A 124,210-nucleotide genomic window follows, 5' to 3' on the forward strand; every position below is an offset into this window, starting at 1 on the left:
TCACGTCAGCAGGCCGCTGGAGAGGGAGAGCCCAGGCCTTAGGGTACAGACGGAGAAACTGAGACCTAGAGAGAGGCAGCAACCTCTCCGAGTCCCCTGTGGGTCCCTGAGTCTCCCCATCATAGCACTCCTCACACCACAGCGTCTGTCTACCAGGGACCCCCAAACAATAACTGCACAACTAAACATATAAGATACTATCAGTGAATGTGCTTTGAAGAAAAATATGAAAGAGTAAAGAGACAGGGAATGACAGATGGTGGGGACCTGGGGGTTAGGGAAGGTCTCTATGAGGAGGTGGCAACTGACAAGAATGCTGAATGAAGAGAAGGAAGCAATATGCTCCACGCAGAGGAAAGAGCAAGTGCAAAGGCCCTGAGGTGGGAAGGTACTAGGCAAGCTCAGCCCTTGTGGATGTGGAAAGAGAGTGAAGGAGATGAGGTCAGAGGTGGGCAGGGGCCAGAACTTGGGGGTCTTACAGACCACGGTAAGGAATTTACATTCATCGTGGGTGTGATGGGAAACTTGGAGGACGGTGGGAATTGAGAATATCCCAGGAGGCACTCAAGATTTGCTGGCCTCTAATGCACAGACAGGCACCGGGGAAGCTGGGAAGGAAAAGGAAGGTTTGGGGCTGCAGTCTGAAAACTTATTGACAGGCAAGTTATTGACAATAATTGTTCAGGCAGCTGTGGAATAAGGGCGTGAGGACAGGGGTGGGTGGATAAGGGAGGAGGCAGAGAGACCACCGGGCAAGCACTCACAGTGGTCCAGGCCACGGATGGTAGCAGCTGGGGGCAGCAGGCGGCAGCAGAGGCGGGGGAGGTGGTTGGGTTCTCAGGTATTCTAAGGGTTGATTGTGAAGAAGCTGCCTATAGTGGGATGTGGGGCATTAGGGAGGAGTGGAGGCCAAAGAAGAGCTGGGTTCTGGAATGTTCTGGCACCCAGCAGGCAGAACTCACTGACGGTTTGGGTGTGCGGGTCAAAGACAGATATCTGGCTGCTCCAGGCTTCTAAGTGAGGAACTGGCTGACCTACCGTGCCACCTCCCGGGCACCCAGGGCCAACTCAGGCTCACCCCACTCTTTCTATTGTGACTCTGGGACTCAGTCTGAGCCCAGGAAAACACCCCAAACCAGCTTGTCTCTTCCTTCTTGTCCATCTGAGCTGCCACTCGCTCCTGAGGCCCCCAGTTGATGAGGCTTGCTTGTCAACCCCAGTGCCTGAGGGACAGCTGGAAAGGGTAGGGGCATGTGGATGGAGGGGAGCCCCCCAAAATAAAATGGGAGGTGGCTGTTACAATTAGGGAAGGGCCCCCAGGCAGGCATGAACAATTGGTACCCCTGCAGGCACATGCATTAACCGGTGTCCAGTGGACACACACTGTCCACAGGGCCCGAGGACTAGCTACTAAGATTATGCCCATTCACAGCTGAGGAAACTGAGGCCCAAGGCAGGAGGATGTCCTAGCCAGTGTCTCAGTTGGACCAAGGCTGGGCTCTCCTCAGTCACGTATCTGCCCTTCCAGGGGGCGGGGTGGGCTTCCCTGAGGAGCTCCTGCCTCAGAGCAGTGACAGGGCCCTGTGTTCACTTTGGGCCCCATCTGCAGGGGGCTGGTGTCTCCAAAGGCCTCTGCTCCTCCTGCCCACCTCTTGGCCAGCTCTGGGTCCTCGGGCCCTCTAGGCCCCCTGCAAGGACAGCTCAGCACAGGCCCACGGGGGTTGGCCTGGTGACCAGACCTGCAGTGGGAGCATTGAGGCATAAATCCTGACACAGCTGACAGTGCCCCAGGGCAGGCGCACAGACCCACTGTCCCCTTCCTGTCCCCACCCTTCCTGGCATGTTTCACAGGCCAGACTGCCCGGGAGGACAACCATATAAACCTTGGCCCCAGGCAAGCTGGACTGGCCTTGAGCTTCCGACCCGATACATGGACTAAGAAGAGGAGGAGGCCTGGCCCATGACCAACCTTTTAGGGCAGAGAGAGAGTGAGACTGAGGGTTGAGCCCCCTTAGGGACACTTAGGAGCCTGTGTGGAAGCAACAGCAAAGCCCTCCCCCGACCCCCAGTGAAACCTGTGGAGAGGAACCTGAGCAGATGCTTCAGGTATTGGGGAGCAGAACAGCTCACCCACAGGCCCCAGCATGGGACACCTCCACCCTGACTGCTGCCGCCATCACCACCCTCAGCTCTGGCCCAGCCTAGACAGTTGGGCAAACCCTGATTACCCCTGAATAGCTAGACAGGACCCCACCTTGCTCTTAAGCAGCTTATGGGTAGGCCGAGGGAGTGCACAAACGTTTGTTTATTCGTTCAACAAACATTTATTAGTGTCTACTTTTTGGTGTTCATGGGGCTAAGTGCTGGGGACCCAGAGATGATGTTTATCTGTGTAAATCCTGAGAAGCACTATCCCACAGGGATGTGTGAAGGCAGTGGAGGCTAGAGCGTGGGGCGGTCAGCATGGAGCACTGTTGGATGAGTAGGAGTTTGCCAGGCACAAAGGAGAGAATAGGCAGAGGTGTGAACACGCTGGGAGAGAGTTGGGAAGGGCCAGCAACTGGGGTGGCCAGGGCATAGGGACTGGGGAGGGAGTAATGGGCAATGCGGCTTGAGGGGGCAGGGTCCAGAACACAGGCCTGTGGAATTTGGTCTTGAAGCTGTGGGAAACAGGGAGTCATGGTGGGCGTTAGACAGGGGAGGGGCCAAAGCTGAGTGCCTCCTCCGCTGGGCCAGCCTCAGACATCTTCCTCTCACCTCCTGACATGGCAGGCAAGAATGCTGAGGCTCAGAAAGACCATGTTTGCCCCTCTAGATTCATGACTGGACACCCTGCACGGCCCTAGGCAAAAACGCCAACTCTCCGAGCCTGTTTCTATATGTGCAAAATGAGGACGATCACAGATGAGAGGATCAGTGTGGTGAGGTAGGCAGGCTACACATGAGGCCCACCTGCCTTTGTCAGAAGAGGCAAGGCAGACCCACCCCCAGACCACTTCCACTGTAGGAACTTCTGGGCAAGGTCTCTTCTGAGGGCCATAAGGGCCAGGCTGAAGGTCAAGCAGCTGCCAGAACCCAAGCACCAGACATAAGAACCCCCCTCCACACATACACATGCCTGCAACCAGAACATCGGTGGACCCCCCACCTCAGGTGCACTCTGCCAGGTTCCCCCGTATGCGAGTTCACTCACCCCAGAAACACAAACACACAGCCACCAATGTCCTGCAAGCCCCGGATGTATGGTGTCCCTTGTGCTGGTGGCTTAGGAGAGCCCCTTCACACCCACTGTCCCAGCCTATTAGTAGTGTCTCCTATCTCACTCAAGTGCACACACCTAGATGATGAATTACATGGTGTGGATAAAATGAGAGTTCCTGTGGCCAGGATTTTTACCTGGCCCTGGTTGACTAGCTCACTGCACACCTGTGGGCAATACATGGCTGTTGACTCTATATAAAGAGCTCTGCCCAGTGCTCTGGGCATGACACGGTGGCAGGGCTGCAAGTCTGCAGGAAAGCAGAGCAGAGGATGGAGTGGGGGCAGTGCCAAGGACAGAGGCCCAAAGGACGGCTGTGCGGGACGGCTGTGCAGAGAGGCCTGGAGGACGGCTGTGTGGGACGGCTGTGCAGGCAGAGAGGCCCAGAGGACAGCTATGCAGACAGAGGGACCTAGAAGCAGAGGCTGGCTTGCTGCATCGCTCTGAGTGAATGGGATTCTAGTGACTGACCTGCCACCTGGAAATAAAGTTGGGTATAACCCTTTCACACCAAGAACGTTTTGCTGTCAATTTCTTTGGTCACATTGAATCCATAGCGAACTTGCCTGGGGCTGAAACCCATTGGCAAGACACAAGGACAGCCACTTCATACTGGGCACATATTGGTGTTGCTTTTCCTCTTATGAGGGGTTCTCACCAGGGAACGTACATGCGTGTGCATGTTTGTAAGCATTCATGTGTTTGCGTGTGCATGTGTGTGTGTGTTGTGCCCATGTTTGTGTGTGCCTGCATTTGGCAGAGGCCTTTGGCAGTCTGGGGGAATCTGTAGGTTTTAAAATGCTAATTAGATTATATATCTGTAGGTTTTTAAATGCTAATAGTTTCAAAACTACTAAAACAAAGTCTGCAGTTTGGCACTATGTGGCTTTTTCTTAACACAACGAATAGCGCGGTCTAGTAGCAGGTCTAACACCCACAGTAATTCCAAAGCACAATACTGACGACCACAAACGGTATTTAGAGATAGCTGAAATGTGTAATGTGAACCCAGCTAATGCTATCTTTTCTTGCCCGTGTAAATAATGAAAACACTACATTTCTATTAGAGGTCAGTGACAAACAGGAGTGTCACTTTTGCGCACCTATATTCACGTATTTCTGCTCTGGGACAGCCCCGCGCGCCCTGCCTCAGCCCAGCCCGGCCCGGCCTGCAGCTACTCTCTCCGTCTGCGCCTGCGCGTCTGCCTGCAGTCTCCCAAGCCACCACCAGGTGTCGCCGCATACACCCAGTGGCCGAGAGTCTCCTCCGCAAAGCGGACCTCACTTAGACCCATTCCGGGTGGTATCCGGAGCACTCTGGCCCGCCTCCTGCGACGTATCTCTGCACAAGCACCCCCACTCTGCGCCTGGGAACTTCCGCTTGCCCCTCCAACACTGCACACTTTGGTGCCCTTGTATGTGCCGGTACCTCTGGATGGAATGCACACCCTGCCTCCCTCTGCCTGGTAACTCTTCCTGGACCGTCCAAGCGCACTGGAGGCAGCACCATCTCCAGGAAGCCTTCCCTGAAGCCAGAGTAGTAGCCCAACCAAGTGTCCACAGCCCCCGCGGATTCCTCATTATTGCAGTGACTGTCTGAAATGGTCGTACCCATTTCTATGTCCAACTCCCCAGGCAATGAGGTTTTGTTTGTTTTTAACGGACTATTTTTTGGAGCAGTTTTAGGTCCACAGCGATACTCGGTAGAGAGTGTAGTCTCCACCTACAGCCTACTCCTACATGCACAGACCCCCCACCATCAGCGTCCCCACCTCAGCAGTGCACTTGATACCATTTCTAAACCCACACGGACACACCAGCATCTCCCAAAGTCCCCAGCTCACCTGTGGGTTCACTCTTAATGTTGTACAGTCTATGGGTTTTGAAAATCAGCTTGCCTCCAGAATGGCATGTGTACACTGTGTATCATACACAATAGTTTCACTGCCCTAAAAATCCTCTGGACTCCCCCTTTTCATCTCTCCCTCAGCCCTAACTCCCAGCAACCACTGATCTTTTGTCTCCACGGTTTTACTTTCTCCAGAATGTGCTATAGTTGGAATCATACAGTGTGTAGCCTTTTCAGACAGGCTTCTTTCACTTAATAATACGCATTTAAGGTTCCTCCACAACTTTTCATGGCTTGATAGCTCATTTCTTTCTAGCACTAAATAATATTGCACTGTTTGAATGTACCACAGTTTATGTATCCATTCACCTGCTGAAGGACATCTTGCTTGCTTCCAAATGTGGGCCTCGGGGTGAGAGACACACTTTCTATTCAAAAGAGGGTTTGGCCACTCCTTCAAAGTCAGGGTACCATCCAGGCCACATACCCTTGGGACCACTCCTCTCCAGCTGGCCTCCCCAGACCTCCAGTTTTAGCTCCCAGCACGCCCTTCCCTTCAGGCACACCCGGCCATGGGCAGGACCTCTGGTGTGCCCCAGGGGGTACCATGGCCCAACTGGTCACCAGAAACACCTTTCCTCCATGCCCACCTATCCAATCCATCCTCATCCATTGGCTGTGGGCAGAGCTGCTGGGCTGAGGCTGCACCACAAGGGGGCACCATCGCCCCACAGATGTACGGGAACTTATCCAGACTGCTGGACGGAGATGCCTTCATCCCTCTGCACAACAGCGAGGGCAGAGAAGGCCTGCCTCATAGAATCAGAGCACCTGGACAAGACAACGGCTCAAGGCCCCATCCCATGTCCAGACCTTCCAGGCCCACCTTGCACACCTCTTGTGATGGGATGCTCACCACTGTAAGCCAGCCTGTGTGAAAACAGTTTGCAGTGGTCTATTTTACCGCTGAGGTTTTAAGAGGCCTCAGGAGCTATCAAATCAAAGTATTTCAGGAGAATATCTTTATCTTGGAAAACCATGAGAAAGAGGAAGCCTGGGCTTTCCAGAAAAACTCAAAACCTAAAAGTTTATGTGAAATTTCTCAACGTTTACACGTTGGCTTCAAACTTTTCTGAATACTGCACCAGCCAAGCAATGGAGCATGTGGGCACTCCGCTCGCAGATGGGGCCCTGAAGTGTGGCACAGCCCTAATTTGTGGTGGAGTTATATCCTAGATGAAGCAAGCCTCAGGCACCCGGGTGGTGCTCAGACACCCCCAGCTGCATTTGGGCCAACAGCACTGCACAGCCCTCGGTGTGGAATGTGTGGGGAAGTGGGAGAGTTGGTGCGGACATAGGTTCTGGGAGGCTGACTGGCACGTCCTCTCTGGAGGGCAGCCTGATGAAACCCGGCCAACATAGGGGTGTGGACACCCGGTGACCAGCAGCTCACTCCTGGCTTCATGACCAGAGAAGTCCTGAAACAGATGTGCTACAAGAGCACAGGACGTTCACTGCAGCCAAGTCTGCAGGGAGGACCCAGGGGCAGCCCGGACGTCGATCCTGGGGTAAATCATGAGGGCGCCCCTGGAGGGCTCTGCGGCAACAGACCAGACGTACGGGCACAAGCAATTAAGAGACCGAATGACTTCTATAACACAAGACAGATAAAGAATTATAAACACACACACGGAAGAGTACAGTATGGAAAGAGGGGAAAAGAGAATCACTTTATATTGGAGAAGCCAGACAGACATGACCTCCTCCAGGTGATCAAGGTCAACATTAACAGGGACAGGTCATGCTGACAGCAGGCATCCGTGATATAGTGTGGCACCTCTGTGGTCTTCTTCCCCCCAAATCCATGATCCCAGTCTAATCCTGAGAAAAATATGAGGCGAATCCCAACAGAGGGCATCGTACAGTACACCTGACCAGCCTTCCTCAGACCTGTCAAGGTCATCCGACCCAAGGAAGGTTTGAGAAACTAGCAGCCCCGAGAGAAGCTATGATGTGAGGGTAAAGTGTTCTCCTGGAAGGCACCCTGGGACATCAAAGAGACATCAGGCAAAAACTAAGGAAATCTGAATGTGGATTTTAGTTAATAATAATGTATCAATAGTGCTTCATCCATTGCGAAAATGTATGCAATAATGGAAGATGCTCACAATAAAGTGAATTGGGTGGGTGGTGCGTGTGGAGGAATTCTCTGCACTATCTTTGTGCCTTTTCTATAAATCTGAAACTATTCTAAAATATTAAGTTTATTTAAAAAACCTCTCTCCTGGCTGCTCAAACGTTTTCACTTAGTTTGCAACAGAGATGAATATCATCTCTTGAGCATTATTCATTTGTGTGTGTTAACTTAGCTTTCAAAAAAAAACACATACCAAAATAGGATTAAACGTGCCAGGACTGTGTTAAGGGGAATGCCTGTGAGAGAAGGTGGGGAGGTTTGGGCAGAGCTGGTAGCAGTCTGACCCAGAGCCGGGGAGAGCGGGAAGGAACACTGATGGACACGGGCCTGCCTGCCACCTGTAAGGAAGGTTCTGCTGGGAGTCCTCAATCCACCGTCGGCCACCAGAGGAGTCCCTCTGCCAGGAAAGGGGTCTCCTTCAGCCCCTGCCATGCTCAGTCCCTAGCTGGGAGCCCATCATGGCAAGCAAGGGTTTGCATAACATGCAAAGAGGCTTTCAAAGCTTGGCAGCTGGGATCCCTGGTCGGTACACTCCCATAGTTGGAGGTCTGCAAGGTGCATTCTCCCGACACCCTACTTCTCATCTATCTGAGAGCAAAACTCAGAAAAGGGAAGTGAGTGGAATGAACCACAGGCCTTGTTGCTGCAGTTGTCGTAGAGGCAACTATGGGGCACTCATCCTCTCCCTCCTCTGCCACCAGGAAGTTCCCTTTGCAGGTGACACCCCCGTGGTGGTTTAGCCCAAGCCTTCATTCTGAGGGATCTTTGATGGTTTGGCATTTAACATCTTGACAAGTCTGCCCATCTCAGCCTGGGTTTGTGCATATGTCTGTTTGCAGGCAAAGCGGGGCAACAGCCCCTGAGATCACCTGGGTTCCCCTCATGTTCCCCCTAACGCATAGGTCAGGGGATGTTTGCTGCTTCTCCCGGGAAGAGTGTGCCCCCTAGGGCACCCCTTTGGGGACCAGGACCTCCAATGCCGAGGAGTCCAGAGCCGCAGTGATGGGAGGAAATACACTCAGTGGCCACCGGACATGGCAAGTGGGGCCATTCCTTGGATCCCAGGTAGCTTATCCTTCCTTTGGGACCCGGCTCCATATGGGGTCTCGGATTTAATACACTACATCCTAAAGAGTGGCACCCCATTGGTTCAGAATGTTTCCTTCTAGCTGGTGCTCCAGCTGCACCTTAGGAGGCCGTGCCCACCTCTGTGAGGCTGGCTGCCTCCAGCTCATGTGTGTGCACCACCAGTGGGTCAGTCTGCCAGCTCCTTTGATGTGGAGCGGGATGCCAGTCAGATTCTATGTTGTGCCAGAGTCGAACACTCTAAGTCCCCGGATGGTACTTCTTGTTGAGTAGACATCCATCCCAGGATGGAAGGGGGCCAACAGAGTCACCTTGCTACCAAGTGGCCGGTTGACCTTCTCTAGGATGAGTGACGTGTGGGCTCAGCATCCATCTCTGTTGCATTCAGAGCACAGTGACCTCCACTCACATGCCCATCTGGGGTGGCCAGTGATGAAGACTGGCAATGTCATGCAGCGGAGCCATTCTGCCCACTGGGGTGGTGTCCTTTCCTCGTAGATGCTCATTTAATGGTATTAATGTGTGAAACAGAAATGTCTTGAGGTGGCATTGGGGTGGCACATCAATGGTCACTACCCAGAAACCTGCGTATCTTACCACCTCAGGCCACTGCTGATGTACAGGCAGATCCCCGGGCAAATGCCCTGCCCGTAGCTGGCCAGTGGACTAATGATAGAAGCCCTGGGAGGCTGCAAATGGATCCTGACAGGAAGACATTTTCTGGACAGGGCTTTGCACCCTCAACCCCGTGGCTGATGCAAAACCTCGAGAAACTATGGTAGCACGGGCAGAGGAGGCAATGTACCCATTTGCACTAAGTGACATCTCTTCAGATCAAGGAAGACACATTACAGCCCAGAGTACCCAGCCACGGGCAAAGAGCTATCCTCCTTAGAGTAAAGTTTGGACAGAGAATTAGAATGGGCAACTGAAATACTGGTTGTCTAAAATGGGGTGGGGAGATAAAGGGCACGAAGGGCTAGCCTCCACACCTTCCTGAATATGTGTTCACTCTCAACAGAGGGGGCCCAAGGAAGCATCCCCAGTGGATAGGTCCCTCTGTTGTTCCAGGGCATCTGGGGAACTGGGATGCTGGTATGACTATAGTGTTTTCTTTTTTTCCTGTCTGATGCTGTGGTCCAGGAGCCAGCCTGCAATTGAGGGTGCAAGAAGATGGGGTGCTTCTAAGAGATTGTAACTATATTTTAACTTTGATGTCAGATGGCAAGGTCCTGATGGTGGACGGGCCTTCTCCCCATCTGGCAGAATCAGGGTTGACAGAGAATGCAGCTGTGAGCCTGCTGGTTCAGACGGCCCACTAGTTCCACTCCTTTAGCCACACCCTCTTGGCACCGGAGCAGACTGAGGAGGAGGCACCCTTCAGGCTATTCTTGCTGCCTGCGATCCAGGCCAGCACAGAGGCCAGAACTAACCTCCCTTCCAAGGATGAAAGGACTGTAGTACAGAGGAAGAGAAAAGGGAACTGTGGCTGAGGGTAAAGGAATGAATGGGTCATGCAAGGACAGAAATACGATATTCCATCTATCCAGTGTTACACTAGTATCTCAAGAGAGGCCTGGAGAAAGAGATGGTATTGCCTCTTAGCTTGATTATACCAGATGCCTGAAAGGGTGAAGCCAAGCCCACTCTTGCCTTTGGAAGGTGACAAAGTCAAATGGAAGCAGCAAACCGGGTGGCCTCGCCCCAGAGACGCTTAGTCGTACAATCACAGGACCGGATGAACCGCTAACGACCTGCCATGATATGGTACTCGCTGGCGTTGTGTGTTAATACTGAAGCTGTCAGCCAGATACTTTGGGACAGCCTCTTCAGCATGGAATGCCGAAGAAAGCGGTGGCCTGAGAGAGCTGGATTTGGCCAACCCTTAGCTCATTTCTATGCTAGACGGTTCCGCACAAGTTTATCACAAGGTCCACATAACATATCAGGAGGTGAGACAAGCCACACTGAATGTAGAGGCCCAAGTATGATCGCTCTGTTGTAAAAAACCCTGGGCCAGAGGCCAAGAGTTGGGATCCACCTTACCTACAGACACAGCTGGCCTTCACCCTCAGCTCCTGGGAGGTGAGCTCTACGCCCCTGGAATGTCCTGACTGACAGGAGTGTCTTTGCCTGGGAGCACTGGGCGTTGCACAGCCTAACCATGGGACTTACAAAGGGGGCCTTGGGACCTCCCATCAGTTCTGACCTCAGCATGACTGGACACTTAGGGTCAGCCATGCCAGCAGCATCATCAAACTCCAGTAAAGATGCCAGACACCCAAGGCTCCCTGTTGGCCATACTCTGTGTGCCCTGCACCCATCATACTGTGAGAGGGATGCATCCTGCAGACATGAAAGCCTGATGTTTGGAGTCCTCCTGGATTCTGTCCTATGCATCATTTCCCTTGGGTGATTTTATTTTATATCCTCTCATTATAATAGAGCTGCAATCCCAAGTATAGCACTGTCCTGAGTTGTTCTGGTGAATTAACAAACCTGAGGATGGTTGTGGGGACTCCCAAATTTGCAGCCAGATGATGAGACATGAGGGTAGTCCTGGGGACAGGGATCCCCATGCTTGTGTCTGGAGTCTGAAGTGAAGACAGTCTTGTAGGGGACTGTTCCCTCAAGCTGTAGCTTGCCAAACTCCTTACAAGTATGGAATTCTAGAATCACTGCACTTTGGAAACTCTAAGATCAGGAGGAAAACATGTTTTCTGAGAGCCTCCAGTCAGCCAGGCACCAAGCCGGATGATTTATGCATGCATTCGATCGGCACGGCAGCCCTGGGAGAAGAATTGTGGGTGTCCCATCCACTGATAAGGCACATGAAGCCTGGGAGGTGATGTCACTCACCTGAGGTCCCCCAGGGAGTAACCCCTGAGCTGGAAAAGAACCTGTAACTGTGTAGGACTTAGCCAACCACCACCAGCCAGGTGCTACCCCTTCCCGTGCTGGTGTCCCTAACTTGCCACTTAAATAGAGGTCCATTCCCTACTGGTCCCTGCCTGGGAGGTGGCTGTGCCCCACAAAGTTGCTAGCTCAGGTTTTCCTGCAACCAGAGAAATAGAAGGAATAGAGACAGCTGAGCCAGTGAGAAGGAAGTGAGCTCCCGGTGTAAGCCCTTGGGGACAGAGCCAGTGGGGAGCAGGAATGGGCAGGAAAGGCCAGGAGATGGTGGGCCCTCCATGGTTGGCTTATAGCAATAGGTTTTGAGGTTGGCTTATACCTAGTGTTAAAAAGTTTTAGATAATCATATCTTAAAATTGGGAGATTTTTACATCAAAATGTAGTTTGGGGACTTGTCTTGAAGAATGAGGACATCTGGCCACCCAGGCCCAGGTTCCCAGAAAGCAGCAGGTGCTGGAGCTGGCATTGCTCTGTCCTCCACATGGGGCACGCACTCCCGGTTTTCCATAGTCCCCAAGAGGCTACTTTTCTCCACTTCTGACCACCACTCACAGTACGAAGTATATTGTACATTATGATCAGAGCTGGTGGTGTATGTGTGTGCACATAGACACACGCACCACCATTTAAAACAAATCTTCCTTCACCGGTATGGAGCACTGACATGGTCTATTCTATTTCATTTTTTAAATGCTGGCTGCCGTCCACTACATGAATTCAAGACCCACAGTGGAACACAACGCTCAGAGATGGAAATCCACTGGCTTAGAGAAAGAGCCAAAGGCTGCAGCCAGATGCGTGATGGGGCTCCCAGACTTGGGTGCAGACACCCATGTGCATCTTCCTCTCTCAGGCCTCAGTTTCCCCAGTCCTCCTCCTTTGCCCTAGAGACCTACAGGGGAGAAGGAAAGATGAATTCTCTCATCCTCCAGGTTCCTGCCCGAGTCCACCGCCTGACCTGGCTGTTCTCAGGCCTCAGCATCAGGGGCCTGAACTGGAGGTCCTGGACACTAGCCAAAGTGACCCACCAGCCGAGGTCAACATCTGGGGAAGGAGCAGGAGGGAAGGGGCGGGAAGGGGAGAGGAAAAGGAACAGTCGTGAGAGGATTACAAAGCTAGCATCTGTTACCACTCCTTCACCCCCACGGGGAACCCCTGGTTTGGGGCTATTTCCCTGAGTAAGACTTCAAGGAAGGTCTTGATCAACACACTTAAGCTTTGGTCAGGCCAGAGAACCCTGTGATATTCAGACAGTGCCATCAAACCCAGACACTTCATAAAAGTAAGGGAATTTTTCTTTTCTCACTTTTTTACTTTATAGCCCCTTTTGTACTATTTGAGTATCTTTTTGCAATGTATGTTTATACTTTTATAATCAAACAAAACACACTGAAAAATGAATTTTTAAAAAAGTAAAGAATCACAGTGGAACATGAAATGGAATGTCATGGGGCAGGTCATCCGCGTGAGTCCAAAAGCGCCCACGTGGTCACCGTGCTTCCAGTTTTCAGTCATGGTCTCCAGCCTCCGGTCCCCCAACTCCACCCGCTGGGCTCCCTCAGCGACCTTGAACGAAGCTTCCACACATGCCCTCTGCCGAGCACCCTCCCCAGGGCACGGCAAAGAGGTGGCCCTGGAGCCCAAAAGGATTCGAGTCCCAAAATTAATTTAATTTACAGAGCTATAGTAAAAACCGCCACGAAATATATAGTAACACCCGCGCCACCCACGCAGTTAAGCGACCGCAGGAAGGCGCGGCCATGGCCGGGGTGCGGATCAGGGCGCAGATGCAGCGGCTCCATCCAGGGGTGGGCAGCCCTCAGGGCGCTCGGGCAGGAGGCCTCACAGGGCCATGGTGGTAAAGAATATGTGCATCTTGGCCAGGAAGGTGGTGACGGAGCCCTGCCGCCAGAGCTTCATCTCCACGTCCAGGGCGAAGTCCCGTGGCCCGCGCACGGAGCGCTGCAGGTAGACGACGCCTGTGTAAGTGTTGAGCCTCTGCGTGCCAAAGTAGCCCTCCTCATTGCCCTTGGTAATGGTCAGGGAGATGGTGTCCCCCGCGAAGACGGGCACCGGGCTGATGCGGAAGATGTGTGCTGGCACCAGCAGGCCCGTCTGGAAGTTGAGCTGGTAGTAGGTGATGTGCGCTGGGGAGTTCTGGCACTCCACGAAGTCATGGCAGGTGGTGCGCTCACACTTCCTGCGGGATGCACGGGGCCTGGTCAGCTGGCCCGGGGCTCTGGCCCTAGCTCACCTGCCAGCTCTACCCTCAGCTGCCTGCAGCCTCTGCTAAGTCACCTTATCTAACTGGGCCTGTTTCCTCATCTGTAAGATGGGTTACTAGCCTGTGCTGTCATTGGGAGGATGGGGTGAGTTTGCAAACATGCACAGTTTGTTAGCAGCTCTTATTCATTCATCCACATATGCTCCTCCTCCCTGTCTTCCTTCTGTCTTTCTTTCCCTTCATGCACACTGTCCATTTGCACAGATTCTCTGGCCATAGTGTTTTTATTGTTTTAATCGTTTTTCAAATTCCTGTTCTTCTGTAACTGACTTTCCTGAGCCATTTCCTCCTCTGACGTGGGAGGGCCTGCCTGTTACCAAGTGGAAGCCTCTCTGGGTATCAGGGCCCTTGGCCCACCTGGAGCTCCAGGTCACGCCTGCTCCCAAGGAAGACTCGTGACTCAGCCAGGCTAAGTGACAATGACAATGATGAAAGAGAACATCCGCCAAACCCCACAGGGTCCCCAAGGCCTCAATTTCTAAGCAAAGTGACGATCTGGTCTCTTCCTGGCCCTCTGAGCCACCATCACCCCTGGCATTAAACAACTGTCTGAAAGCTCACTCTTCCCAGATGGGGCATGGCTTAGCCACCCGGGCTCAGCAGCTCTGGAGGCCCATCTGAGCAATCTCCTGACTGGAGCACCAAAGCGCACGGCCATAAGGTGGCCAGGGTGACAATGTCACCACCAACCAGTAGCACTGATGTACCATTTATGCCACACTGGGCACTATGCTAGACTCATCTTTACTCACCCCCACCCCCACAGGTAGCACCCTCTTATCCCCATGTTGCAGGTGAGCCAACTGAGACACCAAGGTCACCTGCCCTGGGTCACCTGGACATGCTCCCCTAAATTGCCAACACACGTGGACATGGACAATCCCAGGCAGTGTGTCTAACAGTGAAAAACGGCAAACTGCCACTTGGGTGTCAGGTAAATAAATCTGAGTGCATCCATGCAAGGAAAGAGCATTCAAGGCAGGCTGCATGCCCAGGCATGAAAGGTGCAGGGTGGAGAAAGCAAGCTGAGACAGCCGAGCACATCTGTGTGACAGCTCCACCATGCGCACTCTATGCTCAGCTAAGAGAAGGACACACTCCGATCTGTCAGCAGACGTGTGCTCTGCTGCGGGGAGGGGAGAGAACATTTGTTTTGCACGCTTTCACTGAATATTTTCATAAGCATGTGTAACTTTTGCAACTGCACAAATTGAGATCTGGAAGATACCTTATGAAGTAAAACAAAGTATCACTTATAATAATTTATATAATAAATAAAACAAGTATTAGAAGAATAAAAGTACTTTATGAGAATCTATGTTTGATAAAGAAAGGACAGGAAATACAGCAAAATGCTAAAAGGCATCAGCAGAGAGAGGGGTCACCAGCCTGCAAGCGAGCCCCCCTCTGTGTCCCTCCTGCAGGCAGTCGCACCTTGTGTGGGTCCTCCCCCAGCCCCAGCAGCACTACACCGTGTGGTCAGCGGCGGAAGTGATGGTAGATCACCTCTGAGATCAGGTTAGGTTACAAAGGACTGTCACTTGTTCTCCTGATGACTCATGCTGGGGAGATCATGTCGCAAGCAGCCCCAGAAGGAGGCCCACGTGGCGAGGAGCTGAGGCCTGCTGCCCAGATCCTATGAGTGGGCGGCGAGATTCCCGCAGCCCAAGTTAAGCCTTCAGATGGTGGAGGCCAGTAAATGCTGAGCAGGACCACCCAGCTAAGCTGCTCCCAGGGTCCTGACCCCCCAACACTGTATGAAATAGGAACTGTTTGTATTGCTATGTGCCAAGTGTTGGGATAATGTGTTATTACACAGCAACAGGAACGTGTGGGTGTGCGCGCATGCGCGCGAGAGAGAAAGGGGTTGAGATTTTCTGCACATCTTCATTCTCTCTACTCTGCACTTTCTGCAAAGGTGTTTGAACATGTGTGGTCAGTCAGACCATAGATCTGACAGCTGGGCAGATCGTTTGGCCTCCCCGCAGGGCAGCACAAGAACAGCATGGGGTCCCCGGCTGAAGGCTGGGTGGGGGCACTCACGTTTCGGAGACTCGGACGTAGTTGGGCGGGCATTCGAAGCGCAGGCAGCGGAAGCTACCCCGGATGTTATGGCAGGTCTCGGCCTCAGAGCAGTTGTGGGTGCCCAGTGCACACTCGTCTAGGTCTGGGGGGAGGAGAGAAGGCTGGTGGGGGGACCTCCCGTGGCTGGGGAACCTAGGCCAAACCATCCCAGCCTGGTCTCACAGCAGTTCATCCTGGCTGCAAGAGCACAGTTCACATGCCACCCTACACCACACCCTCATCCATTCCCCACCCAGCAGCTGAGGACCATGTTTAAAATGTGAATCATCTCAGGTCATGTCCTCTGACGGTTTCCCATGCCCCCAAAATAAAAACCCAAGTCCCTCCCAGACACGCCAAGCCCCACAGTCCAGAGCCTCTCTGGCCCTCCTCTGAGCCCCTCTCCTTCCAGTCTGGCTACAGTCCTGCTGGACACCTGTGGGCTGCCCAATGCCCTGACCCTGACCCCACCTCAGGGCCTTTGCATGTGTTGTTCCCACTGACAGAACACTTTCCCCGTGTCTACCCATGGCTGGCTCCTTCTCATCTTTCAAGTCTCTGCTCAGGGGTCACCCCTGCAGGACACTGTCCCTGACCACCCTACAGTGGTCGTCCTCCTCTATCACCCCCCATCCCATCCCATTTTATTTTTCCTCTATTGCCTGTCCTGCTCTGAAACACACCTAAGCTACTGAGTATGTCTGTCCTGTTTCTACCCTCCCCTCCTCAGTGTGAGCTCCAGATGAACAGGGGTGCATCTTTCTCGGTCCCATGGTATCCCCAGCACCCAGCAGAGTGGGATAGAGGTACCAGACACATCACTTGTAAATACAAACTCTGAGATGCACAGCTACAAATGCTCCCCATAGACTGCACAGACACACTTTCTGCTCACACTCACAGGAACTGGGCACATGCATATGCTCCAGCAACCCACAGATACAGCCACAAACACACAGGAGGGCCCACTCAGGATGCGCGCACGTGCGCACGCACACACACACACGCACACACACACACACACACACACACACACGCACACACACACACACGGATAAGTTATCTCTGACAAAAGCTCCAAGAACAAGCATGTGGGTGCAAGTGTGTGTGGGACCCACAGGCAACCCAAAAGATGAAAAAGATGAAATAAATGGGTTCTGGAGATCCTTTCTATGAAGACCAGTGGCTCAGCTTGGGAGACTGCAGGGCTGTACCCCAGGGAGCAGGGGGCCTATGAGGAGCTTCTGCGGAAGGCTCTAGGTTTTGTCCCCCAGTTCTCCACATTGGTCCAGTTTCTGGATTTTCCTCACTCAATCCTCAGGCCAGCCCCTGTTGGGGGAGTGTCCCCAGCTACTCAGAGGGAACTGAGGCTCAAAGCAGGGCAGACCTTTGCTCAAGGTCATGCAGCAGTTAAGCAGAGCAGCGGGGGCTGGAAGCCAGGACCACCTGATGCCAAAATCTGGGATCCCACTACGATGCCAGGCTGACTCCTTTCAGTGCCAGCCTCAACATAATTCTAAGAATAACCATGGCCAACTTGTATTCTGCATTTACCACCAGAGGTCTCTTTGATGCTCAAGGTGCTCCACGCTCCTTACCTCATTCATCCTCACAACCCTACACGGCAGGGACAGGTGCCGCCTCCAAGGCACAGAGGGCCTAGGGTCGCCCAGCCACAGAGCCAGGGCTCAAATCCCTGGCCTACTCCAGACTCCAGGCAGTTGGCCACTGTACTCCACAGCAACAGACCACATTCATTCATGTCCCCAAGCTTTACTTTCCTCCTCTGGGTCATGATCGTAATTTCCCAGGGTAGTGTGAAGGCGAGTGGGAAAAACAGGCAGGAGGCCAAAGCCAGGGGGACCAGAATGGATGTGGTAGTTGTCCTGTTGATTCATTAACTGAATTCACATTAAGGGAAGGCATCGCTCTGCTCCTCACCCTAAGCCCTGGGCCACCCACCATAGCTAGGAGGAAGTCCTGACCCTGGAGCCTGGCAGGGGTGGGACGGGAATCTGGTGGGAGCTGCTTCTTGCAGTCAGCACTGAGGGGCACACCCGGGCATGGGTGGGAAGGTGCACCACAGGCCAGTGGCTGCAGCCTGGCCCCACCACACTCACAGGAAGCTGTCAAGGACTATGACGCTGGGGTCCTTGCCCCTTGGTGCTGCCAGGCCCCTGGTGTCTGTGAGGCCCTAGACTCTACAGCCTTTCCTGAAGAGCTCAGGCCGGGAGAGTTGGACAAGGCCATGTGCCCAGCAGGGGTCATCACAGCCTCACTGAGATGGCACCAGCCACAGCTCACGTAGCAGCAGTGGGGACAAAGCCAGTAGTAGACTACTAGCATTGCTGGAAGCAAGCCCTTGTTGAGTGGAATGCTGACAGGGGCTTGCACACACAAAAAGGAAGGAAAGCAGAACTCAGGTCATTTTCTGCATGATCTTAGCCACTGTATTCTACACATATATATGGATATTCATATTGGCATAAAGAAAGACTGGAAAGAAGCACATCTAACTGTCAGCAGTAGCTGTCAGTTCACATATATGGTCAAATGTTCAATGAGCATCTATTACATGCTGGGCAAGAGTCACGGCCCTTCCTTCATGGGGTGTGGATTCTAGGAGACGTGGCCAGTCTCTATCCCTTCATCTGTCTCTGTCCCATCTGTCCACTACTGAATAGGGCAGGATGCTAATGCAGGTGTTAACCAGCATGCTGTTCTCCCAAGGCCAGCCTTGCATCCTCCATTGGAGCCATGAGACCTCAGTGTTTGGCCTGTGTCAGGACAGGACCAGGGAGCACAAAGGGGGAACTGCTTAGCTCAGAAGGTCAGTGGCCGTGGATGTGGGTACTAGGGCTGACTCAGGAAGTGACGTGACCAGGTGGAACCACCACCTCACACTCTGCCCTTGTCCACCCTGCAGCAGAGTGTGGACAGGAAACAATAGCATCACATGTGCAGTAGGGCCTCTGCCTCACCTGACCTCCAGGTGGGGGCTGGTGACACAGCAGGGCCTGGAGACAGGGGTCTGTACCTCACCAGTTCTTCTGCATCTCAGGAAGGAGGGTGACAGGGTAGGCTGTGAGGGGCAGAAAGGAAACCCCCCTGGGAAGAAGATGTAGAGACTGTGGGTGAGGACGCAATCACAGGCAGCTGGGGGTCCCTTGGCCAGAGCTCAGGGCTCTGGGCTCAGATGTACCAATGGCCAGCACAGGGCAGGCATGCGTGCCAGCCCAGCTTGGGCACACTCAGATGTCAGGGCATTCCACCCCAGCTAGGGTGGGCCAGGGAAATGGCTCAGGGAGAGACCATCCTCAATGTGAGCAGGTTTGCAACCTGATGTGCCTCCAAGAACAGAAGTCACTGCAAAGTCTGCCTGAGCTTCCCGGGCAGGACCACACTTGTGTTCTGCTATCAGATGGAATGGAATCACATTCCAGGAACACAAAGTCGTATTTCCTGCGCAGCTTGGTTTACAGCAGGTAAAATTCTAATCTTTTATGAAGCCCATACCAATTATTTTTTAAATTAAAAAGCAGAGGGCTTGACCTCAAGCTCTACTACAAAGACAATTTGGTACTGGCATAAGAACAGACCCATAGACCAGTGGAACAGAATAAAGAGTTCAGATATAAACTGAAGCATATATGGTCAATTAATATATGATAAAGGAGCCATGAATACACAATGGGGAAATGACAGCCTCTTCAACAGCTGGTGTTGGCAAAACTGGACAACTACATCTAAGAGAATGAAACTGGATTATTGTCTAACCCCATACATAAAAGTAAACTCAAAATGGATCAAAGACCTGAATGTAAGTCATGAGACAATAAAACTCTTAGAAAAAAATATAGGCAAAAATCTCTTGGACATAAACATGAGCAACTTGTTCATGAACATATCTCCCCGGACAAGGGAAACAAAAGGAAAAATGAACAAGTGGGACTATATCAAACTAAAAAGTTTCTGTACAGCAAAGGACACCTTCAGTAGAACAAAAAGATACCCTACAGTATGGGAAAATATATTCATAAATGACATTATCTGATAAGGGGTTGACATCCAAATTGTATAAAGAGCTCACACACCTCAACAAACAAAAAGCAAATAAGCCAATTAAAAAATGGGCAGAGTAGCTGAACAGACACTTCTCCAAAGAAGAAATTCAGATGGCCAACAGGCACATGAAGAGATGCTCCACATCACTAATCATCAGAGAAATGCAAATTAAAACCACAATGAGATATCACCTCACACCAGTTAGGATGGCCAACATCCAAAAGACAAACAACACATGTTGGCGAGGTTGTGGAGAAAGAGGAACCTTCTACACTGCTGGTGGCAATGTAAACTAGTTCAACCATTGTGGAAAGCAGTATGGAGGTTCCTCAAAAAATTCAAAATAGAAATACCATTTGACCCAGGAATTCCACTCCTAGGAATTTACCCTAAGAATACAGCAGCCCAGTTTGAAAAAGATATATGCACCCCTGTGTTTATTGCAGCACTATTTACAATAGCCAAGAAATGGAAGCAACCTACGTGTCCATCAGTAGATGAATGGATAAAGAAGATGTGGTACATATACACAATGGAATATTATTCAGCCAACAGAAGAGAACAAATCCTACCATTTGCAACAACATGGATGGAGCTAGAGGGTATTATGCTCAGTGAAATAAGCCAGGCGGAGACAGGCAAGTATCAGATGATTTCACTCATATGTGGAGTATAAGAACAAAGGAAAAACTGAAGGAACAAAAACAGCAGCAGACTCACAGAACCCAACAATGGACTAACAGTTACCAAAGGGAAAGGGATTGGGGAGGATGGGTGGGAAGGGAGGGATAAAGATAGGTGGAAAAGAAAGGGGGCATTACGATTAGCACGTATAATGTGGGGGGGGCATGGGGAGGGCTGTGCAACACAGAGAAGACAAGTAATGATTCTATAGCATCTTACTATGCTGATGGACAGTGACTGTAATGGGGTATGTGGGGGGCACCTGATAATGGGGGGTCTAGTAACCATATGTTGTTCAAGTAATTGTAAATTAATAATATAAAAATTAAAAAATTAAAATTAAAAAAAAAAGCAGAGGGCTGTGCAGCCAGGGACACCCAAGTCAGTTTCTGTGAGCCCAGCAGACCTCCAAGTCCGTGATTTACCTCGTCTCACTCAGGGCCTTTTAACTTAATTTACTATTATTAGTTTTCACATCAACTGGTAACAGGGATCCTTTTGCATTGGGACTGAATATGCACATGTGGACTGGACCAGTCCATATGGGCACAACATACTCTGATCTATTCTGTGCCCAAGCCACCCCACCCAACCCTATATTCTGCTCTACGTTAATCAGAAACAAACAAAATAACAGCTAGCTTGGATCTATTAAACTGATCTCAGGATCTACTTACAGGTAGCAGCCACCAACCTGGATAACACTGGTCCAATTCTGGACCCTTCCAGGTACCAACTCTGACCCCAAATCCCCCAGGAACAGCAGGGCCTGCCTGGGTGGACCAAAGCTGCCATCCAGAATTCTGGGCTCTCAGCCCCACTGTCAGGGGAGGACTGGACCATGCAGGCTAGAAGCAGGGCAGAAGGGCTAGACTCTGAAGCTGAGTGGTCCGTTCTCCTGGTGGGGGGCTGGGGGGTGCTCCATCCTGTCCAGGTAGATCCCAGGCCCAGAATTTGGAGGCCTCAGTAAATCCCAATGGAATTAGACTTAGAATCATGACTCTCCAGTTTACAAGGAAGATGAGATGTCACAGAACCAGGCCATATCCAGGGAAGCAATACCCACAATTTCAAGTGTAACAGGAGACCCCAGCCCATTTGCACGTCCCTAGGGATGGGGAGCTCCTCCCTCCTATGCAGCTCTTCCCAGCTCTGCACAGCTCTGGCTGGGAGAATGTCTTTCTGCATGCATGCTGAGAGAAACCTCCCTGTGATCCCTTTCCCGATCCTAGACAGCTTATATTGCCCTCTGAGTCCACAGAGCTGCCTGCCCCCACCACTAGACAGCATTGCACTCGGAGACAGTCTAGGACCCCTGAGGCTGCTCTTCTCCAGGCTCCTCACTAGACACATCTCCTGCCTTTTAGAACCAGCCTGGAGGATCCCTGTCATACTCCTGGGTCAGGGCCCAGAGCTAAGTCCAGGCCTGGAAAATTCTAAGCTGGGTGGAGCAGCAGAAAGATTGTCACTTTCCTCATCCCGGGCATAGACCTTGGTTAATGTGGCCACCAGTGGTATTGGCCATTCAAGCTGTGTGGTTTCCTGTGCCTGACTGGAGCCTATCCAAGGCCCTGGTGGGGCTGGAAGCCCCTGCTCACCCTTGCAGGACCTCCCGTTGGCCGTCATGGTGTAGCCCCGCTCCGGGCATGCACACTGGTAGCTCCCTGGCACATTGATGCAGCGGAAGGCGCAGAGGATGCCAGCACCCTGAGTGCACTCGTCGATGTCTGTCAGAAAATGGTCAGCCCCAGGTGAGCCCCCTGCACTGTACCCACAGGGCCCAGCCACTGACAATCATCTGGTCCCGCCACAGCCAAGGAGCCTCTGGGCCCAGTTTGCAGATGAGGACAATGGGGCTCAGAGAGAGGAAGAGAGTGGCCTGAGGCCACACAGCACCACAGGACTCCCATTCCAGGGCTCAGTCCCCAGGGATGCTCCGTAATTGCTCATACCAGTGGAGGGCCACTCAGGTACAAGCCTGGAAGAGGTATTTAATGGAATCCTTTATCCCACCGAGGTCAGGACCATCATCTCCACTTTACAGAGGAGGAGCCTAAGGTCAGACTCAGGAGGCCATTGCCCAGGGTCACACTGCCAGGAAGGGCTCAAACTCTGATTTGATAATAAAGACTCTGCATGTTCTGGGTGTCCCAGCCAGGAAGGGGCGCCCTGGGACCTGGCATGTGGGGAAGAGGTCCTCTCGGGAAGGGGCCCTGGCAGAGGAGAGGTACCTGTGCAGGTGTGCCCGTCCTCAGCCAGCTGGTAGCCCTGGCGGCAGTAGCACTGGTAGGAGCCGTAGATGTTTGTGCACTCCTGGCTGCAGCGCTGGGCCTCACACTCGTTCACATCTGCAGGAGGCGGGCCCGTGTCATGGCGGAGTCCTCACAGCCCAGACATGAGGGCCAAGGACCCTGCTCCCCCGGAGCCTCATCTGAAGAGACCCTTCATTCTAGCTTCCCGCCTCGGGCCCATGGGAATTGGAGGATCAGGAAAGGGCAAGGTGCCAACCTGGGGCATGCAGCTCAGGCTGGGGCTTGTGGTGGAGTCCCAGCCTGCTGCCTGGAGGAGGCAGCCACAGACTGGGCTCAGGTCCCCCAGGGGGAGTGAGAGGTTGCCCTACTCCAGGGCCCACAGCACCTGGTACCGATAGCTTGGGGAGGCATCACTGAGGTGCTAATAAGGACACCCTTGAGAGCTGGGGCCTCACCCACCTGATCTGATCCCCAGGGCTGACACTGCATGGGGATGTGGGGTGGAGGCAAGAGCTGTTGTGCCTGGGAGTGTGGGCTGAACAGCGTGTGAGTGAATGAATGAAGGGTCAACTCAATGCTTAGACGGCCACCTACTGGACTCCAAGCTCCTCGTAGATAGTGACTTGTCTCTGATTCATCCAACCAGGAGCTGCTCAGCTCCTACAACATGCCAGGCCTTTGCTGAGCTTGTTCATAGCCATGCACAAGACAGGTGAAAATATCCACCTCACAGAGCTGACATCCACGTGTGTGTTGGGGATGAAGAGATGGCAGAGGGAGGGAACTAGTCAATGAGTAAAATAACCATAGTTGGGAGGCAGCAGGTGCTACATAGAGCAGAGAAAGGTGTGTCTGGGAGGGTTACAGTTTATGTGCGCATCTGGGGGAAGTTCCAGGCAGAAGGCACAGCAAAGGCAAAGGCCCTGAGGTGGGGTGTGCCCAGGGCACCCAAGGAACAGTGTGGAGACTGCTGTGCGGTGTGGTCAGAGCAGAGTGAGCATAGGGAGGGGAGGAGGGGAAGGCAGATCACGAGGGACCACACAGCAGGTTGCTGTCTGATCCACATTTAGATCCTCAGAACTTCATATTCATGGCATGATGGAATGTGTGAATGAACAAATGAATGAATGGTTATTCCCTCTACTAGACTCCGAGCTTCTGGGGCCAGTACCCACACTGGTTTCATCTGAGTCTCTTTCTTCTGGAGGAGTAGCTCACAGGTGATTATAACACAAATGAATGAATGAATGAGAGGGACAAGGTCTGCTGTGGGAGCCCACCCAAATGCTGTCTGAAGCAGCTGGCCTGGTGCGTGCCCCTGCCCCGGACTGGCCCCGTCCCACGGGCGGGCCAGCTCTTTGGCCAGATCAAGCGATCTGGGAGATGGGCGTGGCCTCCATGGGGGTCTCAGCAGACTCCTCTCCCCAGAAGGGAAGCAGGAAAGTGCCTCCATGCTGGGAAGGGGCTGGGAAAGACAGTGCCAGCTAAATGGGGCTGAAGACCCCACATCCCTTCACTCACTCACCTCCTCCCCCCATCACTGAGCAGCCTTTCCTCCTTCCATACCGATCCCCCAGACGTGAGCCAACCACACCATAAACACGCGTGGGAACAGTGTGACTGCCCCCTCACATGTTGCCCCCACCATCAGCCACGGGAGCATTCCACACGGGTGAGACCCCAGCCTCAGATACCAGCCTGTGGGCTGGGTTCAGCCCACGTTGAGTTTAATTCACAGTGTTGTGGGGATTTTTTAAGTTTAAATACACCAGCTATGTGTAAAAACCAGCAGATTTTATATAAATATCTTTATTTCTGACATCTGGGGTCACCCTGGACTGTCCATGCTGGGTGGCACTATCTGCAGGTGCTATGTGGCTGCTGTCCTTTTCAATGGCCACTAGTATCTCCACGTGCCCTCAGGCCCTGTGTCATCTTTCACTCACTTCCGAGGGTACTGCGATCATGACCAGGATCAGAATCTGCTAATGGACTGAGGATGAACTGCCATCCCTGCCTGCAAGGAGTTCCCGTCCGGGGTGTAGACAACAGAAACCCAGCCCATCTGGTCTAAGATGGCCAGGACAGGTCCTCAGGAAGGGCTCAGGGCAGCTAAAGCCAGGGAGGATTTGCACAGCTAGAGAAGCAGGAAAGTGGCATGAGGTAAGCATGACATGGGTGAAGGTGTGAGGGTGGGGGCCACGCAAGGCTTTGGGTTTTACTTGGTGGGTGCACCTGTGTGGGGTCAGAGGCTGAGGTCAGAGGCCAGGAGCAGTGGTACCTTCACAACGCTTGCCATCAGCAGCCAGCCGGAAGCCAGAGGCACAGGAACAGCGGTAGGAGCCGAGCGTGTTCTCACACGTGTGCTGACACAGGCGGCCCGGGGAGGTCCAGCACTCATTCACATCTGCAGGTGGGTGGCAGGCACAGGGTGGGTGGCGCCAGCCCCCTCCAGCCCAGGGGAGAGGGGCTACATGGGGAGAGAGATTCAGAAACCCAGAAGAGACAGGGAGAAACCTGGACAGAGAAAGGGGAGGCAGAAAGACCAGCGGCAGCAAGAGTACAGAAGGGAGGCATGAGGCCAAGAGAGAGAGAGATGGACAGACACAGAAAGGGGCAAGAAAGGAGGGTGTCAGGGACGGAGTCGAGAGAAACGAGACAAAAGCAAAGAATCACAGCTGGACGGGTATCAGGAAGGCAGTCAAGGCCAGAGAGGGCCCTGGCCTGAGTCAGAGCAAGGCAGAGGAAAGGGCAGGCAGAAGAAGGAGAGGGCTTGACGGCTAGCCTGGAGGGGGCCTGGGGCAGGTCAGGGGTTCCAGCCACCAGCCCCCACCTACCTACGCAGGCCCTGCCAAAGGCATCCCGCTGGAAGCCAGCCTTGCAGTCACAGCGGTAGGAGCCGGGGAGGTTGTGGCACAACTGGCCCTCGCTGCAGTGGTGCATGCCCACCTCACACTCATTCACATCTGCCAGGGGAAAGCAAGCAGGGCTCCCTGAAGCCCAGGCTCTCCCTTGGCACAGGCCCCCCACAGGCCGGGAGCCCAGAAAGGCTGAGGCTCCTGACAGGCGGGCAGGGAGGTAGTTGGCCTTACCCACACACTTGGTCCCATCCTGGCTGGCATGGTAGCCACGCCCGCAGAGCAGGGGGTTCCTCTGGCACGTGTAGGAGCCCACCGTGTTGATGCAGCTGAAGCCTGGCCGACACGGCTCGGACAGTGATGTGCACTCATTGATGTCTGTGGAGGTGGGTGTGGGTGACAGGGAGCCTGGCACAGTCCTGCCCCAGGCCCTGGCTTTCTGGTCCAGGGCTATCCTGGGAAGCAGCCAGTCCTGGGCTCCAAGCCAGCCCTGGATAGGGCTGTGGAGTCAGATGTCCCCATGTCCCTCTGTGTTCCATGACCCAAAGGCTTTCACCTCCTGGAACTCACAGCTGGCCCGATGGGAGAAGCTGGAGGCAGAGGGTCCCCTAGAACCTAAGGCTGAGCTCTTGGATAACTGCAGTAAGTCCAACCCTTGCTCTGGCTTCTCCCAACCTGCCAAGCTGTCAACCTCATTCTCCATCAATCCCTCACACACTTCACTGAGCCCCACAGGCCTCCTCCTCATCCCATGGTGCCTGGGCACAGCCCACCACAGGGCCTTTGTACATGCTGCCCCCCTTCCCTAGCATACTCTGCCCTTTAATATTTTCATAGCTGGCCCCCTCACCTTCTCAGGCCCCTACCCCAATGCTACCACCCTAGGGAGGCCCTGACTACTGTGCATACAGGTGCCTCCTCACTTTAACTTTTATCCCTACATCCCTACTCATTTTACTATTTCTCCAAGAACTGTTGAATAACTGCCACTTTTATAAATGCGTTTGCTTAGTTAGGCTTTCCTCCTCCAAAATGTCTCATGGAAGTGCTGTAGCCCCCAGACACCTAGAACTGTGGCGCACAGTAGGTGTGCAGAAAATATTGTTGGTGAGTGAATCACCAAGAAACTGTCTGCAGTCGGGTAGACCCCTCCCACCATGCCCTGACCCTGGCCTTCTGGTACCCATGGCCTTATGGTGACTTTGTAACATGACTGGGGTTACATAGTGAGGAGCTGTTAAAGGGGTGCCTCCGGGAGCACTCCAGCAACCAGACTGGCTAGAGGGCCCCCAGAGTCTCTGTCCCTCAGTGTCCTTCCTGTAGGATGGGGATATCCACCCCAAAGCTGTCCTTGTGAAGAAAGGGGTGGGAGAGGAGCTGCATTCTAACACACCCCTTGTTTCTGTCCCCACCCAGTGGCTGGCCTTGCCCAGGGCCACCTTTCCCCCTCCCTCTGCACCCCTCCCTGAGGCTAAGTGTGCCCCGATCATGCCTGCTCCCGATGCTGCCAGTCCCTGCCACAGGGGCATGGGTACCCTGCCTCAGGGCCGGGAGGCGTTAGCAGGCTTGGGGAAGGCGAGGCCACCTGGCTGCAGGCTAGCAGCTGTTCCGAAGGGGCTGAAGGGGGGTGGAGAGTGTGAGATCTCAGACCCATGTGAGGACAGTAGGCAAGAGGTCAAACTGCAGGTCTCAACGCATGAGTGCAGCATGAAATCCCCCTCAGAGGTCTTGCTAGCATTCTTCACAACAGAAATTTCAGTATCACATATAGCAGGGTAAGGTTTTGCGAAATTTGTGTTCCCATAGTGTGTGTGTATGTGTGTAGCAAGTCAAAATATAAAATATATTACTATTGGCTAGATTTTAAACTGTGATATATATTCATCCAGTCCAATCCCACAGATGCATAAACTGAGGACACAAGGTAAGTAACAGCCACCATCTGACAGATCAGAATAAGAGCTTCCATCTTGCAAGTGCACCCTGGCACCAGGTGCCAACACACCCCTTTACAAGGAGGGACACAGAGGGAAGAGCAGCCTCCCTCATCTCTAAAGCCCTGCAAGGACCCTCCAAAGACCCATAGGACCAGGTGGCCACAGACCCCCAGGGCCCGCTCACCCACGCAGTTGCCTTCAGGGTCCTGCAGGAAGCCCTCCATGCAGCGCTGCCGCGCCTGGCAGTAGAAGGAACCCTTGGTGTTCTGGCACGTGAAGCCCGCCTGGCAGTTGTGCGTGCCCAGCTCACACTCATCCTCATCTGTCACACAGAGGCCGGGGATGAGGGCCCGGGGCTGGCAGGCCCCGCCCACACACCTCTCCGCCAAGACCTTGCTACAAAGGTCTCTGCCACGGGAAGCTGGTGGAGCACGTGGCTGCTATGGCCCATGCCAGCAGCAGCAATGACATCGCCACCTGCAAGGAGCTCCTGCGTGGTACCAGGTGCTGTTCCAAGCACTCCGGGATGGATTTAGTTAAAGTCGCCCGAAGGTGCTATGACATGCCCCGTCTTACACAGGGCGAACCAAGGCCCAGACACGGTTCCACAGCTAGGGGGCACCCAGTAACACCCAGCCCACAGCCACTCCTGCCCTCGCCATTTGCCTGTACAGCCCCATCTCCCTTCTGGGGAGGACAGACACAAGGACACCACAGCCCACCCGCATCCCTGCTGCCCAGAACCCTGCCTGGCACATAAAAGCAGCTCAGGAGGTTGAAATGGTTCATCGAAACTTCTCCCTCTTCTTAGAAGGCTAGCATTTTCCAGTGAAAGGGCCTTAAGGGCTCCTCCTTTGGAGCTCCGCCTCAGTGTACCAACAGGAAAGTAGCATGGGGAGCAGAGTAACCAGACACCAGCAATGGCAGCAAAGCCAGGGGCATACCCTGGCCTCCCCCCACTAGCCTCAGACACCACCTCTTCCCCAAACACCCTCACCTGTGGGTCTTCCCACCCGCAAGAAACCCAAGTACTAATGAGTCCTTGCCAGCAGGAGAGCTTTCTCCGTAAGCCAGGGGTGAGTCAGGAGGTGGGGCATGAGATAGGGTCGGAGGGACACGAGAAGGGGGTGGGCGGGGCATCCAGTCGGCCTTCCGCACCTGTGCATTCACCATCCTGGAGGGCGTAGCCCTGCTCGCAGGTAAGAGCCTTGTAGCAGCGGAAGGAGCCCACTGTGTTCACGCAGTGCTCGCCCCGGCTGCACGTGTGCAGGTCTGTCACACACTCGTTGATGTCTGCGGGGAAAGTGAGGCCATCAGAGGCTGGGGGCGGTCCCGGGTTGGTGGCCTGGCGCAGTCAGCCCTGCACTCAAGGTGCTCACCACTGAGAGAGTAGCACGCAGTTGATGTCTACATGTCTGGACATACACTCATCAAATACAGACTTACCAGCACCTGCTGTGCCAACAAGCACTGTCTTGCCACCGGAGCACATTGGTGGACAAGACAGAAATTCTTGAGGGAGGCCTAACAGGTAAATAAACAAGCATATGAAAGGTACGGTAGTCTTGAGGGCTGTGGCAAAATAGGCAGGTGGAGGAACCGGGAAGGGCGGAGGGGCGAGTGCACAGGCACAGTGTTGTCAGAGGTCAGGGAAGCAGCCTCAGAGGACACTGGAACAAGCAACTGAAGAGGTGACAGAATGAGCCAAGCAGATATTCCGGGAAGACGGGTCAGAGATGCCAGGGACCAGGCAGATTCAAGGGCCAGCCAGGAGGAGGTGTGGCTGCAGGGGGGTGGGGTTAGAAGATGGGGAGAGAGCTGGGAGCCATGGAGGGTTCCAGCAGAGGTGGGAAGAGGTCTGACCTGTTTGTACAGGGTCCCTTGCTTGTGTGAACACTGCAGGAAGGAGCGTGGGGGCTGTTAGAACAGGAGATGATGGGGCTTGGACCACCACCCACAGAGGCAAGGAGCAGTGGTCAGGTTCTGGAAATGTCGTGAATGTGGACCGACAGGACCCACTGACCAATGAGAGGAAGGTGAGAAAGGTGAGGCAAGAGGTCTGCAAAGCTTTCTGGCTGAGCGGTTGGACAGGCAGGGGTGCCAGCACTTGGGATGGGGACAGCTGCAGGAGAGGCTTGCAGGGGAAGGGTGGGAGTGCTTGTGGTGCCTGTGCTGAGTGTGAGGGCCGAGGCAGCCAGAGACATGCCTCTGAGGTCACGGAAGGGGCTGGGGTGGAGATACTGATTTGGGAGTGGTCAGCTGCTGAGGTCACCCGGGGCAGAGAGAAGAGGCCAAGGGCTGGGTCGGGATGAGCAGTTGGGAAGGGGAGAAGCCAGCGAAGAGGAAAGAGAAGGGGCACCGGGGAGGGCCGGAAAGCCAGAGTTCTCCAGAAATCCCCTGGCCGGGTGCTAAGGATGAACAGATGGAAGACCCAGCCCCTGCTGCCCCTCTGTGCTCCACCTGGCAGGGAGCTGCAGCAGCCCCTCACTGATGCTTACCCCCTCCCCGCCTCCACATTAACTAGCACCTGTTCTGTGCTAGGCCCAGGTGGCTCGTGAGGGTGTCGGCCACAGCCACTGCTCTTAAGGGATTGCCAGCCTACAGGGACATGGGACAGTGGGGATGCTGGGGGAAAATTGCCCACCACTCTGGGCCCAGGACTGTCAGCACTGCTTCTCAGGGGCGGTGACATCTGAGCTATGACTACAAGGATGATGGGAACCAGGTGGAGAGGTGGCCGGGTGGCAGGACCAGGTGGACGACTGTGGAGAGAGACCCTCCCAAACTCACAGGTGAGCCAAATGGTATACAGGCCAGGACAATCCTGGTCAGGCAGGGTTAGGGAGATGGGAAGGGAGAGTTTAACGCTGGTGGTTTCCAAGGAAGGTTTGGGGGTTGAGATAAAGGCTTCTGACTGACAGACTGGATTGACAGAGGGAGACCCGATCCCAGGACCCCAGAAACATCATAGTCCCAGAGCCCCGAGCCTGGGAGGAAACACAGTAATAAATAACAGCAGCCAACACTAACTGAGGCTCCGAAGGGATTGAGAGGTTAACCGAAACTGTCATCCTACTGTCCTGCAATGTTGTTTCACAGATGAGGAAACAGGTGTCCCGAGGGGACATGACTGGACCAAAGTCGTGCAGCCTGCACGTGGCAGCAGCAAGAAGGGAATCCAGAGCAGCCAGCAGGGCTCTCCCCTTTCCCCACTGCTGCTGATGTAGTGCAGCACCAGGAGCTGCTCCCCTCCCATCTTCTCATAGCCCAGCTCACCTGGAACACTTTTCCCAGGGGCCAAGATGGTCCTCAAAAGCCAGGGTACAAGAGGCAAACAGCAAAGCACAGGAGAGTCCCCAGGGAGGTCACGTGTCCATCAGAGGTCCTCTGGACTCAGCCCCACCCTGTCCCACATCATCTTGCATACCTCCAATGGTGGGGAGCTCACTACCTCTGCAGGGTGCCTCAGTATATACTAATACATTTGTTGAATCATAATAATGACAGCAAAATGTATCAAGTTCTATATATGAATTGACTCATTTAATCTCCACAGTGACCCTTTGAGCTGGCCACTATAACTCTTACTATCTCATTTCACAGATGAGGAAATTGAGGCTCAGAGAGGTTAACTGACTTGTCTAAGGTCCACCACTAAAAAGTGGCAGAGCCCAGATTTGAACCCAGGCAGTCTGGCTGCAGAGATCATATTCTTCTTCTGGGCACCAGACAGGCTTAATAAGCATGTATGGAGCTGCCAAATGAATCACAGAAGATACCAGCATACGTTTATGGATGAGTAGGTGATGGAAACAATGAGGCTAACAGACAACAGAATGACCATGTAGGTGGAATGGAAGGATGAAGGGGAGACCTGGTAAATCTGTGCAGGATGGACAAGAAGGGAGAGACATGGAAGAAAGAATTTGAGCTCATAAATGAGACTCGATGGAATATACCTTTGCTCTTCAATCCCAGAACCTATTTTCCAGCTGCCCAGCAACCCCTCAGGTTTTCTCTCCAGGCCACCAGGGGAGTATGCACACCCAGGCACAGCAAGTGGGCAGGGCATCGTGGGAGGGGATTCACTTTCCCCCCTACCCCCGACACATAGACATGACCGACAGGAAGAGCTCCCAGCCGCTGGCAAGCAGGCTCAGAGGGGCATGTTGTGCCGATGGCTGGAGGCCAGGGACAAACATGTCTGCGGGGCCCATCTGCCCCATGGTGGAAGATGAGGAACAGGACATGTCCAGGCTGGACATGTCCCCAAGCACAAAGGAGACAGACTGGGCTCTGTTCACCTGCCCTGAACACACTCTGTACTGCTCTTCCCTCCCTTGAATCTTTGTTCAAGCTGTTCCTTCCACCTGCATGCCCTTCCTATCTCCAAGTACTAGCCATCCTTGGAGCCCAGTGCAATTGCCACCTTCTCTGGGAAGTATGTCCACATGCCACCAGTTGGAAAGACCTCTCCTTTTGCTTGGGTCTCTGCTGTGGCATTTCCCATGGTTTGCTCCGAGTCCCTGTTACTGTGGCTCTGTCTCTGTTCAGGACCATGATGTTTCCTCCACGAAAACATCAGTCCCTCCAGTCAGGCGAGAGCATCAAGCCCATCCTCCTCACTGGCCACGGAGCATACCCGGAGCCCCAGCCCCCAGCCTGCACGGGCACGGGCACCTAGAGGCAGGAGAACTGCTGCCAAGCATTGGCTTATCCATGTGCAGGCCCGGGGCTGGTACCAGCCCTTGCCCAGTCCCCTGGGCCCCAAGGCTAGAAGTGAGGAAATAGGTCTATAGAGGAGTGCTCTATAGCTCAGGGTCACACAGCAAATACACTGAGCTGGAGTGCAGAGCTGGGTCTGCTGGATCCTAATTCCATCCATTTGCTCCTGGAGGAGGCTCTGGAAGTGTCTAAGGACAATCTTGGCAACTGACGTCCCATGTTTATCGCAGCCCAGGCTCTGCACTATGCAGTGCACACATCATATAACATCATGGAGGATCAATGCCCCCTTTTTACAGATGACAAGACTGAGGCTTGGAGAAGGGAAGTCATTTGTACAAGGCCACAGAGCTACTAGGGGGTCCTGCTTCAAACCCAGGCCTCCCTGCCTCCAGACCCTGTGAACCCTATCCTGCTCTCCACACATCTGACCTCGTTGTCTCAATGACCCAGCTAGGTCATATGTCAGCTAGAGTTTTTCTGACTTTCAGGCATGTCCCTGGGGAAATCAGCTTCTCAGTGGCATCAGTGAAGAAGCGGGACAGGACACCAGGACATGTAGGGCATGACATGGAGCGTGGGGGTGCCAGATGTGCTGAGGGCTCATATGCAAAGGGCAGGCCCTTTAGCATGTCGCTGCAGTGTGGTGGTCTTGGCGTGGAGCAGAGCAGAGAGCCGTGACAGCAGTGGCAGGCAGGGGCTCTCGCTTACCCACGCACTTCCTGTGCATGTTGAGGATAAAGCCCTCGGCACAGAGCACTGTGTGGCTGACACAGTAGAAGGATCCCAGGGTGTTGACACAGAACTGTCGCCGGCTACAATCGTGAGCACCCAGCAGGCACTCGTCTTGGTCTAGTGACAGCCGCGGAAGGAAAAACAGAAGGGCCGTTAGAGGGGCATGGCCTGTCACAGAGCGGCTAGTGACAGATGGGGAAACTGAGACCCAGAAAGGGGCAGGGACCTTCCCAGGGCCTCCCAGCCCATCACAGCACCTCTGGGCTTTGGGCCCAAGTCTGAGTTTGTACAGTCAAAAGATGTCAGGGCTGAAACCTCAGTAAGGACAGGTGGTAAGGTGAGGCTCAGAGAAGACAGGCTGCCTGCCCACAGTCACACACACAGCAGGGTGGAACCACAGGCCACCTCCTGCCCATGCTCTGAGACCTCCACCTCTATGCAAGGCCAAGGGAGCCACATAACAGCAAAGGTTGCAAACTCCAGGACTCAAGAGGCCAGGCTGGCCACGTCAATGCAGGAAGGGGCTAAGGGGGGCTCTCTGGGGCATTGTGGGGCCTGTGCTCTGTCCAGAGGGGATGAGAACTGTGGGCCCCTTGTGGGCAGATTTTACAAAGTTTCAAGAGAAACCAGAAATTTGGACATTTAAAAAAATCTTAAGTTTTCATGGTTGGTATCTTGTTTGATTGTTTTAAACAGGGTAGAGCCCAGCAGGACTCCTCTGCAGGGCAGGCTACATCCTCAGAATGCTGCCTGCCACCTCTTGCCTAGACCCCACAGTCTTTACCAGTGGGGGCCCTGCAGAGGAGGAAGGGAGGCCTAGAGATACAGGGACACTGGCCTGTGGCCTGACTGGGCCATAAGGAGTCCCATCGGAGGAGAGATGCATTTCTCACATTTTCAGGGCCCTGAAAGATGGGGAGCAAAGTCCAGAGGACTCCTGAGATCTGCTTCTGCCATTTGAGAGCACAGCCTGCCAGTCACCACCATGCTGTGTGCCCTGGGCCAGTCTCCTGCCCTCTCTGGGCATGTGGATGGTTTTCATGTACGGCAGAACATACTCTTAGCCAGGGGGCTGGAGGTGGGGTTTCAGCTTCTGGCAAGGATGTGGGTATTTTCCCAGACAGACAACTCTGTTTCCCTGGACACCTACTGGGTCACATTTCCTGAACATGAACCTGAACTAAAGCATTTCTGAAACCATCTGCACACTCCTCATCTGTTGTGCCTCCAGATACAAGGAGCTGCAGACTTAGGGCCTCTCAGGTAAGGAGGCATCATTTACTGTGGGAACCACCCCAGCAGGTATCAGATCCAGTACCCCCATTCACAGGCAAAGGTCCTGGCCTGGGGAGGTCCTGACCCGCAGAGGCCCCACCAAGACAAGACCCATATCTGGCGGAAGTCACAGGTATGAAAGGGATGTGCTTTGGGACCCTCTTCGGCCCTTTTGTGAATGGCAGAGTCACCCCTGTCCCCTCCTTGGATTCAGTACCAGAACTGAGAACATGCTGTCTGGCTGGGGCTCCCGCTCCCCAGCCTCACTCCCCGTCGGAGGTCAGTGGGAGGGATGCACAGCACCTCACTTACAGCTGGGTGTGCACTTCCCTCTTTCCCTTTCTCCATGCATGTCCAGACAGGGACAAAGTGGTCACGAACCATCTTTGGCCATGCAGACAAGGTGACCCTCAAGGACAGGGCTAGTCAAAGTGTGGCCCAGGGACCTTGCAGAAATACAAATTCTCAGGCCCCACCCTAGACCTGCTGCGTCAGGATCTCTGGGAATTCTGTGGGATTCTCAGGATCTGTGCTGTCACCAGGCCTCCAGGTGACTCTGGCACAATGAAGTTTGTGGGAACTGTTCCAGGGAACAAGAGCAGCAGGATGGCAGTGGCCTGGGGCCCTGGCCAACCTGTGTGCCCACCCGGGACTGGACCACATGCACACCTATGCATGGTGACATGAGCTGGAGGAGTTGTTTAAGTTGCTCTCTTTGGGGCTCTTTGTCACAGCAACCAAACCTATTCCTTCACTCGTCAGTGAGTCTGAGATCCAAACCACCTTGAGCTCATTCCGTTTGCTCCATCTCCCCTCTGGGGCCCCTACAACAGGCCAACTCAGGTTTGCACAGGTATGTGGGCCACCCCCACGGTACTCACCTTCACAGGATATGCCGTCCGCCATGATAGCATAGCCAGGAAAGCAGGAGCACATGACTGTGCCCTCAATGATGTTGCACACCTGTTTGCAGGGCCCGTTGTCTGAGAGGAAACCACACAGAAATCAGAGGCCACCAGGCTTGTCACCCTCAGCTCCAACCTACAGGCAGAGCCACTGGGAGCTAAGGACCCCACTTCTGGTCCTTTTTACAAGTTCACCTATGAAATGGGCTCATTCACTGACTGGTTATGTGGACCTTGTATTATTCAGATACCAAACCCCTCCCTCGGCTAATGGTGATGACAGTGAGGAGGAGACAGAGAGAGAAAGAGAAGGCGGGAGAAAGGATGTGCAAAAGAAGGAACAAGAGAGAGGGGAGGAAAGAACAGAACTTCCTGCATGTCACTGAAAGCAGTCTCCATGACTGTTCCTTAATCAAGGATTTTTTATTGTCAGTTTTACAGGAACTGAAACAAATAGTTGCTAATTGGCTTGCCTGGGGCCACACTCACTTGTCTCTGGCTCCCCCCACCCCAGTCTCACCTCCTAAGCTACACTCTCAGCTCCTTGTCGAACCTCAGAGTGGCAAGACCGACCAAGCCCCTTTGGCAGGGGGCCATCCCACATGCCCACCCTGGGGAGCTCACCACCTGCAGGCAGCCCAGACCTGCCCCAGGCCCAGGTTACCTTTGCAGGTGTTGGGCTGTGGCAGTGGCAGCAGGATGGTGTTGGAGGCCGCCTGGGAGGATTCTGGCCTTGGTGCGGATTCCCCTGCAGCCTCTGGCTGTGGGGGGTCACCATCTGTCACGGGCAGAGCACACATATCTTCAGCAGGCCTCGGGCCCTCCCACACATGGAGCTCTTCTCACACCCTGGGCCCCACACCTCATTTAATCTTCCCCCACCCATTTCACAGGACAAGAAACTAAGCCTCAGAGAGCAACATACCAAAGGTAAGACTGATGTCAGCTACTTGGGACAGAGGCAGAAAGGAAGGGAGTGAGTTTCCAGAACTGAAAAGCTTCTCTCTCCAGACAGCAGACAGGAGGAAAGCCCTCCTGGGCCAGGGGCTGAGGCAGCCTCCTGAGCTCCCTGTCAGGGCCTGACCACCGCAGGCCCAGTGCTAGGGACACAGCTTGGATGATGGGGCTGCCCATGCAGATGAGCCCAGGAGGGAGCCCATCTGCCTGGACTCACAAACTCCATCACTAGGGGGCCTCCAGTTCCTGCAGGTTCCAACATGTGGGGTGGCAAAGGGGGAAATAGCTTGTAGTCCCCATCGCAGAAACACCACACTGTGCTGCCAAGATCAGCTGCCCAGCCATCTGGGCCCCTACCTGGGCGGCAGGTGCGGCCATCATCCTGCAGGGAGAAGCCGGGGAAGCAAGCACAGCGGTAGGAGCCCACAGTGTTGATGCAGAGGTGCTGACACAGCTCCCCAGGGAGCAGCAGGCACTCATCCTTGTCATCTCCCGGCAGGCTGTTGGGCAGCTCCGCGTCCATACCCAGTGACAGGGCCTCCCGGCTTGCTGACTCTGCCTCTGAAACTGGGGTGGGGGTCAGTGCTCATGATGGGAGATGAGGGGGCCCCAGCAGGTGGCTGGGACCACAGGCCCCCAGGCAGTCAGCACAGGTCCTCAGCAGAAGCTTCTGTGTGCCCAGGGAAACAGTACAGATGGATGGAAGATAGGTGCATAGATGGGTGGGTGGGTGGGTGGGTAAATGGATGGACAGATGATATGGATGGGTGGGTAGATAGATGGATAGATGGATGGATGGGTGGGTAAGTGGGTGGATTATGGACAGATGATATGGAAGGGCGGGTGGATGGATGGATGGATGGATGGGTGGGTGGGTAGATGATGGACAGATGATTTGGGTGGGTGGGTGGATGGATGGATGGATGGATGGATGGATGATGGGTGGATAATGGATGGACGGGTGGGTGGGTGGATGATGGATGGATGAATAGGTGTGTGGATTGACAGAACAGATCTCCAGCAGTAAAAGTGAACCAACCCATCAGAGCTGGGTCCAGGTCTTTGTGCCCTATCCTAGGACAGAGCCAGACCCATGACAGTGCTCAGGGAACTTTGGCTCTAGTGAGCTGAATTCAGACCCTTGACCTCAGTGTCCTCAAGGCAGACCATGCCTAGCAACAGAAAGAGCCACACGTGTGTTCTGTCAGATGAGACTCTGAACTCTCTCACTTGGGTCTTCCTTAGCCATACCATCGTGGGCAGCACTAGGCCTCACCATGCCTCCCAGTGGGGAGCAGATGAGAATGGGAGGGAAGGCTTTCATATGACGGTCATGGGACAGGAGAGGCCCGCAGGCCCTCCACGCTCCTCGGTGGCCCAGAGCCTCAGCCCTGCCCACTAGTCCCAGGCAGCCAAGCCCCCAGGTTTCACTGCATGAGGTCACATATGAGGAGCGTGTTTCAGACAGAGCGCACTTACACTGAGCTCCAACCCAGTCAGCCCTGGACTGGTGCCTGAGGCTCATGGTTGGCCCTATGGAGACCTGGCACTGCAGGTAGGCTGCAGATGGGTGTGGGCCCAGGCTCTACTGAGCATGCCTCAGGCTGGGCATTTCTAGGGTTCATGCTCCACCTACCTTCCCAACCATGTTCCCCCCAATGATCTTCCTGGTAGAGGGGAAACTGAGGCTCAGAGGAGCAAAGCGATTTGCCCAAGGTCACCTGAGCTGGACTGAAACCCAGGCTGATCCAACCCTGCCACCATGTTCCCTGAGGCCCAGGTTCTTCTCATTGGAGGAGAAAAACATGTACCTCTGGCTCTGGATTCTGCCCAGCCCTGTGTCTACCCTTTAACCCCTAAAGCCAAACTTCTTCCTAGACTTCACTGAATTCTTCTGGGTACTAATGTGGCTTTCACACCAGTGCTCCACCAGCCCCCTACAGCCAGCCCCAGCAAGTGGAATTTCCTTGGACAGGTCACAGTCTCTGAGCCCAGGCTGGCCAGTCCCTCTGTCTTGTCAGCTTCCCCCAGGCTGGCCTGGTCCATCCTCCATATGTTTCCACTGCTTCATCCTGGTGGGGGATCCAGGAATCCATTGGGCCTCCCATGATGTCCAGGAAACTCTGTCCCCATGGGGTGAGAGCTCTTCTCCTAGAAGCCCCAACCCTGTGGCCTGTGCACAGGAGGCACCCTAATTCCCATGTACAGATTTCCACTTTGCATTCTTGTAATAGAGATCTGGGTTGATTCCGGCCAGGGCTGGCTGGGTCTGGGTCAAATACAGGGTACCAGGGAGCCCAGGGCAATAATGGGACTTGTCAGAGCCAGGAGCGCTGCCCCTCTTGGGGCCTCAGCTTCCTCCCATGGCCTGCTGAAACACGGCAACAGTAAGGGGGTGGCAATTCCAAGCACTTTGTCATGCACTGTCATGGGTTCTTGACCAGCATCCTGTCATCCATCCTCGCACTGCGTGAGGTAAAGAGCAGGGTCCCATCTGACAGGCAAATGACAAAGGCTCTGAGAAGGGTCATGAGCTGCTAAGGGCAACAGCAGAGCTGGGATTCCAACCAGGTCTGCCAGGCGCCAGAGGCCAGGAGTTAACCTGGATACTAGGACCACCTCTGGGACTTTAATTCCCAAGCCATGAAATGCCCTAGACAGCTGATAGGAGCTTCAGATGGTCCACATGCTGTGAACTGGTAGTTCCAGAACCCTCCTGGGCATCTGTTTCAGCTGGTCAAGACTGAACATGTGGACAACCCCAGAGGTGGCCCACTAGGGCTTTCATCACACCAGCCCTGGGGCTGCCAGGCCAAGACATACAAAGGACACCTGCTGACTCACCAGGATGCCCTCAAGGGCCCCTGCTGACTCATAGACACATAGAAGGCTAATGGCCCATGTTCAGGAGACAGCCCTGGCTAGGGTGACAGAGGTTAGACATGGCAGCTGGACCAGGAGCCACAATGCACGGGGGGCAGAGGAGAAGGAGACCCCAGGGACACCAAGGGCTGGAAGCTCTAGGAGGTGGCTCCTAACCCTCAGGCACAGCAAATTCAGGGTACCCACAACAACCACACATATAGCCAACACCTCCCTAGGAACAAGCTCTGGGCAGGGGCACAGAGGTGAAGAGCACAGGCCTGGTCAGCCCTCAAAGCTCATGGTCTGATGGTGAAGGGGAGGCCACAAGTGAACCCATCACTCATTCAGTTTATTTGCTAGTGACTTCTGAGACAAGCACAGCACAGGGGAAAGACAGTGCTGGCCTGAAGGGCTGATTAGACAGGCAGGGCAACATTTATGAATGCATCCTCTGTACTCCTGAGGACATAAGAATGGCACAGGTGAGGGGGATGGAGGAAGGGTAGTGAATGAATGGATGAGTGACAAGTTTGCTGGCTGGGCTTGGGGGTGAATATGTGAGCAGACTGAAAGATAAAGGACAGACGGACGAATGGATAAGTGAATGGACAGATGTGTAAGTAGATGGACTGGTAGGTGAATGGATGGGAGGATGGATGTCCAAATGAACAGAGGGGATGAATGGTACAGTAGATGGATGGATGGATGGAGAAATGTACTAGAGGACAAGAAGATGGGTGGGGGTAGTGAAACGGATGGATGGGTAAAAGAGTGGATGGGTGTGCAGATGAACAAAGAGACAGGAGGGTGGATGAATGGAGAGTGGGAGGGTGATAGGCAGTTCGTAGTTGGGGGTTCAGTGGGTGGAGTGGATGGTATAGAGATAACTGAATGACATCACCACCTTGGAAATAACAGGGCAGAGTCCACCATCAGAGGCCACAGAAGAACCCTGTCTAGAGCAGAACTTGTGTCTCAAGCCACAGGCGACAGTGGACCCAGGGACCCATGGAAGGTCAGAGGGCACCCAGCCTTGGCTACAAGCCCCAACAGCTGTATCCCCTCATGCAACGGGTCCACATGCCCCAGGCCTGGGGAGCAGCACCCACCTCTCCGGGGTACGGCCTCTGGCTCTGGAGGCCGGCGGACCTCGGGCACAATGAGGGGGTCTTCGCCCTCACAGCAGGAGAGCATGACATGGTTGCAGGGGTAGCCCAGGTTGGGGTTAGACTCGCACAACTGGCCCTCGGCCCGCACGCGGAGTCCCAGGCCACAGCAGTCACAGCATTGCTGGGGAGAGAGACACTGTCACTGCCCACGCCTGGCCCCTCAGAGCCCACCAGCCTTCCCCATGGGCCAGTGAGTGGGGTCATCATTCAGGGGACCCAGGAAGCAGCCCAGCGCCAGGCTCAGGGGATAGGCTGACAGATGGGAATGAATTCATCCTTGTCTTGTTCCTTCTGCCTGGTATGTGCTCTCTGAGGACAGAGGTGTCATCTGTCTCCATTTCCCATGTCTGACTCAGAGGAGGGCCAATGTAAGGTTTTTGCGATAATTAATAAATGGCCTCTTGGGAAAGGAACCACAGATTTACCCCCAGACATATCCATTAATCCCCCCATATTTCCTAGAAGATGCCAATTCTATTCAGGCTGCCTAAAAGTCATTATTTCCCAGAGTTCTATGATGTTAGAGGTAGGAGCCACTGAGTGAAGCTTTCAGGAGAGCTTTTTACTGGGGCTGACTCCACTTGGAAGTACACCATTTTTGCTCTCTCCCTTCCTCCTCTTTGGAACAGATGTGATACCTGGAGCTCTAGAAGCTATCTTGGCTCATGAGGTGACTTTGATGATGGAAGCTAGAAGCTGAAGATGACCTAGCATAAAAATAGAAGCCTGAAGATATCATGTAGATGTAGATCCACCTCTCTCCCAGTGTGCCTACCTCTGAATATAAAATATTTAATTTGTTTTAACTATTGTGTGGCCATCCTAGATCACCTAGTGCTGCTAGAGCCATCAGCTGGTGGCAGATGTGTAAGTGAGCCCAGCCAGGATCAGCTGAGCATAAGCCAGGTCAGCAAAACTATTCTGACCCATGAACTGAGCCAGCCGTGAGCCACTATGTTTCGGGATGGTTTGTCACACAGCAATAGCTCACTGATACTCCAAACCTACATCTCCCAATGGTGAACACATCCACTCAATGAAGACCCACCATGTGCTTAATAAATACTTAGTTTGCATTACTTCTGATCTCACAGTCATGTTGTGAGACATGGACTTCATCCCCATTTTATAGATGGAGAAGGTGAAGCTGAGAAAAGAAGACTGGTCTGGGGTCACATATATAGACACAAATGGAATTCTGAGCTTACCTGTCACCAAAGGCCTTTCCCTAGTATTGGTTGTTTTTAGGACAAATTAATCCCAACATGACAAAAACCAAAGTCAAAATTCCTCTCCCCATGGCACCCTCCTCCAGAAGTCCCTGGCACAGCCATCTGGGCTTGTGACACTCTGGCTTCAATTCCTTTTCTTCTCTCCCCCAAACATCTCCTTCAGTGATGTGTTCTGAAAAGGTTCTGCTGCCCTCATCTGCTGCACAGAGAGCCACAGACACCCATGTCTGTTTTCCCATTCTTCCCAATTTTCAGTGGCACACACAACCTTTCCAGAATAAAGACTAATTTCCTAGCCTCCCATGTAGCTAGGTGTGGCCACTGGCCTAAGTTCTAGCTGGTGTACGGTGAGTGGAAATACTGTGTGTCCTCAGAAGACAGGCTCTTCTACACTCAGGCTCACACCCAGGCTACACCCAGATTCACAAGAGCCAAGAGGCAGAAGCAACCCACATGTCCTTTCGTGGATGACAGAGTCAACAAAATGTGGTCTATCCACACAGCAGAGTATTATTCAGTCTTGAAAAGAAATTCTGACACAGGCTATGTGGATGAGCCTTGAAAACATTATGCTCCGTGAAATAAGCCAGACACAAAGGGACAAAAACAAAAATGAAAGCCACATGAAGGCAGGGATTTTCATGTGTTATTCATTTCTGCATCCTTAATTCCTAAAACAGGGCCCAGCACACAGTGGTGTTCAATAAATATTCCTGAATTAACTGGCTGATACAACAGTCGCTGCTGCTGTTTTCTATCCAGATGAAGAGCCCTCTGCCCTGACCCCGGGCATGAGTGTCACTCCCCACAAAGAAGCCCCTCGGGGAGCCCAACCCCTCAAGGACCTTTAGGCCCAGGCTAAGAATGCTGCGGTGGGGCTTGCCTTGTACAGGGAGACGCCACAGGTATCGCTGTCCTCGGGCCCACAGGCCTCACCCTCCTTGGCCCCCACGACACCAGCCATGCAGCTCTTCTCCTTCAAGTAGGACACGCAGCAGTGCTTCTGGGCTGTCCTGCAACAGAGGCGCGCCTCAGCCCCACTGGAGCACCCACGCCCATCCTCCCAGTGACCCTCCCCAGGAGGGAAGATGGACTTCATTTCACAGAGAAGGAAACTGAGAAGAGAAGCCCCTGCCTAAAGTCCACTGTGAGTGGAGCCAGTGCTGGTGACAGGGGCATCAACAAGGCCAGCACATCCCCCACAGAGCGGCATGAGTTTCATTTCTAGGTGTGACCAAGAAGAAACAGGCCTGGGCCCCACTGGACTCTGTGCCGTGTTCTTGACCAATGGGGGCAGGGGGTTGCTCTCCAAGCCCCAACCCCAGGGCCAAGAAGGATAGGGAGACCCAAACCCAAGAAGCACCAGGCAGGAAGGTTGCCCTGAATCCAGCATCCAGAATCTGAGTCATGCCTTACAATACCTTTAGGACTGCCCTGGGTCAGAGGCAGCTGATGAACCAGTACACGAAGTGGAGGGGGTCACGGGGAGGTGGGGATCAGCCGCACTTGAGGAAGGGTATATCCCAGCACAGGCTGTCCAGTGATGGAACTAGCCGTCTATGAAGCGGTGCTTCCCATCACAAGAGAGATACAAGAACCCACAAAGGCCACTTTGCTCAAAATTCCTGAATGCTGTATGCTCTAATTCCTAAGTAACCCCGAATTGGTGGAGTAACAGAAGGAAAAGGAAATGGACAAGATTAGACTTAAATGTTTCTAAAGGCAGTATGGTGGGCTGGCCGTCAGGAAAGGTGAGGTCTAATCCTGGCCATGCTCCCAATGAGCTGTCTGGCTTTGGGCGAATCACCTCACCTCTCTAAACCTTGTCTTCCTTTTCTGGAAAAATCAGCAGGTTGAAAAAGATGGCATCCCTGGGAAAAAGAAGGGGTGAATGGCTGACCAAGACATCTTCGGGGCCTGGCTGAGGGAGGACACGGTAATAAATGATTCCTTTGCTGAGAACACTCGAGTCGGAAGAAACCATTGGCACAGGCAGCAGAAGCCAGTGAGAGGCCAGCCTTTTTGAAAGCCCAGAGTAGCAAAGTAGGGAAAGAAAGAGTTGAAGATCCCCGGTTCAAAGCTGAGGAGGGAAAACTCATGTGGACAGAGCACTGCCCAAAGCACACAGCAAATACAGTACATGGGGAGAGAAGCACCTAACTGTTTCTAGGTGATAATGGGCTCCACACTGTGCTCTCTTCTGACTATGCTCATCAGGCCAGCTACAAATTTATGTGGATTGTTCATTCTTGGGACCAGTCTCTCCCCACCTGGGGAAAGCTCGGCCGGCTGGCCCACAGCAGCTGCACACAATCACCCTCATGCACCTGAAGGCAGATGTTCACCTTGCACTGCTGGGGCCCAGGGGCCAAAGCAAGCAGGGCCCTGGAGAAGGCGAGTGGGCAGCTCTGCCTACCCCAGGGGCCCATCCTACCTGCAGACATCACCCTCAGCGCCACTCTCAGGGATTTCCAGGCACTCGTCGTTGTCAATGGCCCACTGCTGTCCAGCCGCACAGCATGTCTCGATCAGGTCCTTTGTGGAGACTGTAGGTGGCAACACAGGCAGAGTCACCACCCTGGAGGAGGGGTACAGTTCCTAGGTGTCTAGGGTCAGCGAATATAGTACATGCTGCTGGTGCTCGTCCAGATCCCCGTTACTGGGCATGTAACTCACGCATGCACCCCCACTGCTGTGCAGGTGTGGCTGTTAGCAGCAGCTCACAAGTGCAACCTTCTATGGAGAACTGCCTGGGAGGTTAAGTCCACCCCACAGGGATGGGGCTGGTAGGAGAATGGCCAATCGCCAACTTGTGAGGGTACAAAAGCCCAGCCCCATCTCAAAGGTGATAGCCCTATGGAGCCACTCACACTCCAGAGCTCCCCAGGGGATTGTCCAGCTCCTTCTCTGTCCCCCTCCCCAGGAAGTTTCTCCAGACAAACCACCATGTGCACAAGAATCCCCAACTTGGGCTCTGCTTCGGTGGAACCTGACCGAAGACACCCAGACAGGACAAGACATAAAAGAACAATGACAGTAGCAGCAATGGAGGTTTCAACTCATCTGGGAATGTTAATGGAGAAAATACCTGCACCTGGGGAAGGTGGGCGGCACAGTGGGGGAGTAAGGGAGAATATCTTAAAACTCAAAGGCACAGACCACAGGATTAAAAATTGATGAATTTGCCTTCCTCAAAATTAAAATTCTCTATACAACAAAGAACTCCATAGACAAATATAATAAACCACTGACAGGTTAAGAGACATTGCTGGAATGTCTAAAATTGACAAATAATTGCTACCAAGAAAATATAACAACCTGAAAATTAACAAGAGAAGAACAACCCCAAAGTAAAATATCTATTAAATGAAAAATCAGAAAGAGTGATAAATGCCAGGCACAGGTAGGAACCTTGGACCCTGGGGGTGGAATGGTGACTAGCACAACCAGTCTGGAAGGAGACCTGGCACAACTTACCTAATTACGTATATGTACAATCTAGGACCCAACAGTCCTGCTCCTGCATGTACATTTCAGGTAAATCCTCACCCAGGCCCATAATGCAATCAGTACAAGGATGCACACTAGCATTATTTGTGGAAGTGGGTTGGAAGCAGCCTGGTTGTTCATCACTGAAGGAGTAGATGAATAGAATTTGGGAAGATTCTCCATGGAGGACTCCACAGCTGTCTGAAACAACACACCAGATGTACATGCAACAACACGAAGCTGGACGTGTACGTGCAGCAATGTGAAGTGGCACAGCACTGAAGGGGAAATGGCGGAAACCAAGTGAGATCCATTACACACATTGAAAACACCGGACACAAAATTACAGCACACATTTTCCAAGAATATATAAAAGAAAAAGAAAAAGGAGGACACACACACACACAGATTAAACTGAAGAGAACTGTTGCCTATAGTGCAACAGAGGGATAGCAATGGGGTAAGGGGATAAAAGGGAATAAATACACAAATAAAACAAAAATCTTGCAAAGATATTAAGGGGTAAGGTGCCAGGAAATAAGTATACTTAACTCAACCATTTGCCTCTGAGGTCTGAAAATAAGTGATATGAAAGATAAAGCTCTTCTGGAACTTCTACATGCATGCTAAGGGCAGCAGGGTGTAATGGAATTATTTTGAGCCTATGCTACATCTTAGTGCAACATGTATAGCCATTTCTCCCCCAGAAAGATTCAGCATCTATCTCTGCTGAAGGACCTATAGCTGCACAACTGCTGAAGCCTACAAGGACATCTAAATGTCCTTGAGCACTTCACATAATCCAGCAGGGTTAAGAAACAATGTAGGGACATTTCCTGCAATTGTTTCCTACAATTCCTAAACAATGTAGCCTACAAGTTTCAGGAACAGAGTAAGAACTCATTAAGAACTATCAGTTTCATCGGCTTAGTGGGCACTTCAAGTCATTAAGTTTGTCTAAGTTTCAATTCCTCTTCTGTAAAACAAGTAAAATAAGCTTTACTAACACCCTAAAGAATATTCTGGGCACCAACGGAAATGAAAAAAAAAATACTTGTTAACTAGTATCTACCAGAAATAAGTAACAAACATCACACTCAATGGTCAAACATCAAACACATGCCCCACTGAAGTCAGAAATATGAAAAAAATGCCTACTGATATTCTGCTGTTTAGCATTGGCCTACAGATACTAGCAGATGCAATAAAGCAAGAAAAAAAGACAGTAGAATTTTAGAAAGGAAGAGATGATGGTCATTATTTGCAGATGTTATAGTTTCACTTTTATAGAAAATCCAAAGGAATCAAAATTAACACTGTATTAAAATGAAAACTAATTAATAATTATTACTATATAACCAAAACCAAAACCTACATACTCAAATTAGTGGCTACCCTATACACCAACAATTAAATAGGAAAGGTAATAGAAAAACAGAAATAAACCTAGAAATATATCTATGGTAAAATGCTAAATCTACATGAGAAAAAAAATTGTCTAACAGATATACTTTATTAGAAATATATACCTTGTGTCCAGATGAGAAGATTCAATATGTTAAAGATGCCAATTCTCTATTTAACCTACAATGTCAATGCAATCCACAGTTCCAACATAATTTGTCATGAAATTTGTCAAGTGTATTCTAAAATTCATCCCAAATGGGAAATGTCTAAAACTACCCAAGAAAATTTCTGAAAAAAAAAAAAAACACCTTTTGAAGTTCTGTTGACTAAATAGACAGTCAATGCAACAGAAAACAATTCAGAAACAGAAATATGTACATATGGGAATTTAGGGTATGATAAAAATGTCATTCAAACTCAGTGGGGAAAGAATTGAATATATTATGTTAGGACCTACCTCACACCACACTCAAAAATAAATTCCAGTATCAAGGTAGTATGAGAAGAAAACCTAACAAAATGATTTTAAGATAAAGAGAGCCTTCTCTAGAAATAAAATCCACAGAAGAATTAAATTAGACCCTTATCTCACATCATATACAAAAATCAACTCAAAATGAATTAAAGACTTAAATTAAGACGTGAAACAATACAACTCCTAGAGAAAAAGATGGAGGAAACTATCTTTGACATTGGTCTTGACAACTATTTTTTGGTAACACCACCAAAAGCCAGCAACAAAGGCAAAAATCAAGTGGGACTACGTCACACTAAAAAGCTTCTGTACAGAATAAGAAACAAACAACATAATGAAAAGGCAGCTTACAGGATGGGAGAAAATACTTTGAAACCATGTATCTGATAAGGGGTTAATATCCAAAATACATAAGGAAATACAACTCAACAGCAAAAAGATATTTTTATTTAAAAATGGGCAAAGGACCAAAACAGACATTTTTCCAAAGACATGCAAAATGGCCAACAGGTCTATGAAAAGGTGCTCATCAAAGCCACCAGAGAAATGCAAATCAAAACCACAATGAGTATCACTCCACACCTTGTAGGATGGCTTTTATTAAAAAGAGATAGGAAGTGTTGGTAATAGCCTGGAGAAAAAGGAACAGAGCACTGTTGGTGGTAATGTAAATTGCTGCAACCACTATGGAAAACAATATAGAGGTTCCTCAAAACATTGAAAAGAGAACTACTATATGATCCAGTAATTTCACTTTCTGGCTATTTATCCAAAGGAAATGAAAGCACTAACTCAAAGAGATACCTGTTGTGACGGAGTGCAGAGAGCATCAAGTCAGGAAAAAGAACTAATGACACTTAACCTGACTGCCTAGAGCGAGAGCCACCCAGTCTTTTCTTGTGTAAATTACCCGAGGCTTCTGAGAAATGCTCCTACCCTAAGTTAGATAACTAGAAGTGGGCAACAGCCTGAGAACGCCTGGAGATGTAACCCGTGATAAGTTACATAGACATGCTTGAGTAAGCAAGAGATAACAATTGAAGCTGGCAGAGAACTAGCGCGTTCCCTAAAAAGGTTACAATGTTTCCCATTGGTTACAATATAGAGTGTGTTTTAAACCTATTAGTTGTAGAACTGCGGGGGCTTTGGTGTAACCGCTGTGAAGATCCTATATAATCAGTACCCAAAGTTGCTTTCCGCCGGCAGCTCGGACTGGGCCTGCGTGTCAGGGGAGGTGCTGTCGACCCCAGCTTGCTAGCTAGATAAAGACTTTGCTTAGATTTTCATCTCCGTGTCTGTGTGTCTTGTTCTCTGAGAAACCCCAGAGTCCTAAACCCTAACATTTGGGGGCTCGTCCGGGATCCGTGCAGCTTCCCTGAGAACAAAGGACAGCTGGAGGCAAGGTCTAATTGTCCGGACGGGCAGTGTAATTCAAGGGTCGCCCCCTCGTGTCTGCATAAATCCATTATAAAGCGGGAGTCGCCATCCCGTGTATGGTCTCGGGTTAGTGACCCCAAGTGAGAGAGTCCGGGTTGGTAGTCCCAGCCCCCAGGTTAGTGACCCTGGGTGAAGTCCAGGTGACTAATCCTGGCCCTAGGGTCTGAGTGACTCAGCCTTAGGAAAGCAAGTCCGATCGGCAGGAACCTGGCACCGAGGAAAGGATGGAGCTCGTCACCCTGCGGCAGTCCGAGTGGACGCCTTTCGAGAGAATCACGAGAGTTTTTGAGGATCCTGAAAGTGGTGAGGGTGGTGCGCACCAGAGTGAAAGAAGGACCGGTCCGAACGAGTGCGATCAGATGTGGTGTGTGTGCTTGGTGTTATCTTTGATTGTTTTATTGTGTTTTGGTTTCAGTTTTTTTTTTTTTTTTTTTGCGCTTCTCATTTTAAGTTTCCTTGTTCTTAAAGCGGGAGGACCTGGGGGAGATCTCTATTAGAGAACTGCTGCAGCAGGCGGAGAAGGTCTTCAATGCTAGGGAAACTCTGGAGGGTAGAGAGGAAAGGCTGAGGAAAGAGAAATGGGTAATGCAGGAGAAAAATAGGAAGGAAGACAGAGGATTTCAGAAGAGGGAGAACAAGAAGCAGAGGGAGGAGATGGCCAGGATATTCCTGGCCGGGGTGAAGGAGGGCCCTAGGCCACCTCGAGGAACAGGACCCCGCCAATCCCGACTAGGACAAGATCAATGCGCCCTGTGCAAGAGATATGGACATTGGAAGAGGGAGTGTCCCCAAAGGGGGGAACAAGGAGGAGGGAACCCTGTTAAGACCCTGCACCTAGGAGAGGAGGATTGACGGGGACGGGGCTCGGCACCCCTCCCCGAGTCCTGGGTAACCCTGTGCGTGGAGGGGACTCCCATTAGATTCATGGTAGATACTGGGGCACAATATTCAGTTCTTAACCAGGCCCACAGTCCCCTGAACCCAGGACGCACAAGTATAGTCCAGGGAGCGACAGGGTCCAAGAAATGTGCCTGGACCACTAGCAGAAAAGTGGACCTAGGAAGGCATCAGGTCTCTCACTCATTTCTGGTCGTACCTGAGAGCCCCGCACCGTTGTTAGGTAGAGACTTACTAACCAAGGTTGGGGCGTGCATTCATTTTGAACCCGAAGGGATAAAAATCATGGACAAAGAAGGGCAGCCCCTACAACAGGCGCATGTGTTAACTCTGTCCCTGGCTGACGAACATCGTCTGTTTCAGGCGGATCAAGAAAAGGGGGGCCGGGAAGAAATAGACTCTTGGTTACAGAGGTTCCCTTCCACATGGGCCAAGACCAGAGGAATTAGTCTCGCTAAACACCTATCCCCGGTCGTTGTTCAACTCAAAGCCGCGGCTCTACCCATCCGGGTCCAGCAATATCCAATGCCGGAAGATGCTAGGAAAGGGATAGTGCCCCATATCCATAGACTGTTAGAGACAGGAATCCTTAAAAACCTGCCAATCTGCATGGAATATGCCCCTGCTTCCAGTGAGGAAGCCTGGCAGTAGAGATTACAGACCAGTGCAAGACTTGCGGAAAGTCAATGAGAGGGTAGAAGACATCCATCCTACAGTGCCCAACCCTTACACCCTACTCAGCCACCTGCCACCCACGCATGTGTGGTATACTACTCTGGACCTGAAAGACGCCTTCTTTAGTATCCCACTCTCTGAAGTTAGTCAGCCTTTGTTTGCCTTTGAGTGGCAAGAGCCGGGGGGGGTGTGGAGAAAAGGGCAGCTTACCTGGACTAGACTACCACAGGGCTTCAAGAACTCTCCCACCTTATTCAATGAAGCCTTAAGCCAGGACCTGGAGCCCTTTCGCAGGAGCCACCCCCGTGTGACACTGCTGCAGTACGTAGATGACTTGTTGCTGGCCACAGAAACCCGTGAAGAGTGCGAAGAAGCCACGGGGAACTTGCTGGCTGAACTGGGCGAACTGGGATATCGAGCCAGCGCCAAGAAAGCCCACATCTGTCAGAGGTCAGTAGTCTACTTGGGGGTACAAAATATCTAATGGGGCCAGGTGTCTAACGCAGGCTATGAAACAAACTATCCTGACTATCCCCGTCCCTTCCTCACCATGGGGAGTGAGAGAATTTCTTGGCTCAGCCGAGTTTTGCAGGCTCTGGATTCCAGGGTACCCAGAAATAGCCCGACCGCTATATGAAGCGACCAAAGAAAGGCCGGGCTGGCAATGGACTCAAGAACAACAAGAGGCTTTTGACAGACTAAAAGAAGCTTTCCTCCAAGCCCCCGCCCTATCTCTGCCAGACCCAGAAAAACCCTTTATCCTGTTTATAGATGAAAAGAAGGGAGTGGCTAAAAGAGTCCTGGCTCATCAGCTGGGCCCGTAGAAAAGACCTGTGGCCTATTTGTCCAAGCGGCTAGACCCAGTGGCCTCCGGGTGGCCACCTTGTCTGCATATCCTAGCAGCTATCGCTCTACTGGTAAAGGAGGCAGACAAGCTGACTTTTAGCCAGAACCTGAGAGTAACAGCCCCACATACCGTAGAGGGGATCCTCAAGCATCCTCCAGGAAAATGGATGACGAACGCAGGACTCACCCACTACCAAGGGCTCCTACTAGATTCTCCACGAATCGCCTTCTCTGACCCGGTAACCCTAAATCCTGCCACCCTTCTGCCGGACCCAGATCTGACAACCCCCATCCATGACTGTAGAGACATCCTTTCCGAAATTATCCAGGTGCGAGCAAACCTGAAAGACACACCGTTACCAAACTGTGAGCTAAATTGGTATACGGATGGGAGCAGCTTTGTGCAGGAGGGGGTCAAGAGAGCAGGGGCAGCAGTAGTAACCCACGAAGCGGAAGTTGTCTGGAGCGCAGCTCTGCCCCCTGGCACCTCAGTACAGAAGGCGGAACTTATTGCTCTCGCTGAGGCCCTGGAAAGAGCAGAAGGCAAGCGGGCCAACATTTACACAAATAGCAGATATGCCTTTGGCACTGTCCATGTCCACGGTGCCATCTACCGAGAAAGAAGATTCTGTTCCACGGAAGGGAAGGGACTGAGGAATCTGCAAGAAGTCCAAAGACTACTAGCTGCTGTTGAAAAACCCAAAGCGGTAGCAGTTATACATGTACCGGGCCACCAATCAAAGAAGACACCTGAGGCCGTCGGCAACAGCCATGCTGATGCGGAAGCTAAGAGGGCAGCCCTCTCGGACTCCCTTGTACTTGCAGCCCTCAAAATACCCATACCTGAACTGCCCGCCTTGCCACCCAAACCTGAGTATTCCCCCCAGGATCTTGAGTAGATTAAGAAACAAGTCTCATTGTCTAGCCTGGATTAATACTTAGTCCATAGGCACACACCTGATCATCTGATCATCTACATTTGCCCTCTTACGGCACTAAACTATGTTTTCTACCTTTATCTTGCATCTACCTACCACTTCAGCATTTTATTAAAAATAAAAATAATAATAATAATAGGAGAAATGTGGGATCAACATATAAATCAAGTACAAAAATCAAACGAATATTCATATTTGACCTGATTGTTTATAGGTCATAATGCATGATCAAAACCGAAAGTTTCTGTGATGAATGCCCTTGTACTGTTCACCATGTAAGAATTTATTCACTATGTAAGAATCTTCTTACATAGTGAGAACTGTCTTACATGGACAGTTCACCATGTAAGAACTTGTTCGTTATGCTTCAGAAGATTGGAGACTGACGAGAATTAGGCTTGAGATGGATTAATGATTGTACATTGAGCGTTGACCCCCCTATACTGAATTTTATTGTTGTTAACAACCATTTGATCAATAAATATGAGAGATGCCCTCTCAAAAAAAAAAAAAAAAAAAAAGAAACAAGTCTCAGAGAAAGTGTTTGGGGAGGGAAATTGGAGTAGGGACCAAGAAGGTAAGTTGATCCTGCCAGAAGCATTAGAGCAGTACATGCTTGCTAATCTGCATAAGTCCACCCATCTAGGCTGGAAAAAGCTGCTCAGGCTTTTCCAGTCCGCGCAGTTGGTGTTTCCTCACCAGAATGAAGCAGCTCGTCAGATCACGAAAGAATGCAGTAGCTGTGCAATTCTAAGACCAGCCCCAAGAGGGCTGCACCCGGCAGGTACCTGGGAAAGGGGGAGGGCTCCAGGGAGGAATTAGGAAATAGACTTCACCGAAATAAAACCAGGGAAGTATGGATACAAGTATTTGCTGGTTATAGTAGATACTTTCTCTGGGTAAGTAGAGGCCTTTCCAACCAAGCATGAGACTAGCCAGGTAGTAGCAAAAAGATTAATTGAAGAAATCATCCCCAGATATGGGGTCCCTGAAGCAATAGGTTCTGATAACGGCCTGGCTTTCGTTAGCAAAATCCTGCAAGGACTAGCCCTAGCTTTGGGAGTAGATTGGAAGTTACATTGTGCTTATAACCCACAAAGCTCTGGGCAGGTAGAAAGAATGAATCGGACCCTGAAAGAGACCCTTTCTAAATTGGTATTAGAGACTAGCAGAGACTGGGTGACCCTCCTTCCCATAGCCATCTTCTGCGCTCGGAACTCCCCCTATGTACATAGTTTAACTCCATTTGAGATAATGTACGGGGCCCCTCCACCCATAACCTGGTGAGTGCAGCTTCCCGGTGCAGAGGACCTGTCCCCTGACTATCTGAATGTGTTGCAAGCTCTTGCTAAAGTGCAGCAGGAAATCTGGCCCCTGATCAGAGCATATTATGAGGGCGAGAAAATTCCGAGCCCGGAACATGGCATAGTCCCAGGAGATATGGTATGGGTCAAAAGACACCAAGTGAAGACTCTCGAGCCCAGGTGGAAAAGACCTTACGTTGTATTGTTTACCACCCCCACTGCTCTCAAGGTTGATAGTATCGCTCCACAGGTGCACCACACCCACGTTCGGATCCTACCTCCTAACGATCCAAAGAACCGAAAAGAAAAGTAGAAAGTGCAGCAGTATCCTGCCAATCCCCTAAAACTACACTTAAGCCGAAGATGAAAGAGATCCTGCTAATAAGCTCCTTAGTATAGATCTTCACGGGAGCCACATCTGTGGAGATCAGAGGCACCAACCCCCATCAACCATGCTGATTGATAGCGACAATGGGAAAGTCATCAACTCCACACAACACAGTGCGCCAATCGGAACCTGGTGGCCTGACCTGTATTTCTGCTTTCGGCAGATCAACCCCGTTTACCGATCCATCCCTCCAAATTTGGCTCGCTCCCATGGGTTTTATGCTTGCCTAGGAACAGGTAAAGGAAGGCACTGTGGGGGGGGGCATGACTTCTTTTGTGCCAGCTGAGACTGTAACCTCGAACGATGGAGATTAGAGATGGACAGTTACAAAAATCGATTCTGTCAAATTTACTTATGTCAACAAGGGCATCCCTCATCACCAGCCTATGACCCTTTACAAAACCAAAGCTTGTGACAAAACGGACCAGGATTGGGTAAGAGTTCAATTCACTGAGACGGGCAAAAACACTGAGGTATCGCACTAGATAAACAGACTAGCGTGGGGAATAGTGTATTATAAATATGGGGGGCATGCCAGCTCGACCCTCATCATTAAATTAACCGTGTCAACTCCCACCGCCGCCGTAGGTCCCAACCCGGTTATAAATCCCCAGAAACCTTCAATCCAGGACAAGGGCCTGAGCAAAAAGGATGAGAAAATGCCGACCAGAACGCTTGCTCCAGAGCCCACAAGAGGACCGGGTCCATCGACCTCTGGGTTATGGGCCCAGCACACTCCCTCCGGGTTAGATAATCCCATGTGGGAAATGGTGCAGGCAGTAGTAGAGACTCTTAATCACACTACTTCCTCCCTCACCGATCCCTGTTGGCTATGCTACCCAGGTTCACCCCCCTTCTATGAGGCAATCGGGATAAATGGCTCCTACACTATCAACAACTCCCATCCCACTTACTAGGACAGGAGACCGTGGGGACTTACAATCGCTCAAGTCTCAGTCGTTAGTACGTGTGTAGGCACAGTCCCAACAACCCAGAGCCAGTTATGCTCCTTCTATAATAACACTACGTAGGAGCAGGGAAAGTGGATTATACCCTCCTCGGACTGGTGGCTCTGCTCAAAGACAGGCCTCACTCCGGCCCTATCCACCTCTGTGTTCAATGCTAACAGTGAGTTTTGTGTGCTGGTGGCCCTTCTACCTCGCCTAATCTATCATTCTCATGAATCTCTCCTTTCTTATTAGGAAGAAAGGCTAAGCCCCCAGCGGAGCAAGAGGGAGGTTGTTACCGCCCTGACCATTAGGACCCTCTTCTCCCTAGGGATAGCAAGGGCAGGCACTGAGGTCGCAGCCCTTGTGACGCGGAAAAAAAGGCTCACAGCCCTGAGGCTAGCAGTCGACAGGGACCTAGAACAGCTCCAACAGTCAATATCAGACCTGGAGCAATCCCTCACCTTGTCAGAGGTGGTCCTACAGAACCAAAGAGGCCTGGACCTCTTGTTCTTAAAAGAAGGTAGGCTATGCGCAGCCCTAAAAGAAGAATGCTGTTTCTATGTAGATAAGACAGGTGCAGAGAATCTCTACTGGCTAAGAGATTCCTTAGCCAAACTAAAAAAAGATCTTGACAAGCAGTGTAAAGAATATGAAAGCAGCAGCAGCGAAAGCTAGTTTGAGTCTTGGTTCAAGCACAAGCCATGGTTTGCTACCCTCTTCTCGGCCGTTGCAGGGCCACTGGTCATCCTGCTGTTTTTGCTTACCATCGGCCCGTGTATAATAAACAGGCTGCTTAAGTTTGTGCAAGAGAGGTTTGACACCGTCCAACTCCTGGTCCTTCGCCAAAAATATCAAGCCCTAGACACCGCTGCGGAAGATTCCTTAGTCTGATCAAGAAAAGGGGGGAAATGTAACAGAGTGCAGAGAGCATCAAGTCAGGAAAAAGAACTAATGACACTTAACCTGACTGCCTAGAGCGAGAGCCACCCAGTCTTTTCTTGTGTAAATTACCCGAGGCTTCTGAGAAATGCGCCTACCCTAAATTAGATAACTAGAAGTGGGCAACAGCCTGAGAACGCCTGGAGATGTAACCCGTGATAAGTCACATAGACATGCTTGAGTAAGCAAGAGATAACAATTGAAGCGGGCAGGCAACTAGCGCTTTCCCTAAAAAGGTTACAATGTTTCCCATTAGTTACAATATAGAGTGTGTTTTAAACCTATTAGTTGAACTGTGCGGGCTTTGGTGTAACTGCTGTGAAGATCCTATATAATCAGTACCCAGAGTTGCTTCGGGGTCGGCAGCTCGGACTCGGCCTGCGTGTAAACTACAGGGGAGGTGCTGTCGACCCCAGCTTGCTAGCTAAATAAAGACTTTGCTTAGATTTTCATCTCCGTGTCCGTGTGTCTTGTTCTCTGAGAAACCCCAGAGTCCTAGACCCTAACACTGTGCCCCTGTGTTCACTGAAGCATTATTTACAATAACCAAGACATGGAAATAACCTAAGAGTCCATTAATTGATGAATGGATAAAGAAAATGTGGCATATGTCTAGATAGATGGATAGATAGATACAGGCATATGTATACAATGGAATATTATTGAACCATAGAAAGGAAATCCTGCCATTTGCAACAACACGGGTGAAACTTGGAGGGCATTATGCTAAGTGAAATAAGTCAGACAGACAAATACTATATGATCTTGCTTACATGTGGAATCTAAAACCAAACTCATAGAGACAGAGTAAATTGGTGGCTACCAGGGACTGGGAGGTTGGGAGGAGATGAGATGTTGGTCAGAGAATATTGACTTCCAGTTATAAGAAGAGTAAGTTCTGGGGAGCTGAAGTGCAGCATGATGACTGTAGTTAATGATACTTTATTGTATACTTGGAAGTTGCTATGAGAGTAGATCTTGAATGTTTACAATACAAACAACAACCAAAAATGGTAACTGTGAGGTGATAGATGTGTTAACTAACCTTATTGTAGTAATCATTTCACAATATACAAGTGTATCAAATCATCACATTGTGTACCTTAAACTTACACAATACTATATGTCAATTATATCTCAATAAAACTGGGGGGTGAAGAAATAAAGGAAAGCAAAAAAGGAAAAGTTGAATACAATTGACTACATAAAAGTGTAAAATACCTGTATGGCAAAAGACAGCATATCCCATCATCCCAGTTCCTTCCTTAGCAGCCCCTTGCTTTCAGATCTCGTCACAGCATTGATCCCTACGTGAGACCCTCTTGTTCATTTGTAAGATTACTTTGTCAGCTGTTCCATCCTCTGCACTATCACTTGAGTCTCTGTGGCCGCTGAGAGTCATGCCAGCAGTCAGTGGCTGATCCTCTCTCATTTCACTCTGGGCACATGGGAGCCTCACCTTGCTTGAATATTTCTGGTGATGGGGAGATCACTCTACCCAGGCAGCTTGTCCCTTTCCTGCACAGCTCAGGCTAACATTTCCTTTCTTTTACTGAATGGAACTCTTTCTCCCTAGGCCTCCTCCAAGATAGCCTTACAGAGATTAGGAGATTGCAACAGATCCCCGGATCTTAGGCAGACAACATGAGACGGGCACCCTCTCAGGGCAACAGTGACAGCTGAAATAAACTGAGGGCTAGCAATCAGCCAGGCCCAGGTCCAAGCACGTACATTCTCACAGTTACTTTGAGCAAGAACTGTTGTTACACTTCTTTACAGATCAGATAGGAAATTGGAAATCCCAAGCCTTGATTTCCCCTCCCCTCTTCAGCTTCCTCACGTCTGTGGCATGGGTGACTCGTTGCAGCTGATTCTGAAGGCCCTCTCTGTGAATCTAACCATCACCAAACTGCTTCCCTGTGGATTGAGTGGTGTTCTCTTCCTGCCCCCTCCTTGATCACACGCCAGGTTTCAGCCTGTGCTTGGCAGACTTCCCACCATTCTCTCCTGGCCTTTCCCACCCTGGCTTCCCTCCTTTTCAGACAAAGGAACTCAGGGGCCATGACCCCTTATGCTGGGCAAGCTACCTACTTGGAGCAAGTGGGGAATTAGTACAGAGGCCAAGCATGGCACTGCCTGGTATCACCCAAGAGGTGGGAGGCAGGACCAGCAAACAAAACATGTACCCCCATCTCCTCATCCAAGGGACCCAACCCCCTTCCCTACCCCAGTGCTTTAAGGCTCAGCCCAGAGGCCTCTCCTCCAGGTCTGCTTCCCTGGCCACAGCCCTGAGGTCCCCAGCCTCTGTCTCTCTCTGGTTCTATTCAGCTCCTGGGCACTACCTTTCAGAGTTCCAATCCTAGGGTCTTTTATCTATCTACACCTTGGCCCTGGCCAATCACATTCAGGCTCTTCCAATGCCTTCTTCAAATGCCTTCACCTCACCCCCTGCCAACGTCTGTCTCCAGCCTTTCTCTTGTGCGCACATACACACCGCCCTGCTGGCTAAGGAGTCACCACTGGGCATCTCCCTGGTGGTTCCACAGCCAGAATCCGTTCAGTGACTGGCTGTCCCAAAACCACCTCTCCTGAGATTTTTCCTGTGTCAGTGAAGGGCCCATGCCTATCTCGGGACCCTCTTGGCCAATCCCTTGCTCCTCACCCCCTCCTCCAGTCCATCACCTGCAGGGTCACCTCCAAAGTGCATCCCAGGCCACCCACCTCGCCCCTCATTCCACTACCATCTCTGCCCAACAGGCACCCTGCTCCCCCTTTGTCCTCCAGTCCATCCCCCAGATGGTGCCAGAATGACTGTCCACAAATAGAAATCAGATTGTGTCTCTCGTCTATGTACAGGCCCCCAGTAGTCCCCACTTTCTCTGCAAAGACCTATATCATATGACACTGCCAACCTCCCCATGCTCTCTTTCCTCTGACTCTCTTTCTTATTTACTCCCTCCACTCCTTGAACTCCCCAGGCTCAATCCTGCCCCAAGGCCTTTACACATACCACACTTTCTGCCTGGAATCCTCTGTCTTTTCCCCATGTGGTTTGTTCCACCCCGTTCTCTACAGGGCTGTCCCATCTCCCTCAATGTTCTCACCTCCTCAGAGAGGAACTCCCTGACTTCCTCTTCAACTAACCTCCACCCCAACCCTCATCACATCACCCTGCTTAGTTTCCTCATAATGAGTGCTCTGGCCTTCACCGGCCCTGAGTCACCTCAGGGAGCCCCCTTTCATCCACAAACCCCACCGGGAGGCCACCACCCTATGGAATAAAGCACCTCTTCCTGGTGTGACAATCAGGGCCTTCACAACACAGCCCAGACTCGTCCCAGTTCTTACCCATCTACCCTAGACATTAATGCTTTTCTTGCCACTATGGCGTTGCATATGCTGTTCCATGATGGGAATGCCCTTCCTGTATTTGTCCAACTAACAAATAACTACCCACCCTTAAGGAGTCAATCCATATGTGACCACCTGCCTCTCTGACTGCTCTTCCTGCAAGCTCCCGTCTCGCTCCGGGGCAGAACAAACAGGCAGTGCCTCTGGCTCTGTTCACATGAGCACCTGGTACATCCTCCCACCGTGACGTCACTGTCACTGAAATGCCTATCACAACCATTAGACTGAGGGGGCCAAGTATGGGTCTAAGTCATTTCAGGGCTCCCAGTGCCCAGCAAAGACCTGGTACTTGATAAAATCTGGGGTTGGAGTACTCCAGGCTCTTGGTGAATACCATCTCATGTAAAGATTCTGTCAACATGACATCCATGATCCTCTTGATTTCCCAGATGTATAACTATAGACCTAAGCATTTTAACATATATAGCCCAGGGGCACAAGCTTAGGAAAATGAGGGAGAAGAATTCAAACCACGGCCTATGCCTCTTGCTCACGCCACCTTTATGTAGCAGATTCTACAGTGGGTCCCAGAGATGAGCAGGAGCAGGTCTGCACTGCTGTGGGCATGGCCATCCAGCCAGGCTCACCCCTCACAAGCTGGGGGACATGAGCAGGTCATTCATCCTCTGAGCCTCCATTTCCTTGCCTGTAAAATGGGCAAATAACCTCTCCCTGCCTGCATTTCATTGAGTGAGGAGGTGAGAAGATTCAGTGCCTGGCAACAGGTGCTCAGTAAATAGTCTCTCCTGCTCCCTGGCACAAAGGAGGTGCTTGGTGACTACTCTCCAGTTAATTAAAAAACAAAGGAGCAGCCCAATAAATGGATGGATAGGACGATAATCCCTTTAGCAGAAGGAGCCAGTGAGCTCTCAGCAATCCACCCCCAGCCTCTTCTGCTTTCCTCTACGTTCTCTTGGATTCCCCCATTTCTGTCCACTTTGCAACTTTGAGCACAGGCCTAGAAGGAGCTTAGCCTTCCTCACCTGCCAGTTATTCATAAGCCCTTTGGACAGAAAAGTGAAGGCCATCTCCTGCTGTGACAGCTGCAGCCCTGGCCCAGCAGGCTTTCTCTGGCCTCCTAGGATTAACAGTGATGGACCAGATCAGCCTGGCTTCCAAACGCTCTGCCATGGTCGGCCTCCCAGGATCAGAGCTCCAGACCCTGTCAGCATGAAGACCATGACCTTGACTCTGGCAGGAACCCCGCTTCTGACTTCCCTAAGTAGCAGAAGGAGAATAAATGCACTTTGGAAAATTATTTACCATCATCTAGTAAAGCAGAAAATACACAAACCCAACAATGGAGTGATGTCATTCTTGGGTTCATGCCCAGGAGAAGCAGGTATCCCGTGGTCTCCACCTGGAGACCCACAAACAGTAGCCCCCAAAATGGAAATAACCCAAGTGCCCATCGACAGGAGAAAGGGTGAGGCAGCCATGGAATGACCACACACTGTGGATGAGGGTACTACAACCATACACGGTGACATGGATGCAGACGGGAACTTGGGGGGAAGAAACAAGTCCCAGAAGGATGCTGTATATTGCCTGTTATACGAAATCCACAAACAGGAAAAGATATACAATGACTGTTTAGGTGGTAAAAGTCTAAGTAATGGGGGTAACTGTAGGGAGAAAGGTCAGGGCAGGCAGGCCACAGCTTCTGTCTGCACTGGCAGGTGCCTTCCTGGTTACTTGCTTTAAACGGTTCTTTAACTGTTTATTTAAGTCTCATATGCTCTTTTATTCACAAACCCTTCATAGCAAATTACTGAAAAAAGTAGTATGATCAGGAAATTCTAAGACAAAGACAAAAGACTAAAAGCGTTTTTTTTAACATGACCCAAAAAGTGACATAAGCCAGGCACAAAAGGACAAATATTGTACAATCCTACATATATGGGACACCTAGAAAAGGTGAATTCCTAGAGACAAAAGGTAGAGTAGAGGTTACCAGGGGCTGGGGGGAGGGCGCAGAGGATGTATTTGATGGGCACGAGCTTTCTGTTTGCAAAGATGAAAAGCCTCTGGAGACGGGTGATGGGGATGTGTGCATAGTAATACGAAGGTACTTAACGCCACTCATTTGTACACTTCAAAAAAGTTAAAATGGCCATTTTTTTTATGATATGTGTATTTTACAATAAAAAGAAAAGAATGCATTGCAGTGTTACAAAGAAATATGACCCAGCATTTCCCCTTACAGAAATCTAATCTAACAGATGGCCCCAGGGGCCCACACATGCCCCGTCATGAACGCTTGCTGCAGCCAAGTATGTGACAGCAAAGGTCCGGAACAACCAGAACCCCATCAATAGAGCAGTAATCAAATCAGTGATGTTATATCTGTCCAATCTTATGCAGATGTTATAAAGAATTAGTTAGATCTTCATGCACTTAAATGGAACAAATTCTGAATATACTGTGAAGAAATTAAGAAAAGACGTGATCCTGAACAGCATGTATAAGCCACTGTATTTTTAAAGGGATGCATATGAATAAAATGTATAATATGTATGTATGTACTATGTATAATAGTATGTATAATGTGAATATCATAAATTAGGGACTACTTGGCTTTGTAATGGGATGTTTCCAGTATTTCTGGAAGGAGACCTAAGAAACTGGTACATGGTTGCCTTGAGGAGGGACCTGGCCATGGGAAGGGAGGAAGCAAATGACATTTCACTATTTACCCCTTTTGTATTTTTTATGTGTTTCTTATCATATGCAGGTATTGGCCATTCAAGAAACCTTCCGTTATAAAAAGATTCTGAGATTCTGAGGATTCCAACTTCCTTTGCTCATAGGACAATGGGTGCCCTGAACAATCCAGCCGCGAGGTTGTGACCCCTCTAGACAGTCCCCTCTCCCAGACACCAAAGCCCTAAAGAAATGTGGCTTTGGGAATGCTGCAGAAAAAAATGTGTACAGCTGGCAGGAGGGTGGCGAGCTGGCCGTCCCCACCAGGCGCCCTGTTTGGACAGGATGTTTACAGGCCCAAGCAAACAGCTCAGACAATGCTGCAGCTCTGATGCTCCCAGCAGCCTCGTATTCTTCGGGGTGGTTACCAGCAGGCCTTGAGGGCACCTGGAGTCCTTTTACAATGACTATAAAGTGGACAAACAAGAAAGGTTCCTGAGCTCTGTTTTCCTGCCCCAGTGTCACAGACACAATGGCCAAGACACAGCAGGAGCTGCTGGGCTAAGTCCAGCCCCCGGGCCCACACAATTCAGCTACTTAGAGATGCCCTCCTAGACCACCAGGGTAGGGCAGCCCCCAGCCTTCTTTACCCTTTCCAGAACCTCCCATCACTTGCTTCCTTGGGTGTGAGTGTTTATTGTCTGCCCACCTCCTGCCCAAGCCAGCCCATTTGCTTACCAGCCCAGCCTGGCTGAAAGGACATCAGGCTACCCTCGCTGACCCTCTGGATCTCTGTTCTGGCTGAGCCACCTGCCAGGCCCCAGCTTGCACCCACTGCATCTTCCATCCACCCCAGGAAGAGGGTCCTGCCCCCACCCGCATTTTACAGATGAGCAGGCAGCAGTCCAGAGAGGAAGTACAACTCGCCCTAGAACTCCAGCCGAGCCAGGGGCAGCCTCGGGATCCTATCCTATCTCAGGCTCTGTGCTCTAGAGTGTGGCTCCTAAGCAGGGCTTCACAGGAAGCAAAGAAGGGAAGAATGAGGAAGGATGGAGGGAGGAGACGTTCAAGTCCCTCACTCTGCATCAGTTATTCCACAGGAAGCAGGGCCCACCACTCCTCAGGGTTATCCTCCAAGCCCAGTCTCATAGTGAGCTCAATGCTCCCCCTCCACCCTGCACAGGGCTGGGGGTAGCAGGGTACAGGCTCTAGGGTCTCTCTGCCTCCCCTGCCCAGTGCCACCTGGAACCAAGCCTGACCCTTCAGCTCTGCAAATGGAGGTGAGAGGTATTTCCTGCAGGACCCCAGGTCAGAGGACAAGGCCTCCTCCTTCCACCAGAGCCTGCTGAGCACCTTACTGCAGCTCCAATGGAGACTGTCAAGGATGTCACCTCACTTAATCCTCCCACCCACCCTGCAAGTTATGTATTATTATCTTCCTATTAAAAGTGAGGGAAGGGACACAGCAGGAGCTGTATCAGAACCCAGTTCTGCTCATCCCCAAAGCACAGGCTGTATCTGTCTAAAACTGACTTGAAACTATTTCAATGTGCTCTGTACCACACAGTGTGCAGATTAACGTCAGCCAGGATGTGGCTAGTTAACTGGTGAAGACCATTAATTAGGATTTAACACTCCAGAGGTAAGTGTCAAATTCAATATGAATTTTGCCATCCTATCCATAAGGACTACAAAAATAGCCACAATTCCTGCAAAGAAGTGGCATCTACTTCCCCACTCCCTGACTGTGGGCTGCCTCGTGACACATTGCTTTGGATAACAGGACACAGTGGAAGTGAAACATAAAGAGGCCTTGCAGCTTCTGCTCTCTTTCTTGGACCCTGCCAAGCCATAAACAAACCAGGGCTAAACCACTGGAGGATGAGACCATGTGGAGCAGAGACTAGCCATCCTGGCTGAGGCCATCCATAGCTGAGCCACCAGCTGACCAGAGACACATGAATGAGCCCAGCTGCCATTAGCCAAGCCTGACCAAGGTCAACAAAGCCTAGCTCAAATGCCACCTCCCAATAGTTGCAAAACTAACACTAGCCATACATAATTAGTTAGGAATATATCTAATTAAATATGTATAAGACCACTACACTCAGGATTATAAAACATTGCTGAAAGAAATCAAAGAAGACCTGAATAAATGGAGGGCTATACCATGTTCATGGATTGGAAACTTAATATTGTTAAGCATATCAATTCTCCCAAAACTGATCTATAGATTCAACATAACACCAATCAAAAGATCCTGGCTAGCTTTTTAAAAATAGAAATTGGCAAGCTTATTCTAAATGTATATGGAAACACAAAGGACCTAAATAACGAAAAGGGTCTTAAAAAAAGCAAAGCTGGAAAACTCCCACTACCAGATATCAAGAAACAGTAAATTGAGACAATGTGCAAAGATAGTCAGCTTGACAACAGAACAGAAAAGAGAAGCCACAACTGACCTACTCATATATAGTCACTTGATTCCTGACAAAGGTAAGAACTCAGTGTGGAAAAGATGGCCTCTTCAATAGCTGGTGCTGGAACAACTGAAAATCCATTTGAAAAGGAATGCATTTCAATTCCTACTTACATCACCCAAAGAAATAAATATAAATGTGATCTAATGTGAAAGGTAAAGCAAGATAAAATGCCTAGACTATGACACAGGAAAATATCTTCATGACTCCGGGGTAGACAAAGATTTCTTTAGAAGGCCACAAAATGTACTAACATAAAAGGTCAATAAATTGTACTTCATTAAAATTAGGAATTTATGTTTCTTAGAAGACAGCATTTGCAATGCACTCACCAGAGAACATCACTAAGAGAGTGGACAGAAGTCACAGAATGAGAAAAGATACTTGTGATCTAACAAAAGACTTAGTCAGAATACATAAAGAACTATGAATCAGCAGGACAAAGAAACCCAATTTAAAATGGGCAAATGAAAATAACAATAGTGTGAAAATATGCTCAACATCATGAATTGAGGGAATAGAAATCAAAACCCATGATGAGATACAACTACCTATCCACCATATTGGCAAAAATGAAAAAGAATGACATCATCCAGTGTTGGCAAAGATGCTGGAACTCTTACTCATTGCTGGGGATGTAAACTGGTAATGGGTTTTGGAAAACCATTTGGCAGTATCAGCTAAAGCTAACCAAGTCCTTGGATGCAGCAGTTCCACTCCTAGGTATATATGCAACATGAATACCCAAGTCTTCCAAAGACTCATACAAGAATGTTCTCAGCAACTGTATTCATCTCGACCCAAAACTAAAAACAGCCCAAATGTCCATCCACACTAGAATAGATAAACAAACTATGGTTTATTCCTACAATGGAACAATAGAGAAATTTTTTAAAATGAACCACTGCTACATGCAACCACATGGATAAGTCTCAAACACGTTATCTTGAGCTAAAGAAGTTAAATGCAAAATACTGCACAGTTCCCACTATACAAAATAAATTCAAGAATAGGCAAGAGTTAACGATGGTCATAAAAGTCAGCACTGTGGTTACCATGGGGGAGCAAGGGTAGGACTGGCTGAAGAGTGGCACCTGGACAATTCTGGAATGCTTGAAATGCTGTGTACCTTGATCTGAGTGGTGCTCTCTGGTGTATACACATGTGAAAATCCACGTCATTGTTCTACTAAGACCTGTGTGCTCTACATACATGATCCTATACTTTATGAAGAATATAACAAGTTTTAAAGGGAGTTCTGTTATATTAATCTAGATTAAAAGATACTCAAAAGTATCTATAGTATACTTTAATACAAACTTTTAGACAGAAGGAAACTCAGGAGATATTAACAACTAAATATAAACCAAATGATGTCTAATCACCCTGATTAGATATTACTTTACAAAATGAGCTATTCAAAACACTTGGGGACAAGTGGGAGAATTAATCAGCATTTGGTAAACAGTAATAGTGTTAAGTGTAGGATCATGGTCAGTAGTAATAACAATATAATAAAAAAAAATAGTTTTTAGAGCTGTAGCATATAGGGTCAAGACTGGAATGTTTCGATCACATGCACACATGTACTGTATCTTAAACAAGAAAGAAAGAGTGCGCACTGAGCAGGAATAGGGCTTTGACTTCTTCCCAGCCCCACCCAAGCCCCTTAGAGCAGCCTGGTGTGGGTTAGGGTTCCAGGTGGAAGCCTGGGATGTTGGTGTGTTGTGGCAATGAAGCCACAGAAGTGAGCGGACTCCAGGGTGGGCTCTGACAATGTGGAGGGGCTGTGGGGACCCACAGCACTTGGCTTTAGGATGGTTCTTGGGAAATTTGGGAGGTGGTAACTTAGAGGTCATTGGCATTTGAATGAGCTACTTCTGTTCAGACTTGCAACGGGTGAGCAGCTGACGCCATGCAAAGAGAGAAAAGCAGCTTGTACAAAAATGGGCTGGTCTTTTTTGTTTGCGAAAATTCTTGACAAGCTTAGCCCTGTTCAAAAGGACCATGCAGAACCGGCATCATTTTTAGATGCTGCTGCCCTGGAGTCATCAGACATACGGAACCTGGAAGCAAACTGAAAAGCTGAGCAGGACCACCCCATTGTCTGAGAAAAAAACATCCCCAGAAGGATGGAACAACATCCAAACACTTGGACACAGGAGTGGACGGCTCTCGTCTTAAGAATGAACCAGTCCCTGGAAGATCACTCTAGAATCAGATCATCGCAAGCACCTTTCCAAAAGGGAGCATGTGACCAAGGGTGGAAGCCCATTAAGGTCCCTCGCCACTGGCAGTGTCACTGAAAAGAGAGCTGTCCCTCCCTCCACTCAGACTCACACCAGGCGAGGGGCCATGATTACCGCCTGCTGAGGCTCATAGTGGCCCAGGTCCAAAGGCAAGCCCCTTTCCCTCCCTGTGCTCCTGGAGGAGGCGTTTAAACCCGCTGCCAGCCCCCTTCAGTACGGTCTTCCAGGGTAACTCAGATTTCACACAGAGGCAACGCGTGGACTTCCAGATCTTCACCAAGACACTGCTCTGTGTTCTGTTCCTCAAAAAGAGCTGTGAATTCTCTCTCTTTGATTATTAGTTTAAGAACTTGCTGCTACTTTTGCTCAAACCCAGGTTTGATGGAATTCTGGTTCTGGGGATAGCATTTTGTTTTATTTTATAGATTAACCTTATAAATGACTTAATTGTTTTATTGTTCTTTCCAGATAGTTTAATTTAATTACCAGCCCAACACAGACACACACAGTTTAAAAAGAGAAGACATTTAACTGGAAGGCAATTTTGGTTTCCTGGGCCAGCATTTACTATAAGAGAAATGTAAACATGACTTTATCTACCTTAATAAACAGTGACTGGTTAAAGGAATACAAAAAATTAAAACATCACATAAAAAATTGGTTGGGTTTTTTTCTCCTCTTACAGGCTAACAGGAGGCAGGACACCTACGCGTTTTCCTGCAAACCCCTGGTGGTGGGGCCGGCCCTGGCAGGACTGACATGGAAATCCAGCCTGGAGAGGAGCCCTGGGACCGGGGGCCAGAGGCGACAGAAGAGCTGCCCTGGTGAGGGCTCTGGGGACTGTGAGTCCTGCGGCCTCGGACCACAGCCATCTTGTCTGTGTGTCCAACAGCTGTCTCACCACGGGCATCTTGTCTTTGCCTCCCCATCATGTGTGTCCCAAAGGCAGGCTGGCCACAGCAGAGAGGTCGGCCCCAGGGTGGGGGGTGGGTCTTTGCCTTTCTGGTTCCCGCTGGGTCCTGGGCATGACAAAGCCTGGTCTAGAAGGGTGGCCTGCAAACCTGTTGTGAGGGAGTGGAGCAGGAGAGAGGGTGGGGGCAGGAAGCAAGACAAGATGGCTTCCCTCGCACTCTCTCCCCTGTCCACCACCCCCTCCTTCAGGTCCTGGGAGCTCCCTGGCTCCATAGTTTGCTCTTTCAGCCTCCCCTACCCTCTATCACTAGATCCCAGAGAACTCCAGAATCCCAAACTCCATGCCAGAGAGGGAGCCTGGGCTTGGGGACGAGTGCAGAGTGTGGGGCCTGCTAGCCCTGCCCTGGGCCAGCTTTGCCCCTCATGGGCCCCTAAATAAGGGGCAGTCCTGGAGGCTCGGTCTGCTGACAATGGAGAGATACCTATTCATGCCAGGCGGGTGGGCAAACCCAGGAAGGCGGACGGTACACAGGGCCAAGTGTCAGTGGCCAGCAAACATCAGCTTCATTGCCCTCAGTGACCTTGGACAGTTCATTTAAGCTCCCTGAGCCTCAGTTACTTTGTCTCTAAAATGGGCATGACCTCTCACAGGGGTGTCATGAGGCTTAATGCACCAATACATGTCCAGGGAAAAGCACAGTGCCTGCCATGTAATAAATGCTCCCCCACGCAACTCAACCCTGTGAGGGTAAAGGAGATGGACAGGCGCCACCTGTAGACCAAGGAGAGCGCCCCCTGCCACCCCCTCCACCCCGTTTCTGAGATAGCCTCACAGCCAGGCTGTGCTACTGCAGAAAAGATCTCAGGACTGGGACATTTTGCTGACTCAGTTGGCAGGCACTGAAACAAAAGCATAGGACAGGGAAGGAGCAGCCAGGGAGGAACAGTCCCCTGCACATCTGGAGGCAGCTAGAGTGACAGCAGCAGGGGTGGGGCACAGGAAGTGGACACAGGTCCGTATCCCCACCCACCAGAGTGCAGTGGCCCTCTGGCTGGGGAAAAGGGGGGCTCACAATCCTGAGCAGCTGCTCTGTTGCTGACATTCTCCCTACTCTGCTCAGTAATCCTGGGGTGCTAGAGATTATTCTCCCATTTTACAGCTGCAGTAACTGAGGCTCAGAGAGGGCGAATAGTTTGTCTGAGTCACACAGCCAAGGGCAGCAGAGGTCGGATTCACATCCAAGGTTTCACCATCTGAGGACCAAGTTGGCTCATCCCCAGTGGACCTCAGCCCCAGGCCCACTTTCCCAATGTGGAGACCCTGGTGTGGACAAGGAAAGCCCAGCAGAGCCCCAGCCCATAAAATGGTGAAGCCAGTCAGCTAAAGGCCTGCCCCCAAAGTCCCACATGCTGCAGGACAAAGGACCCCAAAGCCACACAATCCTGGCTCAGCTTGGAAGAGGTGCCAACAGGCAGACACTGCTGACTCTGCCCCAGGAAGCCCACAGCACAGTTCTCTGAGCTCCAGTTCACCAAGGCACCCAGGATTCTGGAAGGCTTAGGGTGCAGGGGGCACAAGGGGCTTGGTTCAGCCTCAGGAGAGGCTGCCTCAGTCTTGGTACACAAACAGGAAGCAGCCCAGAGCTCAGTGGCTGTTGCCCTCTAGGCAGAGCACCTGGGGCTGGGTTCATAGCACCAGCTGTGAGTAGAGCCCTACTATGTGACAGATCCCAGCACCTGGTACCCAACACCAGCTTTCTTCCAAATGAGAACACAGGTATAAGAAGGAGGCCTCAGTAAGCCCATTTTGTAGATGAGAAAACTGAGGCCCAGGCAGTGAAGAAATTTGCCTACGGACACACAGCTGGTGAGGGGCAGAGCCAGCCTCAAACCTGCTGAGCCTTGCACCAGGCCTAGCCAGGGGATTCAGATGCCTTAAGCATCAACAGATCTGAGCTCAGAGCTGGGCCCATCACTTACTCACCAATGGGCCCTGGGCCAGGCACATGTTTCCCCCTAGTGGAAGGGAATCATTGTAAGGTCATTTGGGGACTAAGTGAGATGAAGTATGTAGAGCACCCAGCCCAGAGCCTGGAGCAGATTCACTACACTGACTGCCCCAAATCTCTTCCCTTCCTTTGCATACCCTTTGCCACACAACTTTGCAGCAACTCCCACAAGAGGCACCCTTGAACCAGGGCCAGCCTCCTGACTGGCTGGCAACAGAAAATGGTAAAAGCACAGTTCTGCTAGTTCTGAGCCTAGACCCCAGGAATCCTCAAGTACCTCTAACCTTTCAGCCAGAGCCCTATTTCCAGGATGAGAACACACTGGGGTTAACCCGCTGGAAGATGAAAGTACAAGGAGCAGACACAAGCCATTCTAGCAGAAGCCATCCCAAACCAGCCAGTCCCCACTGAGGGGCCGGCTGACCGCAGACACTCACAAGCTGACAGCCACTCCTGGCCCTGGCAACAGAGCCCGGATGACCCATGGACTTGGGAGCAATCGTAACTATTTATTGAGCCCTGTGGTTGTTTGCCACTTGCATCATGGTGGCAATAGATCATTCATACTATGACTGAGGTGGGTCCCCAGCAGGAAGGAGTGGCACTGGTTTGCAAAGAGTGACAAAAAGACAGAAAGACCATTCCATGCCCCATGCAGTATGGTGGGAGTATGGCCCACTTGCTGGGGAGCCCATGGCCAAGGCGGGGGGACAGCAAAGCCATATAAAAATAAAACCACTGTAAGGTGACATCTTCTACCTCCCAGTGTGGCCAAGTTGGGAATGTTTTATAGCATGCTCCCTGGTGCTTTTTGCCAACTAACATAGAGTTTACATATTCATGTGATGACTGTGTGTCCCCTCCACCCAGAGGGAAACTCCACGAGGGACAGGAATTTCATCTGCTTTGCTCACGCTGTGATTCCCAGCACCTAGAATAGTGCAGTGGACACTCAATAGATGTTTGCTGATACACCATCAAGGAGGACAAGTCGACACCTACCAGGGTTATAAATATGCATCCCGTGTCTTCAAAGGCTGAGCACATGGCAGTCGGCACCTCCCAAAAGAAATACATGTAAATGATGATCAAAGACTGGTATGAGCAGGTGCGAAGCAACGCTCTTCCTAATGGCCTCAGACTGGAAACAACAACACCCCTGACAGAATGAACAAGCACGCCGGGGCCCATCCACACAGTGGAGCACCTCAGCACTAAAAAGGACCGACTACAGTGCATGTAACATGGTGAGCCTCGCAAACACTGCCTGGGCGAAAGAAGCCAGATGCGAAAGAGAACGGACTGCATGGTTCCCTGTAGTAAAGGCTGAGAGCACGAAACTCATGTCTGCTATGAGACATCAGGGCAGTGGTCCCCCAGGACAGGCATCGAAGGGGGGGCCTGGGTTGTCTCCTGATTTCATGATCTGAGTCCTGGTCACACAGGCATGTTCTGAACATGTATGACTCCCGAATACATTTATTATGCTCCTGAAAATGTATTACTGAGTTGTATGCTTCTGATAGGTTCCACTGGTTATACTTCAATAAATGGCTTACAAAGAAAAAATAAGGAAATACACAAATTGACTTTACCCAGCAATTCCATACTGGGGCTTGGCATAAAGATGGTCACTGCAGTTTTGCTTTTTAATGGCAAAGGAATGGAAACAACCTGAATATCTGTCAGTAGGACCAGTAAATAAGAAATGGAAGGTGCATACTGTGGAGCACTGGCTGGTAAGGAACCCTCCACACACCGATAAGGAAAAGCTCCAAGGCATGCTGCTAATCAAGAAAAAGCACAGCAGAGAACAGCATGGATAACATGCTAGCATTTGTGAAAAATATGTGCATGCACCTACATGCTTGTAGTTGTACTGACAGGGCCCTGAAGGGTGGTCCTAGGCCCTGGAGGACCTGAGACCTTTTCCTGTTGATCCATGGGTCACGTTGATCCATGCAGTCAACATTATTTTTACGACAACACTGCAACATTAGTTGCCTCCGTCACGCTCCTTCTCCCACGAGTACACGGTGGAGTTCCCCAGAGACTACATGACATTGTGATGATGTCACCACTTTGATCGCTAATAGAATGTGTACCTGTGTGGTATGGTTTCTAGAATTTCTATAGTATGCTCCTGAAAAGATGATTACCATCATCGATCACCAAGGAAATACAAATCAAAACCACAGTGACACACCATTCACACCAGTGAGGATGGTTATACTAACAAACACAATAACAAGTGTTGGCAAGGATGTGGAGAAAGTGGAACCCTCAAGCATTATTGGTGGGAATGTACAACAGTGCAGCCTCTGTCAAAAACAGTTTGGCAGTTCCTCAGATGGTTAAACACAGAGTTAGCATATGATCCAGCAATTCCACTCTTAGCTATATTCCTAGGAGAAATGAAAATGTGTACATACAAAAACATGTACCTGAATATTAACAGCAGCAGTATTCATAAGAGCTAAAAGGTAGAAACACACAGTATCCACTAACAGATGAAAGGATTTTAAAAAGGTAGTATATCCGTACAGTGGAATGTTATTCAGCCATAATAAGGAATGAAGTACTGATACACGCTACCCCAGGGAGGAACCTTGAAAGCATTATGCTAAGTGACACAAGAGAGTCCCAAAAGACCATACATTGTATGACTCCATGTCCAGGAATGTCTGGACTGGTGGTTGCTGGGGGCTGGGAGGAGGGGGAGTGGGAAGTGGCTACAACTGGGTCAGGGTTTCTGTTAGGATGATGAACATGTTCTAAAGTTAGATTCTCATGAGTTTGCATAACTCTGATAAAAACTACTGAATTGTACATTTTAAATGGGAGGACTTTATGGCACATGTATAATATCTCAACAAATCTGTTTTAAAAGAAAGAAAAAAACATAGTTTTAAAAATTAAAATAAACCTACCACAGACCCAGCCTTGGCCCCAGGGCCTTATGGGGAGCATCTATGAAGTGTGCCCGTTTCCCCCAAAGGATGTGCTCTGGGGCAGGCAAATGCAGGACAGGCCACACAGACCCACCCCTGCTCATGGGAGCCATGAGCCCACCCCCTTCACTGGAAGACAGAGGCCCCTTGCCCAGCTCTATTGCAACCTCCAGAAAAGCCCTTATAGGCCACCAGTTTCTCTTTCATAAAATAGAATGACCACACAGACTCTCTCAAGGTTGCCACAGGATAAACTCTATGCCCTGACAGGTGCCCCCAGCAGAGGACCAAACCCAGCTGCCAACCAGGACCAGGTTAATGATGGACCCAAGGAGAGCTGGCCCAGCAAAGCACAGAGCACTCACCCAGTCCAAAGCGTGGACAGCCCCTTCTTAGCATCCCCAATAGCCAGCCCACGCCACATGGGCCCAGTGCACCCACAACTGCCAATTTTCAAATAAAAGCCAGAAAGTTGCAATTTATGTGAAGCCTTCTAGTTTCTCAATGTTGGCAACAACACTCCAGTGCTTACAAAGGCACTTTGCAGGAAGAAGTTAACAGGTAGACAGCTGGGAGGCATGTGCACCATTGTAGCAGGGCAGCAGACAGAGATGGGGCAGGCCCTGGGGAGCTAGTCCTCACTACAGCCTTGGGTGCTGACAACCATGCCACTTCATCAATGAGGAGATGGGGACTCAGAGGAGTATCACCCCAGGCCTCAGGTCACACAATGAGCGTGTGGTGGGCTTCAGATGCGATACTCACCACAGATGTGCAGGGGCTGGTGGGAAGGCCAAGTCCCTTTTTTACCATACTATTGCTCCCAACAAGCCCTATGCAGCCCTGGCAAAGTCAGACATCCCATTTCAAGGCCCCGTGGGCTGGGGGTGGGAAGGGGAAGGGCCAGCTGGGTCCACCTGTAAGCTCTCTTTGCAGGCCTCTGCTACTGGGCAGGACCGCAGCCCATGTGGGCAAGAACCTCTCCCCAGCCGCTCCAGGAGCTTTTACAAGAGGCAATTCTGTTGTGCAGGATAGGGGCTCAGTGTCCAGAATCCCAGCCTGGCTCCCTCAGATCCCCAGGCCATGTCCATGGAGACTCCAGACCCGAAACAAGTTTGATCCTCCCACAGGCCAAGACTGGAGATGGGAAGGGAGGGTCTGTAGGGATCTGCCAGAGAACAGGGAGAGTATAGGCAGGTCCTGGAGCCACAGCCTGGTGATTCTGGGGGCCTTGGAGACCACAGACATTGGGAAGGCCTGGTGCTGCTCATCCCTACACCAGAGGGAGCACAAATAACATCACACCATCTCCTGCCTTAGCCTTCAGCAGTTCCCCACTGCCTTGGAACAAAGGCCCAAATCTTCATCCTGAGGGTAAACACTACCACCCCGAGCCAGGTCTCCCCCATTCCCAGCCTCTTCTTACACCAGCCCCACAGCCTCCTTTCCATCCACTTCATGGCCCTAGCACGTGGCACTGTGTCCTCTGCCCAGAGCACTCTCTTCTCTCTGTTTCCCACCTACCACCCAGTCAACACCCTTCATGCTCAAACGTCACTTCCCCTAGGGAGCTTCCCAGATGCCCAGGACAAGGCAGATCCCCTCAAATGGGCTCCTTGTTTCTTGGCCCATGTCACGGCTCAGAACTTCACACCCATGTGACTGCTGGGTTCCTCATCTCCCCCACTAAACTATAAGCTCCCCAAGGGTAGGGACTGTGCTGGGTATTGCTCAACATGATACACATGGCATCTGTCACAGCCTGTGCCCACAGTGGGCACTCAGAAATGACGGCGAGGGATGAAGATGTAAGGAAACGGAACAGAAACCTGGGTCCACCTTTCTGCACATGTGTCCGTGGGCAAGTGGCCTGACTCCTCTGCTGCAGACTGAGGGGGAGGCTGTGGAATTAAAGGGTTAATCACAGAGTGCTTACGAAGTGCCTGGCACAAGTCATGAGCGCTATGTGGTGTCTGCAATTAATATAAAGTTATTTGAATTTTCAAGTTTCTGTGTGAACCTGAATGTTAAGTCATTTAAAGACCCCTGCCCTGTAGAATACGGTTATGGAAAGCCCCCAAAAAGGGGCCCCTTTCCCACCACTCAGCCCTGGGGCCTGCAGAGGTTTTTGCTGGAGCCTTTTCCAGGAGGGGGGCTACCCCCAGCCGCTCCAGGAGCCTCCAGCTTCCTGAGAGCCACCCTGTCCTAAGGGTTCCTCCCCTGCAGCCCAGGACTGCAGCAGAGTGGTCCCTGGCTCCATTCATCATGCCAGTCCAGCACTAGAAGGCGCCCTTACAAACCCCCTGAGTGACAAGACATCAGACCCCTTCTTCCCAGCCCAGGGAGCGGGCATGTGGCTTCCATTAGGCCACATCTGGACATGCTCAGAGGCAGCCTGGATCCCTGGCACTGCTCCGCTCAAAGCCAGGACCCTCGCCCCAGCTGGGCCTGGGGCAATGGCTGGAAAGCTCCTTCTCCAGGCCCCAGGGCTGCCATGGCAACATGGCTGGGGGTCATTTCCGGCTGCATGGACTGCCTCTCAGCAGCCTGGACAAAGCTGCTTTCCCAGCTTCTCCCCAGCAAGGGCCCCTTCATCACCCAGGATCCCCCAGCCCACCCCCGACAACAGCAGTCAGGAGGCTTAAGGCCTCCACTCTCCCGAGGATGCTCAACTGGACACATGACCCCCACCTATCAGTCCTCCCCCTGCACACCCTTCCTGAGCTGCATGCACTCACATGTGACCACAAATACATCGGTGTGTGTGCTTATCCACTTAAGCCCTCCTCCCCCAGTAGACACCAAAAGGGGAGAGGCTGTGCCTGCTTTTTCACTGGCCCAACCTCTAGCACAGAGGGGGCTCCATAAATATCTGCTGAGGGAGTAAGTGGGTGGATGGAAGAATGGATGATGAATAATAATGGCTAACATTTATAATTACTCAGCAAGTGCTAAGCTCTGTGCCAAGTACTGGGCATGAATTAGTTCTTTCAATCCTCAAAACATCCCCCGGAAGCAAGGACTTCTCTGCCACTTACAGATGGAGAAAATGAGGCAATAAATGGTAAGCTATCGGCCTAATGACACAGGCAGGTAGCTGGGCCAGAGCATGTGAGCAGCGGGGATGACAGGTGGGCCCTGGGTGAGCAGAAGGAAGGAGTTAGATGGGGCTGGTGGATGGTAAGCCAGCCCTTGTTCATGGCCAGCACCAAGCTCCTGAGTACCACTTAAATCCACGTACTCACCACTCCAACTTCCTGCGCCTTCCCTTCCCTCACACCAAAGAATGGCGCAGCCTGTCTGCACCCTAATTCTCAGCTCTGGGCTCTGCCTGTGCTGGGCGCTCTGTCAGGACAGCCCTCAGATGGCACACGGGGTACTCAATCAGGTGCCCCTACCTGCGAGCAGCCCTCATCAAAGGCCACGCCCCAAAATTCATTTGAGAAAACCCAGGGCAGAGAAAAAAAACAACTAGAGCTCCTGAGAACAAAGCAATTTTCCGGGATTCCAAAGGCCCAGAACCACAGAGAGGCCTCTGGCAGCATGGGGAGGGGTGGGGTGTGGGGGCTGCCTCTATTTTGGAAACCCTGGAGGCTGGAGCCCAAACACACTGCATGCACCACGCTTCAGAGCCAGGCCGGCAAGCCCTCCCCAGGCACATATGTACTTCATTACAGCCCCCACCCTGCCCCGTGCATGCTCCCCATCTCCTGCGGGCTCAGGGCTGGATGGGGAGGAGCCCCCGAAAGCCCACTGCCCTGGTCCCAGTCCACCAATTTCCACTGTGTGACCTGGAACCACTAACTACAACTCTCTGACCTTGACCTGCTCAGCTTATTGGGAGAAGGAACCAACCTCCTGGGCCTGTGGGGAGGATCAAGTCACAGAAACGGGGCCTGGCTCCCAGGAGGTACTCAGCAAGGGTGAGTTCTGTGCCCCCCTCATCATGAGTAGGCTGAAGGAGAGCCATTTGGGCTGGAGTGCGTGCAGGCCAGGAGGAACCTGTATGTGCACCCCTCCCTGTATGTGCACTGGCTTTGCACACAGTCAGTGACCAGCAAGGGCCACTGAACTTGCCAGATGGGAAAATGGGGTCCAAGCCAGCTGAGAGATGTGCTCAAGGACACATGGCTGTGGGCAGCAGTGAGACTTTGGCTTCTGCTCTGAGTAGATAGGAGCCACAGCGGGGTGCTGGGCAGAAGAGACATGAAATCACTTACAGGACCCCTGGCTGGAAGGGGTGGGCAACCTGTACAGGGCTCTTGCAAGGAGTCTCCAAAAGAGACCACATCCCTTCTGCTGCCACTTCAGAGACCAAGAATGCAGCTGTGTCCAGAGGTGACCATCAGGGAGAATGTGAGCCAGCAGCTGCACCATGTCCACAAAGCTCCTCCCTTTGTAGGCCCAACCACCACCAGAGCTGGACCCTCCTCAGGGCCCCCAGCCCTGATGAGGGACACCAAGAGGCCCTTCAGGTGGCCCAGTACCTACTGCAATGGGGACATCACCCTACATACTCATTCCACCTCCAGGAGCTGAGCCAGGGAGAAAGCTACATCTCAGGGCCTCCTGCCCTGCAGTGCGGGACCTAGACTGGCTATCCCAGGCCTAGCCCTATAGACCCAGCTTCCCCTACCCCAGGCAGCTGCACCCAGACCTGTGGCAGCAACAGGGCCCCGAGGCTGCCCTTCACGCGGCTGAGTGTCCCTGGGGGACTAGCATAGGGTCTTACCTTCTGAGTCACCTCTAGGGACAGAATGGACAGAGTTGGGGTCTGTGTCCTCCACTGGCCGAGGACGGCGAGGCATTACTGGCAGCTGCTTGGCTACTTCCTGGGTGGGTGGGACCCTGGCTGCCTCCTGCAAAGCTGTGGTCAGGATGCTGTAGGTGCTGGGCTGTGTCGGGTCCTCGGGAGAGCTCGGCACAGTCTGTGACGGGGTGACACTGGCCGTGCTTGACCCCAGAAGGGGCCCAGCTTCCTCCTGCCCAGTATTGCGGGGGGCGGCCTGGGCTTCTGGGATCAGGTTCTCTTCAGGCCTTGCCCTGGCATCTGTCCGCTTCTCTTGGACAGGGAGGCCAGGCCCAGCTGGGCCTGCAGTAGGAAGCCCATCCAGCCCCCTGGGGCCACCTGCTGCTGGCTGCTCCCTGACAGCCGGCTCCTCCCTTGCCGCTTCTCCTTTCTCTTGACTGTCCTCTGTCACTCTCCTGGCTTTGGCCTGTACAGGGGCAGGGGGACCCAGGGCAGTGGCCGCCGTGGGCCTGGGGAGGGCCTGAATGGCGGATGCCGGCTGATTCCTGCCTCCCAGAGCAGCAGGGGCCCCTGCACCTGTCTGGGTCTCGCCTGCCAGGGCTGCTGCAGCTTCTGCCTCGGCCACCTCCTGGTCATAGCTGTAGGGGTCTTCATAGTGTCGCTCAGGGTCACTCTCCTCAGCATCTGAGGAGTTCCCAGTGGCAGCAGCTGGCATGGCCTCAACATCTCCATTGCAACCAGGGAGCTGGTAGCAGATGAGCTTGCCACCAGCATCAGGACAGTGGCAGGCCCGGCAGGGGGGTAGGTGGACAGTGTGGCCAGCGGCATACTTGCGGCCAGCATTGACACAGCCCACCTGGCCACACTGTGGGCAGCTGTCGGCCACCTCCACAGCCTCAATGCAGTTGGGTGGCAGCTCTGGGCACAGCATGAACTGGCAGCTGATCTTGCCACCACCCAGTGGGCAGGAGCACTCAGTGCTGCCAAAGTCCACAAAGTAGGACTGGCCGGCAGGCACACGGCCACGCACAAAGCCACCCTGCAGGCAGTCATAGTACTGGTAGCCCTCACAGGCACACCCGTGCTGCACACACGTGGCACAGCAGGCACCTGGCTCCAGGGCCTCCTCAATGCAGTTCTCCAGTGCAGGGCACTCTACGCCTGTGCAGTCCTGCCTTGGGGCGGCTGCACCAGTGCCTGGGCCCAGTGCCAGGGCCAGGGCCAGGGCCAGCCAGGCTCCTGCAGGCTCCCAGAGCAGTGCCATGGTCCCACAGGTGTCCCAGTTGCCGCCTTGAGATGAGCAGTCCCTTTTTCTTCGAGGCCCTGGGGGATGAGAAAGGACATCTGTCAGCACCACAACGGGCCTGTACACCTGGACACGAGTGCATCCCCTAGGCACACATGCCAGCACATACCCACAGCTGGACACAGTCTCAGTCACCTTCACTCACCTCTGTGACATGACACTCGTGTAACATGCATGCACTGGTTCCCATGTCTCCATTCACATGCTCCCAGGCACAGATACACAGACAGGGGCATCCACAGCTGCTCAGGTGCCACAAGTGTTGACAGAGTTGCCAACCTGGCCCCACCCAGGGCTGCTGACCCTCCATCCTCGTCTGTGTCTGACACATGCCCAAGTGGGACCCACTGCCCATAGTCTGTCCCACAAACACACTCACACTCAGCCCTGTCACACTCATACCTCAGGGCTCACCTCCACCATGCCTGGCACTTTGGGTCCCTGCCACCCTCAATGACAGGCATGCATACACACAGCTATACACACCATCTCACCCACAGCCTCCCCTGTGCCAGGACACGATGAGTCTCCACACACAGTCCTGTGCACACACACCACCACCCAATCAATTTCTCTCCCACCAAAGTCCAGCTTGCGCCCCCAGCCATCTGCCCAGAAGCCCATGGCTGCCTGCCAGAGGATATGGTCAGGGGGGTGCTGGGCATGAACAAGCCCCCTCCTCCTGGGCCTGGACACAGTGAGCCAAGGCCCCTACCACAGACAGCCCTCAGGCCCCAGGGCACAGGAATGCCTCCACATAGCACCCCGCCTCAGCCTTGAAATTTAGCAACAGCAGAGGCTACTGTCAACCTTCTCAGCTGCCTCAGCAAATGTTACCACCATTCCCAGAATTATCTTGAACACTGCTCTCCCCAAAACCCTCACGTGCACATACCACCCCCAAAGTCCTGGGCATTCTCTCCATGAACTGCTCCCCACTCTCTGCCCCCCTTCTCCCCATTTCCAGCCTGTTTTCTGCAAAGCCAGTGTGGCCGGAGAACAGCTGACTCCAACACACCTCGGCGTCCAGCTCCCTGACTTCCCGTCACCATCAGGGAAAGGTTGGAGTCCCTGTGGGAGATGCCCCAATCCACCTCGTCATCCTCTGCACGCCACCCTAACGTCACCTTGTCACCAGCCCTCACTGCTCCCCCAACCTCCACCCTCTCAAAGTCACCAGTCCTGCAGCCCACCATGACCCCCAGAGGCTGCATGCTCTGGGTCACAGACTAGGGCTCCTTGTCCACCCCCATGCCCAATGCCATGCTACTGCTGGCAGTCACTTTGCTAAAACTATTCGATATTTTTTAGAAGGGGAGAAAAGACAATGAAGTGACATCCCAAGTATTTTGAGCACTTATCATTTCAAACCTAAAACTCATAATAATAGTAACTTCTTAGAAGCTTCTGAGGAAGAGGAGAAGGAAGCAGAGAGCAGAGCCACTATTATTTCTAGAGGAAACAGCCCTCGTGTTGCCCGCCTCAAGCTGAACCCAGGGCAGGGGTGGTGGGCAGGAGCTATGGGCAGAACTGGACTACCAAGAACTGTGTCTGCTGGGCAGGGACAGAGTGACCCAGTGCCCAGCACAATGGGATAAGAAGCCAGTCACCCAGAACAGACTGAACAGGTCCTATGTGCCAGGCATCCACCTAGCAGCACATAAGACGGACCCCACAGCCATTCTGCTGGCGCTGGCTCTCTGCTAGGGGGAGATAGGTAATAAACCCACAGAATTCAGCAGATTACCAACTGCCTGGCAGTAACAAGTCCAACAAAAGAAAAAAAGACTTAAAGCAAGGAAATGGCACAGGAAGTGACGGGAGGGGGGCGGGGGGTGGGAGGAGCCATTTCAGCCAGGGTGGTCAGGCAGGTCTTCTCCACGGAAGTGGCCTTTGAGCTGAGACCCGCAGGAATCAGTGAAAAGAGCCACGTGACACCCTGGAGGCACAGCAGAAGCCCCAGAGCTGAGCCCAATGAGCAGAAGCGAGTGTGGGCACTAGGTCAGAAAGGCCAGGTCCCTGAGGACTGTGGGGAGCCCTGGAGTCTGGAGCGACTTCAGGATTCTAAGGGGTTCATCTGGCTGCTGTGTTGAGAACAGGGCACTGGGCAGAAACAGGGAGACCAGGGAGAGGGCAAGAGAGGGTCAAGGCAGGAAGCGGTGGGAGGCAGGGAAGGACAATGAAAAGGGGCATCACTCTGAAGGGAGAATCGTCAGGATTTGCAAAGCCCTGGATGGGGTGTGCCAGGAGAGGGGTCCAAGACAAGAGAGTCAAGGTTTTGGCCTGCACACCTGGAAGGATGGAGCTGTGGCTTCCTGAGGCAGAGAAGGGGGCGGAAGGAGGGGCATGGACCTGCTGGGGCAGTGCACAGCCCAGTTTGGGCCATGTCGAGTTTGAGAAGCCCTGGGATGGTCCCAGTGAATACAAAAAGGATGCCACTGGGGATCAGAAGCCCATGCCCAGGCCAGGCTCAGAGGCCGGGGCAGTTACTAGGCTCTGAGAGCTGACACCCACAACCCCTCAAGCTGAGAAGCCACCACAGGAGGGCAGACGGCTCCACAAAAAGACTGCAATTAGGACCCAGCTGCTGGGAAACCAGGTGCTGCCTCGGACAAAGTCAACAGCCCTCCATGTGGAGACAGGCAGGGGCCACGAAGGCCCTCCACTCTCAGTAGCGTCACGTAAGAAAGGAAACCTTTGCAGACCAAGCTCTAAACCCCTCCACCGCCCATCTGCCTTTCCATTCAGCACGCTCTTGAACAATGCATCCCAAGAGGCCGATATTCCCACCACAGGTTGGCAGGCTTTCCCCAAGCTTCTCCCACAGGAGCTTTGCTCCAACCAGCCCACCATACCCCACCCTCCGCACCTCACATTCTCCTACAAGTCGGTCTCCTGGCTCAGCTCACTCTCAGCCTCAGGGAGGCCTGCGCTTGGACCCCTGGTATCACGTTCTGGGCCCCCCCGTGAAGGAGATTTCAGATCTTGGGTTCACCCATCACCCCAACCCCAGGCCCCGAGGAATGATGAAGAACCTCAGGCCCCGACCGTGTTTCCCTCATTTGCTGTGCAGCCCTGCGCTGGGCCCTTGCTCTCTCTGAGCATCTGAATACAGTAAAGAGGCCTTCTCACCCCTTAGCTCACGGCAGGGACCCACAGGTACCATCTATCTCACAAGTGCACTTTGTCTCACACAGTGTGATCTTAGTTTTAAATTAGATTTCAGCACTTACAAATTGGAGACGTTCACATGAAAGTTCAGGTTTCTGCCTCCCCTTGAAAACCACTGAGCCCAGGCCACCCTCGGGTATCACAGAGGGTGTGGGCTCCCTGTCCCCCATGAGGCCCATGCGGCCTCTCCACTCATGCATGGCCGGGGGTATGTGAACTCAGGGTCCCCCAGGCTCACCTCTGAACTGGGAGTCCCACGGCCATTCCCACTGTGGACTCCAGCTGAAAGAAGTCTGGGGCCCCGTGCATGCTGCTCAGGGCCCCCTGGTGCTGTCTAAAGGTTATGTGCCTACCTGGGAGGGGGAAAGGACTGGCTGGACTGTGTCCAGAAGAAGGGGCCCACTGGGGAGGGACCAGGCCCCCTGGATGGCTCACCTGGTGAGGAGCAGCTTCAGCGGGCCTGCACATGTCCACAACTGCTCTGGAGGGGTCACAGGCCCATAGGCGTGTATGCAGGTGGAGGGCAGTAGATCTCAGCTCTCCGTGGGGACAGCTTTCTCTGGGTCAGGATAGAGCAGGCTGCCAGGTAAGGGGTGAGTTCCCACCCCTGAAGATAAGCAAGCAAGGCTAAGAACACTCTTACGAGTGAGAAGTAGGAGGGCACAATTTCTGCATTACTGTTCTCAGATTGAAACATGTTCCCCTGGGGGCTCCAACTGCTGTTCTCCCATGGCCCTGGCAACATATGGCCCCTGAATGTCTGGCTTCTGCACATGAGGTGCTCCCTCCAATCTAAAAGGAGACATCAGGGGAGGGACTGAGAAAGGGGTCTTGACCTCCCTGTAGAGAGGAGCCCAGCAGGCAGACTGTTGTCACCAAGACCCTGAGCCAGGCTGCCCAGTGCTGGCAGGCTGGGTCACAGGGAGCACACACTCTGGAGTCAGGGAGCTCAAGGGGACCTGGGAGATGCAAAGCAATACTCCCACAAGCTCTGCCCTATGCCCATCAAAGTTGGACAATGCATGCACATCAACAATAATAAGATTACTATTATTATAGTGCCAGCTGGCCTGAGTGTCCAGTGCAGCAGACACTCTGGAGAGTGGCACACATGCAATTAGGACCACATGCGCAGAATATGAGTGCTGAGTTCTCATGTCCAATGAACTACACAAAGAAATCTGCACCAGGTCCACATGCCCATGGCAGCCACTCAGACACAGCAGGCACATGACACTCGGCCAGTTACCTGTCCCAGATCTCTGCACCTGGCTGGCTGACCTCCTCAGACATGTCTCCCGGGCTCCTGCATCCTCCAACAGCAGCCAATGACCAGAGATCAGACAGTGGGAGAGAAAGGTTGGGGTACTTATTCCCCACGTCCCTTCTTCTTTTCCTCCAGGGCAGGGCCTGGTGGTGGCTATCATCCCTTCCCCAAGGCCACAGCTCCCACAGGGCTCAGGGTGCTAAGGTCTCCCGGACCCCCGGTCAGTTCCCCCAACCCTGCTCATGCCTCTGTTCTAAGACTCTTCATTAACCACTTTTTCAGTAAACCCTCTGAGGCGTCCCATCTCCTGCTAGGACCCTGATGGCCACATCCCTGTGAGGATGCCACAAAAATAAACGTCAGTAATTTGAGATGCACACAGCAACAACGGTTGCACCTTAAAAGTAGAATGAAGTAGAAAAGGTAAGAAACATAACAAGACAGAGAGCCTGACACCATTCATGTGAAGTTAGAATGCACGCTCCCAAAGGAAAATATGCCATTTGCAAAAACACAGGCAAATAAATAGATGCATGCAAACAGAACAGGACGTCTGCCTTTAGCAGGGGAAATGGAATGGCTTGGGGAACAAAGATAAGGGGAATAAACCAACCAATAAAATAAGAGCGGAACCCTGCAGAGACCAAGATAATAGTGTGTTATTAGTTGAGGAATATAATTAACTCAACCCTTAGTGCCTGAGGTCTAGCTAAAAAAAAAAAAAAAAAAAAAAAAAACCCACGTCCTAACTGGGCCCCCTACAAGCAGGAACCCCACCAGCCTCAGGGAGGGCTCAGATGCAGGACCCTTCCGGAACCCAGCTCGGGTTCAGGGCAAGACCACACCCAGCCAATCAGCAGAGCTCATCCCCTCTTCACTTCGATTGGTTGAGGGATGACCACGCCCACCCAGTCAGCCGGAACTACTACAGGGGAATGGCAGAAGGGATGTGATCCCCTTCTGCAGGCCTGGCAGCTTCTGCCTGGTCTGGAAGAGCACTGAGCCACCAGGAAAATGTGTGACCACCCTGCCAGAGAGACCACAGAGCCCAGCGTCCACCCCTCCGAGTCACAGCACTGGGCATGTGAATGAGTCCATTCTGGACACCCCATCAGCCTGAAGGCCAGGTGAACACCACCGATGTCCCCGATTAATGCCATGTAGAGCTGAAGAGCAGCCCAGCGAAGCCACGCCTAAATTCCTGAGCTAATGACATAAGTATTGTTCCTTTAAGCCATCAAGTGTTGGGGTTAGTTATGTAGCAACAGGCAACCAGGCCCATCGAGACCTAAGGCAGCCATTAAAAGCAGATAATCCAGAGGTGGGACATTGTACAGGACAAATGCCCCCCCACCTCCCCATGCCCACTTCAGCACCTGGGCAAAAGAGGGGGAGGAGAAGTCGCTCTAGATTAAAACAGGCCTGAGACACAACAACCCAACTCATGTGGGGTTCCTTACTCGAACCAGGTGTGAACAAACCAGCTGAGAAAGACATCTCGGCTAACTGAGGGGTTCCAGGGATGGACTGGGGACCGGACGATATGAAGGAACAGCCAGTCCTTCTGTGAAGTGTGCCAGCTGGCAAATGCTGGCACTTTCAGTGTCATCATGTCTCAACTATGCTCCACCATGTTTCAGCATAGAAGGGGTCAAAGGCAAAATGTGAGCAACTGAAACCTAGGTGATGGGCATCTGGGTGTCCATTCTGGCCTTCTCTCTTTTGGTCTGTCACTCTCCATAATGAACAGCCACAAAGAGAGTTGGGCGTTTAGGTGGGAATGAAGGACAAGAAGCCACCAAAACACAGCATTTGGGAATGCGTCTAGCCCTGCAGGGTGAATCTTTGATTCTCGGAGCTGCAGATCCCAGAGTGGATTCAAGGCAGGACCAGCGGATACAGCAAGGTCACTGTCTGGGCTGGCACTACTTAGGCTTTGTTGATCAGATCCCTGCTATGGGTGGGGAGCAGTAGGGATGCTGATGTAGCCTGGGGGCAGGTTCTCAGGGCCTTAACTTGAACATGGACTGGGAAAGGGTGCACACTCAGTAAGGGCCTCTTCCCAAGGAGACCTGCCAACACAGGTGGCTGAGTGCACTGTGTGGAGACATGGCTGCTCTCCCACCATCACCACAGGGCATCCAGTGTGCCCAGTCCAGGAGTGAGGTCTCTGGAAGAGTCAGAAGTGCCTCGGGATGCTGCTTAAACCTCAGCTGCCCTCAGTCACTCTGGCTGGAAGCTTTCTCTGCAGCCCTCTCTGCTGCACCCCCAAAACACAAACGCACAGCTGTAAAGTAAGGTGGCACTGCCTCCTGTAGCACCTCTCCATAGCAGGACCCAGATGAAAACTCTCTGGGCTGGCAAGGCTACCCTTCGGGGGGTAATCTGGGGAACACTCATTCATCACGAGTGCTACCATTATTAAAAGTGGGGTCTGGCTTTCCATAACATCAAATCAAGAGGTAAGGAATTGCTTCCCTTTTGCAGGTCTCTGATCCTCCTGATTCCAAAGTGAACAGGGCCTAATAAAAATACAAGGCATGCAGTTACAGTGGAATTTCAGATCAACAATGCATAACTGTTTAGTCTAAATATGTCCTGTGCAGTATTTGGGGCATACTTATTCACCGTTTATCTGAAATCCCAGTTTAACTGGGCATCCTACATTTTTACCAGGCAACCCTAGACAAAAAGAAAGTCTCAGGTTGGTGCTGGTATGGCTTTAGAACTTTTAAAATATTTGCAGGGGATCTCTCTTTTAAATGAGAGGCAGCTATATCAAAACACAGGGGCTTACATACAGCTGGGGATGACAGAAGGGAAACAAACACACAGGACACCTGCAGGCACATCAGTTAGAAATGTGCAAGTAACCAAGAGCACCTGGCCTCACCCACAGGCACCCTGCAGACAGTGCTGTCCCCAGCTCCCCCAAGAAGCCCACATGGCTACCCCCTGCCCCCACGTCAACCAGAGGGTAGTCACAAGCCAGCCACCAGGCCATCCGCCCACAGACCACATCTGGGGACCCATGTGGTGCTTCTGAAATTAGTTGCTGATATTATAATATTTCAGTCTCTTTAATTTATAACTAATGTTATGACATTTAAAATCAGAATGTTTTACACTGTAGCTGGATTCCCAAGTTCTCTAGGAAAACCAACAGGTGGGGCCTGGTGGCAAGCATGGCCCACGGCAGATCCATGCTTGCTCTCCATTGGCATCACTGGGCTCCCTGCTTCTTCTCTATCCCCCTGGACCCAGCCAAGCCCTGGCCTTTCCTTGTCTACACCCAAAGGAAAGAAGCCCAGAGGAGTGGAAGTTCTCACTCCCTCGTGCGCAGGGTCACCTCCTAAATGTCCAGGCTTTCCGGGTTAGAACCTGCCTCTTCTCTAAGTGGTGGACACTGGGCATCTTGCTCCCTTACATGGACCCACTCCTACCAGGTGGCCTAGTGGGTCTTGGTGTGTCAATCATATTGGACTCCAGTGGCACCCCACAGTCACACAAGACACACAACTGTAGGAGGGAATCCGAGATTATGCACTGCCTTAGGCTGGGACCCCCAGAAGTGGAGCCTCAGATGGGTTCCTGTGCATGTGGGTGACAACTCTCAGAAGAAGGGAAGGGGATGCTGGATAGAGGAGGGGACAAAGCTGAGCCAAGCCATGGTCTGGGCTAGAGCCCAGCGCCCACCTGATTTGATGGGAAGCCCTGCAATGTGACTGGCATCCCAGGGCTTGTCCCACTCACAGACATCAGTCATTGACCAAGAACTGTGGTGAGGTGAAGGGAGAGAGATTACTTCCCATACATGTGAGCAGAGGTGAGACCTGTCAGTCAAGCATCTGGAGAAAGGCAGGTGTGAGCCATTAGCAGTCAACACCTGGAGCAACTGAGGGACGAGAGCACCTCCAGATGAGGGGGGACCAGGCCGGGCACTAGCAGCGGCCTCAGTGTCTGCCCCACACAGACGTACACACATCCAGGAGAAGCAGGTAAGACAGTGTGGTTCTATAAACTGTCCCCAAACCTACCTTAGTTTATAATTTAGCCTAGGATCACCCCAGACTCAGAAAGGTAAGGAAGTAGTGCACTAAAGATAGTACCTGCACACCTGTATTCATAGCAGCATTATTCACTATTCATAGCCAATAGGTAGAAGCAACCCTGGTGTCCACCGACAGATAAACAAAATATAGTCTGTACATACCATGGAATATTATTTGGTCTTAAAAAGGAAGTTCTGACACACTACAACACAGATGAACCTGAGGCCATTATGCTCAGTGAAGTAAAATAGTCACCAAAAGACAAATACTGTGTCATTCCACTTTTATGAGGTCCCTAGAGTAGCCATATCCACAAAGACAAAAAGTAGAATGGTGGAGGCCAGGAGCTGGGGGACAGGGGAGTTTAATGGGGACAGAGTTTCAGTTTGGGATGATGAAAAGGTTTTGGAGATGGATGGTGGGGATGGGTGCACAGCTATGTGAATGTACTTAATGCCACTGAACTGTACACTTAACAATGGTTAAGATAGTCAATTTTATATTATGTGTATTTTACTACAATAAAAAGGCACAGCACATGTGCCCTGCAGAGTCAAAAGTGAATAATCAAAGAGCAGAGAGGACAGGAAAGAGCTGCACTTAAGACCCAACAGGAAACAAGAGCTGCTCCTGAGACTGCCCCTTACTAGTAAGCTTCCTGGTAGCTAAGGCCAAAAGGGAAATTAGAGGATGACCCGACACTCCATGTCTGATAAGAGGAAGTCATCTACTTCACTGGGAAAAATAAACTTGTTCTTGGCACAAAATGTCAGGAGGGATTTTAGCTATTTGTCAGATTAATATTTAACTAACACTTCCTCAGTGCAGACAGAATGCCAAACACGGGACTAAGAGTTTCCAGGGATGTTTATTTTATTAACCATGCTCACAGATAAGGAAACTCAGGTCCAGACAGGGAAAATGATCTGCCAGAAGTCACATCACCAGTAACAGGGGATTGGAAGCCGGGTCTGTCTGGTGAAGGGAGTACAGCCAGAGCCGTTCAGTTTGTAGACACTCTTCACACAGCTGCTCCCTGCCGGCCCCTATTATAGGAACTGGGATTTGGCAGCAAACAAGACCAACAAAAGTCCTACTCTCATAGGACCAACATTCTGGTGGAGAGAACAGACAAGGAATAATTCAGTAAGAAGATAAAATGGGCACTGTGAAGGGAGGGCCTGAGGCACTCCTTTGGCAAAAATGGTCAGCAGGCCTGACCTAGGAGGTGACATTTCAGCTGAGACATGCCTGGCCAAAATGTGAGGACCATGCAAAGATTTGGGCAATGGCACTCCAAGCAGAGGTAACAGCACGTGCAAAGGCCCTGAGGCAGGAACCAGCTTGACACATTGTGGCTGGTGTGCCGGGAGCAAAGAAGAGAGCAGGAGATGGGGAGGTCAGCAGTGGAAGGAAGAAAAGTCATGGGATGGAAGGGGAGATGCTCCTAAGGGGAGATGCTCCCAAGAGGAGACGGGTCATTGAGTCACCCACACCCAGTGCCACAGGAAACTCAGCAAGGCATCTGGTACCTTTAGTGGACATTGTTCCAACAGGGTGGTGGGTGCCACCATTCCTACAGCAAGCTGGGAATTCAAGAAGGGATTGTAGACACCCCTTTCTAGACGTCTGAGGAAGCTTCCAGTCACATGAAATAAAAAACCAGGTAAAACCTAAACAGCATCATTTAGGGGATGCAAAGGTAGGAGGCAGAAAGTCTGGTGGCGGGCACCTGGTGGGAAGAGGGAGATGGGGGAGGACCACAGGAGGCCCTGGGCATGGGTGGTGTCCACCTGATTTGCTCAGCTGCTGGTCACAGGAGGCTGTGTTCCATTGTACACTTATATGTATTTGTTGTATGTGTGCTTTTTCACAATAAAAGATACTTTTGAGGGCTCTCTTGTCCCCTCCTGGCATGAGCCAGGAGCTCTTTCTTCTCACTTTATTTCTAAATAAAAGCCCCTCTTAGGCTTCCCGAACAAGAACCCTGGCATCATCAGAAAAAAAAAAAAAAAAGATACTTTTGAAAGAAAAGAAAAAAGAGCCAACTACAGTAGTCCAGAAAAACAAAACAAAAGCATGAGAAGGTGTTGGTAGAAGAAAAGGAAAGGGGAGGCAGGATGTGAAAACAGTCACCAATTACCCAAAGAAAAGGAAGTTTGCCTTTTGTCTTTAAAGTCATATTTTCCTTCATTTCCTCAAGGACAAAAGTCTTAATAATCAATGGCTTCATTTGCAAAAAGACAAAACTGGTGGGTAAGAGAACCACTTTGGGGCTGGAATTTGGAGTTGAGTCTGAGTCCTTGTAGCTAGGAGAGCATAAGCGGGGCCAGGCCAGGGGAGAGTGGGCAAGACAGAAGGCACAGGTGGGGTGGCCTGAGACCCCCAAGGAGGAGAGGGGAGCAGGGTCCAGAGTGCAGGGGCATGCAGGTCTCTGAGCTGACCCTGGGTGCCAAGTGCTGACAAGATGTGGAACGCATGTGCAACGCACAAGGTGCAGGGAGCGCTGTGTTCTCACACACTCATCGGCTCGTGGGTCCCTGGGGACCGTCAAAGGGGAGAGCCCATGAAAACACTGAGAACATCATCCTTCAAGTGGAACAGCCAGGGTTTCTTCCCCTCCCTTCCCTCTCCTCCCGAAAATAATGCTATGAAAAGGGAAATGAATAAAAAGCTCTGTAAGCCCTGGGTGAGAGCTGACCCTGCATCTGTAATAACTAATCTCACTACCAACAACAAGCAGGTGAAAAATTACAAAGATGGAAGTCTGAGACTTATAATCAACCTTTGAGAAAAGAAAATGTTGCTTTTGGCACCAGGAGGGAGCTGATATTTTCCTTCCCCACAAGTCAGGACTCTGGAAAGAGGAAACACTCCCAGGGCGGAGCGATGAGAAATGGCCCTGCCCGAAGCCAAGGCTGAGCTCAGCGCTCTCTTCCCACCTGGCGTCCCTGTGCCCTCCACTGGGCCCTAGACAGCCGACTCGCACCCTTCACCTCTCCCTCTCTCTGTAAGGTCCCGTATCATCCTCCAACCAGCTTGCCGGTAGTCCTGTCTACCCAGGACATTTCATATGATCCCCCCCACCCCAAACCATGCTCAAAGCCCTGAATGGTTCCCTATCACCTCTGCCCTTTTGAGAGTCTGGGAGAAGCTATGGATAATCCAGTCCCCTCAACCAAAAAGGTAAAATATGTTGTGGAATATGTTTTCCCAAAAAGGTAAAATAGCTCAGAAGTGGACATGAGATAGTTTCTGACCACCCATCATATATCTACTTTCCTTCCAAGAACAGCCCCTGGACTTCATTCTGGGGTCCACACAATTCCACTGTCACTCCAATCAGTGTCTCCTATTCCTTTTACACTGATGGCTAACTCAAGGATGGACACCAGGCCAATTTGAGCCCATAAGACCCAATTCAGGTGAGATTTTGGGCAAACTGACTCCCTCTTTCCCACTGTATTAGGAGATGATTTAACATCAAGGATCCCTGAAGTCATCTTGTGGTCAGGTGGAGACTCTCTGAGGCTAGAGCCAACTCATTAAAAGAAAAGCCCAAGAGGTGGGAAAAAGAGAAACAAAGTCATAGTGATTGCTGAGCACCTGGATCCAGCCATGCCTGAAGCTAACTAAAAAACTGAACTTTGCAATGATACAAACCCGTTTTGCTTAAGCTAATGTGCACCAGATTTCTGTCACTCACAGCTAAGAGTCTCAATAGGTATATGGGCATATACCAAAAACTTTGTATCATTTTAGAGGTCCCTGGAACTCATTCATGGACCCCTGGTCCAAGAATAAAGTGAAAACTCCTAAGGATGGCATTCAAAGTCCATCACCTTCTGGTCTCCACCTATCTTTCCAAACTCGTTTCCCTCTGTTACCCTCTTTGCACCCAATTCTTGATAAACTAGAAGAAATCCAGTTCCCAATGCCTCATCTTTGCTTGTATCATTATCCCAAACCAGGGTGATCTCCCTGTGCAGACACACTCATATCCCACCCCCTACTTTAAGGGTAAGCCACAAGGGTGAGTGGACAGATGAATAAGTAGATGGATAGGTGGATGGGTGGATGGGTGGATGGGTGGATGGATGGATGGATGGATGGATGGATGGATGGATGGATGGATGGATGGATGAATGGATGGATGGATGGGTGAGTAGATGGATGGATAATCAGATGTTTGGAAGGATGGATGGGAAGATGGATGGATGACGGGGCAGCAAATGGAAGGAAGATGGATAAGATGGTGAGTTAGCAGATGGGCAAGTAACATAATATGCAGATGGATAGTTGGTAAAGAGACAGCTGGATGAGCACATGGATGGTGGGTGATCATGGATAAATTGGTGGGTGAATGAAGGACAGGTGTATGGTAAGATAGGTCAGTGGAAGGATAAGTAACCATAACATGGATAAATGTCTGATGGATGGGCAGATGGATGAGTGGAGAGATGGGTGAGGAGATGGAGGACTGACAGATGGGAAGGTAGGTTAATGGGTGGGTGCATCAGCATGGAGACAAATGGCTGAGAGATGGCTGGATGACTGGGCAGATAATGGATCAGTGGACAAGCAGATGCATAAATAGTGGGTGGGTACATAGGTAGGTGGGCCAGTGGATGGATGAGCAGAACTAGAAAAGTTCTCTTGATATTCAATCAGTCCTCTTCTAAGCTCCCCCCCTGGAAAAATCCAGAACAAGGACAATGGCTCTTCTATAGGCTAGCATCTCAGACAATTCTTGACCATGGTGAACAGCATGAAAGGCAAGGGCCCTGGAGTCAGACTGGCCTGCTCTCACAGGCCCGCTGAGCTGCCTCCCGCTGTCTGATCACAGACCAGGGACACTGGCTCTCTGAGCCTCATTTTCCCTGTCTGTTAAATGAGAGGTATCATGCTCTCCTCACAGGGTGCTCTGGGATTAAATAAAAAATTATCTGCAAAGGCTAGCCCAAGACATGGTACAGTCAGAGGTGACAATAATCTCCAACATATTAAAAAAATTGTTCCAGGGCCTAGAAAAAGAAAGGGGCTACTTCCTCTCATTTTGTAAAACTAGGAAAAATCCTGATACCAAAAGCAGGCATGGATACTACAAGGAGAGAGAAGTATAGGCCAGTTTCACTTATGAATCTAGCTTCCAAGTCTTAAATAAAATACCAGAAAGTTGAATCCAGCAGCACTTTACAGGAATAATAATGTATTGTGCCCAAGCACTGTTACCTCAGGAATACAAGCATGGTTCAATATTTAAAAAATCAATGCAATTCAGTTAATGAAAAATTCTGCATGATCATCCCAGTAGATTCTAGAAAAAAGTATTTAGTAAAATTTCACATTTTGTGATAAAAAGCTCAGAGAAAAAGTAAGCTTCTCCCAGTAGAGAGGACTGTGGGAGGGGCCCCTTCCTACAGGCTCCAAGGATGGATTTGCACCTCTCTCCCATTCCAGAGAATACACTGGCCCTGGGGGAAGTAATGCCTCCCCCAAAGGACCACAAAGGTGGGATTTCAGGCACTGCAGCAGACCAGTGGGAAATAAACCTTGGGGCTCACCCCTCCTCCAGAGTCTCCCAAAGCTGGGCCCAGCCCCTTCTCACACCTGCTCCAGCCCCTGGAGTTGAGTCCAGGGGTCCAGTGCAGGGTCCATCTCTGCTGAGAGACCCAGCTGCTCCAGGAGGTGAAGGTAGTCGCCTGTAAGGGGCATGGACCTGGCTGCCACCCTCCCTGGGCTCAAGCAGACACTCTCCTGCTTGCTTGCTTCCTTCTCCTTTTGATACAATAGGTGTTTCCAAGGGAAGCCCAAAGACCAAGAGTCCCTTCCATGAGAGATACACAAATATGTGAGGGGGGGAGTGTCTGTGCATGTGGGAGTTTGGGTGCATGCATCCTGGTGCACATACATGTGTGTGTGTGTGTGAGCGGTGTGTAAGTGGGTGTGTATGTGTGAATTTAAATGTGTGCAGCTGTGCATGAGACTGCTCAAGCACATCTCTAGCCGCAGCCACTGGCTCACTGCCCCCCAGTGCCCTGACCTTCCCCCACTCTCTGCCTTTGCCCCTTCCCATCTGCCTGGACCACATCACTGCCTCAGTCCTCCAGTGACTCGCCTCCTGCTCCCGGCCACACCCCTGGCCCCATCTTGCTCACACTGGAGCCCACCCAGTCCTATGTCTCCACTCACAGTGCAGACCTGCCACGCCACTGCGCCTCGGGGCTCACGCAGCACCCTGGACAAGCACAATCTGCTATCAGCCACATCTCAGAAAGTTCATCCTCCCCACCATCCAGGGCCAGGGCTGGCACGTGCCTTCCCCACACTTAGGAGCTGACATCTTGTACTGATGTCTCCCCCAGCTGGACTGTGGCTCTTGAGGCAGGGATTCTGCTCTCCTGGGCACTCTGGGTGAGTGGCTGGAAAGGGGTGGATTAATTAGTATGCATGGCCCCAGCACAGGGCTGATACAGAACATCGGATGAATTATAAATCTGGGAGTCGCCAATACTCATCCCAGAAGGGACTTCAGAGATGGAAAAGAACTTGCACAGAGGTCACCTGGCAAGTCACTGGCTCTGCTGGGAGCCTCACACTGTGATAAACACAGGAGTGCCCCCGCCCTTTATATGGAAGCCCTTTTCTCACACATCCTCCTCCAAGTTTCACGTTTCAGGGACCGGCAGAAAGAGACTGAGATAGAGGCAGACCAGGAGACCCAGAGACAAAGAGAAGCAGAGTCCAAAACCAGGCAGAAAGACAGGAACAGACAAGAGGCGGGGATGATGGAGACAGGCAGGCAGGGCTGGCCTGCAGCAGACCCAGGCTCCCGTGGCCACTGCAGCCATCTGGAAGGAGGCACCAGGCGAGGAAACGCTGTGGCTCCCTCAGGCCTTTGCAGTGCCAGTGCTCCAGTTTACTTGCACGGCCCTGAAATTCAGGAATTTCTCAGGGCTGCCAGTGGGGCAATCAGTGGGCAGCAAATGTTTGGGTCTGGCCCAGGCTGTGGCATAACACTTGGGCCCCCCCAAGGCCACCAGCCCCCGCAGCCGGAGCAAAGACAGATGTGAGCAGGACCAAGCTCTGGCCTCTCGAGGCTGCTGGGTGACTCAGGGCACGTGGCTGTCTGAGCAGCCATGCTCTCATCTGCACAGGGGCCCAATGATACCAGCCTCTTGCAAGGCTGGGAGGACTCAGCAAGATGAAGTAAAGACCCTAGCGTCATGCCCGTCATACAACAGGCATCCAGCACATGTGCAATGTGAAAAAGATTACTGTCCCAGCTACCCTGTTTCACATCTCCTCAAGTCTGCCCATTCCTTTGTTCACTCTGCTGGGCACACCCTTCTTCCTCTTAGCAAACACCTATTCATCCCTAAAGGCCCCACTCTATACCCCCTCCTCGGGGAAATGTTTCCTCAGAGTTCACAGCTGCTTCTCTTGACCTCCCTATACTCTGTACATGGAGTTCTGAGCCTTTAGGGTCCAGAGACAAGAAGGATGAAAAAACAAGAGGTTTAGATCAAACCTTCAGAGAGTAACAGATTCTGTCCCATCATCACCACTTGGGGGAAATGCAGCTGGATTGGAAGTCAGGACCCCACAGCCCCCACCCCCTCTCTCCAACTCCCCATTTGCTGTAAACCACCCAAGCTGGTGAAGAGCTAATGTTACTCACACTAGAACACCCTCACACTCCCGTTGGGATGGGTCCACCATGTGAGACAGGACAGGGAAAGAAATGTATGGGCCTGTTATATGCAGCAGGTCAGTGATGCTAAGGGGATCACTGCCCCCTTCTCCTGGTAAGAGGACCCCAATTTTCCTCTGCGGAGCCACCCTCTCCCACCCTCAGGCTACATGGACTGCAGGATGGCCAACGAGAGGCCTCCACCCCCGCCCCACCCGAGAGTGAAGGGACATGGACGGCCACACAGCCCAGTGACATGGGCCCACGCAGACTCCTGAGCTCAGAGGAGTGGGCCTGGAGCTGCTGAGCCACCTGACTGCCACATGGCGGAGCCTGCCTGAGAACAATGCCACATGGAGAAACAGTCTTAATGGCCTCGTTAGAGCCCCTGGATACAGTCTAGCCCGAAGCTCAACTCTGTACTTTTTAGTTACATGGCTTTTTGCTTAAGTTCTACTTTCCATCATCTACAATCAAAAAAATCATGACATTTGTGAGGAGAAAAAGCAGAAACAGCAACTGCATGGTATCTGTTGCTAATTCAGCTCCAAGGATGTTTGAGTTTCTGGAGTTACTTTGTCTGGAGTTACTGGAGTAGACTTTGTCCCTGCAATAGACACTGCTCAGGGTGGCAGTGGGCTTCACTCAATGCACATCCAGCCCCTGGTGCAGTGTCAATGTCATAACTAGGTCAATATCGAGCCCCCACCCCTGGCCAGAGCCAGCTGGCCCCAGGGGATTTTTGCCCTAACAGAGGTCTTCCCCAGGAGTTTGAACTAGACCTAAAAGAAAACACAGACCATCTCTGGTGGAATAAAGTGTGAGCCAGAGGACCTCCAACCTGAGGGTGGGCACATTTAAGTCATTTGGAGAGAATCAACCAGGCTCAGAGAGAAAAGCAGAGACAAAATAAAGATGGAGTGTGAGGCAGTCTTGGTGGCTCTGGAGTCCCTATCTGCAGCTTTCTCCAGGGCCAGTGGTCCCTAGTCTTTCCTAGCAAAGCAATGGAGCTCTCTGCTTCTCCTGAGTGGCCTCAGACAGAGAGAACCCCACATGAAGGAGCCTTCCCCCCAGCAATGGAGGGCTTCCCTCTAAAGATGGGAGCAGGGGAAATCACTGTGAGGGACAGAGCTCAGATTGTGGGGAGGCCACCACGTGGTATACCGAGGCCCTCCATCCCTCTGAGACTTCCTGAGGTCTGGATCCGAGGAGGGGCCACACCTCCCACCCAATGCACAGGAAGCCACAGCCATTCTGAGGGGCACACCTGGGTCAGACATGTCCTGCCCTGGGGTCACGGTGGGGGCCTTCAGGGAAAGGCAGTTGATGTCACCATATCCTTTCCATCCCATCAGGCCATTAAATTAGTCTCTTACTTGTGAGGCTGTAAAGTCTGGGAATCAGTTGAAAACAAGTTGGGGGTGGAAGGGTAAGAGCACTGTGGCTAATTAAGGGCCCAACCAGCCATTGCTGTGGGGTTATTGGTATTACCCATGAGAAGTAGCATTAATGACCTCTGCTCACCTGAGCACAGCACTTTATAGTTTACAAGACAAGGCACTGTCACATCCAGCCAGTCCTAGTGTCCCTCTCGTCCAAGGACTGGGTCCTGCTCCACCTCCCCAGGCACCATCACCCTCTTCCCTCAGCATTGGAGCCCTGCCCTGAAGTCCCAGCCTGCTACCCACTGGCATAGACTCCAGGCCATGGATGCCCAGGGGTACCCCCAGCCCCTGGGTGAGAACCTGGGACTTGGTCTAAGAGAAGACAGCTCTGCTGGAGGGGCCGCAGCCCTCCTCTCACAGCCCTGCCAGCAGTAAATGTGCCATAGGGGGCCCAGAAAGCAGGAAGGGGTCCCGGGAAGACAGGAGGTGTAGAATTACCAGCCAGAGGGGTCTGTCCAAGCAAGGGTAGAGATGAGGTCAGGTCTCAGGGACAAGGCAGAAGTACAAGAGGCGCCAGAGTGAGTAATTATCCCCCTCATTATTCTCTTTCCACCCAGGAGGATCAGAGAGCTCTCCATGGGGCAGCGGTGTGCTGTGCACATCTCCCTGACACTTGCCAACCTTCTTTTTTAAGGAAGACAGGGCAGGACAATGTGGAAGTAAGGAAGAGAAGGTGGCTAGGACTCAAAGTCCTGCTAGCTTTACTTTCATGGTATTGCTGATTTAGGCAAAGTGATCCTGATTTATCTAGTTGTGATAAAAGGCCTCCTTTTAAAAAAAGTACAGGTAAAACAAGGAAGGGATTTTTTAAATATATCATGTATAATGTGAAGGCCCTGGAAACAGGGTGATATAGGAGAAAACGTGACGGTGTTTTGCTAATCATCACTTGATTAGAAAAAGCAGCCAACACCTGCTGGCTTTTCCCCAAGAAAATGCACAAGGTTCTCTTTGGGGCCTGCCTTCTCCAGCCTGGTAATCAGACAGCCGCCACCAGGGACTCTGGGGTACCTATGGCCAGAGAACATTTGAATTAACCTGCTCCAAGGACATGCAGAAGAACAGATAAGGGACACTGAGATGCTCCCTTGTCATCATTAGCACCAAACCATGAGGACAGCTAATCACTCAGCCCTCAAAGACAAGGGAAGTTGATGTGGTAACCGTGGTAATGAGTGGCGGTCTTGAGCGTATGCATGTGTCTGTGTGTGTACATACCTGTGTGTGTCAGGAGTCAAGGGTACAATGTGGTTGTGCCTTTGAGGAGTTGGCATGTGTCAAGACCACGTGTGCCCCAACTCCCTGAGTTGGCCCTGATCCTCAGGGGTCCCTGTCTTGCCCCCAGTGGTCCCCACTCTGTCCCAGTCATTCCCCTACAGGCTGCACGCTCTAGCTCAAAACCCTTCTCTGGCTCCCTATTGCTCAGACTACAGGCCAAAGACTCCTGGGGGGCTGGGGAGGTGTTCTCCAGGGGGCCCAAGAGTTCACCAGCAGAATATTTGTAATGTGTTTTCAGTGTGGGGAGATACTGAGAATAACAGAATTTTCTGGATCGCCAAAAACTCTTGGTGACCAAAGCAGCAGCTGGGAATTCAGGGCTGAGGTGGCTGACCTGGCCTTACCAGGAGCCGGTGTGTCCTGACCACAAGGCCAAGGCCTGGCCCCAAAAAGTAATGGGAGAGTGGGGTCATAACACACAAAAGAACCAAGCTAAGATGTATTAACTAAGCACTGAATATTTGCCAAAAGCCAGGCATGGGGTTCTCCATGCGTCCTTCAGTCTACACACCAACCCTACTGGGGGAGCACTACCACCAGGCCCATTCTACAGATGGAGGAGCTAAGGGTAGGAGAGGAGCTCCCTCATTATCCAGGGTCAGGGGGCTCAGGCCAGGCAGGTGCACAGGCCCCCTCCATGCTTCCCCGGCCTCGCTAGGTCCTCACCCTCTGTCACCCCACACTTCCCTTCTTCCCACATTTCAGGCCATTCCTGGGCACCAAAGGACAGCAGAGCCAGAGGGCTGTCCCCAATTTACAGATGAGGAAACTGAAGCCCTAGGAGGTGAGATGGGCTGAGGCCAGCAGGGTCACCCCAGGTGCATGGGTGCTCACTGCCCCCAACTTCTCAGCCAGGCGGAGGCTCCCAGCCCTGGGCAGGCAGCCAGGCAGCACCACTTCCTCACCAGCACTGCGACCTGGGAGGGGTCATGCTGGCCTCCTACAATATAGGATCCCCCCACCAGAACAGCAAGGCTCCCCACCCTCAAGGAAGGAAATGAGCTTTCCTCAAACCCGCACTTTCTCTGCAACAATCTCCATATATGAGAAGACAGAGGCATTTTTGCAGCGTTTCCAAATTCCAATAACTATGAAGACAATGGTATGAAATGACGCACGGCTTGACCTGAAAGGAGCCCTGGGAAGGGACCTGCCTGGAGGTGACTTAGTGGCACATGCATGTGTGCCAGTGGTACCCGTAAGGAAGGGGTGGCCTGCCTGGGGCAGGACCTGGAGGTGGACAGACCTGGCTCCCGCCCCCATTCTTCCTCCCCACTTGCTATGTGACTACAGACAGGCACCCTCTCTCTGAGCCTCAGTTTCCCTGCCCTGTCACCCTCCCAGGCCTCCTACCTGCCATCTTTCCCCCTCCAGTCACACCCCACATCTAGACTGCAAGAGGGACCCTCCAACCCTCTGACCATGTCCATCTCCTGCTCAAAGTACCCCAAGGCTGTCCATCTCTAGTCCTCAGACCAGGATTTGAGGTCCTCTGTTGTTGGGGTCCCATCCACCAGCCCAGGCTTACTTCCTACCTTTCTTCCAACCCACTTCTCAGAGAGAAGCAGTTTTCTCCCATTCCTGTGTCTCACTCACTTTTTTACCTTCACATTAGAGTGCTGGTATCACCTCCTCCAGGAAGCCCTCCCTGATCACCTCCCCATTTCCCATGGCCTCTGCTCTCCACCAGGACAACCCTGACTAAAGCATCTCAGAACTGCTTCTGTGAATCCCTGAGGCCCTCAGGATGGCCATAGTTGGGACTATAGGCTGGCACACACCAGAGGCTACTGCAAGTGCTATGCATGAGGGAGAAAGGCCTTGGGCATATGTTCCTGGCATAGATGTCCAGGGAGCCACTACCCAAGAAGCCCCAATTCCACAAGCCTCTCCCCACTGCTCCCAGTAATGCCTGGTCAGGGTTCCAAACCCTCCCCGAGGAAGGCCACAACTCCACCACTCCCCTCTGCCCCAGAAGGCCCAGCTCCAGGGCCCAGCCGCTCTGCCAACAGCAGCCAGGGGAGACCTCAGCCCTTCCTGGATTCAATCCTCACCCAATGAGGAATAAAATCAAAAGCCCTCCTGTGGCCCCCAACCCGCAGCCCATCCCCTGCCCTGCTGGTCCTGTCCTCTGGTGGCTCGAGGTCATTTGCCCCTGCCCTGTCCTCTGCTTCAATGTCCCACGTCACCAAGTGTCTGCTCCACTGACCTTCACTGATGTTCTACCTAAAACAGCTCCACCCCCACTCCCAATCCCAAACCAGCTTCCTCTGCTCTTCCTCGCTCTCACAGCCAGCAGGGGACACTGCACTCAACATCCATTCAGCTCCCTGCTCTGTGTCTCCCACCAAGAATCTATGGGGGCAGAAGACAGCATCTTGGTTACTAGTTTATCCCCAGCGCTCAGAACAGGGTCCAGCTCCCAGCACGTGCTCAGGAAATATCTGATGAAGGAATGAGTGATCTCATTTCCTCCTTCCTAAAAGATAGGGTTATGACATCCATTTTACAGATGAGGAAACTGAAGCTCAGGTAGGTGAGCCACTGCCCACAGGGAGCACAGTCTGTGAGTGGCGCTGCTGGGACATGGACCTTGCAGGATGCCAACTTTGGGGACTTTCCTGCACCCAGCTGATCCCTGTTCTAGCCCCTCTGGGGTCTGGACCTGCAGCGAGTCCTGTGGTCAGCCAGTAGTGTAGACTGCAGAAACAGTCTCAGGACAGACAGTAATAAGGGCTGTGGTGCCCGCTCCAGGAAGAGCCAGAGATCAAATCACCAGAAGGAAACACACCCACAGGAAAAGAGGGTGAGGAAAGGGGGAGAGAGAAAGAGTGGGCTTTTTCTTTTGTCCATTTGCCAAACTTTGCAAAAAGTGACTGTTACCATCCAATTTTAATCACAGTGGAAACTTTTGTATACGACGGCCAGGAAGAAGTCAGGCTATTCCACAACAAGGTTGGGAAAAGTAGGGAATTTAAAAACCATTCTTAAATACTTCCACTTAAAACTCACAAATGAACAGTCACCCACAACTGCGAAACTGCTTTTTAACTTAATGTTTTGAACAGGCAACAGTCACATGGCTCAAAAAGCAGAAAATATTAAAAAGCACACAGGGGAAAGTGTCACCTCACCATTGTCCCCTTGCCCCTCACCTGCCCACCCCACCCCCAACAAGGTAACACAGGTAACCACTGAAACTTGCTCCTGGTGTCCCCTGCCAGGGTTCATTGATGCACATACAAACAAATGTGGATTTATAGTTCTTATTTGATACAAGAGGGAGCATGCTTTATGTGCCATTCAGCAACCTGGTTATCTTCTCTTAATAGATCTTGGAGATTTTTCCATAGAGAGTGTCTTCCTTTTTCACAGCTGCATAATATTCCACCATAAGGCTGTGCCAGTATCCATATACACACCCTAGCTCTCAAATGTCTGTCAACAGACCTATCTCCCCCACCTGCCTGTGGCTCCTCAAGGGTAGAATTGTACCCCAGCAAGAGGCACGGCACAGGGCCAGCTCAAGTGTACGGCTATCAGGCAGTTTACCACTTCTGCCAGCACCCACTCCATGGAGACACAAAGCCTCCTGATCTTGCACCTGGAAATCATATTGCATCACTCTCTGGATTGGAACTTTTCAGTAGCTTTCAAACTCCCTGCCCCATCCCCTCTACCCCATCCCTCGCCCACTCCAGCCTCCTCCCTTTGTCACACATGTGCACACACACACACACACACACACACACACACACACACACACACACACACACAAAACAGGGTCCTAACTCAAGCCTGCTGCACTAGCTGTGCCCTCTGCCTGACATTCCCCCTCACCACTCCCATCTCAGCTCAGAAATCCCCTCCTCAGAGGGCCCTCCCACCCACCTGGATCTGGTTGCCCTGCTGAATTAAGCTCCTTTATAGACTTGTCTAAAATAAACTTAATTCATTTGTTTGTTGCCTGATTCCCCCCACATCACCCCTGCAACTAGAACATAAACTACATAGGAGCAGAGACAGTGTCTGCATTGCCTACCATGAGCTGCCTTTCTGGACCCGGCCTGGCCTGGGACATGACTCCCACACTCAGCCCAGGAGAGCCTGCAGCTCCCACCTGAACAGAATGATCCCTGCCAGCCCTCATGGAGGTTGTGGGACTGTCAGGGCATGGTACCCAGAATCCTGTCGCAGGCTGAAACTGCACCTCAGCTAAGAAAAGCCCCTCAGATTTCAGCACACTAGGGTGGGGGCTATGCTCAACTACCTTCTGGACAGCAGACCCCAGGATTCCATCTGAACCTCCCATTTCAGGACTACAAGTCCTGGAAAGCCACCAGATAGTACCCACTGGACAGAATGGAAGCCTGAAGCCCAGAGAAGGATGGGACAGGCCCTCTGCACCATTCTGTACAGCCAGGCCCAGCACCTTCTTCCCTAGAAGGAAAGAAAGCCTCCAGGAGGTACAAGGAAGAGGCTGGGGGCTGCCCGCCATCCCCATGTCCCATATGCCGCTGAGAGGGCTGGACCTCATTTAGTCAGTCAACAAACTCCCAGGTGGCCACAGACCATGGGAGCACTTTGCTTCCATGAATTCAGCCACATATGCGTGGCAGGCAAGAGGGAGCAGAGAGTCACAGGAATGAGGACTTACAATCATGCAGGACTGTCCCACCTCCTGCCACACATCAAGAGGCCACGCCACCCAAGGGAGTATGAGTCCAGAGATGGAGCCACCTGTTCCTTTACCTGAGTCCCTCCTTGTGAAGCATCACATCCACCAAGGCCAACCAGGGGTTTCGGGGGAAAATGCTCACGAACACAGAACCCCAGTGCAAGGCAGACATCGAATCTCATGTCCAACAGGCTACACACAATACTCCCGAGCAGCTCACGAGACTCGGTGGTCTTCACCCCAGTGGTCATGGGGTCACAGCCTAATGTAACCGTCAAGGCTAGAGCAGGAAAGTATGCTGGGCTTTCAGGCCAATTAAAAGGAACCTTAGTTAACATCTAGGCTGTGTGAGATCTTCAGCTTAAGCCCTGAATCTAGCTCCACCTTAACCATGGCAGAGAATGCAGCTTCTCTTCCCTCAGTTCTTCCACAAGCATTTATTAAGCACCTACTGTACCAGGTATAGACTTGGCTCTGGGAATTTGCCCAGGACTAGTGAGACCAAGACCTCCCTCCTGTAGATTCATTGAGAGGGGGACAAAAAACTTGCCTTTAGGATCAGAAAAGCCTGGGCCGAAATGTTAGCTCTGCCCATAGCTTGTTGGGAAACCCTTTCTGAGCCTCAGTTTCCCCACCTGTCAAATGGGGTAAGAATGTGACCATGCGGAATTGTTGGCTGGATCTGGGAAGAAAGGTAATGGATGAGGCCTGGCTCTGATTGTTACCTTTCTCCCATGGGGCCCCCAGGCCACCATACCCCACAGCCCAGCAGAAAGTGCCTGCATCCATCACAAACATGCCCTGTGGTCCAGGCCCCTGGCAGGCCCCTCAGCACTCCACTAAGGCCTTGAAGGACACGAGGCTCACTCCAACATGGGTGAGGGAACTAGCCGAGGCCCACTTTGGGGTGGGCAATGCAGCAAAACAGCCCAGTTTATATGGCAGGCACAACCAGTGTAGAGGCCTACACAGGCCAGGTAGATCCAAGAATATATAAGCAGGCCAGGTGGCAACTATGACTAACTGATGCTCCTGCCCCAGCAGGGCAGCAGGCAGACAGCACTAGCTCATGGATACCATGCAGGGATGTGGACCCTGAGCTGCCGGACCTTGTGATTTTTCAGGAGAAGATGGGAATCCGGACTTTTACGTGAAACCTGCCAATTTGTAAATGCTGGCAGCTAATTAAATTTTTAGAAATAATAACAACATGGTAAGAGCCAAACAACACACACAGGGCCAGCCACGACCAGGGCTGGCAGGTCTGCACTGCTGGAATAAGATTCTTTGATTTTACCCATTGCCTGTCCACAGCCCCCAACACACAGCTCTGGATGCAGAAAAGGGGAGGGAGAGAAGTTGAGGGAGCAATAGTTCCTGGTCCCTTCTTTCCTCATGGTGGGGATCTTCACCCCCCTTTGCAGAGGGGGAAGGTGCAGTTCAGAGCCCCAGTCATTCAGCCACAAACATGTGCCAGGCCTGCTCATCAGGGTTCACTCTGGGAGGGGCCTGGACCAGCACCCTTATTCTGGGTGATGACGAGCATCCAAATCTTTTTTCCTTTTTCTGGCCTGTCATGGCGACACCTGCTGGCTCAGTCCAGCTTTGGACCAGTCCAAGTGGCTGTCAAGCTGAGGCTGGGTGAGACTTTGTGGTCACAAGAAAGAAGGGAGGGAGGGCACCCCACCTTGGGAGAGTGAGGTGGGGGGATGGGAGAGGATACAGGGCTTGAGGAGGGGTGGGGAGGCGGGAGAGTCAGGCCCACCCATGCAGGCTGAGCCCCTCCTTGTACTCCCCACAGCCACCCAGGCCCTACCACAAGGAAGCCAAGAGACAGCGGCACCCTGATTCTGGCTCCCAGCCCTCAAGACAGCTCCCCAGAGGGCGCCCGTGGAGGTGGGCAGTGTCACGGTGCATGGTTCTATGAAGCTGTTTGTGACTCTGTTTGGGACTCCAGGTATGTGAGAGATACGTGTATGAGACACGTGTGTGGCAGACATGCGCGCATGTTAAACATATGAGTTCAACAGAGACACAACTGTTTGATAGAGGCATGTGTGCCTGGGAGACGCCCGTGTGCAAGGCATGTGTGTATATGAAGCATATGTGCGCAAAAGGGCGGCTGTAAGAAATGAGCGTGAGGAGACCAGCCTGTGGGAGAGACGGGGGATGAGTGGGGCTGTGCGGCGGGGGGATGGGTACCGGCGGGGGCAGCGTGCACTCCCGGAGAGTGGGCAGGTCCCTCTGCGGGCTGCGGGCGGGAGCGCGCGCCCGTGTGGCAGTGAGTGACCGGGTGGGAGGTAGGGGCCGGGGGTACTGAGGACGTGAGCGGGAAGGGGAGGGTGGTGCCCGACTGAGGGGCCTGAGGGGCGGCGGGACCCCGAGGGGGGCGGTGGGAAAGCAGTGGGACGAGGCTGGGGGGCGGCCGGCGAGATGCGGCGGAAGGGGAGGGGCTGGGACCCGGTGGAGGGGGGACCCGTCCGCGGACCCCAAGCCCCCCGCCCAGCGCCAGCCTCGGTGCCCGCTTCTGTCCGGCGAGGCCCGGCGCGCCGTGGCTGGGACCTCGGCGGGGCCGGCGCGTGGACACCCCGCGGCTCTAGGCGCACGTCTGCGAGGCCGCCGAGCCGTCGGGGCGGCGAGCGCCCATGGGCCGGGCGCGGAGAGCGGCGCGGAGGGCGGTGGGGGCCGCGGGCGGGGAAGAGTCCGCGCGCACTCACCGCGGGGCGCTCCGCACGTCCGTCCGTCAGGCCCTCCGAGCGCCGGGCCGTCGGCGCGCCGAGAGCCGTGAGCCCCGCTGTGTGCGGCGCGGGGCGGGGCCGGCGCGGAGGGGCGGAGTTCGCCCCCTGCCTCCGCCTCCGGGGCGGGGTCTCGGGACGCGGCGGCTAGGGGGCCGAGCGTGCGCCTCTCGCTTCCAGCGGAGAAATGCACACCCAGGCCCAGAGCCGCACGGGGCCTTTGCTTCGGAGCCCAGAGCACCCTGCTCCCCGCGCTGCACCCTTCTACCCCCTCCCAGTGTAAACTCTGAGTCCCAGATCTGGCACCGCTGTCTCATACAGGGCAGCTTTGGCCCCTCCATCTCAGCCAGGAAGGGTCTCAGGGTCCCCACCGGGAGGATGGGCCCAGCACCCCTGGGCACCTTAGGAGGGCCTGAAGGGCCTGAGCACAGCACTGCCAAGAGGCAGGGCGGTGATAGGGTCAGAGAGCTGGCGTGGCCAGGCCCCAGCCTCCCCAGGCCCCTTGCTTCCTGCCCTGGGGGCTCCTACACTCCACCTGGCATTCTGGCACCCCACACTCCTACAGGTCCTTGGGCAGATGGTTTCCAGCCCCCGGCTTTGGGACAGCCTAATTTTGTCCTTTTCCTCAGTCCGCACAGCTGCCTGTGACCACTGGGTGACCTCAACCGAGGGCCTTGACCTCTGTGAGCCTGGCCTCCTCCTCTCTTGAAGGAGTTACCCCCTGGCTGTTGATGCGGAGCCACTGGGCCCAGGAGGCGGTGAACACTCCGCAAGTTGTAAGCTCAGAACCTTAGTGGCCGTGACTCTGACAGCACAGGTGAGGCAGGGTCCCCATGCACCCACTTTGCCAACCAGGAATGTGTGCCTGGTGAGAGGCCCAATGAGGAGCAGGCAGTTGGCAAGGGGCTACCTCCCAGGTCCTTCCTCCTCACCGAGGGCTCCAAGCCTCATCCCCAAACCCACACAAGCAAGATCCAGCACTGCCAGACCAGAGCAAACATTCACACCAGAACAGCCTGGGTGAAAGGGGTCCTGGGCTCTGGCACAGGGACCCCAAACCCCCAGTCCCTTCCTCACCAGCAATTAGGGTCCCAAGGCCAGACAGGCCTGCAGGGAGTCAGGTTCAGGGAATTCTGTCCCTCCATCTCTGTCTCTCTTTGTCAGTTTCTGTATCTGGCTCTCTCTGGCTCTTTTTATTGTAATAAAATTCTCAATAGCATAAAACCATTTTTAAGTTTTAAAGTGAATAATTCATTAGAGCAGTCACAATGTTCTCTTGTCCTCCCTTAGTCATATGCTCTCTCTGTGTGCCTCTTTCTCTCTTGGTCTCTCTCTGTTGCTGTAAGTTAACCTCTCTCTCTCTCTGCATCTCTTTCGTGTCTCATTCAGATGGTCCATGTCTCTCTGTCTCTCTCAGGGTATCTCTCACTCTCCTACCACTCTGCATCTCCATCTCTGTTTTGACATCAGTCTGTCTCTTACTCTGTCCTTTCTGGTCTCTGCACTTCCTTGGACTCTGTCCCTCGGTCCATCTTTCTCAGCCCTGGGGCCACATCGCTAGGACTTGAGGCCTAGGCCAGCACCTCCAGGACCTCCAAGACCATGTCCCATCCCTGCCCAGAGACACGTAGCCCAGCTGTCGCCCCCTCACTCCAGGGCAGCAGCCATGGGCCCAGAGAGTGACACAGCCCTACCCCAGGGCCTCACCATCACCCAAGGACAGGGGTGCAGCAGCCCAGAGCAAAGGCCAGAGAAGGGAAGCCACTTGTCTAGGGTCACACAGCTGAGAGGAAGTGAGGCCAGGAAGTGCCCAGCAGCTCATACAGGTTGGCCACAGAGGAGCCAGGAGTGGGTAGAGGGCCAAAGCTGAACCGAGACCTAGGTGCAGCCTGTCCCAGATCTCTGTCTAACCCTGGGCTGTCTGGACCTTTTTCCCCACTGGAGCTTATATTCCTCAGGGCCTTTGCACTTGCTGTTCCCTCTGCCTGGATTGCCCATCCCCCAGGTGCTCATAACTGGCTCATCATTACATTAGACCTGAGATGCCACCACCCCAGAGAAGCCCAGAGATGCCAGCAGAGGAAGCAATTACCCTTCTCTCAGCCACTGTCTACCTTCTCTACCCTTCAGAGTACTTGTCACTCTCTAGCTGACTTTTTTATTCATTTATAAACTATAGGTAGTACAGCTTGTGGTTAAGAACTCCACCCAACACCAGCTGTGTGACTTTGGTCATGTTACTTCCCCTCTCTGGGCCTCGATGCCTCGACTATAAAATGAGCATAATGGTATCAGGGCCTATTTCACAGGGTTGTTGGGGAGATTAAATGAATCAAAATATGTATTTCAAACAGGGTTTATCCCAAAGGGAGTATTCAGTACATATCTGATGAGTGAGTGAGCAAGTGACAGAGTGAATCCTTCCTTCCATCGGCCAGGGAGGCAGCCTATGGCCACAGTAGGCACTGGGACTTGCCACCCTTGTGCCTGGGCAACTCACTGCCCTCTGCTGAGGCTCCCTTCCCTGTGCAGGTCCCAGGGCAGGAAGAGAGGCAACAAGCTGAGATTTGGCCTCACCTTAAGCCCTTGGAGCCCAAAGCCCGGCCAGCTCACTTTCACAAGATAAAGCGTAGCCACTTCGCCTGTCTTCTGCTATCTGGGCCAGAGATTCAGCCAAGGCAGCTGACCCTCGGAGCCCTGCCAGGGCTGTTATCGCAGACAGAGCTCACATCACCCACCAGGAATCTGGGGCCCAGGCCCTGGCCAAGACACCGTTGGAGGAAGTTCCAGGCCGATAAGGCTGACAGTATGCTTGGAGTAGGCCGTGGAGTTATTCACATCAGTGACAATCTCACCAGCACGGAGGCGCCAGGGCCGGCAGGCGTGCAGCTCACCTGTACCACCTGGCCAGCCGGGACGGGGAGGAGAAGGCTCCCGGGACACCCTAACTGGGTAACCGTTGGGAGGGCACTGTACCTCTCCTGGCTTCTGAGAAAAGAGGAATAATAAAATAACAACCCCATTGAATAATAGCATAGGGTTTAGAAGTGCAGGCTCTGTAGCCAAATGGCCTCGATTTAAAGCCACATCCCTCCTGTGTGACATTCAGCAGGTGGCTTCAGCCCTCTGGCGTCAGAGGCCTTGGCTATGAAATAGTTCCTGCCTCAAAGGACCGTTCTGAGGTTAGAATGCTAAGACCAGAGTCTGCCATATGGTAAGTCCTCAATTAAATATTTGTTGTTATTGGTAATGGCACATGGCCTAAAACCATCTTGAGCCAGCACCAGTGTCCCAAATCTTCCTGCACACCTGGGTGCAGACAGCCTGGGGCTGCCCACTCCTCGAATGGTGGGCCCGGAACTCTGCACTAGCACTTCTGCTGCCTCTGAGGGCTGATGTGCCACCCTCTCCTCTAAGAATGGGCTCTGCACTGGTCTGCTGCGTCAGAGATCTTGCCTCCCATTCAGCATCTGCTGCAGCCACAGTGACTGGGCAGCGTGGGGTAGCTGTCTGTCCTGACCACAGAGGAAGCTAGGAAACTGGCTGTCTGGGCCCAGCCAGACTGCTGGGTTGGGGGAGAATTCCACAAATATGGGGAGATATTCAAAGGTGAGGGGCAGTGATTTTCAGAAAGAGGCCCTCCACACCCAGGATGGGAGCTCTACCTGCCTGCACGCTGCCTTGTTTACCACCTGGAAGTCATGCTTCAGTTGAAGTAGCCCCTGAGCGCCGATGTAGCTGCCATACATGGCCTGGACTTTCACATGAAAGAGAAATAAGCTTTCAAATGAACTAAGCCATCGTCTTTTAGGGTCTCTTTGTTACAGGAGCCTAACCAAACCTAATTAGTAACCAGCCCCCATCAATTGCTGGCTCCAATGCTCCACTAAAAACTCATAGACACATTGTGTGCACCAGGCTCCCACAGGAGCTCATGGCTCAGAGCCCTCTGAGAACACCGGTGCAGGGAGGTACATCTGTGGTCTCCACCCATCATGTCCCTTGCTGCAGCAACCAGCTTCTGAGTCTCCTCCTATCTCCATTCTGGTCCATGTGGTTTGTTCCAGTGGAGCTGATCCTCCCCTCCTGGGTGGGCACCTGGCCCAGGTGGGCCTGCTAGGGTGTTCCATCTGGGGAAGGGTGTGAAACTCAAGGGCAGGGTCTCTTTATTTAAGGCAGATTGCCCGTGCTGCAGCTAGGGGACAAAAGTGCTCTTCCTGCTATGTTACTCAGCTGTGGGTGTGACATGTGGCACGGAAGCCACCTCTGAGGGAAACCTGCTAAGAATGAAACCAGCTCAGAGGCAAGCAGGGCTGGCCAGAGGGGGAGGAAGAAGAGGCAGGTAGAGAGACAGGGGGCAGCTTTCTGATGACATTGAAGCACTGATTATAGCTTGGCCTGAAGCTATCCCACCCCTGGATTTTTCAGTTACAAGGGCCAGTAAATTCCCTCTAGGGTTCAACCAATTTAAATCAAGGTTTTAGTCCTTGCACCCAAGTCTTGGCCAATAGAATTTGTCTCATTGAGGCAACATTATCTACCAAGTCTGGTGCCTATTAAGTGATTAGTTCATTTAATCTTAATATGATCTTAGAGGTGCTGGATATTATTATTCCCATTTTGTATACAAAGAAACTGAGGCTCAAAGTGACATAGCCAGCACCCCAGCCCAGAGCCATCCCACTCTGGAGTCTGCATGTTTCTCTCTGTCCTTGCAGAGGGAGGAATGGAGCACATTGCAGTGAGGCGAGGGGATCCCCTTTCCTGGGGTACATGAACTGGGTGACCACTTGGCCCTGTGGTCAGAGGAGCTAAAGTATGTGGAATGGGGTGTGTGGAGGGAGGAGATGGGGAAAACCATCACAATTTTTCTTCCGTTCTGGGGTTTCCCTCCGCTATCCCAAGCTGTCTGCTTATTCCAGGAAAGCTGCCCAGCCTGACGCCTCCCATCCGGGAATGGTCAGCCCCTACCTTCTGTGGCCCAGCTCATTTGTGACTCAGCCCCCGCCTAACCTCCGCCTCGTGTGATGAAATTTCTGGCACTTCTGAAAAGTTCTGGTCACCCTGGACAAGGTTTGGCCCAGCCTTGCTCTTCCAGCCAGCTCTCTAGACAGGGGGCAAGGGCGAGGGGGCCAGGGGCACTGAGTTCTGCAACTGGGACCTCCCCAGTGGTCTGGAGAACTAGGCTGAGGGGTCTTAGACCGCCTTCCCCACTAGAGCAGTCCAGAGAAGGAAGGGATTTGCCTAAAGCCACAGAGTGAAGTGCTAAAGGGCTGAAAGGGGCCCACAGGACCAAGAGCAGCCCAGAGACAGAGGTCTGGTCCCAGCAAGCCTGCCCACTCTGAACCTCAGTTTTCCCATCTGTGAAATGGGAAAGGCTGACTCTGATTTTAATAAATAAGTTAGGAAATACATATAATAAAACACTTAACACTAGCAAATCTACCCTTACAAGAGAACCTCTTCTTCTAGATGTATGTATGTATCTATGCATGTGATGCCGGGTTTTTGTTTGCAGAGCTGAAGAATGAGCTTCACAAACAGTCAAGGTAGGAGAGCAAGGTACAGGCTTTTATTTAGAGATACAGTGAGAGGACAGAGCTCCCGGCTCATGCCAGGAGGGGACAAGAGAGTCCGTAGTGGTGCATTGTCGAGGGGGTTTTATAGGCAGTTGAGGATTTTTCGAGAACATGAAGAAATTTAGGGGTGGGGACTTGTTAAGTGGTCCCTGAATATTAAAAATTAACTTAACTGTAAGAAATTTCCTGCCTTGATTTCTCTCTAGGACACCGGTGCCTTGGTCTGGGAGCATATCAAAAGGCTGCCTGCCCAGCCCCCAAGGTGGGCCAAGGTATTGTCTACTTGCTAAAGAATCTTGCCTCTTGAACTGCCTGGGTGTTAAAATGCAATTTTATCTTTAAGATGGAATTCTTCCTGCCCTTTACTATGCCGTTTACAGCTGGGTCTGCCTGCTAAGTTAGTTGCTCAGTTTGCAAAATCACCTTGTCAGGTCTGAAGGAGGAAAGACAGCACATAGGCCTGGGCCTTTTAGCATGCTAAAGTGAATCCTACACATGGCTACAAATGATTAGCATAATAAAACATGTGCTACTCTTCTTTACCTGGGGAACATTAACTGATCTCACTGAAGAATGATTCCAGAGCTCAATGTTTAACATAGAGTTTTAGTGGGGGGGGGGGGGTTCCTTGCATGTAGTTACATTGCTCTGACTGCAGATATCCCACCCTGCCCCCTCCAGAGGCCCTCACTCTATTCTGACTACATCTATGGTCCCTGTCTCACATGAATGTATGTACATATGCCCACATACATTTCTTCTGCCACCTTTTTTAACGTGACATATTGTGGCCATCACTAACATACCTATCTTCACAATCACTGTCAACAGCTATACGTTATTCTACTGTCTGCTAACCCCCCAGTTTATGTCTTTGATCCTCCATTGATCATTGCCAATTTTCTTTATCATTAAAAATGATTTGAAGAATATCCTTGAGTCTATATTTTTAGGCACTAGTCTAACCTCAAGAAGTTTCAAGGTCAAAGGGCATATACATTCTTAAAGACTTTTGATATGCACTGCCAAAGGGCCCCCAGGAAGTCATACAAATTTCCTCCCACCAACAATGTGTGACAGGGCTTGGTCCTCCGCAGTCACCACCCCTGGGTGGGCCTCCATCCTCCGAGTGTTTTGTCCATCTGTTAGGTGAACATCAATCTGTAAGGTCAATTTGTTACAGGAAGATGGTATTCCAGAACTGAAGTTGACCGTCTTCTTAAATGTTTACTAGTCATCTGTTGCTTCTGAGAATTCCATGTATACATTTTTCATTAATTTTCACTATTGAAGTGTTCATCTTCAGCTTAATAATTTTTAATAATTCTTTGTATAGTAGGAGCATTGGCCTTTTGTCTGCCAGGTATGCTTCCCCTACTCATTCTTTGTTGTCCCCAAATCTAACCCCAACGCCATCCCACACAGCTAGTGGCTGGGTCCCCAGCACATTACCTTGTGGGGCAGGAATTTCCAGTAATTCCTGGAAGCCTCCGCTTCCTCCCCTAGGAACGTGGGGAGGAGAAAACATCTTTGTTTAAATAACAAACCTTGGCCTCTGAGGCTTAGAGTAAGTTCTGGTTACCTGATAGGGCTCCACCCCGCCAGTCCTTGGTTATTGAACAATTTAGGATAATGATGATTACGGTGTTCAGTGGTCATGAAGTGTATCATTCAGATCTCCTGTTCCAAGCAGCATTGGTGACTGCCTTCCCCTCTATTTCCACCATCACATTTGTGCTGAGGCCACTGTGAGCTGCCCTCTAGCCAGACCTTAGTGGCCACTAATGAAGAATCATTCCTGCAGGAAAGTGGGGTCTGGGCTGAAGCTTTTAGGATTTTGCCACACCCAGAAATTCTTCCTCCCCGATACCCCTTCTTCCTTTTTTGTTACAAGTCATCTGAGTCGTGCTGGTCTAAGTTTCTCCCTGCATTCTGTTCTCTCCCCCAACAATTTTCTTGCATAACTAACCCTATCTTGGCAAAATTCGTTTGGGCTTCTAGACAGATCCTGTAATGTCTAGGGTCTAATGTAATGATAGAGAGAGTAACTGAAACAGTAACTGTTACACATTTATGACGCTCTGGCACACCCCTATCAGAATACAACTGCCTCTGGATGGTTAAACACTCTGTGTTCCCACTTCACAGATAAGAACACAGAGGTTCAGAGAGAGCTGAGGTTGGGTCCAAATCCAGGCTCTCTTCTCCCCACGAGGAAGCTTGGATGAGCCCCCTGACCCTCTAGAGTCCCACACCCTTCAGTCCAGGTCTCCCAGGCCACAACATTTCCCCTGGGGCCACGGCCAAGAGGGCTCTGCTTCCTTTTCCAACTCTGGGAACTTCGAGCCCACTGGGCCACAGGAATGTCATGGGGACAGGGCCCCGAACCCCTCAGGGGAAAGGCACCCCAACTGAACCCAGATCTATTCTTAAGCAACCCTAGGTGTTGAGAGAAGTTTTCTACACACAGAGAGGGGACTCCCTTCTTGAGTTCTGCCCTGCCATCTGCTCCAGACCATGCTGCTCCTCCTCTGTCAGGGCCCCAAGGCTGCTATTTTCCATGCTGAGCCACCCCAGTGGCTCCAGTACCTGTGGCCAGCTCAGTCTGTCCCTCTCCCAGAGCTGGGCCTAGGGCTGAGCATGGGACCCAGGGAAAATCTGCACAGCCCAGAGAGAAGTTTCACCTTCCTTATTCCAACCTTTAGACTTCGGGTAATGTGACCCAAGCTAGAGGTGGTTATTTGGGGTGACTTTTAAAACTGCCAACACACAATAATTTCAGGATCCCTCAGCTCCTCAGCTGAACATGCAGAGCTCCATGGTTCTGTGTTAACCCAACTGGCCTTGGGAATCCATGGGCAGGCCATCCCATCTGTCCTGGGCATCTGCACTGAGTTGCCCTCCAGTCTTTTTCCAGTCCATCCAGCTCTCCCTGGAGCCTGATACGCCTCCTCTTCCTTCTAGCCTCACCACCAAGACCTTGATAAGGCAGCTGGCAGGGGACCCGTGCCCTCATCAGCACACATGCCAGCTGGAGCCAGCCCCGAAGGCAGAGAAGGTCCCCAGTGAGGTGTGTTTTAATCCTACATCTCCATCTATCCAGCTCCAGCCCCCTGACAGGGTCAGGATATGGGCCCAGACTTGACTCCACACCCCTGATCTCCAGTCAGACCCCTGTCAGAACATGGCCTCAGCATCCATCCATCCATCTAGCCACTCCTGCATAGATGGCATGGTTATAAGCACAGACTCTGGAGCCAGGCTGCCTGGGTTTGAATCCCAGCTCTGCCAATGACTAGCTGTGTGAGCTAGGGGAGTTTCCTCTCTGTCTCTCAGTGTCCCCAGTTTACAATAACTGCCAACCTCAGCATGCTATTGTGAGGACTAAGTGAGCTAGTATATGGAAAATACAGGAAGTGGCTTGCACATGGTAGGTGTTCAATAAGTACGAGCTAATATTATTCACTCAGCAGATCTTCCCAGGCACCCACTCTGTGCCAGTCATGGTGCATCCCACTGGGGACCCAGCAGGAGGGTGGACTCCCTCTGCCCGCATGGAGCCCACCACACTCTAGCAGGGACAGATACAAAATCAACAGCCTCGCAAATAAACAAACAAATAAACAAAAAGTGGTGGTGCAGAGGAGAAGGTGTGGGGCAGTGGTTAGCACACAGAAGCTGGAGCTGGGATACCTGGGTCCCAGCTGCACAATGACTTGGGGAGGCTCCTAACCTCTCTGAGCTCTTTTCCTCCTCTATCAATGGGGACAATATAGTGCCTATCTCACTGGGTTTCACAAGAGTTATGTGAGTTAGTAGGTGGGCAGGACTTTCACGGGGCCAGGCACCAGTAAGTACTCAAGGAAAGTTAGGGAGTCTCATGGGGGAAGAGGTGTGGAAGCTGAGGAGCCCTTTGAAGGAGGGAAGAGGAGAGGAGTTGGTGGGCCAGTGGGCTGTGGGGGGAATATGGTGTTTATTCTGAGAACAAGGGGAGCCAGTGGAGGACTTTAACAGGTGCCCTTGAAGAGGCTGGTGCTAGAGTCCAGGAGGGAGATGATGGGGTTCAGATGAGGGTAGCTACCTGGGGAAATGGTAGGATTGCAGAGAGACTCCCCAGACTGGTGTGATGTTGGGAGCCAGGAGAGGGAATGGCAGGGATGTCTCCCCAGTTTCTGGCTCAGGAAGTGTCATTAATAAGCTGGGAGGGGTGGCAGTCTGGACTTTCTGCTTCAAGTCACAGTACACTTGATTCAAATAGGCCTAAGCCAAGAGACAGAGATATTGAATTCCATACTGAAAGAGTAGAGGGATGGACTTCGAGCACAGCTGGATCCAGGTGCTCAAGTGTCACCAAAAAATGTTTCTCCCCTCTTGTGCCTCAGCTTCGCTTCCCTCTCCTCCATTGTCTACCAAGACTACCTCTTCTGGTGACCAAAATTCTGGACAGCTCCAGCCCACAACTATTTAAATTAAAAAAAATAGATCAGTAGTCCATTGATCTTAAGTTTCTATCTAATTAGAGGGGCTTAAGTCCAGTACCTGGGCCTGAACCCATCATGGCAGCCAGAAGAATGGGCGGTGCTGATTAGCTCAGCCCAGGTCATATGCTCCTTCTAAAGCCTGAGAGCGCAGATGACCCTGTAATTGGAAACTGGGGGCTGTTGACAGATGCTGGAGAGGAATCCATGAATGAACCCAACAGGGCAGGTGAATTTGCAGCCTTGGGTTTGAAGTCAATTTCTTCTCTGTTAGATCCAGACACTGATACTAGCACACATTTTGAAAACATGTTCTCTGTAAAATCTCCAACAGAGTCTAGACTTCATCAAGCTCATCTGTGATTGGCTTGCAGTCAAGGAAGCCCACCGAGTCCAACCAATGAGAATGCAGCAATTCCCGGATCTCACCAGGGCATGGACTCCCACTAAGCTGGGTATCAGAGGCCAGGCATAGTGCAACGTGGATATGATGATAGGAAAGTCGTCGCCTGTGGTTGGTGACTAATAATAAAATAATGGGTTACACCCTTTGCAAAAATGTTAAGCCAGTAGGAGAGAATGTGACATGAGCCCAGTGGCTGATTCTGGTTGTGTGGAAATACCAGAAAGGGAGATGGTGAAAGACAGGGGCTACCAGGTCCAGAAATCTTCCCCTAGGCCCCTCCCCAGTTGCAAGACCCCCCAAGTTTCCTTAAAAGCATTACCAGCATTGTATGCAACATTAAATTGTTATGCAGTTCTGACTGTGTTTGAGCTTAATATAAACAGACATACTGTATAGTTCCTATTTGCATTAATGAGAACCCCTCTGTCAGTGCCTGTAGCTGTCCTCATGTCTTTTCAACACTGTATAGTATTCCACTGACTGACTCTAACACAGCGGGTGATTCTCTTGTCTGTGGATATTCAGGTTCTTTTCTGTTTTTCCTATTACAAATACTGCTGCTATAATGATGCTTGTAGGAAGCGTCCCGTGACAGTTGTGTTAGTCTAGGGCGAGCATCCAGGAGAGGGAGTGCTGAGTCATGGGGTGTGCACAAGTTCAAGGTCACCAGCTCATGCAAAGTGTTGTTCCAGAGCATTTGTATCAGTGTGTATTCCCACCAGCTGCGGCCAAGTGCTATGCCTCCTCACCAGCACTTGTTGATGTTTGCCCATGTAGTAGGTGTGAAATGGTATCTCGGGGTGGTTTTCATTTACACGTCCCTTGTCACCAATGAGGATGAGCATCTTGCCATATGTTTGTCAGCCATCTGCATTTCCTCCTTTGTGAATTTCTGTTCATGCCTTTTGTCCCTTAAAACATTGTTTTCTTCTTGGCGATTGATTTCCAAAGCACAGTCTGGCCATGTGACTCCCTGCCATTAAGCTCTTCTGTGACTCCCTGGGGGACCTGGAGTAAAGCTCACGCCCAGCAGCCTGGCTGACAAGGCCCTACAGTGGTCTGGCTTGGGTCTGCCTCTCCATCCTTGATAGGAGCCGTTTCCTGACTCTTCTCCAATTTGCCCCTCCCCTCCATACCATAGGGATTCCTCCATTTGTTTGCCCACACCTGCCTGTACAACTTTCCAGCTCCTACTTGTGTTGTGACATCTGCCAGAAACACCCTCTGTCTCCCCGCTGGCCCTGCCTCCGTGCTTGACTGCTTTTTTGACAGCCTTCAGGTCTCAGTTAAAACATCACCTCCTCCAGGGAGCCCTCCTGGCCTCTCCCCACTGCCACCAGACTGTAGGGCCACAGTGCATACTGTCTCAGGGCACCACTCCGATGCTGTAATTGTTAGCAGGCTCCTCAGCCTTTGCCACAAGACAGCAAACTCCCTGAGGACCAAGACTGACTGTTTTGCTCAGACTTACATTCCTGGTAACTGGGAGTGTGGCTGCAGAAAGCCAGTTCTCCAAAGTTCTCTATAGAAGGGCAGGAAGGAGGGAGGGATGGGCAGGGGCAGCATGAGGCTGTTAAGGAAAAGTGGCTGCACCAGCACAGACTCCAGGAGGGGGACCCAGGGACCACTAGGAACCCATGTCGGGGTGGAGGAGGTGGCTGGGGTCTAGTTCTGCCTCCACAGCTGGCAGTCAGAGCTCTCCAGACAAGTGTCTTCTCCTCTCTCTCTCTCAGTTTCCCCATGTGAAAGAAGGGAGTCCTGGCCTTCCTCCCATTACAGAGAGTGACCCTGGATGGCTGGCCTGAGGTTTGACCTACAGTTTCAGGCCCAGGGAGCTGGCAGACCCTGAGCCAGACAAAGGGGCCTTGTTCCCGGGCTCTCTCACGGAAACGCCCCCCTCCAGGCAGCTTGGCTCTGGCTGAACAAAACCACATGCCAACAAGGAGGAGGAGTGGGGGACGGGCGGGCAGCATCCCAGCACCTCTCTCAATGTCCAGGCCCCGCCTGCAGTGCCAGATGTCACAGACTCTGAGAAGGGCTCCCCTTCTGTTGCCCCCCCAGCTGTACTCTGGCTGCACTAGGCCTTCATCTGAGTCTCCCAGGAAGCTGAGGGGGCCACAGTATGTTCCCTCGTCATCCTGAGCAAGGCTCATGCCAACCTCCGGGCAGGCCTTGCCACCAGGTCCATTCAACAGATGAGGAACTTGGGAGGCTTGGAGGTCATGGTCAAGAGCCCGTGGGCTCAGCAAGTGGCAGAAGCTGGGCCCCATGTGGGCAGCCTGACTTCACTGCTCTGCTGCCTTCTGGAGCTCTCAGCAGTCAAGGTGGCTGGGGTGTGTCCTCCTCTACCAAACTTCACCCTGGCCTTCCTGCTAGAAGCCGGGGCACAGTGAGGCTTCCTTCAGCAAGTCAGAGAATGGACAAACAGGATGTCATCACGCAGCCTGCAGGACAGCTTCAGCAGGAGCAGCAGGCCTGAACTGCACTCACCACTTTGCATCCAGAAGTCTGCTGAGTGCCCACCGGTGGCTCCCTCCACCCTGCATGCATGCCAACCAGCAGAAGAATTCTCCTGCAGAGAATTCTGGCTCAAGTCTTGGTCCCGCCACCTATTGTGTGACATGGGGCAAGGGACATCCCTCTGCAAACCTCTGTTTTTCTCCTCTGTGAAAAGTGGGTGGGGTTTCACACCCTAGAGAGGCTGGAACAAGTTGGTACAACATGGAACAGCACAAAAAGGCTGGGACTGCAGGCCCTCTGGAATTACAAAAGGAAGAAGATGTCACCATCAAGTGTGGGCAAGGAAGTGAAGCAGCCAGAATTCTTGTCCAATCCTGGTGGGACTTTCACATGGTACAATTGTTTCAGAAAAATATTTGGTAGAATTGATAAAAGCTGAACACGTGTGTGTGCTGTGACCCAGAAATTCCACTCCTGAGTTTCCACTCCAGAGGACACGTGCCCTCCAGAAGCCCAGACAAGGTGAACCCTAGCAGCACTGCTGGTAATTCCCCCAGCTGGAAACCGCTCCAGTGTCCATTGGCAGAGGGGATGGATATGCACGTCATGGTGTGTTCACACCGCTTACGGTCACACACAACAATATGCATATAGTTCACTAATTCAGCTTTGAGCCAAATAAATCAGGCACAGAAGATTACACACAGATGAGTCCATTTTTTATGAATTTCTAGAACAGACAATATGCCGGTAGAAGTTAGGAGTGGGTCCCTCTGGGGTGGTTGTGACTGGAAGGAGGCACAGAGGCGATTTTTGGGAGACTCAGTCAGGTTCTGTTTCTTGATCTGGGTGCCAGTTTCCTGACTACATTGCTTTGTGAAAATCCAGCGTGCACATGCTTGTGAGTGAGACACAAGAAGTTAATATGAGACAAGCCTATATGGTAAGCTGCAATGTTCCCCCGGGGCTGTTAAATTTTGTTTTTATTAAGTCTCTACAGGGATAGCTAGAGAGCAGTGCAGCAGCTGACAACATCTATGCCCTGTCCACCACCCACTGGGCCATACAGGAGGTCCCTGCAGCCTTTGTGGTCACCTGCACACCCAGATGGCTTCCGGCTGCAACAGTGCTCCTGGCACTTGCTTGTGTGCAGGGCAGGCCTACGTGCCATGCAGTTAACACCTCCAGGTGCAGCCTCAGCCAATAAGGGCAGGATTAGTGGGCAAACACTCCAGTTTACTCAGCTCATGACAGGGCCACTCAGGTGGGCTCTGCACAGTCCCTTTGCGATCCCTGGCCGGCTTGAGCCCTTGTTGCCCCCAGTGGTGGCTATTTCATGAACACACCCTCAATGGCTTTCCTCTGTCCCCTGCTTCACACCCTCACTGCTTTCTGGGTTCATGTCCTGAATAAACTATCTGCACCCAGATCTTTGCCCCAGGTCATCTTTGATGTCCCTAAATGTCAGGACAAGAGGGAATAATGGAGGGATTGTCCCTGTCTGGGAATCAAGGGGAGGGAAGCCAGTCCCAGATCTAAACAGAACACAGGTGTGGTCTTGGCCAGGTCACCCACCTATATGACCAGGGTGTTAACTGAGGCTTTCACTTTTATAGAAACTAGTGATCAGGACCCAGAGCTAAGGACAAGGAAGCACACAAAGCCCAGATTCTAAAGAGAGCTGGAAGCCAGTGAGGGCCAGACACAGCCTGCCACTCCAGCTGTCCCCCCAGGGCCCCTGGAGCCCCACCCTGAACATGAAGACCACCAAAGGAGAGAGGGGAGCAGGAGCTGGGGGCTTGCTTATGGGCCATGCTTCCCCTCCCTCGAAAAGCCAAAGTAAAGTCCCCCAAAAGCCAAATGTCCAAGAGACTGGGGTGGCCCTGCAACTAGGGGACATAGGCACTCCCCATCAGTTTGGAGGTGACTTCCTGCAGTGGGCCAGTGGCCCTGGGGTGAGAACGGGAGAGAGGGCAGGGTAGACAGTGGCCACAGGGACCATCTGTCTGCCAGTGCCCACTGGTGGTCACTAACAGGGGGCCAGGCATGGATTGTCTTGCCGGCTCCTCACACTAAATGATGGAGGGGACCACAGCATCAGGAGACTCTACTAGTGGCAGGACCTGAGCAGGCAGGAAGGGGTGCAGCTGGGGCCAGGTGCCCCTGTTCAGGGCTTTCTGTCCAGAAGGTCCAGATGTGCCCAAGAATGCCCTGGTGGGACAGAGACTACACCAAAGACAGTGCTGGCACTGATAGTCCGTCAGTGCAACCCAGGAGGCTAGAGACTGACAGAGACAGGCCAGTGGAGGCACACGGTGGCCTCCACCCTGCAGCCTCCTGCCTTCCCTCACTGAGGTGAAAGAGGTCAGGGAGAGCAGGGGAGGACAGGGCACACAACCTACCCTGTCCATGCCACAGGCCACATCCAAACTCCACAGCAGAGGGGAGGGAAGAGGTGGTGATCCGTAGTGGCCTGAACCTAACTTTTCCTATCTGAGCACTTTGGGATCTGTCCCCACCTCCCCCATCCACTACAGCAGGCCCCACAAACTGTGTCAAATACTGAAGGGGTCTCCCCACCCCCTCAGTGGTGTTGCCAGCAGCCGCCAACCTCACACATCATCAAGTCCCCCTCGAGAGCCCCCCAGGCTGCACAAATGGGCTTATGCCCACACAGTGTTGGGTCCCTGTCCAGCTTAGCTGGCTAAGCTGGTGAACACAGCCAGGGCAAGGATGGTGAAGAGGGGAGGGTGCTGAGAAATAGAAAACTCCCTCCCACTATGAGATAGAAAAAACACAAGCCAGCTCACCCAGAGGCACAGACACAAAAATCCTAAACAAATATGAACAAACCAAATCCAGCCATCTCTAAAAAGATAAGGCATTGTGTGCAAGTATAATTAATCCAGGAAGCCAAGGTTGGCTTAACCCTGGAAAAGCAAGTCATTCCATTCATTGCATTTGCAAATGAAAGGAGAAAACAATCATACAACCATCTCAATAAGTATAGGAAAAAATATGTTTAATAAAGTCAACATCTCACAAACTAGGAGTGGAAAGGAGCCTCTTTAATCTGATAAACTGATAAAGTATGTGTGTGTGTGTGTGTGTATACATATATAAATTTAATTTCTACAGAAAATTGAAAACAGAGCCAGACAAGCCCAAATTGAATGTACTGGTCCCACTTCAGTGCCAATTTGCTCTTCTAGTCAACAGTGTCCTTCAGCATCTCCTATACCAAGTCCATCTCTGTGTCCTGAGGTCACAGAATGGCACAGGTTCCCTGCCTTGGTGGGATACACAAGGCTGTTGGCCACGCACACACAGCCCTCATCTTGCTGCCCTGGAGGTTCAGGGATAGGCCCTGGCACCACCACTCCAGTCTCCCAGCCTTCCATTCTCCTCCCCACATGAACTTCAATTGTAGTAAAACACACAAAACATAGAATTTACCATTTTAATCATTCCTAAGTGTCCAATTTAGTGACATTAAATACATTCATGTTGTGCAACCCTCACCACCACTCATCTCCAGAACTCTTTTCATCTTGCAGAACTAGATCTTTGTTCCCATTAAACACAACTCCCCATTCTTTCCCCTTCTGTCTCTGGCAATCACCGTTCTGCTTTCTGTCTTTAAGAATATGATGACTTTAAGTATAACATAGAAGTGGAATCACACAGTATGTGTCCTGTGACTGGCTTATTTCACTGAGCAGAATGTCCTCAGGCTCATTCATGTTGTAGCCCATGTCAGAATTTCCTTCCTTTTCAAGGCAGAGTAATATTCCATCATATGGCTGTGTCACATTTTGTTTATCCATCCATCAATGGATGTTTGGGTTGCTTCCACTTTTTAGCTATTGTGAATGAAGTTGCTTTGTACATGGGTGTGCAAAAAAAGACCCTGCTTTCAATAATCTTGGATACATACATGTTTGCACTTTCTGCACAAAGAAACACCCCCTCAGAACCTAGGGTTACAGGCTCCTCACTGCCCAGCTCAGATGCAAGGCTGGTAGATAGACTGGCTGCAGAAAAGCTAAGGCTTGTGCTCAGGAAGAGGTGGATGGGAAGCATTTGTTTGCATTACCCACACATGCCATCCTAGCTAATCACAGCAGCCCAGAGCTGGGCCTCTAATGCATTTTGCTTGCCCAGGACAACATTTTAACAATCAGGAGCAAGATCTGCATTTCTGACTTCTGTTGAAAATTCAGAGGGTCTAGCTTAGTCTGCATTCCCATAGCTGGAGTTAAGTGGTGGCCTCTTAGACAGGGCCTGGGCCCTCCAGGTCTCCACAGCTCTCTACAGCCCCTTCTCCCTGGCCCCCGTAAGCACTTGAGTCTATGAGCCCTTAACTGGCGGTGAATCAAGGTTCATTAAGTGGTTGAGCTGGCATGTGAACCCAGGTCTCTCGGGCTGCCTAACAGACACGGAATGCAAACCTGACTTGGAAAGTGGTGGCTGGATACACAGACAGAAACATGGTGACTCTGTCCCATACCCTACCTCTCCCCAGTGCACTCTCAGGACCCCACCACTGTCCTCCCAGCCCTGCGTCCAGCCCCTCGCCAACAGGATGAGTGCGGCCTTTCTGCCTGTCTCCCCACTCTCCTGCCCGGCCACCTCTTCACGGGTTCACCTGGAACCCCCGCGCCCACCCTCACTTTGTCCTGCTGCTCAGGCACCCCTCTGATCTCCGCAGACACTGGCAACAGGAAGGCTCTTTGGGAAGCATGCATCTGCCCACAGCACTCCCCTGTCTAGAAGCCCTCCTTGGCCCCAGTGCCTTCAGGATGGAGTCTAGATGCATCAGCCCGGCTTTCAAGGCCACTGGGAGCTGGCTCAGCCACCCCCACCCCTGCCTCGCAGCCCACACATTTGCCCCTCCAGGCAGTCCGAGCTGATGAGCACACCATGCCACTCACACTGCTGGGCGTTTGCAAACAGGTGGGACTGCAGGCAGCTAGAGACACTAAGCACACCTTAAATTGCCTGGCTGCTACTAATCCATCACAAACTTACTGTCTAAACATGTGCTTATAGCTGAATTGCATGTCAGGGTGACTGCATTACAGAGCTCTCCAGTTAATTTCTGTGTATGACACAGTGCTTATTAAAAGATACATCATCAAAATATGCTCATTTGGAGCATGTATCTATGTTATTAAAACTTAACAGCATCTTCTGCAATTGTTCAACGCAGGAAGGAATATTGACCTTCCTTAGAATCTCCAGAGCATGCTGATAATAAAAAGCAGATTGCCTTTTGGCGCAGTTTATTACTGGTTCAAATCATGTACAGCCCACGCATCCCTTAACTGGCTGTCCCAGGAGAGACTGTTCTCATCTCCCGCCCCTAGTTGGCAATGGCCCTGGAATGTCATTAGCCATGAAAAAGGGTCCTTTCTGCTGCCCCAGCACTAGCCCTCTGGCCACCACACAGGCCATGTGCCTGGAGCCTTTGTCTCGTTCGCCTGGCCCACCTGGTAGGCATCAGATCAACTGGGTCCTCACCCTGTGTCCTTCTTGGGCAGCCACCAAGTCTCTGATCAGAGCAGTGACAAGACTGTCGCAAGGGAGGTGTCCCTATGGATGAAGGCATATCTGGCTCTGCCCTATTGCTCCAGGAAGACACTTGCCAGGGTCTTGCTCTCTCACTTACCCAGCCTTGATGGCTGTGAGATGACTGCCGTAGAGATGTGAGCCAGCAGGCAAGCCCCCATTCCTGTAGGGATTCTGTGCCCAGCAGTCAGCCTGGATCCACCCACATCTGCTGTGCCAGATGGATGACCCTAACCCCATGTGCAGACGGGGCCAGCTTGAAACCTCCACCTCACAAAAGGTCTTTGTTCTGCTGGCCCTTGTCCCTGGCCCCCTTTGCAGCCTTCCCTGTAGCCAGGGAGAAAAGAGGCTTCCCGTCCAGCACCTACCACCACCAGGTCCTGTGCCACCCTGCCCTTTCCTGCAGCCAGGGAAGATGCTAGAAAGGCTAAGCATGGGCTTTGGTGTCACACTCAAGAGGGTTTGCTCCTGACAGCCACACAGCAGCTGCACAAATCCAGGCTTGTCCCTAGACCTTTATGAGCCCCTCTTCTTGGACATAGAGATGTTCTACCTCCCAGAAGACACTCAAGGGCAACCAGAGACCATGTCTCCCGCCCTCCTTGCTGTGTCTCCAAAACCCAAAGCCTGTGCTCATGGAGCCCTCAGAGCTCTCTCCCCAACATGGCCCACCCCATGCCACCCTGTCCCTGATCACATGGGCATGCAGTGATCCCCCTCTCTCTGAATTCTTACCCAGTGTAACCCTTATTGGCCTATTACACCAGGGATCCTCAAGTATTTTGCTCTCAAGATCCTTCACTAGGGTTGTCAGTTTTAGTTCATAAATAAAAATACAGGATGCCACATTGAATTTGAATGCTAGATAAATTACAAATAATTTTTTTAGTATAAATACTAAATACTGCAAAAGACATACCTTTTATCTGGAAACCTTACTCTTTACACTCTTAAATATCACTGAGAATGTCAAAGAGTTTTAGTTTATTGTGGGTTAAAAATATTGACATTTCCTGTGTTAGAAACTAAAATGGATAAAAATCATTAAAATATTTATTTTTTTAAAATGATAAGTAATGTCTTTTTGTGAAAAAATAGCTATTTTTCCAAAATGAAAAGAGTAACACTATTTTGTATTTCTGAAAATTTCTTGAATGTCTGACATAATTGAAGATAGCTGGATTCTCTTACTTCTGCATTTAACATGCTGCGATTTTGGTTGGACTATGTGAAGAAAATCCAGCCTCACAAAGATATGTAGTCAGAAAAGAGAGGGGGTATTTTAATAACCTTTTTAAATCATTGTGAATAATTTTATTTGCTAACACCAAAACTCAATGAACGGTAATTTCTTAAACTTCAGTTGTTTTTTGGAATCTGAAAACAGATGAATGAACTTTTTGTAATTGATTCCATGAAAATCCATCAGTCTTTCTTGCACTTTGAATGGTTCTTTTGTCCATGCAAGATTCTGTAAGAATTGGTTATTTGGAAAATATAGGTTCACTCATCTTCCAAGTATTGACATATTTCATCATGCAGTCACTAAACAACACATATGTTGATATCACTGCTGATCTCATCAGAAGAGTCTTAAGAATTGGTTCCTCATGCTGATACATTTTTCCAA

The 124,210-nt window shown here is 51.7% G+C and overlaps 1 protein-coding gene across 3 annotated transcripts; it reads right to left on the reverse strand.

The window, feature by feature from the left end:
• Positions 1-12,691: 12,691 nt before the first annotated feature.
• FBLN2 (fibulin 2) lies at positions 12,692-104,223 on the reverse strand. 3 transcript variants are annotated; one of them, XM_037023911.2, is made up of 18 exons: positions 104,069-104,223; positions 76,444-77,784; positions 43,746-43,857; positions 42,195-42,324; positions 40,020-40,200; positions 36,403-36,612; positions 35,753-35,866; positions 35,065-35,166; positions 32,885-33,025; positions 28,607-28,741; positions 27,633-27,770; positions 25,746-25,889; positions 25,491-25,619; positions 24,935-25,060; positions 22,633-22,749; positions 22,000-22,128; positions 15,632-15,755; positions 12,692-13,504 (listed from the first exon to the last, which is right to left on the reverse strand). In XM_037023911.2, exons 2-18 carry the CDS (start codon positions 77,723-77,725, stop codon positions 13,147-13,149), a joined length of 3,672 nt encoding a protein of 1,223 aa, XP_036879806.1. In that variant the 5' UTR covers positions 77,726-77,784; positions 104,069-104,223; the 3' UTR covers positions 12,692-13,146. The 3 variants fall into 3 exon arrangements, with proteins under 3 accessions (XP_036879806.1, XP_036879807.1, XP_073087204.1); XM_073231103.1 differs by lacking the exon at positions 12,692-13,504 and adding an exon at positions 15,007-15,224; XM_037023912.2 differs by lacking the exon at positions 32,885-33,025.
• Positions 104,224-124,210: the final 19,987 nt, after the last annotated feature.

Source organism: Manis javanica, chromosome 3 (genome assembly GCF_040802235.1).
Source record: "Manis javanica isolate MJ-LG chromosome 3, MJ_LKY, whole genome shotgun sequence".
Classification (NCBI taxonomy): Eukaryota; Metazoa; Chordata; class Mammalia; order Pholidota; family Manidae; genus Manis; species Manis javanica.

Coding starts and splice junctions, on each gene's coding strand:
- FBLN2 (XM_037023911.2), bottom strand. CDS start 77,725: ATGGCACTGCTCTGGGAGCCTGCAGGAGCCTGGCTGGCCCTGGCCCTG. Junction 40,201..42,194: donor GTGGCGTCTCCCTGTACAAG/GCAAGCCCCACC, acceptor CTCTCTCCCCAG/CAATGCTGTGACTGCTGTGG. Junction 25,061..25,490: donor CTTTGGCAGGGCCTGCGTAG/GTAGGTGGGGGC, acceptor ACCCACCTGCAG/ATGTGAATGAGTGCTGGACC.